The sequence below is a fragment of the Desmodus rotundus genome, chromosome 12 (genome assembly GCF_022682495.2).
Source record: "Desmodus rotundus isolate HL8 chromosome 12, HLdesRot8A.1, whole genome shotgun sequence".
NCBI classification, from domain to species: Eukaryota; Metazoa; Chordata; class Mammalia; order Chiroptera; family Phyllostomidae; genus Desmodus; species Desmodus rotundus.
Window position 1 is genome coordinate 68,909,808 of NC_071398.1, and position 143,875 is coordinate 69,053,682.

Here is a 143,875-nt window from a genome sequence, read left to right on the forward strand (position 1 = left end):
CAACCAAGGAGTTAAAGAAGAAACATTCATCCAGGCCGGTAGGAGGGGCAGAGACAAACAGCAAGGCATGGAGAGGACTCAGGCAAGGTGGCAGCTGGAGGACCATGGCAGGCAAGGAAGCAGCCGGTGGACCATACAGTCCCACATTTGTGTGGGGATAAACCGGGAGGAACAACTGGGGAGCAAGACAGACTAAGCCACCCAGGGTTCCAGCGCAGGGAAATAAAGCCTCAAAACCTCTGGCTGTAAAAACCTGTGGCGGTTGCAGTGGTGGGAAAAACTGCCAGTCTCACAGGAGAGTTCATTGGCGAGACCCACAGGGCCCTAGAACATACACAAACCACCCACCCGGGCATCAGCACCAGAAGGGCCAAATTTGCTTGTGGGTAGTGGGGGAAGTGACTGAAAAGCAGGGTGAGCAGGTGGCATTCTTCCCTCTCTGACCCTTCCCCCACATACAGTACCATATCCCAGTTAAGTTGATTGCCCCCTGGCAAATACCTAAGGCTCCTCCCCTTACTACGTAACAGGTGTGCTGAGACAAAAAAAAATATGGCCCTAATGAAAGAACAGCTCAAAGCTCCAAAACTAGAACTAAGCGATGAAGAGATAGCCAACCTATGAGATGCACAGTTCAAAACACTGGTAATCAGGTTGCTCACGGAAATGGTTCAGTATGTCACAAAATAGAGGAAGAATTGAGGGCTATACAAAGTAAATAAAGGAAAATGCACAGGGAACCAACAGTGATGAAAGCAAACTGGGACTCAAATCAACAATTTGGAGCAGAAGGAAGAAATAAAAATCCAACCAGAATAGAATGAAGAAAGAAGAATTCAAAAAAATGAGGAGAGGCTTAGGAACCTCTGAGACAATTTTAAATGTTCCAACATCTGAATTATAGGGGAGCCAGGAGGAGAAGAGGAAGAGCAAGAAATTGAAAACTTATTTGAACAAATAATGAAGGAGAACTTCCCCAATCTGGTGAAGGAAATACACTTCCAGGAAGTCCAGGAAGCTCAGAAAGTCCCAAAGAAGTTGGACCCAAGGAGGAACACACCAAGGCACAAAATAATTACATTACCCAAGATTAATGACAAAGAGAGAATCTTAAAAGCAGCAGGAGAAAAGGAGACAGTTACCTACAAAGGAGTTCCCATAAGACTATCTATCATCTGATTTCTCAAAAGAAACCTCACAGGCAAGAAGGGGCTGGAAAGAAGTATTTGAAGTCATGAAAGGCAAGGACCTACATCCAAAGTTACTCTATCCAGCAAAGCTATCATTTAGAATGGAAGGGCAGAAAAAGTGCTTCCCAGATAAAGTCAAGTTAAAGGAGTTCATCATCACCAATCGCTTATTATATGAAATGTTAAAGGCACTTATCTAAGAAAAAGAAGATACAAAATACGAACAGTAAAATGACAACAAACTCACAGCTATCAACCACCAAACCTAAAACAAAAACAAAAACAAACTAAGCAACCAACTAGAACAGGAACAGAATCAGAGAAATGAAGATCACATGGAGGATTATCAGCAGGGAGGAGGAAGGGGGAGAATGGGGGAAAAGGTACAGGGAATAAGAAGTGTAAATGGTATGTACAAAATAGGCAGGAGGAGGTTAAGAATAGTATGGGAAATGGAGAATCCAAAGAAGTTATATGTGTGACCCATGGACATAAACTAAGGTGGGGGAATGCTGGTGGGAGGGCAGGTACAGAGCTGACAGGAACAAAGGGGAGAAAAATGGGACAACTGTAACAGCATAATCAAGAATACATATTTTTTAAAAAGAGAAATAAAAGGCTCTCAGTTGGTTTTTCAATACAAACTTTTCAGGCCAGAAGGAATTGGCATGAAATATTCTAAGTAATAAAAAGTAAGGATGTACAACAAAGACTACTTTACCCAGTGAGGTTATCATTTAAAATGAATTGAGAAATAAAGAGCTTCCCAGACAAGAAAAAGCTATAGGAGTCAAATACCACCAAACCAGTATTACAAGAAATGTTAAAGGGTCTTCTTTAAGAAGAAGAAAAAAACAAAAATTATGAATAATAAATGGTCATAAAAAAGAATGAAACCTTACCATTTATCATAGCATGGATGGACCTAGTGGGCATTAGCCTAAGTGAAATAAATCAGTTAGAGAAAGACAAATACCATATAATTCCACTTATAAGTGAAACCTAAAGAACAATATAAACAAATAAAACAGAAACAGACTCGTATATGCAGAGAACAGGCTGATGGTTTGCAGAGGGGAAAGGGATTGGGGGACTAGGTGAAAAAGGTAGAGGGATTGAGAAGTACAGGATGGCAGTTACAAAACTGGTAATGTTTTGTAATAGTTATGGTAATGGAAAATAGTCATGTAATAGTTAATAGTCATGGTAATGGAAAATAACATGTAAGGATACAGTCAGGAAGAGTGTGCTAACTATGCATGGTGTCAGCTGGGTACTGCAGATATCAGGGGGGAAACTGTAAAGAACATGATTGTCCAACCACTATGCTGTATACCTGAAACTACAGTGGGACCTCGGTTCTCAAACTTCATTTGTTCTGGAAGGCTGTTTAAGAAGTGATTTATCCGAAAACTGAATTATACAGGTGACGGATCATCTAGTTATCAGCACAAAAGTGGTGTTGGGTAGAGAACTGAAGTTTTGCTCAACAACTGAGACATTTTTTCCATGCATAACTTGATCAAGAACCAAATTGTTCAAGATGGGAGACGTTCAAGAACTCAGGTTTCACTGTGATACAAAATAATACTGAATGTGGCCCTGGCCAGGGATTTCACTTTGTGCACTATGTAAAATAGAAAATGTGGCCAAAGCACCATTTCATACTCACTGAAAACAATCTTCAAATGAAAAGCCCCAGTTAGGTTCCTGGCTGGATAGCTCAGTTGGTTAGAGCATTGTCCCGATACGCCAAAATTGTGGGTTTGGTACTTGGTCAGGGCACATACGAGAATCAACCAGTGAAGGCATAAATAAGTGGAACTACAAATTGATGTCTTGATGTCTCTCTCTCTATCTCTCCCCCTCTCTCTTTTCCTTCCTCTCTCTCTCTCTAAAATCAATAGATAGCCCTGACTGGTGTGGCTTGGTGGGTTAGGCATCATCTGGCAAACTGAGGGATCAGTGGTTCGATTCCTGGCCAGGGCACATGCCTGGGTTGTGGTCTAGGTCCCCAGCTGGGGGTGTGCGAGAGGCAACCCGTCAATAATGTTTCTCTCACACACAATGTTTCTCTGCCTCTTTTTCTCCCTCCCTTCCCTTCTCTCTAAAAATAAATAAAATTAAATTAGAAAAATTAAATCAATAAATAAAAATGTTGAATATAAACTGTGATTGAAAAAATTTAATTAAAAACATGTTTTTAAAGCTTTGAAACCTGACATTGACCTCACCTCCATTTCGGGAATTGGGAGGACTCTACCATCAGCTTACCTAGAGTTTCTAAAAATTTTTCAGCTGCCTTAACATCAGCACTCAGACTCACCACTCACTTTCACATTAATGAATAATGATTCTTAAATCCTTTAAATAAGCCAGAGCTAGTAGTACACTTAACATCTCAATTGGGCCCAGCCTTTTCTTTCAACATTGCAAATAAACTTTTTGCTTTGGCTGTGATGGTCATGGTGCTAAAAGGCACAAAGTGTGTGTGGTCTTTAGTCCAGGCCATTCGACATTTCTCCATGCTAATATTGGCCCTTCTCGGATTTTTGTTATTTTTTTCTTGTTTTGTTTTGTTAATATATTTTATTGATTATGCTATTAAAGTTGTGCCATTTCCCCCCTTCACTCCACTCCATCCTTCACACCCCCTCCCTCCCACATTCCCCCCCATAGTTCATGTCCATGGGTCATACATATAAGTTCTTTGGCTTCTACATTTCCTATACTATTCTTACCCTACCCCTGTCTATTTTCTACCTACCATTTATGCTACTTGTTCTCTGTACCTTTCCCCCATCTCTCCCTCTCCCACTCCCCTGTTGATAACCCTCCATGTGATCTCCATTACTGTGATTCTGTTCCTGTTCTAGTTGTTTACTTAGTTTGCTTTTGTTTTTGTTTTAGGTGTGGTTGTTAATAACTGTGAGTTTGCTGTCATTTTTACTGTTCATATTTTTCATCTTCTTTTTCTTAGATAAATCCCTTTAACATTTCATATAATAAGAGCTTGGTGATGATGAACTCCTTTAACTTGACTTTATCTGAGAAGCACTTTATCTGCCCTTCCATTCTAAGTGAAAGCTTTGCCGGATAGAGCAATTTTGGATGTAGGTCCTTGCCTTTCATGACTTCAAATACTTCTTTCCAGTCCCTTCTTGACTGTAAGGTCTCTTGAGAAATCAGCTGACAGTCTTATGGGAACTCCTTTGTAGGTAACTGTCTCCTTTTGTCTTGCTACTTCTAAGATTCTCTCCTTCTGTTTCATCTTGGGGAATGTAATTATGATGTGCCTTAGTGTGTTCCTCCTTGGGTCCAGCTTCTTTGGGACTCTCTGAGCTTCCTGGACTTCCTGGAAGTGTATTTCCTTCACCAGATTGGGGAAGTTCTCCTTCATTATTTGTTCACACCCCCTCCCTCCCACATTCCCCCCCTATAAAATTGAAATAAGAAATTGAAATAAGTTTTCAATTTCTTGCTCTTCCTCTTCTTCTGGCACCCCTATAATTCGGATGTTGGAATGTTTCAAGATGTCCTAGAGGTTCCTAAGCCTCTCCCCATTTTTTTTGAATTCTTGTTTCTTCATTCTTTTGTGGTTGGATATTTCTTTCTTCCTTCTCGTTCACACCGTTGATTTGAGTTCCAGTTTCCTTCACATAATTATTGGTTCCCTGTACATTTTCCTTTGTTTCTCTTAGCATAGCCTTCATTTTTTCATCTAATTTGTGACCAATTCAACCAATTCTGTGAGCTTCCTGATTACCAGTGTTTTGAACTGTGCATCTGATAGGTTGGCTATCTCTTCGTGGCTTAGTTGTATTTTTTCTGGAGCTTTAATCTGTTCTTTCATTTGGGCTTTTTTTTTTTTAATTTTTTTAATTTTTATTTTTTTTTTGGTCTTGGCGTGCCTGTTGTGTAAAGGGGCAGAGCCTTAGATGTTCACCAGGGCAGAGTAACACTGGTCACTGAGCTGTGACCCTGTATGTGGGGGAGGGGCCGAGAGGGAACAATGGCGCTTGCTCCACTCTCTGCAGGATTTCAGTCACTCCCTCTGCTACCCACAATCAAATTGGGCCCCAGGGGGTGGGCTTGTGGACACTCTAGGCCCCTGTGGGTCTCTCCAACAAATTCTCCTGCAAGGCTGGGAGTTTCTCCTGCTGCCGCCTCAACCCCCATGGGTGTTTTCAATCAGAGGTTTGAGGCTTTATTTCCCTGTGCTGGAGCCCTGGGTTGCGCGGTCTGCTTCGCTCCCCGGCCGTTCCTCCCGGTTTATCTATGCACAAATGTGGGGCCGCAGGGTCTGCCAGCCACCACCTTGTGAGGTCTGCTAGCTGCAGCCTGGCCTGGCCCGTTCCACAATCCGCCACCTCCCTGGTCCACCAGCCCCTGCTGTCCATCTCTGCCCCTCCTACCAGTCTGGATGAAAGTTTCTTCTTTATCTCCTTGGTTGTTGGACTTCCATACAGTTCGATTTTCTGTTAGTTCTGGTTGTTTTTTGTTTTTAAATTGTCCTTCTTTTGGTTGTGCAAGGAGGCACAGTGTGTCTACCTACTCCTCCATCTTGGCCGGAAGCTCAAAATATCTGTTGTTTGTTTTTGAGTAGAGGAGAACTAGGAGACTAATTTGGTAATGCTAAAGAAGCTGAAGAGATAGACTGGGAAACTGATTGTGATGCTGTTGATATATAGTTCATCAGAATGGCAATGACAATCTTAAGCAGGTAGAAGCAAGGGGAATGGAAAGGGGAATTTATGCAAGAGATTTCTGGGTGGACATCCACAGGATCTGACAACTAGATGCAAAGTATGGAATCAAAAGTAACTAGGATGCCCAACTTAAATAAATCTGAATGCAGGTGATAAATTTAATCTTTGGGAGAGAATGAGGAGAAAGATGAGAGAGGGGCTAAAATGAAACTGGCAAACACAAGGGGTGAGCAATGGGCAGAGGAAGGAGCCATTAATTTAGTGGAGCTGATTAAGGATTTTGTGGTTAACAGAAGCAAAGGGAAAATAGTTTTAAGAAAGGTTGAGATGTAATAATAACTGACATCATCATCCAGCCTTTACTAAGGCAGGCAATATTCTAAATAAGCACTCTACATGCATTAACTCATTTAATAATTATAGCACCATTGAGAGGTTATGAAACATCCCTGAAGTTGCTGCTGGCAAGTGGCAGAATCTGAATCTGAGGAGTCAGGTTCTAAATGTCTTGCTTTCAAACCACACTATGTAATAGAAAAGTAAAACTTAGGGCTGTAATCAGTGCACTGGAATTGGCAATTAATGGATCGTTGGTGTCTTTTAAGAGGGTTTTTCCTCAGCACCTACAATAGTGCGCACCTATTTCACTGAGAAAAGAGAAGCAAATGAAGAGAATTTCTGCACATTCTCACCAACAAATCTACCAACCTACCTAAATCTTTACCTGGATTCTCCCTTTACCTTGCTGTTGCAAGAAAGGAACTATCTGGAGATCTATCACTTGATCCTAACCTATCCTACCTACTCAAGGAAATCAATCCATAAATTGTCCCATTTCTATCATGCATCAATATTTCCCCCAATGTATCATTTACATCAGCTACAATTATTTTCCATCTTGGGGAAAAAAATGATTCCACACTTCCTCCACCTTCAGCTCCATTTCTCTGTTCCCATTTTATTTTTTCCTAGTACTGGGAAAACAACAGGTGGGTGAGTGCACAGATGGGGTGGGGGGCACAGGTATGGAGTGCACAGGTGGAGGGTGCACGGGAGGTGGTGCGAAGGTGGGGTGGGGTTCACAGGTCTCCCATTTTATTCCTTGTAAAAAAGTTGTATATATGTGATATCTCCATTACTCTAATTCTCTCTAGAACCCTCTTCAATTACTTCACTACCTGCAAGCAGCTCTTATCAAACACCCCCAATGATCACCTTGTAGTCAAATCCAGTGGTCATTCCTCATGCAATGTGGTTTATCTGGACCTTAAAGCTGCCCCTCAACCTAGGGTCTCCATGAGCTGTACAGAACACCTGCCACCTACTGGAACCGGGAAGGTGACATAGAAGTTGGTGGTCCTTGTCCCAACACACACACCCCACCCTTTGGGGCTTATGTTCTAGTAGTGAGACTTCTAGGGGTACAAACCTATATCTTCAAGGTTTATATCTCATCATTCTCCAGTTGAATAGCATGAACCTCAAACTCATTCGCAGTGTTCTTAGATCCCGACATTTCCTTGGAAGATCTTCTGTTTCTCTCCAGTCGGTCTCTGCCTGCCCCCCAGCCTCCTCTCTAGGTCCTGGGGCATCTCCTCCAGCCTCTGCCTGCCCATTAGCCTCCTGTACAGGTTCTAAAGACTGCCTTCTTGCCTCCATCCGTCCCCCACCTTCCTCTCTAGAATCCAGGGCTTTCTGGGCTTCTTGCGTTGATGGGCTTTTAGCTAACAGAGACTGCCACCCAACATCTTGTGGCTCCAGTGACTCTTTGAGCTTTGAGTGCCTAGGAGCCTCTCCTGGAAGTTGTTGAGCTCTGCAGGGGTCATAAGCCCATCTCCATTCAGGTTCTGGGTCTCCAGGACCTTGTCCACTACCAGGACCACCAGTTTGGTGGTGGGAGAGTGAGCAGCTCCAGGGGCCAAAGGTGCTGTCAACATAGGTAACAGCTCCAGGACATTCAGCTGGGCACTCTGGTCATAGTCATGGAGGGCAAGGAGGTAGAGGAGAACTTGCTCCTGGCTTATGTGCTCCAGCTCCCCTTCCATCCTCTCTAGTCCCTTTATGTAGCTCTGGAAGAGTTGGAGCTGCTCCTGGCCTTATTGGAATGTGTTGGGCAGGGGCTCTGGCTGCACTTCAAGGATCAGCCTTGTGGTTTTACCCTTGGGAGTAGCCTGACCCAGGGGCATCATCATTATCAGCAGTAGCAGCAGTACTAACATTCTCATCATCAAAGGCAAAATCCTTCCTGGAACTGGAACAGTAACACCTTTCCTCTGGCAGTGTGGTGAGGCTCAGGCTGGGGGCTGGTTTTGGTGTCACTCAAAATTGTGCTGCCTGTGCCTCACTCCCAGTACACAGGTGGCTCCATGTCACCATCTAGGCTGCAGCTGCCACCCTGGCACCCACATATCATCAATAGGACCATATCACCCCATGGTTCTTGGGGGATGAAAAAATCTTAGGTATTACAATTGTTTGTGACCCTCTGGAGCTCAGCTTTACTCAACAAAATCTTATTTCTTGTTTTCCCATTTTCTTGGGTATGCCACAAGCAGCAATGGCATTGAATTCATGGAAGATACACAAAATGTGTCCAAGGCCAACACTACAAAATTATGGGAAAGATGGCTGTGGTTGGAGAACTTCAATTGCCCTATTTTGAAATCATAACACAGGAAATTGCCTACACATGACTATTGACTGCCACACTGCATATGACTTGGGCTGATCCTTGAAGTACAGCTGCAGCCCCTGCCCAACCCATTCCAATAAGGCCAGGAGCAGCTCCGACTTTAGCAGAGCTACATAAATGGACCAGAGAGGATGGAAGGGGAGCCGGAGCACATAGCCGGAAGCAGGTTCTCCTCTACCTCCTTGCGCTCCATGACTATGACCAGAGTGCCCAGCTGAATGTCCTGGAGCTGTTATCTATGTTGACAGCAAATAAAAATTTTGTATTTTATTATTCAATTCTACAAAAGTAATTCAATTCATCATTAACTATATCAAATGCTGAGAAGAAAAGATGTCAACAATATCTCAATGAGTATCTAGCAGCTGATAATTAATAAAAGTTCACTAAAACTTCTTTTTTTAATTGAATTTTTATTCCAAATGACTAAACTAGCCAGAAAGACAACAGCTAAAACTCAAAACAATTTGCATAACTGGAAATTAGTTGATTTGCAGGAGAGCAAACGGTGGGATGACAGCCTTGCCACTTCATAACAGTTATAACCAAGAAATCATTATAATAACCAATGTCTTTCTGATGTGCAGTGTTTATAGCAAATGACATAAAAAGAAAGAAATTAAGAAAGAAAAGAAAAAAAAAGACAAGGAACCCCTCCCCCCCACGAAATCCCAAACCTCAGAAATTAACATTCACTTAAGAACACAATGGTGAAGACTTTTGGTAGCAAAATTTTCACAATTCTTAAAATGGGAGTCTTCAAAAGTACTTCTTCAAATTCAAAAGCTAAAAAAAAATCAGAGGGAACAGTTATAGTGGCTTAGAAGAGCTGCCCCTTGCAATGGAGACCATCAGTCCTACTTCCAAAATGTGGTAACCAGTGAGCCTGACAAACTGAACAGAGAGGCCGACTGGCTGGCACTGATGTCACTGAATGTGCAAAACGATGTTGGATCACTTGTGAGTCCAAGCCAAAGCCCCAGCTATTGTTCCTCCTGACTGATGCTGAGGTTATCTTTCTGCACCTCGAGTTCCTCGGCACTATCAACAGATTGATGGCCATGTATTTGGTTTCATGGAACTGCAGCCAATGGATCTGTATGTAAAGATTCACCTCTGCACTTCTGCACAAGTATGGGATATTGCCCACTGTTTTCAGGTGGGCCCCCTGAGAATTAGGATACAGTTAGTACGTTTCTTCTTTAGCTTCAGTTGAAGGTGTACTCTGGTTAAATACATTTATAGTTGTTATAGGGATGCCCCAAATTTTATGAGGTTCCACACAAGAATTTTGACAATTCAAGGTAAGTCTCAGAGTAAGTCAATTAACCCTGACCAAAAATTTCCAGCCTGTCCATGAAATCAATGGCATCAACCATCACAGGCTCCACTGGGCCAGATGAAAAGTGTCCAAGAAGTGGGGTTTTTTTAGCATAAGTGATGGCATCAGCCAAAAGCTGTTTGCAGTCCAAGTTTGATTAAAGATAGAGGTGTCACTGAAGGAATTGCAGAGGATGAGGGAAAGGACCCTGGGAAATTTGTGAGTATATTCAGCAAATTTCTGGACCAAGAAGCCCCCAAAAGATGAATTTTATCCAATTGTAACAGTCCCAAAGTTTTATGAACCCATCACAGAATTCAAGATGAGCCCAATAAAATGGACATTACAAAGCTATAACTTGGTAACCCCGAACAGTCAAAGCCAAAGTCTGGTGGAAAAAAAACATCTGCGGTCCCACTCACTGGGGGAAGAGATATGAGGGAACACCTTATATTTCTGGGACCTGCATCATAGAGCGACCACTTCTTACTGTCTTCATCATCCACGATAATCTTCTTAAGGGAACTGTACTTCTGAACCAGTTACAATCAGGAGAGACTTTAATTTCCTCCATGGTTAGCTGAAAGGAAGGTTAACCTTGCCATGGCCACTTGAACACCCTTTTCCCTCCTCGCCAAGGCAGCTCTTCCCTCCAGTACAGGAGCCAGCAGGCCAGGGAGGGCGTTTGGGGAGGTGGCCGGGCCCTCACGGGGGCCAGCAGCCAGAGTGCTCAGGACTGGCAGGTGCAGAAGGCAGTGGGAGCACATTAAAACTTTTAAGATATTAATTTTTCAATTGTTTTAGTTTTGCTTGAAATGTTTTCTAAATTAAATATATTGGGATGGCATTGGTTAATAACATTATATAAGTTTCATGTGTATAATTCTATAATACATCATCAGTATATTGCATTGTGTGCCCACCACCATATATTTGACCCTCTTTATTCTCTCCATCCTCCCTCCACCCCCTTCCCACTACTGTTGTCTGTGTCTGAGTTTGTTTTCTTTGCTCATTTTTTGCTTTCTGCTTTACATCTCACATGAATGAAACTATAGTTTTTGTTCTTTTCCATCTTCTTCCCTTTAGCATGATACTCTCAGGATCCATCCATGTCGGAAATGGCAGTATTTCATCCTTTCTTACAGCTGAATAGTATTCCATTGTATATATGCACTACATCTTTATCCAATCATCCATCAGAGGACACTTAGGTTGTTTCCATGTCTTGGCACCATGAATAATGCTGCAGTGAACATAGAAGTACATAGATCTTTACAAATAAATGTTTTGGGTAGATACTCAGAAGCAGGATTGCTGGGTCATATGATAGCTCTACTCTTAATGTTTTGAGGAACCTCCCTGTTGTTTTCTATAGTGGCTGTACCAATTTACAATCCCATAGCAGTGTATACATGTGAGGGTTCATTTTCCTCCACATCTTCCTAATGCTTGTTATTTCTTGTCTTACTGATAATAGTCATTCCAACAAGTGTGCGGTGGTATCCCACTGTGGTTTTAATTTTCATTTCCCTTGTAGCTAATAAAGTTGAGCATCTTTTCATATATCTGTTGGCCATTTGTATGTGTTCTTGAAAAAAGTGTCTCTTCAGGTCCTCTGCCCATTTTTTAATTGGATTTTTTTGTTTCTTTTTGTTGTGAAAATATAAGTTTAGAATAATATTTTAAAATGTTTATATTGCTATTATTATGTTTATGTAAATTAATAATTTGCACATGTAATTTATGATTACAATTTGTATCAGTAAAGAAATTACTTTAGCTCTGGCTGGTGTAGCTCAGTGGATTGAGCGCGGGCCTGCAAACCAGGGAGGTTGCTGGTTCGATTCCCAGTCAGGGCACATGCCTGGGTTGTGGGCTGGGTCCCCAGTGAGGGGCGCGTGAGAGGCAACCACACATTGATGTTTCTCTCCCTCTCTTTCTCTTTCCCTTCCCCTCTCTCTAAAAATAAAAAAATAAAATCTTTAAAGAAAGAAATTACTCTCAAGGTTACTCAGCAAATATAGTTAGACAGTTAGGTTAAATATTAATAGTTTTAACACTTTTAAATATTTTGTTAATTTTGGTTGATTATTTTTTTTAAAGATTTTGTTTATTTATTTTTAGGGAGAGGGGAAGGGAGGGAGAAAGGGAAGGAGAGAAACACTCATCAACTTCCTCCCACACATACCCCCACCAGGGACCAAACACAAAACCCAGGCAGGATGACTCCCAACAAACTGAGCCACAATAGTCAGGGTGATTGATTAATTTTGAGAGAGAGAGAGAGAGAAAGAGAGAGAGAGAGAGAGAGAGAGAAACATTGACTTGCTGTTCCACTTATTTATGTATTCATTGGTTGATTCTTTTATGTGCCCCAACCAGGGACTGAACTCACAATCTAGGTATATGCCCTGACCAGGAATTGAACCTGAAACTTTTTCTTTTGGTGTATAGGATGACACTTCAACCAACTGCACCACCCAGCTAGGGCACATTTTTAATTTTTCACTTAAAGATTTTAGTCACTCTTAACTCTGCATTGAATAAAAAAAGTAAACTTCATGCTTACTCTTGTGTAAAGCATATATACATATATATATATGTATACACACACACACATATATATAAGATACATAAACAGACACAAAGTATATTGGTGGCATGAAACTTTTACAGGGGGTTGAGAGGATTAGGTAAAATATCTAAAAAGAAACTTCAGGGGCAACAATATGGAAAAAAGGGTTTTGAGAAACACTGTTCTAGGCCAAAAACCTTGGTGTCATACTTGACTCATTTGTTTTTCTTAAAATCTCCTTAAATCCATGAGCAATCCTTTTTGGCTCTACCTTCAAAATATATCCAGGATGTGACACAGCTTCTCGTTATCTTTTTTCTTACCATTTTGGTACAAACCACTCTCATTTCCTTGTTTGGATTATTCCAATAACCTCCTTAACTGGTGGCTCTGAAGTCAATTTTTTTCTTTTTCTTTTAATCTTTCTTTCTGTTTTTTTTTAACCAATACAAAAGTTTATTTAACAAAAGCTCTATGTGAAACTGTACATGACTCAATTTTTATGTTGTAGTAGAACAGGTGCTGTGGAGAGGGAACATGTGGAAACGCTTGATTTCTCTGGTGAACACAGCCATTCTTTATACTTGTCCCAACTCTTCTAACATGATACTATTTCCTTGTATTACCACCATTCCAGTATTGTTCTGCTGCCCACTAGTTGCCATCTCCACACATTCATTTATCCAAGATTCATAAAGGGATCAAATCTTCTTGTCCATAAAGTTTTTAACTTGGGAGGATGAGTTTTTCTTGTGGTGTCTACTCAGCGAGCTCAAACATACCTCCAAACAGTGTAGTTTATTTTCAACATAGCAACCAATGTGATCTTTTAAAAAGATCACCATGTAATTTTTCTGCTTAAAACTCCTGTGTTTAAGCTCTGGCTGGGTAGCTCAGTTGGTTAGAGAGTCATGCCAATACACCAAGGTTGTGGGTTCTATCCTGAGTCAGGGCACATATAAGAATCAATCAACAAAAGCACAAATAAGTAGAACAACAAATCAATGTTTCTCTCTCTCTCTCTTCCTCCCTCCCTCCCCTCTCTCTAAAATCAATAAATTTTAAAACAAAACAAAACAAAAAACTCCTTTGCTTAAAAGGGCTCCCCATCTCAGCATTAAAAGCTAAAGTACTGTCCCCTAGAGCAAGGGCTATAAAGGAAAGAATAAACAAATGGGACTACAACAAGTTAAAAAGCTTCTGAACAGCTAAACATCAGCAAAATGAAAAGGGAACCAACCATATGGGAAAATATATTTGCCAACTATACATTGGACAGGGGTTTGATCTTCAAATATATAAAGCACTCGCACGACTCCACACCAGGAAGACAAAGAATCCAATTCAAATATGGGCAAAGGACCTGAACAGACACTTCTCCAAGGAGGACATACAGAGGGCCCAGAGACATATGAAAAGATACTCAGCATCACTAGACATCAGAGAGATGCAAATTAAAATCACAATGAGATACCACTTCACACTGGTCAGAATGGCGATCATAAACAAATCAACAATCAACAAGTGCTGGTGAGGATGTGGAGAAAAGGGGACCCTAGTACTCTGTTGGTGGGAATGCAGACTGGTGCAGCCTCTGTAGAAAACAGCATGGAATTTCATCAGAAAACTAAAAATGCAACTGCCTTTGGACCTGGTGATTCCACTGCTGGGATTACATGCTAAGAATCCTGAAGCACCAATTCAAAAGAGCCTAAGCACCCCAATGTTCATAGCAGCACTATTTACAATGGCCAAGTGCTGGAAACAGCCTAAATGCTCACCAGTAAATGAGTGGATCAAAAGACTGTGGTCATTTACACAATGGAATACTACACAGCAGAAGCAAGGAACTCCTACCTCTCGCAACAGAATGGATGGGACCGGAGGGTATTATGCTAAGTGAAATAAGCCAGGAGGTGAAAGACAAATACCATATGACCTCACGTGTAAGTGGAACTTAATCAACAAAACAAACAAGCAAGCAAAATAGAACCAGAGACACAGAAATAAAGAACAGACCGGCCCTGGCTGGTGTGGCTCAGTGGATTGAGCATGTGCTGCAAACCAAAAGGTTGCTAGTTTAATTCCCAGTCAGGGCACATGCCGAGGTTGCAGGCCAGGTCCCTGCCAGTAGGGGGTGCGTGAGAAGCAACCACACATTAATATTTCTCTCTCCTTCCCTTCCCTCTCTCTGTAAATAAAATCTTAAAAAAAAAAGAACAAACTGACAGTGACCAGAGGGGAGGAGGCAGAGGGATAACGGGGAAAGACGGGGAAGGGTCAGATCAAGGAACATGAATATAAAGGATCCATGGACAAGGACAAGGGGAGAGGAGGACTGAATGTGGGAGAGGGGAGGTGGGCAGGGCAGGAGAGAGCAAATGGGGGGGGGGAGGGATGGGGATAACTGTAATTGAACAACAATAAAATTTTTTTTAAGAAGCTAAAGTACTACTTACAGTGGCCTGTAAGACCCTACATGAACTCTTTCCCTTCACCTCTTAGACCTCTACCACTTAACCCCTTTTTTACTCTTTTCCAGCCACACTGTCCTCCTTGTTCTTTCTCTAATATGTTAAGACATTCCTATTTTTAGGGCCTCTGCACTTGCTGTTCCTTCTACCAGCATGTTCTTCTCCCCCTTCCCCATATTTGCTTGGTTACCTTGTTCTCAACATTCATGTTAACAAGGAGAAAATTCTGAGATATCCTAAATTAAATTACATCAGGCCAGAGGGGGAAGGAAAAGAAAAAAAAGAGGTTAATCAGTTAATATCTACAGTGTAAAACCAACAAAAGATTGCTCACACTCAGTGTATTTTGGAACTATTAAATTAATTTCCAGGCGGTTATTTCCAGATTATCTAAAAAGATAAAATAGCCAGGCGCTCTTGAGCCTCAGGTGTCTCTGCTTCTTTACACACGAGCTTTACAGATTCTGTTGTGGACTCTGCTGCATCTATCCCAGCTTCACCTCCTCAAATCCCCTTTGTCTTTAGCTAAATTCTTCCAGAGGGATTTATTTCTTACTCCCCCGACTTGATGTGTTTAAAATATGCTTGCAAAACTCAAGGACGTTGGACATATCTTATCTAGTCATGTTGCTGGTGGTTTAGACTCTACACCCCAAGACCAGTCTTCTTTTTTGTATCAGTGGCCTAATAAACCCTTTTCAAAAAACTTTCAGCCCTGAAAGTTAAAATTTTTTTAACAAGAGCCAAGTGTCACTTTCTTCCAAAGACCTTCCTGATGCACCAAACCACCTTTCTTATGCTCATATACAGGATCACCCATACAATACCCTCTACCGCCCTTACCCTGCTTCATACTTCTTTACATAACTTATTACTACCCCTTGATACATGTTTGCTTACGGTCTGCTAACACAGAGCCCTAGAGTGAAGGAGGTTTTGTCTGTTTTGTTGTTACTCTCCAACATTTAGAACGGTTCATTTAACACGTTCGACATCTTTTTGTTCAATGAATGAATACTAGATACGAGCCTGACAAAAGTTTCCCTGCCTCAAGAAACATGAATCTACTGGGGAGACATGAAATAAATAAAATATAATAATTGCACGTGTTCAGTGGGTCACAGAAGCCTGCAAATCTGCCCAAAGGTTTTGCATCGCAGATGTGATAGAATGGTTAATCTAGGTTGTATAATGTATTGTGCAATTGTGAGATTGTGTCATAACTGGCGAAGGTGAGATATCCCACCTTTTAACCTTTCTTCGTATCGAAAACTTTACAGGGAAATTTTTGTTTCACTTCATTTACTTTCTCTTCCTATAATTCAAAGTCAAGTAGTTATGAATGGTATGGTCCAAGGGAAATATAGAAGACTGCTTGGTCTAGGAGCCTGCGTAGTGACTGGCTCACTGGAGCTGGCGCATGCGCATCAGCTACAGCACTGCAAGATGGCTGCTGGCCACTGTGTCGTGCGTCGGTTCCCCAAGGAATTAGTGCCTCGGCGGCTGCAGTCGCCAGAAAGTAACAGTGGCCGTTGAGTGGTGGACGTTTCCTGGCCCTGATGTGAGCTAGGTATCCTTAAGGGAGAGACTTCGCTACGAAGCAAAGGTGGGGCAGAGCGGTGAAGCCCCTTCCCCCAACCTCTCTTTAGTTTGACCAACTCCCTCCTCGTTCCCTCCCCGTTTTTCCTCCCAGCCCGCTACACGCGGATGTGCTGCGCACGCGCACAAATAATCAAAGCGCCTCCTTGGCCTTTGGGGCTTGCGGACTCCTGCGCGCGCTTCTCGTTCTTCTCCCTTGATTGGTCAGATTGCCCCGCCATCACGGCCTTCCTCTGCTTTCTAGGCTGAGAAGGAAGCGGGGGGCGGGGCTAAGCAGCGCGTGCGCGATACTGTTGCTGTCCCTTTGCTGCTGTTGCGTTGCAAAAAAAATCCTGACTAGGTAGCCTGGGCCTTTTCTGTGGTAGAGGATCTAAAGGGGAGAGAAAGATTACGGCAACCGAAGGGGCAGTCGGGTATTAAATTTAAGATATTAACACCCGCCCTAATAGGAGTGTGGTGATAGAAGTGGGGAAGGGCCTTAGCGTAGAGAGCCAAAGACTATAAAACCACTGGTTTGGGGGTCAGGCATTTTGAAGGGCTTTGCCCTGTTTCCTGCGAAATTATTTTCTGATTATTGACCGGTTTAAACACAACCCCCTGAACAATTCTGATAAACCTTAGAATCCCGCAGCCCCTCCTTGCAGCGTGTGGGAGCCACCAGCGTGCTCAGCAGCTGACCCGCCCGTCCTACCGTCAGAAGAGCCTAGCGCGTGCACCATTCCCTCCCCCTGACCTCCCTCCCCACCTACGGCTTTCACGCACTCGCAGTGATTGTTTTGCTCGCTCCCGCCGCCGTCGCCGCCGTCGCCGCCGTCGCCGCCGCCAGAGGAGCAGCAGCGCTAGTGCAAACCGGGAAGATGGCGGCCGGCGGCGGCGGAGGCAGCAGTAAGGCCTCCTCCTCGTCGGCCTCTTCGTCAGGGGCTCTGGAGTCCTCGTTGGATCGAAAATTCCAGTCGGTAACCAACACCATGGAATCTATTCAAGGCCTGTCGTCCTGGTGTATAGAGAACAAGAAACACCACACTACTATCGTCTACCATTGGATGAAGTGGCTCCGGAGATGTGAGTGTTGGGGGTGTTTAGGGGAAGGGAAGCTTGGGGAAATGGAAGGAAATAATCCCGGAATCGCTTGGGGTTTTCCTGTGGAGCCACCGTGTATCGTTGGGACTGTTCGTTCACACTAAAGCTGTGACCCGAGTGTTCCCAAACCCAGACTCCATTCCTAGCCAGCCTTTTCCTAAATTGCAGGAGGCTTAGCATTTCTTGGATATTTTAGCCACTGACTTGGTGTGACCTTGGGCCGTTGGCCCCGTATCTGTGGATTCCTACCTTATATCATTTCGGAGCCTTGTAAGGTTTTGTTGACTTACTGAACCTTTACGGAAATTGTCGCGTCCGTTTGTTTCTTAGATAGGCCTTGACGTGTTAATGATTTCTGGTTTTCCTTAAAACAGACAAGTTTTAAAAGTAGTAGATCCACCTATTTCGCTGGAATATGTTGGACCATCCTATTTTCTAAAGATCTAAACTTGTGATGTGTAATAAGAAGGGTTTTATTTGGATGAATGTTGAGTAACATGAGCTCCACTGAGAGCTGAGGCAACTACCTGCGGGGTTTTCCCTGTACCTGTGTTTGCCGCAATAAAATACAGACTTCTTGATACTGACCGGAAGCAACTGTAGTCCGTATCATCAATACTTTAAAAATCACTTGAAATACCGTTTTAAGGAATCTTTGGTTTCATAGGTAATAATCAAAACAAGAAACCAAGAAACGTGCTTTTTCCCTGCAACCCTTGTTAGCAGCAGAAAACAGCATCCGAATATTTGTCGACCAAAATGATGCCAGTGTCACCCAGTGGGAAAATAAAAAAAAGAAATACACTTTTTGAGTATATATAGTATCCTTTTCCCCCTAGTTACTACTGTTTTGTCTTTATTGGGGAGTTTTTTCTTCTGCCTTACTACAGAAAAGAGGTCTAGTAAACTGTCAGGAAGCATAGATTGTTTGCAAAAGATTTCATCTCTTATGAGGAAGTGTGGAGAAGTCACTTTTGCTTCTTCCTGAGAAGTTTAATCCTAAATCCAATAAATATAAAATATTTAACAAATATAAAATAAAAATAAAAATATTGGAATTTTAGGTCTTTCTTGCTTCCTGTCCATAGTTTGTCACCACTACTTATTCGATTTCTACCATTGCTTTTGTAGTATTTTGACTTGTGTTTACCTTTTAGAGAACAGATGGATAAAAAAACTTGCAAAATCGTAGGCCCCAAGCTTCAGATCATTTGTATATATAAAGTTATTGTTGAGAAAGACGTTTTTTGACTCTTTGAATGATATTTGCTGAAAGGGTTGTAGAACCAAGACAGGATTGATTACCTATATGTACCAATAGCAGATCGAAGTTACTTTTTTTCCAAGAGGTAAAATTATACCAATAGAACATACAGAATCAAATATAACAGTCATCAACATGTTAAGTATCTGCTATGTGCCCAGTCCTTGTCATTTACAGTATATCTATCTTGTTATACCTTAACCATAAGAAGTAGGTTTTTTAATCGTTGATTTACAGATGGGGACACTGAGGCTTAGAAACATTAAGTTGCTTAAGTTTACACAGTAAAATGGTGGCGTTAGGTTTTGACTCTACCATATTAGTTGATGATGGCCACATTTAACTTTGTAAAATGTTTTCAAGATTATTTTTAATGTACTTGGTACACCAGTGGTAGCAAGCAGCGCTTATGCGAGCCTGGGGACATATTTTTCTTAAAACATACTCTTCCTGTTTTAAAGCATTTATACTAAATTATGCAACTATTTAACATTTCCTATCTTTGGGCTCTGGTGCTTTAACACTATGGTTACATCATTTGCAAGGATAAGTTGGTTCTCATTTCTGCCTTTTGGGATTACAAATGACAATTATAATAATGAGAAACTAGAGCCAGAATTTTTCTGCCTCTGCTGTTGATATTGTGTCTGAATTTATTTCCCTTGTTAATATCTTAAAAGGGGAAAAAATATCGCTGTAGGAAGGCAATACTTCATTTGAAGTGCACGATATATAATTTATTTAATTAAATGCTTTTGTCTTTGTAAAAACCTGATTTTTCTCCCTCTTGGCCTAGTGCAGTGCAACTTTCTAAAATGGTTCAAGGTAATTTGTGGTAGGTTTGTATTTACAGTTGACCTTTGAACAATGTGGGGATTAGGAATGCCGACCCCTGAGCAGTCAAAAATCCTTGTATAACTTTTGACTATCCCAAAACTTTACTAATAGCCTACTGTTGATTGGAAGCCTTACTGGTTACATAGAAAGTCGATTAACACATTTTTTTGTGTTATATGTATTATATACTGTATTCTTACAATAAAGTAAGTTAGACAAAAAAATGTTAGGAAAATCATAAGGGCAAGAAAATACATTTACAGTTTTTATTGAAAAAAATCCACATATAAGACCCTCGCAGTTCAAACCCATGTTATTCGGTGGTCAGCTGTACATTTAGTGAATATCAACTATCTTGTAAGTAAAGCCTTTTGAGAGATATTCGGGAGAGTGGTGAAGGGCGCAATAAAAATAATTTATGCATTGCGACCTCATTTTTCATTTAATTTTATTATTTCTTTACAGTTAGAATTATTTTAGTTTGAGTTTGGTTTCTAAATCAGCTGTAGGCAAATTTGTGAGGTTGATATTTTTGGCAGTTTCAGCCTTTCTGTCCATTTTCCTGATGGCCACTTTTGTTTTTCTGTCTCTCTTCTGGCATCCATTATTTAGTAATTTTTATTTAGACCTCAGTGTGAATTTAAGTAACTATGTCAGTTCTTCCAGAGATATTTTCATTTTATCCTTTAACTTCGTCATGTGTAATAAGACACTTTTGTTCACTTTTAACGGTGATAACTTAAAGGCAAGTAGGCTTCTTGAAGTTCCATGGGTGGGTCATACTGATTTTATTCAAGTTTCTCTTAATTTGTTTGGATGAAGCATTCATTACCATCATTTTTAAAGTGATCTCTCTGTAGCATAAACAGATGCCATTCCTGTGCTTCAAAGTCCTCTAGTTGGCATTCCATTGCAGCGGGGATAAGATCTAAACAAGTTCCTGCACTGCTGCCTCTGAGACTTCTTCCAGTTGTCTTCCCATCTTTTAGATCCAAGCTCAAATATTACCTCCTTGAAAAGCCTTCCCTAATGACCTTATTTCAAGGGGTCTTTTTCAGTTGCTTTCTATCACATCACTTTATTTTCAGTGAATGAAATTACCTTGGTTTTTGTTCCCATGTTTATGGTCTGTCTACTCCCACTAGATGACAGGGCTATGTCTTTGCTGCTATATCCTCAAGCAGCTACAACAGTGGTTGGCACACAGCAGTCAGTAAATACTTGCCAACATAATTTAGTGAAATAATCAAGAACTTATATTGTTTTAATATCTGTTTACTAGAAGGAAATATTTATAATTTAGTGAAAGAAATAATATGGTTGTTGGCAGGTTCAAGATATGGCTCTGATAGGGACTTGATGTGCAATTTGACCAGAATATCATTTCTATACTTAATTTGTCCCTCTTGTTTTTAATGTAAAATGGGAATCAATATGGAAAAGTAGAACTAGACCTAGGTTCAGATCTTAATTCCATCACTAATACCTGGGTAACTCTATGCAGAGTACTTAAATTGTGAGCATCAATCCCTGATTTGTAAGTAGAGATAATTCCTTCTCATAGGATGTTGTCTAGATTTAAGAAGATAATGCATGCATTTTAACATAAGTCCTTGCGTATAGAAAACATTCAGATTATCATGTTGGTGATGATTATGCAGAAAAAGATAATCTTAAGATCCTAGGTATTCAGAATAAGTACAGCAGAACTTTGTTTTGGGTACAGTGATGGAAATCATATTCCCAGTCAGGGCAGATGAATTGGATCTGCCTCTCTGTAGTGAATTAGCGAGTGCTCTGAAGAACTAGCAGGACAAACTGGAAGATACCATGTTCATGGTGTCTCCGTGTTGTCTTGTTTCTAACCATTGAATGGTTGATCTGTTTTATAGGAGCTGCTATGAGAATTCAAGTGAGTTTTTGAAGAAAAAGGGGATATAGGGAAGTAGAATCATTAGTAGAACAGAATATCTGTTAAGATTTCCCTTGAGCTATTTTTGGTACAAACTTTATGTACAAGATTCAGAAAACTGATATTCCCCCTTTCTGATTATCCCACTTAACTCATTATCAATTTAATGGTCAGTCTCTTTTGTTCTATCCCCTCCTCCCCATTGGAAGCAAATTTCAGGGGTTTTTTTCCATAAGGGAGACTGTTAAATAAATATGGACTAGCATAAAAAACCTCTTTGTACAGGATTAATTTATTGTAGAGAATTTGTAAAGTGCAGTTACAATCATTGGCAGTGGTTTCTTAATTTGGGTCTTGGGATCCTTAGCTGAACCATGAAGATGGTGTTAAACAAAAATTTTAACTTGCATGGTGGAAAGAAAAGCCTTTTCAAAATAAAAAGTTTGCTCTTGCTGGTGTGGCTCAGTTGGTTGGAGTGTCGTCCCATACACCAAAAAGTTGGGGATTTGATTCCTGGTCAGGGCACATACCTCAGTTGCGGGTTGGATCTGCAGTAGAGGTATGTACAGAAGGCAACCAGTCGATGTTTCTCTCTTTCTCCCTTCCTCTCTTTAAAACTAATAAAACATTAAAAATGTAAGTAAATAAAATAAAGGTTGTTAAGCCATGGCTAGCCAAAAAGAAGACGGGTCTTGGGGCATGGAATCTAAACCGCCAGCAACATGTCGCTATCTCAGAAGTTTCCAAGGGTTTTTATATATCAGGTAGGGGGAAGAAAGGTGTAAATCATCTGAAAGAATATGCATTAGCTATAGGCAAAGGGATGGGAGAAGGGTGTGTGTGTGTGTGTGTGTGTGTGTGTGTGTGTGTGTGTGTAGCAGCTCTGGGATTAAGGGCAAAGCAAAAAGAAATGTCTCTTTTGTGGACTGGCTGTGGGCAGCAGAGGCTCCTGGAGTTTGAAGGATAATCTGCAGAAATAGCATCATCTGAAGTTCCAATAAACATAGAAGGAATTAGAGCAGTCTTTTGTTAGTTGGCCTTCAGCCATTAAAAGTCTTAACAGTTGTGTCTCTTTCTCTCACTCTCTGGCCTAATACTATAATTTAGAACATCCCAATTTTCTCCTTTGTCATTTTCAGCCGGACCAATAAGATGATAGTAATTTTATGGCTAATTTACAGCAAGTGCTTAGTATATGTCAGGCACTGTTCCAATCATTTTGCACACATTAATTCATTCCGTCCTCACAACTTAGTCAGTCTCCCTCACAAATGGCGATTATTATGGTCCCACTTTGTAGATGAGAAAACAGGCACTGAGAAGTTGAGTAATTTGCCCATGGTTACAGAGCTAGTAAGTGGTGGAGCGAGGATTCAACCCAGGGATCCTTGATTTACAGTGTTCACTCAGCCATTGCACTAGACGACCTGTCCTAGTCATAAAATATTTTCTGCAATGCGGAAAACCTTTGATAACCCGATTGATTATTCAAGATTAGGCCACACATGTTAACTAGATTGTTGAGATTTTAAATCTTAGTGTTACACTGTTTTGTTGTTTCTGTTTCTGCTTTCTGTGGTAAAACTGATTGTCTTCTGTAGATTTGAAGCTCTGATAGGCATTTATTATGTCTGTGATTAACAAAAAATGGAAAAACTAGTGAAACATGTTATTAATACTGTCTACCAGGCAGAAATCTCTGAATGTGAGGTATATTTAGGTTAAATGATAAATGCATTTGGTGGGGGGCAAAGATTTTTGGGGTACAACATTGGTCAATGGGGAGTGTAATCTGTTATATTTGATATTCCACAACTCTGAGGGTCTAAGACCATTTTCTGCAGCTTTAGCCTCTGAAATGTAGCTATTCCTTTAACTGTTTACTTTCTTCATAATCCATCCTTTGTCAGAGATATGTATGCTAGACACGTAGAGTATGACAGTACTGCCATAGGCATAAAGATTTTTAATCGCATATCGTTTGGGTACAAATGAGTAAAACAGGTGGACTAGAGACAGGTTTTTGAGCTGCAAGATGAATTTTGCTTATAAGTCCCTAGTTTACGTTCAGTTCTTTTAGCAAATATTTGTTGAATACCTACTGTGCCAGGCACTGTGGATAGAGCAGGTGAACAAAATGAAGAAAATTTTTTGCCTTCACTGAGCTTAAACTCTAATAAGGGGAGACAACAAATAAGTAAAATATTAAATATATTAGGAGGTAAGAATATTAGAAGTGCTGTAGAGAAATATAAAGCAAGTAAGGGGCACAGAGAGTGTTAATGGGTATTTTAAATTGGGTGATAAGAGAAAGCCTTACTGAGAAGGTGACATTTGAGCAAGAAAGTGAGGTATTAAGCAATACAGATATGAAAGTGTGAGAGAAGAATGTTCTAAGACAAAGAACAGAAAAATACAAAGATCTTGAGGTTAGAGTGTGCCTGGTAAGTTTAAGGAACAGCAAGAAAGCTTTCGTGGCTGGAAAGTGGTGAAAATGAGGACTAGCAGATGAACTCAGAGATTATGGTGGGGCAGATCACAAAGACTTTTATAGATACTGTAAGGACCTTGGCTGCTGTCCGGAATGAGATGGAAGCCATTTGAGTAGAGGAGTGATGTGAACTGATTTGTGTTTTTAAAAGGTCATTCTGGTTGCTGCAGAAGCACATATACCAGTTAGGTGGCTAGATAGTAATCCTGGGGTAACATATTGGTGGTTTAGACCAGGCTGTGGCCAGTGGAAGGGATAAGTAATTCAATTCTAGATCTCTTTTGAAGGTAGATCCTACTGGATTTCTGGATGGATTAAATATGGGGTAAGAGAAGAGGACAATAAAAAAATGACTTTTTTTGCCTGAATGATTAGAAAGAGTTGACAGTTACTGGTATGGGGAAGGCTGTTTAAGTGGGACAGGTTTTGGGAGGAAGATCAGAAATTTAGTTTTGAATATATTAGGTTTGGGTTGTCTACATTTAAAATAATCTTTATTGAGGTATAATTCACAAATGTAAACTTTGTTCACTTAACGTGTACAAGTCAATTGTTTTAGTGTATTCGCAGAGTTCTGCAGCAGTCCCCAGGGTGTTAGTTTAGTGTGTCTTTAGAGCTACCAGGCTGGAAGAGATCTACAGTCATGCGTCAGTTAATGGGGATACATTCTGAGAAATGCATTGTTAGGTGATTTTGTCATTGTTCAAACATCACAGAATGCACTTACACAAACTTAGATGGAATACTTACTACACATCTAGACTATACGATAGAGCCTGTTGCTCTTAGGTTACAAACCTGTACAGCATGTTACTGTACTGAATACTGTAGGCCACTGTAATGCATTGGTTAAGTATTTGTATATCTAAACATAGAAAAGGCACAGTAAAGATATGGTATAAAAATTGTACACCTATATAGGGCACTTAGGGTGAATGGAGCTTGTAGGACTGGAAGTTGCTCTGGGTGAGTGAGTGAGTGGTGCATGAATGTGAAGGCCTAGGACATTACACTACTGTGGACTTGATAAACACGGTGCACTTAGACTACACTAAATTTATAAAACAATACCAGATTAAATCAAGCACAAGAGAAAATGATGCAAGTAGACACTAAACACCAGCTGTATGAGGCTATTGCCGGTGTGACACAGCACACTGTTTTACAGCAAGCTTTTGTTTAATGAGTACACTCTTAACCATAAAAAGTATAGTATAGTAAATACATAAACCAGTAACAAGTTTGTTTATCACTTTCAAGTATTATGTACTGTACATAATTGTATATGCTATACTTTCATACAACTGCAGTGCAAGAGGTTTGTTTACACCAGCATCACCACAAAGGAGGAATGAGGACTATGTAGCACTATCATATTGTGATGGATATACCACTAGGCGATGGGAACATTTTAACTGCATTATAATCTTAGAGGACCACCTGTATGTGCAGGCTGTCGTTGCCGAAATATCATTACGTGGCGCATGGCTGCACTAGGGATTAAGTGTAGATGCAGAAATGTAGTAAGATAGAATAATAAGAGGAGATGAGAAGAGGTCAAGAGAAGGCTTTGAGGCATTCTGATATTTTATTTCATTTATTTACTTACTTTTAATTTAATTCTATTCTCACCCAAGTACATGCTTACCAATTCGGGGCAGGGGGAGACCTTGATGTGAGAGAAATATCAATTTCCTGTCTCATATGCACCCTGTCCTGGGACCGAACTCGCAACCCTAGGTATGTGCCTGATTAGAGATCCAACCTTCAGCCTTTTGGTTTATGGGCCAGTGCTCCAACCAGCTGAGCCACACCTGCCAGGGTGCATTCTGCTGTGTTAGATACATCATTCTACTTATTTGGTCTTATGTTCTTGGCTTAGGTTCTTTTTGAGATTCAAGGTAAGCTTTATCTCAGCTCCTCAAAGAAATAATGAATCTATTTTGATCTTTTTCATATTTCTACTTTTGATTTAGGCCTAATGGCACTTCTGGATTAGTTAGGCATTAGCTCTGTTATAATTCCCAGTTGTAACATTATTGCATAATCGGTCCTCCTCTCCCTTTCTTGTGGATACCTCCTAGATCACATTTAAAAAAAAAAAATCATTCTATTGTACTAGGTTCATTGAGATGAAGCTAGTATTTTCGATATTTCCTGACAATATTTAAAAACATGGGACTACTTTAATTATAGCTTATAATTATTGCAGTGGTATATACAAAATGAACCTTTTTACCAGTATTATGAGACTTCGAAAGCCGTTGTTTTGTTCTTCATTTAACTGCTTTGTCTCTCAAATGCAGAAGGGTGGTACTATATGCTTGACCCTAGGTGGGTTTATAGAGAAAGAACTCAGAGACCCTACTAAAATTTCTCAAAAACTTAATGCTATTGTACAAACCAGCTTGACTGAGTTTATCATTTTTTTGTCAAGGAAACAAAAAATAGTTGGTGTTTTGTTTAATTATAGAATACTGGAGAAACGCACATCTTGTAGAGGAACTGAGTTCCTCCTTTTGGAAAAAAGGCAAAAATTTCATCTGTGCTTTGGAGCATAAAGTTTTTCTGGCTAAGGTAAAGACAGTTTAAAAATACCTCATTGAAATAGAGGCCCTTTGATGAAAGAAATGAAAGATTAATATGCTAAATTTTGATTGTGGCCCTTATCTTTCCCTCATCTTTCTTCCTTCTCCCACTTACTCTTTAGTGAATAGTTTCACTTGGCTGTCACTGTATGGTGCTTTGGTACCCACTAGCAGAGAGAGTTTCTTTATTACTCTTTAGTTAAAGTTGCAGTGTTCAAGAGGAAAATATCTTTTAATGTTGGGAATTATAACGTTCCACGTTCAATTTTTAAAAAGACTAGAATAGGTACTGTGCAGTTTTGTGTTCCCTTTACCGTCATTATAGTTTTAAAACTATAGCGTAAGGCAGTATTTTAAATTTATGATCTCTTGTGTCCAGGGTTCAGTCAGCATTACTTAGTTACTAAATTTTCATAATTCATATTTTTCAGCACTCAATACAGAGTCTTACATGGAGCAAACATTGAATTTTTCTGAATTCTGGGCCCTGGCAGGGTAGCTCGGTTGGTTGGAGCATCATCCTGATGTGCCATGGTTGCGGATTTGCCCTCCAGTGGGTGCACATACAAGAATTAACCAATGAATGTGTGGGTGGGTGGAACAAACAGGTGGATGTTTTTCTCTCTCTCAAAAGATAAGTCAATAAAAATAAAAGTAAAATACCTTTGCAATTAAAAATAAGACAGATTCTGGAAGTATGATAATATGAGGGTTTTTTTTTTTGTAGTCCTCACCTTAGGATATGTTCATGGATTTTTAGAGAGAGAAGGGGGAGAGAGAGAGAGAGAATGAAAGAGAGAGGGACATCCATCAGTTGCCTCCTGTATATGCCCTGTCCCGGGATTGGGCCCATAACCTTTTGGTGTACAGGACTATGCTCCAACTAACTGAGCCACCCAGCCAGGGTGATAATGTGAGTAACAGTTTAAAAGAGGTGCCACTTTTTGATTGGAGTGAAAGTATTATTCACTAAACATATTTACTAAATATCATACATTTATTACCTATAAACCTGACAAACTCTAATTACAACAAATGTACTAATATCGACACATAATTATTAACTAGAGTTCATACCTTATTTGTGGATTTCCATAGTTTTTCTGCGGAGGACTAAATCCTCTCCTTCCCCAGGAAGAGATCCTTTGGTAAGGAGGGTTTGTACCTTTACCTGCACCCTGGAAGTGGGAGGTAAGAAGGGTACAGGGGAGTGAGTCAGGGGAGTTTCCTGAACTCTGTAGCAGCAAATAGTAGTAAATAGAGTAAGATGTTTGTGGTGAAAGTCGTCATGTTTCTTTAGGCTCCTTTAGACCAATGGTTTGAGGAGTACTGTGGTCCCACGTATGTTGTAGAATGTGCCTTAATATGGGTTTGTCTGAATTTTTTTTTTGTATGATTAGCTGGGTGATAGGTTCCTGGAAAGAAGTAAAGTGCCAGTCTCATCACATCATATCAAGGGTAACTGTCAGCATGACTTATCACTGATGGTGCTGATGTCGACCCCTGGCTAAGGCAGCATAGTGTTTGTCAGGTTTCTTCCCTATAAAGTTACACTTTTTTCTCCCTTTATCGGACTGTACGCTTTGGAAAGCGGTCACTGCACAGTACACATTTAAGGAGTGGGAAGTTATGTTCTACCTCCTTGAGGGGGCAGCATCTGTATAAATTATTTGAAACTGTTCTGTGTGGAAGGTTACAAGCATATTTTATTTATTGATTTTAGAGAAAGGGGGGATGCATCGACTTAGTGTTCCACCCCTCTATGCATTCGTTGGTTGCTTCATGTATGTGATGGAACCCATAACCTTGGTGTATCAGGATTACGTCCCAACCAACTGAGCTACTCAGCCAGGGCTACAAGTATATCTTTAATGCATTACTAGTTATGCTAAAAAGTAATGGAGCTATTTAAGGGTCTATTCTGTATGAAAATGAAGAGGGAGCGATGAGCTATGGGCAAATAGAAAAGGCAGGGTTGCCAGAAGGCAAATACACTGAAGGGAGGCTAAGGCTTTGGCCCACAGCCCCATCTGAGAAGGATGTTAAATTGGACCAAGGTCACTACTATCTCTGACTTTGCCAGAACAAATACAGATACATTTTGAGAGAAAGCTTTTTCTGGTTAAGCCCTCTGAATTTCCACTGATAAAATTCAACAAAGTATAAGCTCACAATAGAAGAGAATTACCAAACACAAGGAAATAAGCCACTAAGAGTGAGATTTGGTAGAAACAAATAGTTTAAAGACAAATTATTGGAATAAGATACAAAATATAAAATGATTATGTATAAAATGTTTAAATTAAAAGATGGAAATTGAAATATAGCAAGAAATGAAAGATTCTCAGGCATGGTTATGTATTAGAGTTTTGTAAAAGAACCAAGTGAAATGTTATAAATGAATAATGTAGTTGTTGAAATTAAAAGCTCAGTGGATGGATTAGTTAAATGAAAGATAAATAAATCTAAAGCAGTTTCTCAGAATGTAAGCTTAGAGATAAGTAGATGTAATAATGAATCTAACATATGTGTGATTGAGGTCCCAGAAGGAGAGAATAGAGAGCAGATAATATTTGAAAGAATAATGGTTGAGAAATTTGAAGAATTAATGAAAGACATGAATATACAGGAAGCAGAATGTACATGAAGGAGGTTTAAAAAATTACAAATTTTTTTTTTTATTATTTTATTGCCCTGGCTGGTGTGGCTTAGTGGATTGAGCAGGCCTGTGAACCACAGGGTCACCACTTCGATTCCCAGTCGGGGCACCTGCCTGGGTTGCAGGCCAGGTCCCCAGTAGGTGGCACACGAGAGGTAATCACGTGTTGATGTTTGTCTCCCTATCTCCCTCTCTTCCACTCTGTCTAAAAAGAAAATAATTAAAATCTTTTTAAAAAATTATCTTTAAAAAAAGATTTTATTTATTTATTTTTAGAGAGAGGGAAGGGAGGGAGAGAAACATTGATATGTGAGAGAAACATCGATCGGTTGCCTCTCACACATCCCCAGCCTGCAACCCAGGCACATACTCTGACCAGGAATCTAACCCGTGACCTTTTGGTTTGCGGGATGATGCCCAACCCACTGAACATACCTAGTGAGGTCAGAGGTTAAAATTTTTTTTTTTTTTTTTTAATCTCTACCTACACACACTTTGTAGTTAAACTGAAAAAATACCAAAGACAAAGAAAAGCCCTTAAAAACAGCCAGGAAGAACAGATAGGTAGCTTGCAAAGGAATAACAATTAGACTGATAACAACAATGGCAGCTAAAATACATTGGAATAAAATACTCAAAGTGCAGAGAGAAAAACAATTACCAGTCTAGAATTGCATACCTGGCAAAGCTGTTTTTTAAGAACAAGTATAAAATGAAGACATTTCCAGGAAGACAAAAGCTGGAAACCAACATAGCTTCACTTTATGACCTTCTAAAGGATATATATTTAAGGAGAAGGAAAATAATTCCAGGAGGAAGGTCAGAGAAATAAAATGCTCTCCTGAGCAAATGAATTGGTAATGATGAGACTGAATCTAAATGAACATTATCTATATAAAATAATGTTTAATTTGTGGGATTTTTTTTAAAGTCATAACTGAAATGCTGTATAACATTGTAGATCAAGAAAAGATTGATTTGAAATAAAAGTATTCTAAGATCCTCATTTTTTTTTTTTTTAAGAGAGAGGAGGTGGTTAAAATATTTTTAAACTTCAGACTTTGGTGTATGTGTGTGTAGTAAAAATTCAAGAGTAGCTACTAAATGACTATACATAGAATATGTAACTTCCAGGCACTAGAAGGGAGAGAACAAAACCCAGAAACTTCCCAAAGAGGCATGAAGAACAAACAGAGAAAGATGACACATGGACAAAGCAGGGCAAATATAAAACAAGCCCTAATATGTCAATCACAGTTAAATGTAAGTATAATAAATCCTGCCAGTTAAAAGAGATAGATGATCAGTTTGGATTTTTTAAAAACATTTTATTTTTTTTTTCAGAGAGAGAGGAAGGGAGGGAGAAAGAGAAGGAGAGAAACACTGATGTGTGAGAGAAACATTGATTACTTGCCTCTTGCCTCTCACATGCCCACAGCTAAGGGACCTGGCCCACAACCCAGGCATATGTCCTCACCAGGAATCGAACCAACGGCCTTTTGGTTTTCAGGCCGGCACTCAACCCACTGAGCCACATTAGCCAGGGCCAGTTTGAATTTTAAAAAAACCTCTTAACTAGATATAGAAACATATCTAAAATGGAAAAGTTAAAGATAGAAGGCAATTACTGCCCAAAAATAAAAAATAAAAAAAATAACACTGTGGTAGATAATTGAATAACAAACTAATGAGACTAAGACAAAAAACATTTTTAGGGATAAAGAGGGTCCTTAAAATGACAAAAGTTCAGTGCAACCGGAAGATGTTAACAGTTCTAAATTTGTATGTACCTAATAAAATAGCATCAATGTATAAAGCAAACATTTGTATACTAAAAGGAGAATATATCTGGTTCATCATTCTAGTGGAAGAGTTAAAGCATAGCTCTTAATTATTGGTAGTTTAAGCAGATACAAAATTTGTAAAGATACAGAAAATTCATTGCTATTCCATATCTAGTACACAGAGAGAACCCTGTGCTCTGAAATGAGAAAATAATGCATTTTTTTGAAGAAACAAAGAATATTTAAACCAGTTAATGATGTATACTCACCCCTAATGCAAGATTAATATAATTTCCAGTGCTTTGTAGCATACAGATTCATGTTCCTTAGTCTAGTACTATTAACTTGGAAGTTAACAAAAACAAAAAGTCCCACTCTGTTTAGAAATTAAAACATACATTTCTGAATAACTCATGGGTCAAAGAAGAAATCATAATGGAAAATTTTAAATTCATAGGACAGTAATAAGAATACTGCATGTCAAAGCTAATGTCACGTTTTATTGAGTGTATACTATGTGTGTGTCATTTGGGATCCATCAGCAAATGCATTAAGATTACTGACCAGTGGAATCAACATTTGATAGTGAAAGGGGCAGACAATAACAATGAAAAAGTAGATCATCTAGTATGATAGAAAATGGTCAAATCTTACGGCGAATACAGGAAAAACAGAGCAGGGAAATGGGCCTTAGAGTTGAAGGTGAAGATAGGGGGACAGTTTGAGATGATAGTGGCTTGGACTGGACTGACAGGAATAAGGGTGATGAGAAGTAAATGATTTCTGGATATATTTTGAAGATAGAACAGTTTGCTGACAGACTGGTGACAGTATGAGAAAAAGAGAGGAATTCATGTCTACAAGGTTTGTGTCCTCAGTGGTAGGAGGTTGGAGTTGTCATTAAGTGATGAATGCTTTCAGTGGACAAGATTTGGGGGAGATCAGGAGTTTAGATTCTAACATGGTGAATTTGAGATGTTTTTTAGATAGTACTTATGTGGAGATTAAGCGGGTGTTGAGTTAAGGGAGGAAGTCTGGGCTGGGATGCAGTGAAGCTATACGTAAGGGAAATTTATAACCTAAAATGCAAGTGGCCTGAAAACTAATGAGCTAATAAGCATCTCTTATAAAAAATTAGAAAGAAGAAAAGCAGAATAAGCCGAAGGAAAATAGAAGAAAAGAGGAGATAAAAATAAGAGCAAAGAATAAGTAAAAATAATAGAAATCAATAAAGACAAAACTTCTTCAAAAAAAGCTTAGTAAAAAGTAAACCTAAAGAGGAAGCATAAATTAAACAATATTAGGAATGGAAAAGGAGGCCTATCTACAAATTAAGTATAAAATGAAAAATTATGTGAACAGTTGTGTCAATGAATTTGAAAATTCAGATGAAATGGATAAATACCTTTGAAAAGCTAGTAGTGGTCCAAGAAGAATTAGAAAATTTGAATAGTTCTGTAAATACCAGATTGAATTAGTAGTTTATAAAAATCTTCCTGTTAAGAAAACATCAGGGCCATGGAACAAACATCTTGGGCCAGAGCGCAAAGAAGGTACTCAAAGATGAAAGAGATTGCATCAAAAGGAGATAAAAGTTGACTCAAAAGAGATTTTACTGACAAAATGTGGGACATTTGCACATTATAAAGAATAATGACAGTAATGATGGAAGGAAAAAAATCCAAATCCATAATGATATTCATTAAAACAAAAGAAAGAGAATAGGGAGGGACAAAAGGAAAACTTTTTTATAGAAGAATGTCAACTAATAAGTTGTATACTTTCTTTGTATATTCAATATTAAGTGACTAAAATTCTTTTTTAAAAAATAAATCACGAATGGTAGATGAGGAAGCGAGAAGATATCTGGCCATTATAGTAGACAGTTCCAAATATTTGAAAAGGGAAGGTAAGAAATGAGAAGGTAGTTGCGGTGGGTCCTGTAGTTAAGGGAGGTTTGCTTTCAAGTGAGAGTCACTTCAGTATATTAGGGAGCCATTTTAACTAGTTTGTTTTTTAAACTACTGTATTATTAAAGTACATGATACATAAAACTTAAATAATACACGTGTTATAAAATGAAGAGAAGTAAGTTGCCCTCCATCTTGTTCTTCTTCTGTATGCACAGTCTCATTACGAACAGTTTCTCATGCACATTAACAATGTTGTGCCACCATCACCGCCACCCGTCTCCGGAATTTTGTCATATTCCTAAACTGAAAGCCTGTACCCATTAAACAGTAACTCCCATTTCCTACCATCCCTCAGTCCATAGCGACTACCATTCTACTTTCTGTCTATGAATTTCACTATTCTAAGTAGCTCATGTAAGTGGAGTCATACAGCATTGTCCTTTTGTGACTGGCTTATTTCAATTAACATATTGCCTCTTTAAGGTTCATGCATATTATGGCATATGTCAGTTTCTGTCTTTTTTTTTTAAGACTAATATTGCCTTGTATTATGTGTAAGAGATGCTTATGTGTATAATCATATTTTGTTTACTCAGTGTATTCTTAAAAGAGAACTACCTGCCCTGACTGGTGTGGCTCACTGGGTCAAGTGTCATCCCACAAACCAAAAGTTGGCAGGTTTGATTCCCAGTCAGGGCACATGGCTCAGGTTGTGGGCCAGGTCCCCAGTTAGGGGCATCAAGAAACAAATGATTAATGTTTCTGTCACATATGGATGTTTATCTCCCTGTCTTTCTCCCGCCCTTCCCTTCTCTCTAAAAATAAATAATATCTTTAAAGAAAAAAGGACTATAGACTTTATAGGATTACCTATAGACATAAGATTTTTTAAAAATTACAAACAAATACACGTTGAACTTTACATTAATAATGTTGAAAGCCTCAAGAAAATTGAGAAAATCTTCATGAAGATATTAATTGTACTGGCTCAAGACGTAGAAAACCTGAAAAAGGCCTCAGACCCAGTCAGTTTCCTAGCCACACTTGTGTGATCATGTATGTGTTTATACTTCATATAAAATGGAAAATACACTTGTCAAATTCCTTAATATAGTATTCTGTTAGGATTTGGACTGGAATAATATTGAAACTACTGATCAGTTTGGAAGAACTGATCTGATATTATGGTAGTCTTCTCTTTATGGAATCTCACTCTTTGTTTTTAAAAGTTCTTTATCAGGTTATGTGATTCCTTTTTATTTTTAACAAGGAAATTATGGTAGTCTTCTCTTTATGGAATCTCACTCTTCGTTTTTAAAAGTTCTTTATCAGGTTATGTGATTCCTTTTTATTTTTTAACAAGGAAATTATTTGCTAACAGTATACATTTAAATGGACTCTGAATTTTATCAAGTTATTCTGTAAATATAGTGAATGATATTTATAGATTTTGTAAGGTAAACTCACCCTTGCATTCTTGAGATAAATGAAATACATCCTATTCGCTACTGCTGCTGCTTGCTTTTTTTTTTTTTTTTTTTTGATGTACAGTTCATGGGTCCATTTAATCTCAAAAAGGGAATTCTCCCAGCACAGTTAAAACAACCTAGTTATTGATTGTAAAAAGCAGACTAATCAGATGAAGTATTTAAGTATGCATTTATTTTTTTAATCTTTTTTTTTGTATTTTTTCCATTGTCATTTAGTACCTTAAGCCCCCTCCCCCAGGAATCACCACACTGTTGTCCATGTCCATGAGTCCTTTTTTCTTCTTTACTCAAACCCTTCACCCCTAAGCTCCCCTGCCTCCCTTAGCTGTCATCCTGCTTTCCATCTATGAGTCTGTTTTCCTTGTTAGTTCAGTTTGTTCATTAGATTCCACATATGAGTGAAATCATGTATTTGTCTTTCTCTGACTGACTTATTTCACTTAGCATAATGTTCTCCAGATCCATCCATACTGTAACAAATGGTAAATATCTTTTTTTTTTAAAGACTGAGTAGTATTCCGTTGTGCGAATGTCTTATAGTGCATTTATTTTGGTAGCTCCCAGTGAATCAAGGTCAGAGAAGGTCCATTGAACTAGTAGTTTCTAGACATGGACCAGTCAGTTTAAATAAATAAAAAATTGCCCTGGCTGGTATGTATGGCTCAGTTCTGGCCTGCAAAAGGTCAGAGGTTCAATTCCCAGTCAGGGCACATACCTGGGTTGCAGGCCAGGTCCCCAGTACGGGGTGCACGAGAGGCAACTACCCATTGATGTTTCTCTCCCTCCCTTCCCCTCTGTCTAAAAAATAAATAAATAAAATCATTTTTAAAAATTAAAAAAAAAGAAAATAAAGAAGCAAGGGTGCTGAAATGGGATTGATTGTATTGCTAGCTAAGGACATTAAACTTGTTACTATCAGTTCATAAGCATACCCTTAATTATTAGAAAACTAGGAAGAAGATAAAAATAATCCCTTAATGTGGATACATTTTTACTTTAGGAAGGATAAGCTATGTTTTTAATTGTCTCATTTTTCTGCAAATCAGTGGAAATTTCATCACAGGCCTCAGCCAAATTTTGGGAACTAGTGTACCAAGCCATACTATACTGCTTCTTGGAGACTTTACTTATTAGCTAGATAGATTGAGAAAAAGGTCAGGGCACAATATCCAACTGTGACAGCTGATTAGCTGACATTATATATAAAGTTTTATGGAAACGAATTCTCCTAAGTTTTTTATAAATGTATAATTTTACAACTCCTGGTCTCAGATATGCTTTGGTGGTAGTGTAATGGTGGTGGTGGTATTGATGTTGAAATGTCAAATGACACCCTGGTTAATGTATTGTTTTCTTGCAAGTCATCCTTTTCTACTCTTTGCAGAATCTTCCTTACCTACTAGAGAAGTATAAGGTATACAGAGGTAGACAGATTATCATGATAGAAGTTTAAGCGTATAATTACCAAGGTAAATTTGTTTAAAAAATTGATGCGATATATTTCAAATGTTCAGTGGAAATGTTTTGGGAATTAATTTGGTTGAATTAGCTACACTAGTATTTCCCTTCATTGATGTAAGTAAATAATAAACAGTTATCTTGTGCCGATACTTACCAAAGATGAAAAAGAATAATCTGCTTTTATTGGCCTTAAGTTAGACCACGGCAGGCAGGCAGTCAACAAAATACATATTAGAAAGCTAGTTCATAGTTGGTACCATGGAAGATAGAAAAGAAGTAAAACATGTAAGTCTGTTTTTAAATACTTTACAATCTAGCCAAGGAGAACCGAATGTGTGAAACACTGCATGGTATTAAACCTAAGAACAGCATGAGTTCAAAGGATGGAAAAATGGAAGTGGTTTCAAGAGCTTTCATTTGACTTGGGTTTTGAGATGAGAATTCAAATAAATGAAAGGACAAGAGTAAGGTGATTTTAGTTGGAAGGAATAGTACGAGCAATTTTTTAAATTCATGAGCAAACAGCTTTGTGTTATGCCTGAACAGAGTTTTGATTATAATCAACTTTTAAGAACATTTTGCTGATTATACGATATGTGCATAGTTATTACTCTGCATAGTTAAATAACTCATGTAAATCTCTGTACTTATCAGTAATTATTGTAGGCAGGCCATTTCTGAGAACAGCTCAAAAGAAACAGTTGGCTTGAAACTCTAAGAGTTCTTTGAAGACTAGGATTCCCAAGTGACTGGGCTGCTGATGTGGGGCGGTGGGGTTAGGGGGGCATGCAGCTTAGATGTTTCACAGGCTTCCTGGATGTTAGGAACCAGAACAGAGCAAGGGAGTCTGGGGATTGGAGGAGCTGAGAATCATAAAGTCTTTTTTCTCCCTATTTTCAGAGTCCAGAGTTAAAGAGGAAGAAACTATTGTCACACATATCTTAATTTAGATTAGTTTAAATGGATGGCATTCTCTCCTTGTACTCATCTGGATATATAGTAACTTAGAAGAAAGGAAAACTGGGAGAAAACAACTGTCAATGAAGTATTTGATTTGCTCTATAACAGAGACTAAAAACAGATGGTTAACATATATTATTTATTCCTTCCAAAAGTCTTTTGAGTGTATATATTTACTTTAATATATGCAAATTAAGGCTTGGTGACATAAATTTTTTTTTAGTTCTCTGGTTTTGTTTTTTTTTTTAAGACTTTATTCATTTCTAGAGAGAGGGAAAGAAAAGGAGAATGAGAGGGAGAGAACCATCAATGTGCGGTTGCCTCCCGTGTACCCTGCACCAGGGACCTGGCCCACAACCCAGGCATGTGCCCTGACCAGGAATCAAACCAGTGACCCCCTGGTTTGCAGCCTGTGCTTAATTAGACACTGAGCTATACCGGCCAAAGCGGTGACATACAATTTTACTCAAGGTCATAACCAAGTTAGTCATTGAGGTAGAATTTGAATTGATGTTGATCTGGGGCCAATTTCCATTTTCTTTCTGCTATACAATCCTCTGAAAGGAATCAGAATTCTGATGTGTGGATTTGAGACAGGACTGTTCTTAGCACCGTAGAGGGGCAGATTACATTATTTATTTGATATTCCTGTTTTCATAAGCATTTTTATATTAGTGAAATAAGGTCAAATTTGAAAGACTACATGCTACAAAAGAGCCTTGGTGGGGGTTTAAGACTCTGTAATACAGACTTATAGAAGATGGACTTGGTTAAGAAGGAATGGCAGTAAAATATTCCTTCTTCACATCTTAGAACAGGAGTGTCCAACCTTTTGGTGTCTGTGGGCCACATAGGAAGAAGAGTTTTCTTGGGGCATACATTAAATACACAAACACTAACAAAAATTTATGAGCAAAGAAAAGGATTATGCATAATTTTTGTGATATCCACCACCACAGATAAGCAAAAAAGTCATAACATAATAACCCTAATTATGTAGCAGCTCTTTCGATACTCTTTCTTTTTAGTGTATTTTATTGATTATGCTATTACAGTTGTCCCACTTTTTTCTCCCCTTATCCCCCTCCATCCTGCACTCTTCCCCCCTCCAGCATACCGCCCCCCCCTTCTTAGTTCATGTCCATGGGTTGTACATATAAGTTCTTTGGCTTGTCCATTTCCTATACTGTTCTTAACTTCCCCCTGTCTGTTTTGTACCTACCATTTACGCTTCTTATTCTATGTATGTTTTCCCCCATTCTCTCCCACCCCATCCCCGCTGATAATCCTACATGTGATCGCCATTTCTGTGATTCTGTTCCTGTTCTAGTTGTTTGCTTAGTTTGTTTTTGGTTTTTAGGTTCAGTTGTTGATAATTGTGAGTTTGTTGTCATTTTATGGTTCATAGTTTTGATCATCTTTTTCTTAGATAAGTCCCTTTAACATTGCATATAACAAGGGCTTGGTGATGATGAACTCCTTTAACTTGACTTTCTCTAGGAAGCACTTTATCTGCCCTTCCATTCTAAATGATAGCTTTGCTGGATACAGTAATCTTGGATGGAGGTCCTTGTCTTTCATCACTTTGAATACCTCTTTCCAGCCCCTTCTTGCCTGCAAGGTTTCTTTTGAGAAATTAGCTAATAGTCTTACAGAAACTCCTTTGTAGGTCACTCTCTCCTTTTCTCTTGCTGCTTTTATGATTCTCTCTTTATCTTTAATCTTGGGTAATTTAATTATGATGTGTCTTGGTGTGTTTCTCCTTGGATCCAACTTCTTTGGGACTCTCTGAGCTTCCTGGACTTCCTGGAAGTCTGTTTCCTTCACCAGATTGGGGAAGTTTTCCTTCATTATTTTTTTCAAATAAATTTTCAATTTCTTGCTCTTCCTCTTCTCATTCTGGCACCCCTATGATTCAGATGTTGTAATGTTTAAAGTTGTCCCAGAGGTTCCTGAGACTCTCCTCATTTTTTTGAGTTCTTGTGTCTTCATTCTGTTCCATTTGGATGTTTATTTCTTCCTTCTGGTCCACATTGTTTATTTGAGTCCCAGTTTCCTTCCCCTCACTGTTGGTTCCCTGTATCTTTTTCCTTATCTCATTTTGCATAGCCTTCACTTCTTCCTCTATTTTGTGTCTGTACTCAACCATTTCTGTGAGCATCCTGAATACCAGTGTTTTGAACTCTGCATCTGATAGGTTGGTTGTCTGTCTCCTTGTCGCTTAGTTCTTTTTCTGGAGTTTTGATCTGTTCTTTCTTTCTCTCTCTTTTTTTAAAGATTTCATTTGTTTTTAGAGAAAGGGGAAGGAAGGGAGAAAGAGAGGGAGAGAAACATCAATGTGTGTCTGCCTCCTTTGTGCCCTCCACTGGGGACCTGGTCTGCAACCCAGGCATGTGCCCTAACTGGGAATCTAACCAGAGACCCTTTGATTTGCAGGTCAGTGCTAAATCCACTGAGCCACACCAGCCAGGGCATGTTCTTTCATTTGGGCCATAATTTTTTATCTCCACCCCTGTAACTTTGTAAGGGGTGAAGCCTTAGCTATTCACCAGGGCAGGCAACCCACTTGACTGTGTTGTGGCACTGTACACAGGGGAGGGGTACGAGAGGGAACAATGCCACTTGCTCGGCTCTCACCCTGCTTTCAATCACTTTCCCCACTACCCACAAGCGAATTGGGTCTTTTCTGGTGCTAATTCCCAAGTGGGTGGGTTTTTGTACTATTAGGGGCCCCATGGGTCCCTCCAACAGACTCTCCTGTGAGACTGGGAGTTTCTCCTGCCGCTTCAACCCCCACAGGTTTTTACAGTTAGAGGTGTTAAGGCTTTCTTTCCCCACACTGGATCCCTGGGTTGTGCGGTCTGTCTTATTCCCCAGATGTTCCTCCTGGTTTATCTGCACCAGGAGGATGTGAGACCACCCCGTCCTCCAGCTGCCAGCTTGCTGTGCATCCTTCCCACCCCAGCTGTCCATCTCTGCCCCTGTTACCAGTCTGGATAAATGTTTCTTCTTTAACTCTTTGGTTGTTGGACTTCTATACAGTTTGATATTTTGTCAGTTCTGGTTGTTTTTTGTTTTTAAGTTTTTTGTTGTTGTTCTTTTGGTTGTGTGAGGTAGCAAACTGCATCTACCAACGCCTTCATCTTTGCTGGACGTCTCTATGTTAACTTCCTTTCCATAATCTTTTAAAATTGTTGAGTAGGTCCCAAGTTTGTGATCACTAATACAGAAAATGTTATATATCTAAGTAATAAGACATCACTGATTTTTTAATTTTTTATTATAAAAGTAAAAGAAAAGAGGGCAACATAAAACTAGTGGGGTGGTTTTTTTTTTTTAAGATTTCATTTATTTTTAGAGAGAGAGGAAGGGAGGGAAAAAGAAAGAGAGGGAGAGAAATATCAATGTGTGTCTGCCTCCTATGTGCCCTCCACTGGGGACCTGGTCCACAATCCAGGCATGTGCCCTAACTGGGAATCTAACTGGCAATCCTTTGGTTGTATTTGAGAAACTAGTGCATCAATATCTAGTTTGATAGAAGTAGTTGCAATTCTCAGTGAGTTCTCAAGGTGTTCATCACATTTTGGTTCTAATTTTACTCTTAGTGTGTTTCATTCTTGAAAATAGTTGCTTGCAAATGTAGGTGCTGCAAAATAGCAATGACATGAGTAAGGCGTGATTGTGCACACGTGCGCACAAATAGTGAGAGTGTATACATGACATTGCGACACATACAAAACAAATCTCATAATGTTTTCAGGAAATTTACGATTTTGTGTCGGACCATATTCATAGCCATCCTGGGCCAAATGCAGCCCAGGAGCCACAGGTTGGACACCTCTGTCTTAGATCATTGCTTCGTATTATCTAGGGGACCCAAAATATTAGAGTAACTAATAGGAGAGAGAAGCAGGTAGTTTGGAGTATGGGGGTGATTTTGTTTTTATTTAGTTAGTTATTTATTATTTTTGAGATCAGGCAAGATCAGGAGTGTTCAGGGTAATATGGCAGTAGACTAGTTATTCATTGTTTTAACAGGAGAAAATGTTCAAAATGTATTATGAATGTATATGTTAGGGTGCGATAAGATTATGAGACCCAAAGATGCATTGGACATTTGAGATGGCATAGTAAATACTATGCCATTTCAGACAAAGGAGAAGCAGCAGGGGTCTGGGATTTCAAAGGAAAAGCAAGCGATTCACAGATAGACAATGTCAACGTAAAAACGTCCAAACATTAGAGTTTATTTGAGCCAAACCAATGAGATGCTGGGAAATAAGATCTCAAATGCTCCCTGGATGAGGGTGATCTTAGAAGGAAGAGCTTGGTTAGTATTTATTTACCCAGTAGAAGATATTTATTGTGTACCTGCTAGGTAGCTGATTCTCATTGAGACACAAAGCCACTATGTGAAAGAGTTCATGGCCTGGTGGAGAGACATTTGCAAATGAGTATTTTCAACTCTGAGTGAATAGTACAGTATCCATGTACATGTTGTTAGCAGTATCAAGGATGGACATAAAATGTAGCGGCATAGGGATGTTTACTTTTTAATTTTTATATTATTTTGAATAAATATTTGCCCAGGTTAAATTTCAAAAAGTGTACAAATATAAAAAATAAGCTCCTCTATCGTGACTCTCCTTGTCTCTCATGATCTTTTGGTTTCCTTCTATAGAGGTATCACAGTTAGCAGTTTCTGGTATATATTTACAGAATTATTCTTTATGAATATAAAGTATATGCTTGTTTGTAGTTTCATACGCATATAGCATGCTGGACCAATTATACCCTGTGTTTCACTTTATATCTTGGAGATAGAGCTAGATGAGATAGAGAATGTCCTTGTGTTTTTTTATAGTTATGTGTATATAATTCAGTGGGGTGGAGGTAACATAATTTATTTAGCCAAGTCCCTCTTAATGGACTTCTAGGGTATTTCCAGACTTTTGTTGGAAATAGTGCTGCAAAGAATATATTTATATAGTCTTTGTACATAGGGGCAAGTATATCTATGTGATAAATTCCCAGCAATCTGGAGACTGCATTGAAGAGTGGTGAAACTAGAGGCAGAGATCATTTATTAGGTTTGTTCTAATAATGATGAGAAACTGAAGTAAGGTGCAGGCAAAAAGAGTGGGAAGAGAGAGAACGAATTATAAACTGTGTATTTTATCAATTCTAAGATGCACATTGTTTTTCACGTTTTAATATATTTGAAATTTGCATTTCATAGTTGATGGAAGTACTTTTTAAAATTTCTTGGTGGTTTGAATAACAATAAAAAATTTAAAAAAAAATTTCTTGGTGGTGTATAAAATGTTGCATGTTATAAATTGGTTTCTTTAAAAAAAATTTTTTTATTCATTGATTTTAGAGAGAGAGAGAGACATCAGTTTGTTGTTCTACTCATTCATGCATTCATTGGTTGATTCTTGTATGTGCCCTGACCAGGAATTGAACCCACAACCTTGGTGTATAGGGACGACACATTAATCAGTTGAGCTACCTAGCCAAAAAATGGTTTTCTTTTTTTTTTATTGTGTTTTTTTTCCATTACCATTTATTCCCCTTTAACCCCCTGCTTCCCACCTCCCACAATCACCATACTGTTGTCCATGTCCATGAGTCCTTTTTTGTTTTTGCTCAATTTCTCCCCTCTCCGCACCACCCCCCCCCCCCCCCCGTTAGCTGTCATCCTGCTCTCTGTCTATGAGACAGATCTCATGGACAGGTCTATCTGTATTTGCTTGTTAGCAACTATGGAACATTTATACAATGGAATACTAATCAGCCATAAAAAAGAAAAATTTACCTTTTGTGACAATATGGATGGACCTGGAGAACTTTATGCTGAGTGAAATAAGCCAGTCAGAGAAAGACAAATACCATATGACTTCACTTACATGTAGAATCTAAAAAGGCATACAACTGTAATTGAATAACAATAAAAATTTTAAAAAAATTTTAAAAAAGAATCTAATGAACAAAGTGAACTAACAATGGCTTCTTAAATTGAGAAAAATGCAGTAATTAATAAAGGAAGGAGGACTCACAAGATGTAAAAAATAAGGGGAAGCAAGAGTCAAGGGTAACATACCTTTTTTCTTCACTTTCAGTATGTAGCCCATTTTTCTTTTCTGTATGGACCTCATAGTTGATTAATGGTTACATAAATTTTGTGAATTGAATAAACCAACTCCACTATTGGTGGATATTTAGATTCTAAGTTTCTTTGACTCTTCACAGATCATTAATAACACTGAACAGTTTTCTGTTTAGAATTAGGGAACATTTAGATTTAGTAGATTTCTAGATAATTATATATAGCAATATTTAATCAATGTTCTGAGTGGCAAATTATTTAAAGAACTTATGAGTTGAGACCTTATAAATGTTAGGAGAACTTTGAAATTTTTAGTTTAGATGTGGCTCATTTGATGTACATGAAAGTTATTTTATTTGTGACTCATGTTCTAAAATCACTAGTTAAGGCAAAAGATTAGCCTTAAAACTGTTCACTAATTATAATATTCGTACATTTTTGGTCAACCTTGTACAGACATATACATGTATATGTATGATGTATACTGTAACTGGTATCATATAATTCCATAGAGTGGATCATTCAGAAATTAAATCAATCGAATATTGTGATGCTTGGAACACCAGTGAGTTTAGGGGGATTCAAACTTGCTGGTTCTCCTGTTTCTCTTCATCTTTGTAAATACAATCTTACTATTTCTTCCAGGTCTTCATTAGTCAATATTTCTCTGTGGCCTCCAATTTCTTTCTGAAATTTAAGTGCCTTTGTCCCTAAACATTTGTTTAACTTTGTTGTTTTTGTTCTTAAACTCTTGCTCAATACTTATGGGTGAATTCTTGTAAGGTAAATGTAAATCTGATATGACTAAGATTAACCTATAGTTCTTGAGATCTGTAATTTCTTTGTTGGGATATTCTTTGTAATTCATTTTATGGAGCATGTGATACTAACATAAGACTTTTGGTTTTGGGGGGTGATACAGACAGTAGTGCCAGGGTTCTCAAAACCACAACATCACATCACAGAGTTAGTACATTGTTTCCCAGTCTCAACAAGAACACCTCCTCAAGAGGGAGTTTCAGATACATTTTAAGTTTGTTGATTAATCTTTTCCTAGATAAACGTAATTGTAAATCTGAGCTCTTGAACAAAATATTAAGGTACTCATTTTTAAAAAAATAGTAAACAAAATAAGCACCTTGATTCTATTCAGTACAACACTGTTCAGTAGTTTAAGTTCATAAAAAGAGCAAGAAAGCTGTACTTTAGCTCTGAGAGGAGCCTTAGAAACTACTTATATATATTCAGCTTAGGTTCACCAAGGGTCTTAGCTCAGCACTACATATAGGTGACCTCATGTCCTGAGGTTATCAACACACTGTTAACTCTCACAGTGTCCCGGTGTGCATGCTATGTGATGATCCTCACGTTGTGATGGAGCAGTGTGGTACTCAGGTTTTCTCTGTAGTAACAAGAATGTTCTTTGTCACACCTTGATATAGTAGGTAATTATCCAGGTAATTATTTTTGTTACCCTCAGCAAAGCAACTAAGTAATTTTAAGGAAGTTGGCAGATTTAATAAAGAGAAGATATGGATTCTTTGGGAGAAGGTGTAATTTTTCTTTCCTAAATATTTTCATGACACTACCATTATTTGTACTAAATGTCCTCACAAATATTTATTTAACTATGGGATATTAAAGCCAGAGGATATATTCTAGATAATGTATTACAAATCATTTATTTTATATACTTTCTCTTTAATATAAAAATCATATAACATTGCATTATAATTATGGGAAATTTAGAAAATAATCATCCAATTTTATTTATGGAAATTAACATTTTCTTTCCTATGTTTTTCACTAACTAATGCAAGCATCTTCCTGTTATTTACAGACACTTGTCAACTACATAATACAGATGTACCTTTAGTTCACTATTTCCCTATTGTTATTCTTTAGGGTATTCTAGGTTTTGTATAATTATAAATAACATTTTTGTCCATGGGGCCTTTTCTTCATTTTGTTTTTCCTTTCAACATCTTAGCTTTACAAATGAAGTCAGATGGAAGCTAATGAAAATTACTGTTCTCAAGGGTTACAACTTAGGTCTTCTGACTGTCGTGTTCTGCCCTTTCCATTGTACCATAATGCTTGTTGTCTATGATTGAAAAAACACTCATGTTGAAACACTTTCTGTATTATATCAGCTCCCTCAACCCATCTTTGGAGCAGGCAGGGCAGACATAAAATATTAAATAATAATTCAAGTTAAAAAATTATTTAACCTTTCTGCCACCAGGTTAACTGTTTAGTTTTGGAGTTACTTAAGCTTAAATCAGTAGTGCTTCTTCTCCTACTGTCAGTCTCTTTCCCCTTCTTCATAATGAGAAAAACAGGGTTAAGTACTTAGTTTCTAGACTGTTGAGGAATTGCTGTTGTGAGAACACTGGTTTTACATCTAGATTAACTTCTGCAGCAGCCCCTAGAATACCTAACTGTACCTCAGATAAAGTCTAGTCCCTTTGTATTCTGTATAATTACACAGAAACCAGCTGCCGTATTGGATTATTAACTAAACTGAATAGAAAACTATTCATTATTCTTCATTCCTTTTCCTCTTTTCATTGTATTTTTCTTTTCTTTTTCTAATTTATCATTCAAAAAAACAGCTACAAAAACCTGTTATGTTAGGCATGGTCCTAGGTGCTGAGAATTCAGCTGTAAACAAAACTGACAAAAATCCTTCCCCTCGTGAGGCTTATATTCTCATGGGGTAGATAGGCAAAAAAATAAAATAAAAAAGATAAGTAAATTCTGTAGTATATTGGGAAATTACATATTATGTGGGGAAATAAGGGAGGATGATAGGAGTGTTAGTGACTTGGTGTTGTACTTTTCCTGGTCAAGGAAGTACAGGAAGTCACTGAGAAAGTGATATTAGGCAGATATTTAAAGGTGATGAGAGAATAAACCGTGAGACTATATGGGAAGAGAACGTTCCAGGCAGAGGCAGCAGGAAGCTTAAAGGACCTGGAGGCAGGGAGTATACCAGGTGTGTGTGTGGTAGGTCTTGGCAGCAGCACGGTGGCCAGAGTGGCTGGAATGGAGTAAATGCTGACCAGAACAGGGATCAGAAAGATAAGGGGAGCCAGATTGTTTAGGATTTACAGGCCATTATAAAGACTTTGAGCTTTACTTTGACTAAGGAAGGGAGCCATTATTGAAGGGATTTAAGCAATGGAGTAATATGATCATATTTCTATTTTAAAAGGATTGCTCTTCTGAGTTGAGATAAGACTGAAGTAGGGCAAACAAAGGTAGAAACAGGGGAACCAGTTAGGAGGCTACTACAATAATTTTAGCAAAAGGTGATTATGACTCAGACCAGGAAGCAGTGATAAGTAGTAGTTGGAGTCTGTGTATTTTTTTATTTTTATGTGTATATTTTCAATCCTCACCTGAGGATATGTTTTTTAATTGATTTGAGAGAGAGAGATATCAATCAGTTGTCTCCTCTCCACACCCCGACTGGGAATCAAACCCACAACTTTTTGGTGTACAGGACGATGCTCCATCTACCTGAGCCACCTAGACAGGGCTGGAGTCTGTGTGTCTAAAACAATTTTATTATTTTTTTTTAGTGATTCCAAATTTAAAGTTTCAATATATTACAAGACCTCCTGTGTACCTTTCACCCAGATTCCCCAGTAATTAATGTCTTACTGTATTTGCTTTACCATATTGCCCTCTGCATATACACACATACATACACCCACAGGCATATACACATACTATTTTTCTGAACTATTTGAGAGTATGATGCAGACAATGCCATATTTAATACTTCACTATTTCCTACACATATTCTCCTTATATAATTGTATTAATAAGCTTGGGATGCCATAACAAAATACCACAAGCTGTGTGTTTGTGTCTTAAACAACAGAAGTTTATTTTCTCACAGTTCTGCTGGAGGATGGAAAGCCCAAGATCAAGGTCTGACAGGGTTCATTTCCTGGTGAAAATTCTCTCTCTTGGTTGTAGATGGCCTCCTGCTTACCGTGTCCTTACGTGGTGAGATTGAGGGTGAGGAGGTCTCTTCTGTCTCTTCTACTGAAGACAAAGATGCTCTTATCTTCTTGGAAGGCCCTACTGTTATGACCTCATTAATTACCTCCTTATAGGTCCTATCTGCAAATATAGTCATATTGAGGGTTAAGACTTGAACATACACATTTTGCGGAGGCATAACTTAATACATTAACAACTGTAAGATCTGTACAGCCTCCAAAATCAGGAAATGAACGGTGACGTAATACTACCATAAAATCCATAGACCCTGGTTGAATTTTTCCAGTTATCCTAATAATGATCTTCAAAGGTCCAGGGTCATATTAATTGTCATGTCTTTTTAGTTTTCTTCATCTGAAACAGTTCTTCAGTCTTTCCTTATCTTTCATGACCTTGACATTTTTTAAGAATATGGACCATTAATTTGTGTGATACCCATAAATTTGTGTTTTTCTGATGTTTCCTTAGTAGATTCAGGTTATCTAGTTTTGGGCAAAAATACCACAGAAGTGATGCTGTGTTCTTAACCCATTGTATTTGGAGGAATATGATGTCAATCTGTCCCATTAATAGTGACATTAACTTTTATCAGTTGGTTGAGATGGTGTTTGCCAGGTTTCTCCACTATAAAGTGAGTATTTTGTGGGGAATTAGTTTGCAACTATGTAAATATCCTGTTCCACATTAAACTTTTTCTCACTAGCTTTAGCATCTGTTGATAATGGTTGCTTAAGTCAATTTTTACTGCCATGGTTGCCACATGCTGATTTTTTAAATTACCTCATTCCTTATAGATTTATTAGTTGTCATTTGATTATAAGGCAGGGCTTTTCTCCCTTATTTATTTATTTATTTATTTATTTATTTATATTGGTATGTATTCATGGATTGCTATTTTATTCAGTGGGTTATAATTATTTATTATTTTTTGACACTTGTCCATTTCATAGGTTTGGCTGCTAGGAACCTCTTGAAGGTATTGTCTGTGTCCTTTTGATGTTATTCTTTGACCACTTTTTAACTTCATAGTACATGTTCCAAGTTCTTTACTTTTTTCCTGATATGGAATCAACCATTTCTCCAGGAAGCCCTGGTTCCTCTTAGAAACCAATTAGAGGTTAAGTAATGGGACATTATTACTTCTAGGTCTTTTCTTTTGGAGAAAGAGAGAGAGACATCAGTGTGTGAGATATACATTGATCTGTTGCCTCGCCCCCAACTGGGGACCTGGCCTGCAACCCAGGCATGTGCCCTGACTTGGAACTGAACTGGCAACCTTTCTGTCCACATGCCAGGGCGCAATCCACTGAGCCACACCAGCCAGGGCTACTTCTAGGCCTTTTCAGTTGAGAGAGTTAGAAAATAGTCTTGTGTACACACAGAAATGCCCATAAGAGCACACGCGTATTCAGCCACTGTATGTTTTCTATATAAAACTGTGAGTTCATACCAAGACTTCCAATTATAATCCAACACCACATGGTTTATTCTAGCCTTCGTCTTTTCTGTATTTGTAATTTCCTAAGTCTGTGTATATTTCAAAGGTAGTATTAGTGAGATTCTGTATTGTGAGTTTGGATATGGAGTGTGAAAGACAGGAATCAAGAATGACTCAAAGTTTGGGGTTGAAAAAAAGCCATTTACTGAGATGGAGAAGACTGTAGGAGTAGACAGTTTGGAGGAAGACATAATCAGGTCACATGGTGAGTCTTAGCTGTGTATTAGGCATCCAAGAGAAGATGTTGGGTTGGCAATTTATTTGAGTCTGTAGTTCAAAGAAGAGTTCCAGGCTGAAATATAAATTACTTTAAGACAACCAGATTACATTTCTTTAATAACCTATTACTCTGGAAGCAGCAGATATGTGTTGTAGAAAGTTAGGAAACAGGCAAGCAAAAGGTAAAAAATAGATGTCAGTACTGTTAAAACTTAATTCCATAGCCTTTCTGATGTCTTGTACAGATTTTTTTCTAACATGAGATCATTCTGTAATTACCTCTTTTACAGTTGATGATTTCATCTAATCCCAGACCACATTCAGATTTCTTCAGTTGATCTAAAAATGTCATTTACAGCTAGTTAGTCCAAACATATCCAATTCCCAAGAAAATTACGTCCGATTGCCATGTTCCTGGAGTCTCTTAATCTCTTCAGTATATTTTATGCCATTGAGTTGTTGATAAGACTGGACCAACTGTCCTGCAGAGTATTTTAACTTCTGAATTTGTCTGGCTCCTTCCTTGCAGTGTTATTAGTTCTTTTTATTATTTCTAACAATAAAATAATTTGTTGCTTTTTCTAAAACACCCTTCTGTATAAAAGCTTTTTATGGCTTCTCTTAGCCACAGAAAAAAAGGCTAAAACTTTTTAGCTCATTATTTAAGTCCCACCAGAATTTGTCATGTTTGCCTACCCTCCCACTGTTCTTCCACCCAAACCTTCCTGCTCAGACAGGTAGTGATTAAGAATGTAGACTCTGGAGCCAAACTGTATTTAAATCCCAGCTTTACCACTTATTGGCTGTGACTTTGGACAGTTCACTTTATTCTACGTTATTAATGGAGATAACAGTACCAAAGGGTGTTGTAAAGACAACAGTTAATACTTGTATCATCTTTAGAACGGTGCCTAGCACACAGAGGTGATAAGTCTTTGTTAACTAATTAAAAATTCTAGCCTAGCCCTGGCTGGTGTGGCTCGGTGGATTGAGCACTAGCCTGTGAACCAGGGGCTCACTGGTTTGATTCCCTGTCGGGGTGCGTGCCTGGGTTGTGGGCCAGGTCCCCAGTGGGGGGGCCCATGAGAGGCAACCACACATTGATGTTTCTCTCCCTCTCTTTCTCCCACCCTTCCCCTCTGTCTAAAAATAAATAAATAAAATCTTAAAAAAAAAAATTCTAGCCTAAATGCTCCCTTCTCCAAAACAAAAGGCACTTGTTGTACAGGCCTACTCAGCACCTTTGCTCATGACTTGTTCTCACTGGAGTGCTCTTCCCCTTCCTTCCTGGCTGTAAAAAATTTAACTTCATCAAACATTTAACTAGTATTGATTGAACACCTATCAGACAGTGAATAAGACATTGAAGATGTGGCAATAAACAAGACAGAAAGACTTCCAGCCTTCAAGGAGTTTATACTGTAATGGAGGGTGCAGACAAGTACACTGCAGTGCAGTAAGTGTTGACAGGTTAAGTTCAGGGTTCATTAAAGGTTTAGACTTGTGGAGGAAGCTTCAGGGGAGATGTGAGATGTAAGCTGAGACTTGAAGAAAGAAAAGAATTAGCCTATAGAAATGGGTTACACTTCAAGGGAAGGAGATGGGGTTTGGAGATGAGAACAGTGTTGTTCCCCAAACTGGAGTCTTAAGTAAGGGAGAGAGTGGCTGAAGTTGAGGCTAGACAGGTGAGCAAGAACTAGGGCATAGAGGATTTCGAAAACATTCAGGATGGGCCTTCTTAAATGCCATTGCCTGTAGGCATCTTCCCAGACTACCTCAGCCAACTTCTCTCATTCCTCCTGAATTTCGTAGTGCTCTGGCTAGAGTGGAGGTTTTGCGTTGTGGAAAAGTAGCAATAAAATAGTTAGGGGGTGATTTGTTTTGAGCAATGAAAGGGAGAATGTCAGAATCTGACATGAATAAAATTTAAATTTTTTGACATTTTCCTGTGGAAAAGTAGGAAACACTAAAGATTATTCAGAGTGAGTTTTCATAGAAAAGGACAATTCTGAGAGACAGAGAGAGGGGAAAGGTTTCTGGGAACTGTAATTAAGTAAAGATAGAACTCTGATTTTGAAGGGGAAGAGATGAGACTGGAACAGAAGGTAAAATCCAGATCATAAATGGAGTCTTAAGATGTCTGGGCATTTTCTAGTAAGCCATTGGAAATCATTGACAGATTCGATATGAGAAATAACTGGACATTGTTTGTATATTAGATGAATTTAGCAACAATGTAGGGAATAAATTTGAGGGGGCCAAATCTAGAGGCAAGATAACCAGTTAGGAGGCTGTTGAAGTGGTAATCCAGGTCAAAGGTAAAGAACCCTATAAAGGGCTTTAGTAGGAAGAGAAGGAGGAGAGGGTTAAATTTGATAGACATTATTGGAGACAAAATTGGCTAGACTTGGAGATTTATCAAATGGGGGTGACCATCAGGTAAGGAGAAGGAGGAGTCAAAAAAGATTGCTAAAATTCTGACTAAATATAAGAATAGTAACAGATGGAAGAGGGGGACCATTAATAGTCAAATATTGAAAACTCAAGCTGACGGTGCCTCTGAGACTTCGCACTGACTGGTAAAAGGAACTCCAGGCTTGATGTATATGGATATGGGAACCATGGTTACATAGGTGGTAGTAGTTAAGGGCATGGAAGGGATGATTATGCTGGTAGCATTCCATTTTCTGTGTGCTAAGCACTGTCCTTAATGCTTTTCATACATTATTTAATTCTTGTATCAACCAGTGGAATTGTCATTTTACAAAGAAAAAGAAAGTAACATATAAAAGAGTTAAGTAATGCATAAGACTCCAAAGCTAGTGAGTGATAGAGTCAGGAATGGAACTATTTGACTTAAAATGTGAAGTAAAACACCATGCTATGGGTGAATAGAGAATAGTGCTCAGGGGAGAATACCAGAGAGCGTTGACATTTAAAGCAGGATAATCACAGGCAGAGCTGCCTGACTCTACATGTCCACATGTGTATATGTGGAGGAACCAGGGAGAGGAGGAAAATCAGGAGAACGGTTATGACAGCAACCGAAGGAGGAATTACTGTAACAGATGATTCTGTGTGCCAAAAACCACAAAGAAATGACATTTTAAAAAATTTCCAATGGGTTTTAGTAAGTTGGAATGTATTGGTAACTTGGGTAATTGCTATTTGAGTGGAGTGATGGTAATGTAAATGAAATAGCATAATTTATATAAAGCTTTTTAGCACAGAGAATTACTTTTTTTTTTAAATAGGGAAGAATGAGAGATTAATTTCTCTCATACCATCTTCTCTTAATCTTTTTTTCCTAAAGGTTTTATTTATTTATTTTTAGAGAGAGGGGAAGGGAGAGAAGAAGAGAGGGAGAGAAACATCAGTGTGTGAGAGATATATCAATCGGTTTCCTCTCACACACCCCCAACCTCGCCCGCAACCCAGGCATGTGCCCTGTCTGGGAATCGAACCAGCGACCTTTCAGTTTGCAGGCCAGCACTCGATCCACTGAGCCACACCAGCCAGGACGAGAATTACATTTTTTAAGTACAGAAAAAAAGTAACTTCTGTAATTATGGAGTTAATGAGAGTTAAAGTAGAGACAGTGAATACATTAAACTCTTTCAGATTCCTGATTCTGAAAGACCTTAACTGACTCACCTAAGTTAATCTGGATGGGTTTAAATGTGGATACATTTTTTGAGAGAACATAATTCCCATCGGATGATTTAGGTTCTCTCTGTGAAATAGTATGCAAGTTTATCTCCAGAGCGTGAGAAGGAATGTGGTAATATAGGAGCTTGATGAGAGTGGTAGAAATTTGAAATAGCTCTTATTGCAAATGGGAGAAGGTCTGCACCTTCCTACACATTCCAGACTAGGAACATGTGAGGGCCCAGCCGTTTTCAGTCCTCCTGGTGATAGAATTTTTCTTCAGCAGAACACAAGATCAGAAATAAACTCGTAGTAAAGGCATTCGGTTAGATTGATCCAGATTGATTTAGATTTAAGGTCGTTGAGTACATGTGCTAGAAAGGCTAATACATTTGAGGGGAGAAGGAAAATACTATGAAAGTTCTGATGAAAGAATGACTTGAATAGTGGGTCAAAGATTCTGGAATTGATGGAGGAAAAAATTGAGTACTGGAAGAGCCTGCAAAGAAAATTAAGAACTGAGATTTTGATGAAATTGAAGAACAAATATAATGGAAGTGGGAAGGTTGTGGTCAGAAAGGGGGATTTTGAAATGTACAAAGGAGTGGTTCTAGGAGATTACAGAATTTGAGAACAAGAAACTGGGAGACTGGAAAACATGATGCATCATCCATCCATGTGGATATTAAAATTGTCCACGATAACAACAAAACTTGGGGTGGCATTGCTCAAGGTTCCAGATAGTAAATTGATTAGACCTTGTCATGGACCTTTAAAAAAGGTTGATCTAGATGTGTTTATGGGATCAAATTACTTATTTCCCAGGACATTCACTTAGTGATGGAAGTAGCCGAACCTTGTTTCCAGTAGATGTATCTGAGTGGTATTTGGACTGGTTGATCTACAATAATAATGTAGAAAAGGTTAAGGAATTTGCCTGAGGTCACTCTCTGACTGGATTCTAAAGCCCTAGTGTTTTTGCAACAAGTTAAGCTGCTTCAATTCAATTTTTTATTTTCCCAAGTGTTTGGGAGGACAATTTTGTTTTTTCTTCAGCTTCTCCATAATTAATGAGTTTTTTAGTGCCAAGCATCTATAAAGTGAAGTAGAAATCTATTCAAGGAGTACTCTGAACAAAAACATAACCTGAAGCAGTCAAGGTTTTTAGGCACTAGTTCAATAAGTTGATCATATTAGTTCATTTGTTTCTCCATCCATCCATCCACCCATCCATCCAATAGCAGGTACACAGTTTGAGAACATTTGGAATAAGTTGACCTAACTATAAATTGACTCATTTGGTTTTGTTTATTGTCTTTTTGTTATCTCTAGCTGCCTATCCCCACCGTTTGAATCTCTTTTACCTTGCCAATGATGTTATACAGAACTGTAAAAGGAAAAACGCAATCATATTCCGTGAATCATTTGCTGATGTACTTCCTGAAGCAGCTGCTCTAGTGAAGTAAGTAAATCCTTACTGTTCTTTGGGGTCTAAGCTTAGAAAAATTAGAATTTTATTTTCTATTTTTACCTATTAGTAAGAACTGTAATAGTTGTACATGCTTGAAGATCCAAGTAAATTTTGCCCAAATTGTTCATGGTAACCTTCCTGCTAATACACACATTTTAAAAAATTCTTTGTTCCCTTTTTGAAAGCTTGTTATTCACTGCCTGCCTCTTCCTGCCTAACTTATCATATATATCTCCTGGTCATACTCTCTGGCTGTACTTATTTCCAGCTGCTTCTTCTGTTTTTTTTCTTACACATTTGCATACTTTTTTAAGAGTCTTTCTGAAATCTTGCCCCCTCCACAAAATCTGTGTAATTATAGGGAAATGGAAATGTTTATTCCCAACTGCATGTTGATTTATTCCATTCTTAACGTAGTAAAACTGTACCCAGAATTTTCCAAAGTGCTGGAACACATAATCTGATTTTCTTTTTGCCCTGTTTTAGTTGTTTTCCTTGTGTTTCATCCATATTTGTAAGTTGTTTGGTACAAAAGACACACACGGAGGATAAATAATTATATGGAACAATTAAAATAGCTAAGTATTTCCTCAAAATATATATTTATTAGCATAATATTATATTTGTATAAATATATGAATATGCTATATCTTTGATCCAGTTGTCAGTATTAACCCCATCAGAACTGAATGAGCCTTATTACTTCCTTTGGATTGTTAACTTGAGATATCTACTTGGGTATTACAAAAGATATATGGTCCTACTTTAATGTGCTAAGTAATAAAGGTTTGTACACATGTATAAAATAACAATAATAGCACCTAACATTTACTGAGCACTTGAAATCGACCAGATATTATGCTGTGTGTGCTTTAAGTCATTTAATCCTGTGAACAACGGTAGAAAGTATAGATAGCTGCTACTCTTACTCCCATTTGAAGGAGGAGGAAACTGTGATTTAGAGAAATTAAGTAGCTTGCTTAAGCTCTCACAGCTTTTTGGGTGGGGGTATAAAATTCCTACCCAAGCCTCTCTGGACCCCAAAGCCCACATTCTTTGCCACTTAACCACTAGTCTGTGTTACCTCTTTATATATATAAACCCAGTAATTTTGAGTTAAGAGAAGCAGTATGCTGGATAATCTCCACTTAGCGTATCTGCTGTGACTGTCACTGTAGTCTTTTTCAAACTTAACCTAGTGTTTCCTAGACCTAGGTTTCATGACCTAGTTCATGGTTGTCAGCTTTTATTTTACTATGTAAAGATATTTTTTAAAAAACAACTACTTTGTATTACCATTACTATTTCACAGTAAAAGATGGGAAAGACATAATCTCAAAATAAAGTACAGTCTTTTAAATTAGAATTTAAGCTCTGAAAAAGTTTGTTAACTCAGGGAAGGGTGTTTTCAGAAACCTGTAGTAAATATCAGACCTAATGGTGAAACTATAAACACATTCCAAGACAGATAGGCACCTTCTATTATTACCATTCACCATTTTGTTGGTTAGTCCATTGATTTCTAAATAAATAAGAAGAATGTATTTAGAAGAGACAGGATTGTCAATATCTATGTATAATATGATTACCTACATCAGGAGTGGGCAACTTTTTTCTGAAAATGACCAGGTAGTAAGTATTTGAGGCTTTGCAGGTCATAAGATCTCTATCCCAACTAGTCAGCTTTGCCATTCTTGCATGAAGGCATTCACAGACAATCAGATAAATGGGGGTGGCTGTGTTCCAATAAAATTTTATTTATAGAAATGGGCAACATGCTAGATTGACAATTTGGCCCAAGGTTGGTAGTTTGCCAGCCTCTGGCCTAGGTAGAATCAACTAATAAAAGAGTTCAGTTAAACATCCAGATTCAAGTTTAACATAGAAAAGTATATCTTTCTTATATATGCTAGCAGTAACCAATTAAAAAAAATGTAAGTCCAGGGAAGGTAACATAGATGAGTGAAATGGATTGAATTTGAGGAAAAACCCATCAAAAAGGGGCAGCAGCTAGTCAGCTCTAGCCTAGCCTATGGCCATAAAGAAATATGAGCCCAGTGTTAACACACATTGCCAGACCTATCAAAGAAAGACTTTTTTCCCTTTTTAAGCTAGGTCAAAATCTGGATTTTTTATACGAAGTCTCCCAAATTTTAAATATGTGAAGCTAAATCACAATAAAAAGTTCTGGTAGCCACACAATACATATCTGATGACTAAATTTGAGCCATAGGCAACCTATTAGAGACCTCTGTAATGAGGCATTATTTTATTCCTTTAATCGCTTTAAGGAGTTACTTGATTTCACTTGATTAAAAGTTGCTATGGGGTAGACTCCCTGGCATATGTTAAGACAGATGGCCAAAGGGAGCACTAGTTCTCTCTCTCTCTCTTTTTTTTTTCCTTATATTTTATTTATTTATTTTTAGACAGAGGGAAAGGGAGGGAAAAAGACAGGGAAAGAAATATCAATGTGTGGTTGCCTCTTGAGCACCCCCCACTGGGGACTGGCTGGCAACCCAGGCATGTGCTCTGACTCTGAATCGAAGGACTGGGAATCAAGCCACCACCCTTAGGTTCTTAGGCCAGCACTCAATCCATAGAGCCACACCAGCCAGGGCAGAAACTAGTTCTTTCAGATGGGTTGGGGAACTTTTCTTTCCAAATAATTATCTAATTATTCCAGTTCCTTCCCTCACTGGTTTGAAATTCCATGGGCTGAGAAGCTGGATGTGCTAGTTGTTGTTGTAATGAAAATATACATGTGAGAGGGAGAGGTATAAATGAAGATAAACCAACCTGATGATATTTATTTGTCATTTGTGTCCTGGAGATTCTAGCTAGGGACAAAAATGCTAACTCATCTGCATGTATACATCATTATGTGAACTGAGTAGTTGAAATTTCTATTCGAAGCACAGGGAAAATGTCTTTATGAATGTCAGAGTTTGTTACCACTTGGAAAACTGTGGACTATTCTTCCACTTCAGCAGTTTTTTTAAATTTTTTCAACGATAAGTGTAATACATACATGTGCCCATGTTATGTATGGATTATAGAAGAATCTCTGTAACTGAAGGTTTGCTTGTATTGTATTAGAATTGTGTGAGAGTGTGTGTAGCTTTGATGATAGAACTTTCCTAAGGCCTGTTGCTATCCCAGGTTTTCATAAAAGGCAGTCGTTTTTGCCTTTAAGTTATCTTCTTTAATTGGACTGAAAAGTGAATTTATGCTAGTTATCCTCATCAGAGCTTAATGTTTTGGGTTTTTTTTTTTTTAACTCTGATGGTATAGAGACGTATTTATGACCTTTGTTGGGATAAGATGTCATGACAGATTTGGGGGAAACAATGAGTTTGATACTCTGAAATACACCCAACTTAAGGGTTTCTGATGTAGTTGTTGACTAGTGAAGAACGTCTTGAAACCATTGGAGTTTGAATTTTGGCAGTTTTCTCACCTTTTTACCAAGCTGTCAGACCTGCCTTTCTGCTGTGTTCATACACTTTCTCTGGGAGACTTAATCTACTCATGGATTTAACTGTTAATTCATGTCCTAATTACTACAGATATTATATCCGTATCTGTAGGTTTTGGACTGTCTTCAACTACTTATGGGAATTACTGCTTCATTGTTACATGATGATATTCAGCTCAAAATGTCTAAAGCAATAATATACATTATGTTTGTATAAAGCCCTACTCCTATAATTTGTGTGAAAATACGTTATAAATTGAAATTGTTATACAGTGTTATTTGAAACTCATAGTAACCAAATTTGCAGGTCAGCCTATTAGATTTTATTATTCCTTTTTACAAATGAGAACACTGAAGCCCAGAACAGTTTAGAAATTGCCCAAAGTAAAATGATAATTTAGTAGAAGAGCTCAGACTAGAACAGATTTTTCTGACTTAGTCCTCTTTTATCCCTATTCTGACACCTAGTCCCCTAAACTTAACTTACAATTTTTTATTTTATAATGGTTCCTTAGTAATTTTAAATTATTAGCCCTTTTTTTTTTTTAATTTTAAAGATTTTTTTAATTCTATTTTTACAGAGGGGAAGGGAGGAAGAAAGAGAAACATCAATACCTTTCACATGCCCCCTACTGGGGACCTGGCCAGCAGCCCAGGCATGTGCCCTGACTGGGAATCAAACCAACGACCCTGTGGTTTGCAGGCCAGTGCTCAATCCACTGAGCCACACCAGCCAGGGCTCAGCCCTTTATTTCTTAGTCACTTACCAGGGGCCTATTCTTTTGCCGTTTCTTCCTCCTTCTCTCTCTACCTTTTAATTTCCCATTATCTCTCTTTAATATATTTGTATTATTATAGTAGCCTCCTATTTAGCTTCTCAGTTAGTGATACACTTTTCATTCACTTTAGGCTACATACACATTGATGTCCAGAGATACTATGGTTTAATAAGGCCATAGGCTCTGGAACCAAGGTACATGGGTTTGAATCCTGGTTTTGCCACCTCCCAGTTCTATAACTTTAGGCAATTTAAATTAGCCTCATTTTCCTTTTCTGTATAATGTAGCCAGTAATAGACCCTACCCCACAGAATGTGGGAACTGAGTTAATAGTGCATTTAAAAAGCTTAGAACAGTGACTAGCATATAATAAACACTTAATAAATGTTAGCTGCTATGATGGTGATAATGATTACTCCTACTATTATTAACAAATTAATGTTACCAAATTACTACCCTGATCATGCTGTAAAATATATGTTTTTTTATTACTTTATGATTTAACAAATTTCTTTTCAACCTTCTTATTTCTTTGAGTGTCTAAAATAATTAGGGGCAAAGATTATTATCTTCATTTTACAGATGAGGATGCTGATAATAAAATAACTGACATAAAACTACTTTAAGATAGGTAATTAAACATTAAAAAATAAGAAAGAATGAGATCAGGTCACTCAGCCTTCCCTGAGTTAGTTGTTTGTTTGTTTGCTTGTTTTTAACCTTGCCGTACCATTATCCAAGTTCCTTAGGAAGGTATTTAAAGGTCTCTACAATAAAATCTCAACCTTCCTTCCTATCTTGGTCACCAGCTGTCCCATGTACCAATAAAGAACCATTGTTCTAGCCAGATACTCATACTATATGTTTTAATGTAAGTGCTTATGAATTTTTCTTCCTCTTCTTTCTTGGGAAGCAGTGGAGATCAGTAGTTAGGAATGCAAGCTTTGGAATCGGGTTGCCTAATCAGGTTCAAATCTTGTATCTACTACTTGTCAGACTAGTTATTTAATTTCTCTGTGCTCCAGGTTTTTTTTTTTACTTGTAAAGTGATAATACAGCTTGTATCTTAGGGTTGCTATGAGGATTAAAGAAGCTAATATATGTGAAACACATGATAAAAGTGTTAAGAACGTCAAAGAGCTCTAAAAATTAATGAGCTAAGTATCTCATGAAGTTTAAAAAAGAAGAGGACAGTAAGTCGAAAAAGGAAGGAAGGTTGTAATAAAAGCAGAAACTAATGAAATTAAAAAAAAAAATGCAAGTCGGTATTCCGAATAGTTATAGAGAAAGAAGAATGATGGTTGCCAAAAGCTGGGGTGGGGGGGAGAATGGGGAGTTACTGATTAGTGGGTATAGAGTTTCAGTTTTGCAAGATAGAAAGAGTTCTGGAGATGGATGGTGGTGATGGTTGCACAACAGTACAAATGTACTTAGTACCAATGAACTGTTCAGTTAAAAATGGTTAAGATGGTAAATTTTATGTTATATATATTTTACCATAATAAAAAGAAAATAGGGGGTGGGGGCACAATAACCACAAGACCAAACAAACATACAGTAGGAGGGTTCAACAAAGGAAACGTTGATTCTTTGATAAAATAATAAAATCAATAAACTTTAGATAAGATTGGTCAAGAAAAAAGAGAGAAGGCATCAATAAACAGTATTAGGAATGTATAAGGTGGATATGATTACAGTTATTGCAGATTCTTAGAAGAGGATAATATGAACAGGTTTATGCCAATAAATTTGAAAATTTCTACAAAATGCTTAAGTTCCTCAAAAAAATACAAGTAACTATAGTGGCTTGAGAAAAAAATAAGGAACTTATAATCCTATAACCATTGAATAAATTCTAATCAGTTGGCAGAAATCTTCCCATAAGAACATCCCCTTTTTTGTAACAGGTTTGCCACCAGAACACAGGTGTCATTAAAATCACCACTAAAGTTAAGCCAAAATGGTAAAGGAAAAAACTCGTGCAAACATTGTCATCATTGTACACAAGTCCACCGCTTCTGCCCACCCGATCTACAAATACAATGGGATTGACCAAAGCCATTGAAAAATTTGACAAGGAGGGAGTTGAGATGGCAAAGGGTTCCTTCAAGTGTCCCTGGATCTTGGAACAGATGAATGTAAGGGCCTAGTATCACTGTTAATGTCGTCCTGGGGAAATCTGACAGCGAAGACACAGAAACTTAATCAAAAAAGATGATCATAGACACATTTCAAGCTAACTGTGCTGTCTCAGTTGTTTCTGCCTGTATTAGTGAATTTGAAGAAGCTATCTCCAAGCATTGGCAGACCCATGAGCATGCCCTCCTGGCTTACACACTGGGTGTGAAACAATTATTTATTGACATTGACAAAATGGCTTCAATTGAGCCACCCTTCAGCAAGAAGAGATTCAAGGTAATGGTTAAGGAAGTCAGCATCTACATTAAGAAAATTTGCTACAAACCTGACACAGTAGCATTTGTGCCATTTTCTGGTTGGAATAGTGCTAGAGCCAAGTGTAAACCTGCCTTCATTCAACAGATAGAAAGTCATCTATGAATATGGCAGTGCCAGTGGAACCACGCTGCTTGAAGCTCTGGATTGCATTGTGTTACCAGCTTGTCTAATTGATAGGCCTTTGTGTCTGCCACTCCAGGATGTCTACAGTACCAATACTGTTCCCCTTGGCTGAGCACAGACTAGTGTCTTCAAACCCAGCATGGGGGTTACTTTTGCTGTGGTCACTGTTAGAACTAAAGTAATATCTGTTGAAATACATATGAAGCTGAAGCTTTGAGTGAAGCTCTTCCTGGTGACAGTGTGATCTTCAGTGTCAAGTATGTGTCTATCAAAGATGTTTATCAAGGCTCAGGTGATTATCCTGAACCATCCAGGCCAAATCACTGCTGACTGTGTACCTATGCTGGATAGTCACACAGTTCACATTGCTTGTAAGGTCGCTGAGCAGAAGCAGAAGCAGAAGATTGATAACCATTCTGGTAAGAAGCCAGAAGATGGCCCCAAACTCTTGAAATAGTTAACATTGTTCCCAGCAAAGCCCATGTGTGTTGAAAGCTTCTCTGGGATTTTTGTTGTTGTTTTGCTGCTCATGATATGAGACAGGACATTGCTGTGGGTGTCATCAAAGCAGTGGACAGGAAAACTGCTGGAGCTGGCAAGGTTACCAAGGCTGCCCAGAAAGCTCAGAAGACTAAATTAGTTATTCCTAATACCTGCTGCCTCAGTCTTAATGAGTGGTGGAAGAACTGTTTCAGAACCTTTGTCTCTATTGACTGTTTAAGTTTAATAGTTAAAGACTGGTTAATGCCTCTAAAAAAAAGTCTACTAAGTAAACTATTACTTACATAATAGTAAAAGCTAAAGGATGATACCAAAAAAAAGGGTTCTGATGTTTTGGGAGTTCTGGCCAAGATGGAGGCGTAGGTAGAACACTTCGCTTCCTGGCATATCCAAAAGAAGGATAACCAATTTAAAAACAAAAACAACCAGAACTGCCAGGAAATCAAACTGCGTGGAAGTCCGACAACCAAGGAGTTAAAGAAACATACATCCAGACTGGTAGGAGGGGCAGAGATGGGCAGGTAGGGCAGAGAGGATTCCTGGCAATACAGTGGCTGGAGCACCAGGTGGGGGAGAGGGGTTGCTGGCTGAGCTGGCAGGTGCACATTCATGTGTGGATAAGCCAGGAGGAATAACTGGAGAGCAAGACAGACCACATAACCCAGGGTTTCAGTGTAGGAAACTAAGGACTCAAAAACCTCTTGCTGTAAAAATTTGTGGGGGGTGCAGCAGTGGGAAAAACTCCCAGTCTCACATAGGCCCACAGGGTCCTGGAACATACATAAACCCACTCACCTGGGAATCAGCACCTGAAATGGCATAATCCACTTGTGGGAAGCGATGGAAGTGACAGAAAGTAGGGAAAGAGCTGAGCAAGTGGCATTGTTCCCTCTCTGACCCCTCCCCTACACGCAGTGCCACAACCCAGCCAAGTGGGTTGCCCCCGATGGCGAATACCTAAAGATCCGCCCCTTACTACGTAATATGGCCCAAATGGAAGAACAGATCAAAACTCCAGAAAAAGAACTAAGCGATGAGGAGATAGCTAACCTATCAGATGCAGAGTACAAAACACTGGTAATCAGAATGCTTACAGAAATGATTGAGTACAGATGCAAAATAGAGGAAGCAAAGGCTATACAAAGTGAAATAAAAGTGTACAGGGAACCACAAGTGAAGGGAAGGAAACCAGGACTCAAATCAACCATTTGGAACAGAAGGAAAGAAATAAACATTCAACTGGAACAGACTGAAGAAACAAGAACTTAAAAAAATGAGGAGAGGCTGAGGAACCTCTAGGACAACTTTAAACGTTCCAACATCCAAATCATAGGAGTGCCAGAAGGAGAAGAGGAAGAGCAAGAAATTGAAAACTTCTTTGAAAAAATAATGAGGGAAAACTCCCCCAATCTGTTGAAAGAAATAGACTTCCAGGAAGTCCAGGAAGCTTGGAGTTCCAAAGAAGTCGGATCCAACGAGAAACACACTAAGACACATCATAATTAAACTACCCAAGATTAAAGATAAGGAGAGACTCTTAAAAGCAACAAGAGAAAAGCAGAGTGTTAACCTATGAAGGAGTTCCCATAAGATTGTCAGCTGATTTCTCAAAAGAAACCTTGCAGGCAAGAAGGGGCTGGAAAGAAGTATTCAAAGTCATGAAAGGCAAGGACCTCTATCCAAGATTACTGTATCCATCAAAGCTATCATTTAGAATAGAAGGGCAGATAAAGTGCTTCCCAGAAAAGGTCAAGTTAAAGGAGTTCATTATCACCAATCCCTTATTATATAAAATGTTAAAGGGACTTAACTAAGAAAAAGAAGATGATCAAAACTGTGAACCATAAAATGACAACAGCTATCAAAAACTGAACCTAAAAAATAACAAAAACAAACTAAGTAAACAACTAGAACAGGAACAGAATCACAGAAAGGAGATCACATGGAGGGTTATCAGTGGAGAGGGGGAAAATGGGGGAAAAGGTACAGGGAATAAGAAGCATAATTGGTAGGCACAAAATAGGGGAGGTTAAGAATAATATAGGAAATGGAGAAGCCAAAGACCTTGTATGTCCAACCTATGAACATGAACTAAGTAAAGGTGGGGGGGATTGGAGGAGGGTAGGCAGGTGCAGGGCAAGGAAGTTTTAAGTTTTTTTTTATTTTCAGAATTAGTACTTTTTACTGGAAACAACTTGACTAAAACTCTATCACAGAATTTTGAGACCTATTAAAAAAAGGTTTAATGAGAAAAATAAAAAGAAGGTCCCGACTTAGATCCCTTACTAGCAAGTTCACCAAATGTTGAAGAAAGAATTCCAAGCTATACACTCGAAAGAGAGTATGCTCCTCAATTCATCTTAATGAGACTAGCATAATCTTGACACCAAAACTGGACTGGAAGAGTATGAGAAAATTACAGAGTAATCTTATTGATGAACACAGGTGCAAAAACAACCTGAGTCTAGCAGAACCAAAGAGTATAATACATCATTACTAGGTAGGGTTTTTCCCAGGAATGGAGGCATGGTTTAATATTGGAAAACAAATTCATGTAATTCACTGTGCTTAAAAATTAAGAGAAAAAGTGATCTCAAAAGATGCAGGAAAAGTAAAAAATTCATTATTACGAAACAAGCCAGGAACAGAAAGGAACCTCTTAGTCCAGTAAATGTATCTTCCAAAAATAAAAGCCTACATCAAACATGCTACCTAAGAGGAACCAAACAAGGATGATGCCCAATAGTAACATTTCTGTTTAAGTTTGTAATGGAGTTCCTACCCAGAGCAGTAAGCCCTCTACCACCACCACCCCCAAAAAAGAAGAAAGAAAGAAAAGGTATAAATGAAAGGATTGAAAAGGAAAAAACCCAAAATTGCCATTAATTGCAGGTGATGATTGTATACATGGAAAATGAAAAAATATTATAGGTAAATTATTGATATTAAGAGAGTTGCCCTGACTGGGTGGCTCAGTTGGTTGGAGTGTCTTCCCATACACCAGAAAGGTTGTGGATTTGAATCCTAGTCAGGGCACATACCTAGGTTTCAGACTTAATCACCAGTTGGAGCATGTACAGGAGGCAACTGATTGATGTTTCTGTCTCACATTGATGTTTTTCTTTCAAATCAATGTTTTTTTCTCCGCCCCCCACACCCACACACTCCCTCTTTCTTTCTTTCCTTCCCTTCCCTTGACCCCCTTCCTACCTCCCTCTCTCTAAAAACCAATAAACAAAAAAAGTTTGGTGAGGTTGTTGGACTCAGATCAATGTAGTAAAATTATTTTAACTATATGGTAGAAACAAAGTAAGAAAATGAAAAACATTTTAATTTTTTATACTGGAAAAAAAGAAATACACTTGATTCTTGTTTTTCACAATAATTATGTTCCATAAAGTTGCCATGAACACCAAATTAGTGAATACTGAATCACTGTTCCGGGGGGAAATACAGATTCCTACAAGCCCCTGGTCACATTTTCATCAACGGATCAATATATAACCTTGCTTTATGTGTGTTTCAGTATAAAGATACCTTATTATAGATATATATATGTTTTTTTAATGTATTGTTGATTCATAACACTGACTTCACAGCTAAAGAACTATAATGCCTAAACAAAGTTTAGTACAAGTCATTTCTTAGTAAGGCACATCACAGCCTTCTTGTGCTTAAAAACCTAAACAGAACTTCAGTACTAAACTTGGAAGCCATCATAAACAGCAAATTTGTTAACAAAAGGACAAAAACGCAAAGAAATATGGCAGTAAATAAACTATGAAAAGGACATGTGTTTCTAGTGTGGTAGCTGAAATGAGAGCAGAGCATGATCCCCTTGTTTGACCTCACTGAGGACAAGCACATTTGCCAATTCAAAATTTTCACTACTTTGTGCACAACCAAGAATTACTGCAAAAGCATAAATGTTGCTTTGGGGGTTACAAATAAATTTTAGAAAGCAGGTGAATTTGCAAATGTGGAATCTGAGATTAATGAATATCAACTACGAATATACCTAGAAGTAAATCTTTAAAGATGCATAATATCTCACCCTGACTGATGTGGCTTGGTTGGGTATCATGCCAAAGAGCTAAAGGTCACTGTTTCTGTTCTTGGTGGGCACATATGCCTGGGTTGCAGGTTCTGTCTCCAGTCAGGATGGGTGTGAGAGGCAGCAGATTGATGTTTCCCTCCCTCTCCTTCTCCTTCCCTGCCCCTCTCTCTAAAAAATAAATTAATTAAGTGCGTGTAAATAAATAAATAAATAAATCTTTTTTAAAAGATGCATAGTATCTGGATAAAATTGTCAAATTTAATTGAGAAACACTGAAGAAAACCTAAATATTTGTGGGTAGGGAAGACTATTTAATAATGTCAGTTCTTCCCAAATTTATTTTATAAATCCAATGCAATCTTAACTTAAGATCTTAGTAGGGTTGTTTTTCCCTGTATTTTACAAAGTGACTGAATTTTATATAGAAGTGCAGAGAGCTCCCTCCTCCCTGTCCCCCAAAAGAGAAAGCAGAGAAACTCTTGAAAAATGACCAGTGGGATGACTGGCTCTACAAGATTTCAAGACTTACTAAAAGGAGTGTGGTATTGGCCCGGAGATAGCCAAAATGCAGTCTAGAAACAGACCGGTGCATATGAATACTTGATTTGTGTATGAAACTATAGGTAGTGGAAAAAGAACTTTTTCATAAATATTGCCTGGACAATTGTTTATTTGTATAGAAAAAATTAAATTTCACTTTCACGATACACAAAAATTAATTCCATTTATTTTGGAATTAATCACCTAACCATAAAAGAATGTTAAACTTTTTTGAAGACAATATAGAATATCTCTCATGACTTGACTTCATAAGATTGCTAAATTCAGCTGCATTAAAACAAAGACCGTGCCCTGGCTGGTGTGGATTGAGTGCCTGCCTGCGAACTGAAAGGTTGCAGGTTCAATTTCCCAGTCAGGGCACATGCCTGGGTTGTGGGCCAGGTCCCCAGTTTTGGGCATGCGAGAGGCAACCAATTGATGTATTTCTTTCACACTGATGTTTCTGGCTTTCTCCCTCCCTTCTCCTCTCTAAAGTAAATAAATTAAAAATCTTAAAATTAAAAACAAGAAAACCAAAGACTTTTCATTTATCAATGGACACCATAAAGAGTGAAAAAACAAAGCAGTTGGCTTGAGTGCATGGCAGTGAGTGGGTGTCCTTGACTGTCCCACCTTCTGCCCTCATCACTTTGATCACCAGCTGTGTTGCTTGAGCTCCTCACAGCTTCCACCTTCTCCTCCTTTCGCCATGGGGTGCACACACCATGACAAAGAAAGACAAGAAGTCCTTTGCCCATAGCCTGGCTGAGTGGAAGCTCTTTGACAACCCTGCCACCAGAGTGTTGCTGGGGTGCACTGCCAAGGGCTGGGGTTTGATTTTGCTGTTCTTTGACGAAGTCCTTGGTCAAAGGACTTGGTCAAGTCCCTTATGGGTTCTTGGCTGCACTCTTGACATTCACAGTGTGGACTGTGCTTCAGAACGATGAGGTTCCAAAATATTGTGACCAGATTTCTGGTCCAGGACTACAGTTTTTCTAAAGCCAGTGTTGGCGTTGGAATATTGATTCAGTATGTCTGATTCAGAGTCCTATAAAGTGTACATTGAATACCTTAAGAAGTTTCTGAAGTCATATGATTTAGGTGAACAGAGGAATCTCACGGTCTGTCCTGATGGAGTACTTTTTGAAGGGTCCAACTTATGTTGCATGCCAGTTTCCTGTTACCTTATGTCAAACAAGGAGTGAAGTGGATAATCCTGACTTTGGGTACTGCAGTGGACACCCTTGTATTGTGAAAATGAACAGAAGAATTGGATTACAGCCTTAAGGAGAACTAAGGAAAGAATGCTTTAGTAATTGTAAGGGCGAAAACATAACTCTTATCAGCTTTTCCTTCCAGTGTAATTAAAGACAAAATATTTTCCATATTATGGGTAAAAATTGCACTTGAGATTTCTACAGCCTTAGTTGCTGTCTGGCTTGGCTTTGGTGCTAGCTGTACACCGAAAGAAGTAACAGCCAAGTGGAAGATTATTGGATCACCCAACCCGAAAAACCATGATGATTGTGACAAGCTTTTAGGACAAACTGTGTTTAAAATCACAATGCATGCATAGTAGGAATTAGAGTATCTCCACGGAATAAATGTTGTGTTGTCTGTCTTCATTTTGTATCACCTGGACCTGATATTCTAGAATCCTGAGACCACCTTAGAGAGAGGTGGAGTTGTACATGACGCTGGGTAACAGCATATGTGCTTCCTGATTGTAGTGTTCAGTGTCCTCTGAAGCAACTGCCTGTTGCCTCTGCTGCCTTTGGTACCATTGTACAGTCACCAGATAGGGACTGGAAACACCTGATTCTAAACTTGACATGTGGAATGGAGGTCTTGTCCTATTCTCATGTGGTGTACTTGCCAAGTGTCTAAAGCTTAATGTGTGCTGTGCTATGTAAATATTTTATAGACTTAACACTGGTTAGCTATCATATTTTGATGCCAGCAAAGTTTTAGAGATGAAAAGGTAGGGAAAAAAGGTGTGTGAAGAAGTTCTGTATGTGAAGAAGAAAAAAGAAAAGTAGATTCAAAAGATTGTCTTGGGGGAAACAATGAAGAACAAGCCACAGAGTAGGAGGAGATATTGCAGTACAGTCAACAAATGGGATCATAAAGAATAATAGAATAAGAAAAAGACCAAAAAAAAAAATAAGTTTACCTGGCATTTATCATACTAGAAATTGTTTAAATATTTATTAATCACTTTTATTTTTTTTAAGATTTTATTTATATTTTTAGAGAGGGGAAAGGAGGGAGAGAAACATCAGTGTGCAGTTACCTCTCGAGTGCCCCCTGCTGGGGACCTGGCCTGCAAACCAGGCACGTGCCCTGGCTGGGAATCTAACTGGTGACCCTTTGGTTCACAGGCGGGGGGTGCTCAATCCACTGAGCCACACAAGCCATGGCTAAATATTTGTTAATTACTTTTAAAACAAAAAATGCAAATAATAAAAATGTAAAGAGTGGTGTTTTGCATTCTTGCAGATTTCTAATATCTGGCTTTATAGCAAAACAGCAAAATTCTCTTAGATGCTTCTGCATTCAGTCTGTTGTGATGTATGTCATAATAGCCTTAGAACTACTGAGCTAGATGATTACATATAATATAAGTCAAGTTCCAATCAGGAGAGAGAAACCACACACTGGTAATTTAAGCAATGAAAATGTAATATAAAGAATTGTTTAGTAGGTAAAAGGTAGCTAACTACTAAAAAAAGTAAAAGAATTCTGAGGTATGATGGGACTACATCTGGACCTGAGGGAAAAGTAAATAAGGAGCACCCCTCTATTCCCAGCTGAGACTCTTACCTGAGGAAAGAGTGAATTGCTACAGGCACATGCCACTGTAGTTGCTAAGAAACAGGGTGGAGAAATGCAGGAACAACCTTCTGCTGTGCTAAAACACTGCCGAGATGCCTGTATGCTTGCTGATCCGCTTCAGAATGGAACACCAAAAGAATTTCTACAGCCAATTCCAGCCTCTCAGTGTCCCTCTAGGGCCCTCTGTTGGCAGAGACTAACAATGAGCCAAGGGGAAACAGTTTGCATTATGGCTCCAGTATCAACCAAGAAGAGTGGTTTAGAGCAGAGAGGCAATAAATTAATAACTGGCACACATACCTACCAGATAGGGCATACAATTTTAAAGCTCACCAGTACCAAAACTAGCAAGATAGTGGCACAGTGGGAGCTCTCATAGACTGTTGGTTTGAGGGTTCATTGGTATAAAACAACCTCCTTTAAAAAAGTTTATTATCCTGGCTGGTGTGGCTCTGTGGATTGAGCACAGGCCTGTGAACCAAAGGGTCACTGGTTCGATTCCCAGTCAGGGCACATGCCTGGGTTGCAGGCCAGGTCCACAGTATGGGGTGTGCAAGAGGCAACCACACATTGATATTTCTCTCCCTTTCTTCCTCCCATCTCCTCTGTCTAAAAAGTTAAATTAATATAAAAAAGTGTATTATGTACACTCTATGATCTTGTGATTCCACCCCTAGTCTTTTACAAAACCCTGAGAAACTTTTGCATATGTATAGCAAGATCGATTAAAGAGAATTTTTATAGCAGTAGGATTTGTGGTAATAAAAACGTGGAAACAACCCAGATACATATTGCAAATGAATTACTTGGGTGTATTCAACAAAGCTTTAAAATGTTAAAAGAAAATATGAAACTTTAAACAAGTGACACACTAGGGAGGATACTTGTAAGCAAATAAAAAAGATAAGTTATAAAATATGAATTATTTTAGTAGATATGATGAGCAAGTTTTTAAAGATGAAATCTATCTCCACTCTAATTTCTGACTTTTTTAAAATAGTGACTGCCTCCTCTTTGAGTTGACCCATTACTTAGTCTTCCATTCAGTCAGCAAATTATTAGGTTAGCCAAAAAGTCTGTTTAGTTTTTTCTGTAAAATAAAACACATTTTTCATTTCACCAATAACTTTATTGATTTGGATATTTTGAGTTATGTTAGCTATCTCCCACGTGGTATAGTGTTGATCGTTCTCAATTAATGTCTTGATTTGATCACCAACTTCAACTGGACTACCTGACTGTAAAGCATTATCCACCAAGAAATCACCAGCATTAAAATTCACAAATCACTTTTGACACGTTTGACGATCAGTCACAGCACCTTCTCCATACATTGCACAAATCTTTTTTTGCATTTTAATTGTGTTTTTACCTTTCTTGAAATACTGAAGCATAATATGCTGAAAATGTTGCATGTTTTCTTCCATCTTCAATATTAAAATAGCTACACAAAAATTTACCAGTTTTCATGGGTTTTTTTTAATGCACACTGATTTGACAGCTATCACAATACAATCTAACAAAATTGTTTCAAATGAAGTTAAAGACAACTAAGCACTACTAGAGCCATCTTACAGAAAAATCGAACAAACTTCTTGGCCATCCTAATACTAAAAACTTGCAAGATATAGCACATTATTCTGATGATGTTCCAGAAATAAGATAGTGGTAAAGAAAAGATATTTTCCTGATTGAAGCACGAGATTATGCTGTTTCATTCTGTTTATTTTAATTATGATACCTGCGCACCTCCTCTTGTACTCTGCATCAACTTTATGCTTTGAAGTAATTTGCTGATACCTTGCTGTTTTAAACCTTGGGGCGGGGGACGCTGTTGAACATCTTAGCAGTACTGCAAGGTCAGCCAATTTTTGTTAACTTATGAGTCAAACAGCAAAGTTTTTAAGTAATTGTTTTATGTTATGTGTAGTAATGATTATACTCTCTACAAGAAATTGAGGTTGTGATCAGTAATGGCCAAAACAGATGTCTAGAATAGCAACGTAAATAGAGCTGCTATTCTGGATTTTGTTTTGGTTTTATCTTAGGAGAATTCCTAAATACAAGAGATAGTCAAATTGTAGAAGTCTCAGAGCTCTATGTTTGTATAGATAAAGAATAAATTGCCCTGGTTGGTGTGGTTCAGTGGATTGAGTTCCGGACTGCAAACCAAAGGGTAGCCGGTTCGATTCCCAATCAGGGCACATGCCTGGGTTGCAGGCCAGGTCTCCAGTAGGGGGTGCTCACGTGGCAACCACACATTGATGTTTTTCTCCCTCTTTCTCCCTCCATTCCCCTCTCTAAAAATAAATAAATAAAATCTTTTTTAAAAAAAAGGAAGAAATCTAGCGAAGAATTATAGCACTAACAAATTATATACTAAAAATCATTTTACAAATGAGGAAACCTGTCTCCCAAAGAACTTCCTAGGAAAGCCAGAAGTAAAACCTCTAGGTTCCTCATTTAGTACTATTTTAATTATATTATATCCTAGTTTTATTTGTATGTTTTCTTTGCAGTTGCTGGTTTTTTCCAGTATATTTTACTTGAGGATTTTGCTGAATAGCTATTGGGACTTCATAGTGAATACTTTGGTTTGAAAATGACAAAATCAACTAGACAGGAAAAAGAGATTAAGTTAGAAAATAGTTCTGAAGAAATTAGAATTTCAACAGTAGAGGTGGGCAAGTGAAGATTAGAATGAGAGGAGTCCTTACCATCAAATTAGAATCCCAAGGAGAAAACTTCTGAGTTCTTTTGAAGAGGTAATGGCTCAGAACTCTAGAATTTATGAAAAACGTGAATCTGTAGGTGTAGGAAGCACAAAATAAACGAAGTAGAATAAATAAAAAAGAAATGCAAATCTGGTCATTGTAATGAAACTATAAAACAAAGTTTTCAAAAGTAGCCAAAGAGTTCACACGTACTTTGGGTAATTGTAATTTCAAAACAAAACCAGAAAATAAACAGTGTTAGAAAAGATGGGGGAAATTTTCTACATTTCTGGTAGTTGACAAACTTCTGAATCAGTTTTATTCCGGGGTGTTAGAAATAAAAGGGATGGTGAGTCATGCTGGCTATAAAACAGATGAAAAACCTAATAGTGACCTCAACAGAAGATACGTGAAACCTTGATTAATAAATTGTATTTGAGACTGTTGAACATAAATTCATAAATATTAATGCTTTGCTGCAATAAAGAATTTTCTAGAAATAAATCATAGGTGTTAATAGAAAAATAATACTTTCCAAATTAATTCAAATTAAAAACGCCAAATTTCTCCTCTTTTAGAACTTAACATTAACTGTACTCTGGAAAAATAAGTGATAATATAACTAAGAAATGTCTTGAAATATAATTGTAATGAGGGAAGGTAAGCTACTGTTTTGAAGATAATATAGTATAGTGTAAAAAACGCATCAGTGTAACAATTTGCATCCAAGAAAAGATCATTAAGGACATGCTAGAGGAAGTACGGTAAGTCAGTGTAGAAAAGAGAAATGATAGTGGAGCAATTAATAGGAAATCTGTTTAGAACTTGACTTTACATGCTATATCTCAGTAGATTTTAAATGAATTATGCAACTGAGTGTTAAGAAAATAAGTTATAACTTTAAATATCTTTGTTAGGACATTTTTGAAACATTCAGGGAAATTTGATTATAGAATAAATGTAGATGATACCAAAGAGTTATTGTTAATTTTATTAAGCATGGTAATAGCACTACGGTTATATAACAAAATGTTAGGATTTTTTTTAAGTAGGGGTAAAATGACATGATAGCTGGAATTTGCTGTAAAATAACACTTAAGCCCTGGCCAGTATGGCTCAGTTGCTTGGAGCATCTTCCCGTACACGAAAAGGTAGTGGGTTTGGTTCCCTGTCAGGGCACATGTGAGTGAGTACCTAGGCTGCATGTCATTTCCTGGTCTGGGAGCCTACGAAAGCCAGCCAATTGATGTTTCTCACATTGATGTTGCCCGCCAACCCCCAACCTCTTTCTAAAAGCAATGAAAAAAAAAAAGTCCTTGGGTGAGAATTAACTAATTAATTAAATACTTCAACAGAGAAAAGTGTTAGGTGGAGAAAATGTGGCAAATCTTGATAATTTTTTGAATCCAGGCAATTCTACTTTTCAGTATGTTTTAGATTTTTGATAGCACAACTTTTAAAAGAGAAGAAATGGTTAAATTGAGATTACAAAATATAAATTGAAATGAGACAAACCATTATTGCAGAAGTGTGGTGAGCAGTATACTCATACTGGTGGTACGAATATAAATTGGTACAACCCCCTTAGGAAATATTCCACATTGTTAAAGAGAAAGAGAAATTTGGACCACAAGATACTCCAGGCAGCATTAATTATAGTAACAAATCTAGAAACAACCTAATATCCAATAGTAGGCAGTTGGTAAATTTTGGAATAGTCACATGATAGAGTGTTGTGCAGTCATTAAAAGAAATGTTTACAAAGATTAGCACATTGGGAAAAGCTTGTTTTGTTAAGTGAAAAGAATGTAATACAATTTTACATATGTGTGTACACATATATAACTATATATAATAAATATATAAAATTGGTTTCAAATACAATATTAGCATCCATAGGGGAAAATACTAGAAGGTAGTAATGCTGAAATTGGTATGCTATAAATCCCCATTTGGTGAAAATGAGTGGAATTTTTCTTTACACTTTTCATAATTTTTGCAGTGCTATGTACATAAATTTATAGTATGATATATATACACTATATAGTATGTGTATATATACTATTTATAATATATAATATACTTAGATCATGGTTCTTTTAATATATGAAATTTATAACTACTGCATATACTACTATTGTGTATATATACATACACTATGCTGTAAATACAATAAATACTATAAAATTACTGTGTGTGTGTATATATGTATATATATTTTATAATGAAAAAGGGTGTCCGCATAAAAAATAAGAGTAGAGTCTTCATTCTGTTTAATAAATCTCTAGGAAATATAATTTTCTATAAGTTTAATACAGTTCTACTTCCTATACATGCTGTTATTAGGCAAAAAGAAAAAAGTCCTCTGTCAACACATGGCATTATGGATTAGTGTTTGAAGGGGGCCATAAAGTTCACATAGCTCAGTTTTTTGTCATCAAACTCCGTATTGGGCTGGTGATTTTGCTTGGGGAGAGGTTAAGTTTTTGTTTTGTGTTTTTTATTTCCATTTTGTCTTTTGACATATCTGCTAAGAATGTTAGAGTGTTCTCAGTTCTCTAACAGATCTGGCAGAGTGAAATTTCTTTCCCTATAACTTAATGCCGTAGTCCTGGGACCACGTAAAACCGGTTTGATTCCTTTCCTTTACAGGAATGAATAACTTCCCTGCATTGTTTTCTGTTTGTTCTACAGTTCCACATTAGATACGATTTTAATTTTTGCTTCTGGTAATTATCTGTCAAGTACTTTTATTGCCTTGCTAAAGTAAGATGACTAGCCTGAAGCAGAAGCTTATCTGTGAAGCAGAGTAAAATGCTACTTCTTACCTCCACCATTCTAGAGATGTATTATTATAGTATTAAGTAGTTGCTTTTTGGAAAACATGTTACAGAATATGATTGATTCATAATGTTTTCAGCGAAACCTTTAAGAAAAAACAAACTGTATAGCATAGCTAAGCCTTGTCTTACTCTACTTCTGCAATTGACTCTTTGGACCAGGTTCTTCATTATTAATTTTATCTTACTAGATTCAGTCTACCTTTTCAGATCCCAGATCCCAGTGTGTCAGTGAGCACACTAAGTAGACCTCTCAACTTCATATCCATTAGAAAGTTTAGTGTATTGTTTATAACATTATTTGTGTCATTGATAAAAAGTGTTGAATAAGAGTACTTAAGATTTTAGTCCTAGCCACTGTGGGTGAAAAAATTTCAAACTAAACATCAGCCCCAGCTGGTGTGGCTCAGTGGATTGCGTGCCAGCTTGCGATCCAAAGAGTCGCCAGTTCGATTCCTGGTCATGGCACAAGCTTGGGTTGCGGGCCAGGTCCCTCATGGGGGGCATGTGGGAGGCAACCACGCATTGATGTTTCTCTCCCTCTCTTTCTCTGTCTCTTCCTCTCTCTCTAAAAATAAGTAAATAAAATCTTTAAAAACAAATAAAATAAATATCAAAAGACATTTGGAAAATAATTTTGTTGACAACTTTATTTCAGATTCATAGTTTGAGATATGTTAACATTGTTTTCTGTCTCACCTTTTCTTTCTTCTCAGGGATCCATCTGTCTCTAAGTCTATAGAACGAATCTTTAAAATCTGGGAAGATAGAAATGTATACCCAGAAGAAATGATTATGGCTTTAAGAGAAGCTTTGAGTAAGTGTCTTTTCTCTCCTGAAAGAAAATTTTAGTCACTGTTCAGTCTTTAAAATTATATCTATTTTATAGGCCTGGTCCTATTGCCTAATAATAAAAAAATAAAGTTTTGGATGTAGCCTTGTTTGTTTAAAATTAAATACTTATAAAAATTTGAATTAAAACTTAAGTAGAATTTGTTTTGGGGGGTTGGATTTTGTTTTTATTGACTAAAGAAAGTCAAGCGTATTAAGTGATAATGGCCATCTGATTGTTTTTCTTCATTTGCTTTACATAGAGTGTTTAAACTATTCACTTTTTGTGCTTAATAACTACTGCCTTGTCCTCTTACTGTTGGAGAATTTTTGGACAAGGTTTCAGTTTTCACTATAAGTATTTGATATTACGCATATATTGGCATTCTTTAGTCTCTACTTTGGTTTAGATTTATGGTAAGTTGTGTACCTGGTTGTTGTTTTTTAAAAAAGTTATTTAGTGCCGGTGTATTAGATTCATGTAATTAAGCCATGGAATAGAAGCTGGTAATATGTGATAACATGACTGTTATTTGACTAGAAATTTGCTTTAAAAATAGCATCTTCTAAGAAGCTGTTAAATTCTTCCTTTCAATGTGTTTAATGGTATTTTTAAGCTTCCTACCTGATTTCTCAAAATCAGTAATTTCATTGACTATAGAAATCATGTTTATTTGACAGCTTCTTAGAGATCTGGCAGGTGTTTTATTTTTATTTTTTTTTGTATAAAAATGAAAGAAAAGGAAAGAAAGAAACAACACACAGTCTCGGATTGCCTTTTTTCATGCTACAACTTTGACACTGAAGTGGACAGACAGAACAGCTTCCCATAATGCCAGATTGCAAAAACTGAAATGTTTTCCAGGTACCACTTTCAAAACTCAGAAGCAGATGAAAGAAAATCTGAACAAACAACCGAATAAGCAGTGGAAGAAATCACAAAGTAAGGAACAAAATCTCAACTAATATAAAATTAACTCCTCTTTTTGGAGCAGAAGAAAATGTAGACCATTTGACATCGTACTTCGCATAAACCATGGGCAAGCCTGTGTTTTCCAGGCCTGGGAGGCTCCCAGTGACTTACACTAAACAAGCCATCATGGAGTTACTTCTTAAAACAAACAAACAAACAAAAAACTGCTTTTAAACAAAGAAAATGCAGGAAGAGGGTTTAAATGAGTGAAGACTCAAGAGTAGTTGGGGGATTAAAAGAAGAAAATAAATACTTGATAGTGCCCAGGCTAACTCTCTGGTTCAAAGATAAATGAAGTTAGAGGCAGCTGGCATTAAACAACAGAGCTGAAGAGGAGACTAGGCATTAAGAAGCATTTCTGTGGGAGCCATGAAATCCTTCAGATTTGGGGATACACTCTACCAGATTAGACATGGGCCTCAGATCCTGGCCAGAAGCTCATTCTCTAACAGGAGCTCCTGCTATGTTTATCATGTTTACCCAGCATGAGACCAAGGGAGTGGAATACTGCATGTGATATAGGCTGCTGTGGGCCAAACTAAGGAATATTGAGAAAGACCTGAAGGTGTGGAGGGAACAAGGTAAAAGACAGTGAGAATTAGGAGATGAATCAAGACACTTGGGATGGTTTTACTCCAGCAAGCATTTGATTTTCATCATGATTAAGTGAGTCCTCTGACATCTTTTTGGGCATAAGTTGCATGCTTAGGAACAACAGGAATCATCATTTCAGCCAAAATTCCACCACAGTGATAATGTACTTAGAGTTTTCCTTGCCTGTTTTTGCTGTGAACTGAGTCAGCAGAAAAAGAAATCCAGAGCTAAATACATAGGAATAGAGTTGATGTTTGTGAGTAATTTTCTTCAGCCAGTGCTCAGGATTAATTGGATGTCCTGCTCCTGAACACTCTTAATTTGAAGTATTGAGATCCTTTTACACTCAGTCAGACTAGGAAGAAAGGTACTTCATGTATCTCAGTATCTCCAAACCAATAATTCTAGGACTTTATGACTTAAAGGGCCTATTGGAGGTAAGTAGGTCAGTCCTGTCTAAACAATATGTTTTTATATTGACCATGCTTGGGAGTGTTTAAATTTCGTATTCCACTATTTATTCTAGAAATTATTATGTAAGTGTGCATGTGTGACGTGAGTTCAAAAGCATACCCTTAAACATAGAACAAAAATTTTTTCTGAATATTAGTTAACTTTTTCTGTCTGTATTCTTAATGACCTCTTGTTTAATTCCAACAGCATCCACGAATCCAAAAGCTGCTCTCAAGTCTAAGATAGTTGCTGAATTTCGAGTAAGTTACAGAATATGTTGAACATGCCAAAGCATTATTCATCCTTTTTGTGGTACAGTTTCCTGTTTAGTCCATAAGATTCATTTTTATTCAGTTGTACAACAGTTATATTTTACATTTTAAATTGTAAAGGAATCCAGATTAGGATTAGATTACTTGAAGTTTTATCCGTTTCTCTACTGGAAGAAATAACCTTCTTACAGAAAATCTGTTACAGGCTTAATTCTCTACTGCATCCTCCAACCAAATTATAATTTGCATAGAGTTAACGTAATAAGACTATTTGTCTAATTAAAATTTTAAAAAGATATATGGACCTTCGTTTCATTCTTAACCCTATATTCATAAATTAGCTTTGAATAACTAAGGGAAAGGATCTTTTAAAGTATGTGACTGAAAAAATGTTTTGACATGAGAATTGATACTGATATCCCTGAATATGAGGAAGTGGGAAAGGTTTTTCCCTCTTTGGGTTTTATTAGGTTTTAATGGGGAAAGTTAAATAAGTCACTGATCGTGTAAATGAAATTTGACTCTGCTCTGTGCTCAGTCTCAGGCCCTCATTGAAGAGCTGCTACTATATAAGCGCTCAGAAGATCAGATAGAATTGAAGGAAAAACAGCTGTCAACTATGCGAGTGGATGTGTGTAGCACAGAGACTCTCAAATGCTTAAAAGGTAATACGTACATCCTTTTAACTAGAATAACTCAGATTTTCTTTCCAGATCCATCATTTTCAAGTGGTGAGGGCTTCTCCCGTAAAGAGAACTTTATGTTCTAGAGGGCAGTTGTTTCAGCTCTGGTTTCTAGTGATTTCATGCATATACATTTCATAAGTAAATTCTTGATACAAGTGTTATATGTCGATTGTATCTCAAGAAAGCTAGAGGAAAAAATAAGTTTAAAAAACCCAAAGAAATAAATTCTGTCATTTTCCCCATATCTAGTGCTTTCTTACATAGTATTAGGTTATATATAGACAGGTGTATTTCACATGGGAGATTAACAGGTTTGGGTGTGCTCTTTAATAAGATCATTGTGATGCCTTGTAAATCTGGTTAGTTTTTTTTCCCTTACATTGTAAATTATAAGTAATAATAATAATTTATTAGAATATAAATCTAATGAAGGTAGAAATTACCTTTATTTGTTCACTGCTACATCCAGTGTCCAGAGCAATGCTTGGCACATAATAAGCATTTGATAAATATTTTTGAAATAATGAGTAAATGACTACTAGATACTCACTTTGACATCTGCTTTAAATTTAACATGTTATCAAATTTAATCCTCACAACATATTAAAAACCTCCATTTTGTACATGGAGGCTTCATGTACAAATCTGAGGCTTCATAAGGAGATGAGTAGCTTGCCCAAGTTACACAGCTGATAAGAGACAAAGCCAAAACTTGTGTTCATTTCTAAATCCATATTCCAATAGTCATGGGAAGGTATACTTAGGAGAGTAAGTAACAGTTTGTGATCACATCACTGTTGTTGCAAAAATAATGAAGTGTGTGTACTCTTCTGATATGAAATTATCAGGGATGTTTAGATAGGAAAGAATTTTAATGCGATTCACAGAGAGATCACTTTATTTTTCTGAACCTTCATTTTAAGTTAATGGTCTAAGTGAACAGAATCCAGCCTCATTCCACTAAGCAGTGGTATGGCACCAAATTTGTGAAGAAAAGCAGTCAGTGAACTTTCTTTTAGTTGCACTTTCTTTTGTTTACTGTAATCACAGGTGTCTTCATGATGCACTCTTGCTTTTAACTCTAGCAAATCTTTTTTGTGAATGGAGAAGGCTTTTTAAGGTTAAATTATGAGACTAAGAATATTGCACACTAAGGCAGCAAGAACAGGTTCACAGATGATCTGGAGTCGGGTTTTCTTCAAAAGATTAAATTGTTTACTTTTTCTTTTTTTATCCTGAAATGAATACTTCCTCTGTTATTTTAGATAAGACCGGTGGGAAGAAGTTCTCCAAAGAATTTGAAGAGGCAAGCGCCAAGCTGGAGGAATTTGTGAATGGATTAGATAAGCAGGTGAAAAATGGGCCCTCACTAACTGAAGCACTAGAAAATGCTGGAATTTTCTATGAAGCACAGTACAAAGAAGTAAAAGTGGTGGCCAATGTAAGTAGTAATTAAAGCTATCATATTGATTGCTTACTATATGTCAGTGAATGTTTTATATGTGCTGTCTAACTCTGTGAGGATAAGCATTATTATTTCCTGTTCACAGATAAGGAAGTTACTTTTGAAGAGGGTTAGTTACCTTGTACCAGTATTGAGCTAGCAACTGTGGAGTCTAAATTAAGACCTGGGTCTTTGATGTTAAAGCTCACACATCCCTGATTTATGCTTTATGTTTCGGATTTGAAAAGGGAGTATGTCAAGATACTGTTACAGGATATAAAATTAGGCTGAAATATATGTAGAAAACTAGATGGAAACATTCTGTTACTAAATTTCATGTAAATTGACTAAATTAAGGACCTTCTTTGTCCTTTGGAACGGGAAGTTGATAACTGGACATTTGTTTAATGGTTTCTGAACTGTCCTTTTATACTTATTTTTTTTTAAGTTTTAATCACCACATATGGTCATAAAAGCATATGGAATTATGTCGTGTTGGCCAAAAGCTCATTCTTTTTTTTTCCATAAGATGGCTCTAGTAATGCTTAGTTGTCTTTAATTTCATTCAAAACAATTTTGTTAAGTTGTATTGTGACAGCTGTCAAATCAGCATGCATTATTAAAAAAAGTTATCAGCCATGGCAGGTGGGGCTCAGTGGATTGAGCTCCGGTCTGGGAACCAAAGGGTCATTCGTTCCCAGTCAGGGCACATGCCTGAGTTGCTGGCCAGCTCTCCAGTAGGGGGCATGCAAGAGGCAGCCACACATTGATATTTCTCTCCCTCTTTTTCTCCCTCCGTAACTCCCCCTCTAAAAATATATAAATAAAATGTTTTTCTTTTTTAAAATATTTTATTCATTTATTTTTAGAGAGAGGGGAAGGAAAGGAGGAAGACGGAGAGAAACATCAGTGTGTGGTTGCCTCTTGTGTACCCCCTACTGGAGACCTTGGTCTGCAACCCAGGCATGTGCCCTGACTGGGAATTGAACCAGCGACCCTTCATTCACAGGCCGGCGCTCAAGCCACTGAGCTACACCAGCCAGGGTGTCTTTTTTTTTTTTTTTAAAGATTTTTAGAGGAAAGGGAAGGAGAGAGGGAGAGAAACATTGATGTTTGGTTGCCTCCTGCACAACCCCTACTGGGGACCTGGCCTGCAACCCAGGCATGTGCCCTGACTGGGATTCAAACCCAGTGACCCTTTGGTTATCAGTCTGTTGCTCAATCCACCTAGCCACACCAGCCAGGGCAATAAGTAAAATCTTTTAAAAATGTTATCAAATTGGTGAATTTTTGCATACCCCTTTTAATTCTGAAGATGGAAAAAATATGCAACATTTTGGGCATATTATGCTTTATTATTTCAAGAAAGGTAAAAACACAACTCAAATGAAATAAAAGATTTGTGCAGTGGATGGAAAAGGTGCTGTGAATGATTGAACTTGTCAAAAGTGGCTTGCGAAATTTCATGCTGGAGATTTCTCACTGGACAATGCTCCACTGTTGGGTAGACACTTGAAGTTAATGGAGATCAAATCAAGACTTTAATTGAGAACAATCAACATTATACCATGCAGGAGATAGATGACATACTCAGAATATCCGTATCAATGAAGTTATCAGTGAAAATGAAAAATGTGTCTTTCATTTTATTGGAAAAAACTAAACATGTTTTTGTCCAACCCAATCGATTCCATCAGTCTCACTTCCTAGAAGCCTTTCCTTTTAACTCATTTAGCTATTTTTTCTGGCATATTTCTAAATAATAAGCCCATATTGTTCTTTTTTGGTTTATCCTATTTAAGAAATATTTTTTAACTTCTTGATGTGACAAATAAGGGTTTAGCTTATATTTACCTGCCTTCCCCTTTCTCCCAATATATAACTGTTTTTATTTTATTTTTTATATAACTGTTTTAAATGTGTTGATTACTTTTGTAAATTGAACTACAATTGACCCTTAAACACATGGGAGTTATGGGTATTGACCCCCATCCCCTGTATAGTTGAAAATCTGCACATAACTTTTGATTCCCCCAAAATTTAACTACTGTGCAGTCATCCCTCAGAATCCACTGGGGATTCCAAGATTCCCAGCAGATACCAGATCTGCAGATGCCCAGGTCTCTTATATGAGATGACATAGAACAGCACATACGGTCAGCCTTCCCCATCTGCAGATTGAAAATTATGTTTTCGATCCGTGGTTGGTTAAGTCTGTGGATGCGAAATCTAGGGGATACAGAGGACTGATAGGCTCTCTGTATATTTATTGGGAAAAAATCCATGTGTAAGTGGATCTGTACACTTCAAACTTGTGTTGTTTAAGGGTCAGCTGTACTATACTATTTTTTGACCACTAACTCTAGACTCCCCACTTTATAAAATGAGTTTATGAACATTCTTATCCTTTCTCATAGTTTTGATTTATCTCATCAGTTTCCCAGCTTTAGTGAACTCTTTTATAGTGTTGTCACAGTTGATAATATTTACATTCCATTCTGTAATCACAATGGTCATCCTTGCTTTAAATTTTGGAAGTTAATAAACAAAGCTTAAATTATACCTATGTCAACATTGTTCACTGCAAGGTTTTATAGTAATTATGGTTATATTAGAAATGTTTGGTTTTCTCCTGGAATTTTTTTTCTTGCCTTGTTTGCTTTCTCATTGCCTCCTTCCTCCTTCCTCCCCCTTTCTGTCACATCAGATATTCTGAATCTCCATTTCCCCCAGCGGCCTTGCTGCCTGAACTTCCATTCTGCTCTATCATTAGGTCTCTAGATCTCATCCTAGGACTACTCTACTGCTGTTCTTAGGTAGGCCCTCTGTTTTCCAGATTCCTTGTCTTATTTTCTTTGTATTCTCTGGTTTTGCTGGAATACCTTCAGTTAATTTCCAAAAAAGGAGGTTGGTTGCAAGACATTTTCTGAGTCCTTACATCTTAAAATGTCTTTTTTCTGTGTTCATATATGCTTTGATAGTGACTGGTTGAAAAGCATTTTCCTTCACAGTTTATCAGACATTTCTCCATTGTCTTTAGTATGTATTATATAAAGTCTTTGCAAGCTCCTTTGCAGGTGACTGGTTTTGGTTTTGCGTTTGGATTTTTTTTTTTCTGTCTACAAGCTTTGGGACATTATCCATGGTGTTTGAAATTTTTACAGTGAAGTATCTACATGTTTTTCATTCATTATGAGTTACTTGGCATGTTCTTTCAGAGTTGAAAAGCACCAGTGTATAGATTGGTGTTTTTCAACTCTGGAGTAATTTCTCTCTCCCCATTTCTCCTTTATTTTCTCTTTCAGGAATATTGTTTAACCAGATGTTGGACCTCCTAGATTGATACTTAATGTGTCCTATGTTTTCTCAACTTTGATCTTTTTGTTCTCCTTTCTGGAAGATTTCAACTTTATCTTCTAGCCTCACCTTTTCATATTTGTATGTTTGAGTCATTTTAAATGTCTAAGAGTTCTCTTTTTTTCTTCCTATTAGTAACCCTTTCTGATTTTAGGCATACAATAATTAGTGTCTCTGAAGATACTAAAATATTTTTTTCTTTCTTGAATTGTCTATTTTTCTGGTAGAGTCTTTCAGTATTTTTTTTTTCTTCCTAGATCTTGGTCTTTCTCTTTTATGATTTTGACTTTCCTCAAACTCATCTCTCTCTCTGTCCATTCATATTTAAGGATGAGGTATGAAAAAATTGATTGAGGGATTCTCTGTCCATAGGTAGGGATTATCTACTCTTGGGTGAGGAGCTAGCCATTAGGAGAGGAGGAGCTCTAAATGCAGGAAGGCTGGAGCCTTTTTGCTGGGGTATTTTAACTCTTTAGAGAAGAACTCATATTTTTGGCCTGGGACATAGTGCCTTGGCTGCTAAGTATGAAGGTTGCAGAGGAGGTGATAGTGAGTGTTTAGCATTCACACTTTCAATTAATTGTCCTGATTTTGGCCCCATTACTCACTCCACCCTTTTATACTCATCATTTTCTGGATCAAAGCTGATCTGGGATTCTGCAAGACAGATCTCTCCCGGATGTAGCTCCCTTTCTGTACACTCCTGGCCTCATTTTCCTCCATCCTGCCTCATCACTACTCACTCTTCCATTCACGTTCTGTTGTCTAAAAATCTGTAGAAACCTTTTTCTCAAGTATATTTCTCGTTGTTGGTTTATACCTTTGTATTCCTTTACTTTCCATTTTATAGGAGTCTCAGAAGGGAGAAACCATGAATGGGAATGGTCATTTCATCATTTTGACCAAGAAAAAATTTATAATTTTTGGATAGTGACCTATAATCCCTAGCCCCTTATTTATAGAGTCCTTTAAAATCATTTAGTCTGCTTTGGAGGTGTTCAAAAAATGGCAAGCATTATTAAGCAAGTATTTACTGAGCACTTACTCCGTGCCAAGCATGGTGTAATACAGAGAAAAGAAACCCTGCTTTCCTAGAACTCTTTTGATCTGATGGGGAAAATACAATGAAACACATAACTGCAATTCTGTGAGATAAATGCCATAATAGAGGTAACTATAGGGTACTGTGAGAACAGATTGAATTGGTGCTGTATCTAATTTGGCAGTGGGAGTGGAAGATAAGAGAAAATTTTTCCCAAAGGAGACGAGCTCTGCAATTGCAGTAATTAAATAAATGAAGCTCATAATCTCTGATGAACATTTTCAAAATCGTGGGAAAATAAGAGAACATGGCAAAACTGGTGGACCTGAGAGTAATTCTGATTGCTCTCCAATTCCAAACGGTTGCAGGTTCAATTTCTGGTCAGGGCACATACCTAGATTGTGGGTTCAATTCCTGGTTGGGGCTCCTGAAGGAGACAGCCAGTTGATGTTTCTGTTTCTCTCGCTCTTGCTCTTCTTCCACACCGCCCAAATCAACATATTGTCAGGTGAGGATTTTAAAAAAGAGAAAAGATTGTTATAAAATTTTAGCAAACTTACCACTTTTGGGAACTGATAAAATTCTTCCCCCACTATTTTTTACTTTTGGGGGGTCAATTTTCTGTATTTCCTACAGAAAAAAAATACTCCCCCAAATGAACAAAAATCTTTGGTTTTTTTGGGCGTCAGACATAAGAGCTTTTCAAAAAATTCTAACACCCACTAATTATTAGTTAACTGAAATTTAACCTGTCTGTCAGTTTCCTTATCTGCAAAATAAAAGGGTTAACATTTCTGCTTCCCAGGATTATTATGAAAATTATGTAATAAAATGCTCTGCAGCAGTACATCTCCATGAGAAGGATATTTTTTTAATGGCTAACTTTTTGGGAGAGAGCTGACTTTGACTGGAATTAAATTGATACGGTTTGTGGCAGAAAGGCGCTGTAATTGTTCTTGTAGTTATAACTGGAGTTAACTCTTTAATAGGAAGTGTCCCTTCCTCTTGGAAGACAAGTATACCAATGCCAATGTCATTCTGTGACTTTAGCAACATTAAAGAGAATGAGACAGAAGCAGAAATTTTGCTAGTTGGGGAGTCCTGATTTATAGTAGGGCAGTACAAGGTTAAGTACCAAAAAAGGATTTTAGTTTGCTAGTTAATGTGATCAAGTTTGCATTGCAGAATCAAGATAGTAGAGTGGAGAATAAAAGAGTATTAGAGGCAGGGAAATAAGTTATTTTCTCCTTGACTGTAGTGTTCAATAGTTACACAATGATGAGCCTAGGTGTGGTAGGTGTGATCTTCATATTTGTATGGTTTGGGGTTCATAGAACTATTTAAATTGATGGTATATTAGTTTATTAGGGCTGCTATAACAAAGTACCTCAAACTGGGTGGCTTAAATAATTATTGTCTCATACTTCTGGACAGTAGGAGTCCAAAATCAAGGTGTCAGCAGGGTTGATTCTTTCTGAGGCTGTGAGGGTGGGTTCTATTCCTGGCTTCTCTTTGACTGGTAGATGGCTGTTTTGTCGCTGTATCTCTTCACATTGTCTTTTCTCTGTGTATGTCTCTATGCCTAGATTTTCCCCTTGTATAAGGATATCAGTCATATTGGATTAGGACACCTCCTAATGACCTCATTTTAATTTGATTACTTCTTTAAAAACTCTGTTCTCCAAATAAGGCCACATCTTGAGGATACAGAGTTAGGACTTCAGCGTATGATTTTGGGGAAACACAATTCAACCCCCTAAAAAATGGCTTAATGGTTTTCATAAATTTTAGGAAATTCTTGGCTGTAATGTCTTCATGAATTACTTCTATTCCATTCTTCTTTCTTCCTGGAACTCTGTGGATACACACAGACAACACATACACGCATGATCTCATTGCTGTGTTCCAAATTTCTTTTTTATTTTCTTTCTGTATTTTCCAGCCTCTTTATCTCTGCTTCCTTCTAGATATTTTCTGTTAATGTCTTCTAATTCATTAATTACTTCTTCAAAATCTTATCTTTTGCTAAGCCTATCTATTAATCGTGAGAGGTTAATTTTCAGTTCTAGAATTGCCATTTGATTCTTTTTTAGAAAGAACTCAATTTTCTGGTAAAATTCTGTTGGTGTATTTTCTTCATCTTTGCTGTTCTTTTTTTTTTTTTTTTAACGATCTCAAACTTAAATACCTTAAGTACATTATGAAGACCTTTGTTTTCCTGAATCATTTGAAAATAAGTTCCTAACACTTCATCTCTGAAATATTTTCATGTGTATTTCCTCCCAATTATATTCTTCTCCATAAGCATAACATATAGCTTTAATCAGTAAATTAATTGATATATTGACACACTGTTATTATTTAATTCTCATACCCTGTTCAAATTGAGCAGTTTTTAAAGCAAATGATCCTATCCAGCCAGAATCACGATTTGTATTCATTGCCTTTCTCTTTATTTTCCTTTGATCTGGAATGGTTCCTCAGTCTTGTCCTTGACTTTCATGACCTACATATGTTTGAAGATTATAAGTCAGATATTTTGTACAGTGTCCACAATTGGTATTTATGTGATGTTTATTTGTGATCAGATTGAGATTATTCATCTCTAGTAGGACTATCACAGAAGCGATCTGTATGCTTCTCATTTTATCATGTCAAATAGCATACAAGATTGATTCATTTTACTACCTATAATATTCCCTTCGATATCTTTTATTAATGTGGTATCTTCTAGGCTTGTCCTTTGAAAAGTTTTTCTTGGTAATTGCTGTGGGTTAATTGTGCCCTCCCCCCCCAAAAAAAGTTGGTTGATACCCTAACCCCTAGTACATGTGAATGTGCCCTTACTTGGAAATAGGGTTTTTGCAGATGTAATCAGGTTAAGATGAGGTCATCAGAGTAAGCCTTATTCAAGTATAACTGGTGTTCTAATAAAAAGAGGGAAATTAAGGTACAGACTCACAGGGAGAACATCATGTGACAGCTGAGACAGATATTGTAGTGATGCAGCTGTAAGCCAAGGAATGCCAAGGGTGAGTGGCCACAACCAGAAGCTAGGAAAAGGCAAGGAAGGATTCTGCCCAGTCTCATGGCCCTGCTGACCTCTTGATTTTGGATTTCTAGCCTCCAGAGTTTTGAGACAGTAAATGTCTGATGTTTTGTTTTAAGCCCAATTAGTGGTACTTTATTACCACAACCCTAGGAAGGTAGTATAGTAATTAGTAAGCATTTTGTGGGGAGATATTTTAAAACTATGTAACTATGTCATTCCCCATCAGACTTTCAATTTATTCATTTATTTATATCAGTATGGACTCAGAGTCCTATTTATTTACTGTTTTAATTACTACCAATACTTATTTTGATGCATTCATATCTTTTTTTTTTTATCCTCACCCAAGGATATTTTTTTTATTGCTTTTAGAGAGAGAGGAAAGGAGAGAAACACCTATGTACCTGGATCAGGGAACTAGCCTGCCACCTAGGCATGTGTCCTGACTGGGAACCAAACCCACAAGCTTTCAGCTACAAGACAACCCTCCAACCAACTGAACCACACACCAGCCAGGGCTGTCATTATTTTTTGAGCATTTCTTTACTTTTTGGAACAAGGTGTTAAGGCTCATCCCCCGCTGTCTTGCCTGGCCCTGGAATCGGTCATTTCTCCACAGAGCTTGGTTTCATTTAGTGAAAAGTCATGTTTAGAAACAAAGCTTTGAGTAGTAGGTACTTACTACTGGGACAGTACTGCCGCCAGACTGCTATGAGTGTGCAGAGTTAGGAAATAGATGGGGTGGGCGAAAGTAAGGTTACATATGTGAGTACATGAAACAGTTTACTCTTGTACTGTTATTTATTTATTTTTGTGTTTTTGTATTATTTGTATTATTAATATTGTTACTTTATATCCTTACTTATGATGTATCTTTTAGGTAATGATGGCTGGTAATTTAACCTACTTTTGCCCACCCCTGTATGAGTATATACGAACTTAACCTACATACACACACACTGACATCTGTATTTATTTCTGTATCTATATATATTGAAAACCATTAATTCATACAGTTATCTCCAATCCCAATCCAATATCACAAGTTTTCTTCCTTCCCACATTTGTAATTGCTTTTTCTAACAGTGTAAAAACCTTGTTCCCCTTTAACATAATCGTTTCTTTAACCAGTCACCTTGTGTGTAGCCAGTCTCCCAACACTGCCATCTCACCCCAGTCACCTCTCTGGGCTTTTTCTTTTACTTAGGCTTCAACCCCCTGTACAATGCCTTTCTCCCATGTAGAGATTTTTCTCATCCTATTTTGGTTCCATTTTCTTTCTTTTTTTTTTTTCATTTTAAGGATTTTATTTATTTATATTTTTAAAGTATATTTTATTGATTATGATGTTAGAGTTGTACAATTTTTTTTCCGTCCTGCACCCCCCCTCCCATCAGCATTCCCCTCCCCCTTGGTTCATGTCCATGGGTCATCCAAGTTCTTTGGCTTCTCCATTTCCTCTACTATTCTTCATCTCCCCCTGTCTATTTTGTGCCTACCATTTATGCTTTTTATTCCCTTAACTTTTTCCCCCATCCTCCCCACTGATAACCCTCCATGTGATCTCCATTTCTGTGACTCTGTTCCTGTTCTAGTTGTTTGCTTAGTTTGTTTTTGTTTTTGTTTTTGTTTTTTATGAGGTCCAGTAGTTGATAGTTGTGAGTTTGTTGTCATTTTACTTTTCATATTTTTGATCTTCTTCTTTTTCTTAGATAAGTCCCTTTAACATTTCATATATAAGGGCTTGATGATGATGAACTCCTTTAACTTGACCTTATCTGGAAGCATTTTATCTGCCCTTCCATTCTAAATGATCACTTTGCTGGATAGAGTAATCTTGGATGGAGGTCCTTCCTTGCCTTTAATGACTTCAAATACTTCTTTCCAGCCCCTTCTTGCCTGCAAGGTTTCTTTTGAGAAATCAGCTGACAATCTTATGGGAACTCCTTTGTAGGTAACTGTCTCCTTTTCTCTTGCTGCTTTTAGGATTCTCTCCTTATCTTTAATCTTGGGTAGTGTAATTATGATGTGCCTTGGTGTGTTCCTCCTTGGGTCCAGCTTCTTTGGGACTCTCTGAGCTTCCTGGACTTCCTGGAAGTCCATTCCCTTTGCCAGATTTGGGAAGTTCTCTTTCATTATGTTTTCAAATAAGTTTTCAATTTTTTGTTCTTCCTCTTCTCCTTCTGGCACCCCTATGATTTGGACATTGGAACATTTCAAATTGTCTCAGGTTCCTAAGCCTCTCCTCATTTTTTGAATTCTTGTTTCTTCATTTGTTCTAGTTGAATATTTATTTCTTCCTTCTGTTCCATATCTTTGATTTGAGTCCTAGTTTCCTTCCCTTCACTGTTGGTTCCCTGTAGTTTTCTTTATTTCACTTTGCATAACCTTCACTTCTTCCTCTATTTTACAACCATACTCAACCATTTCTGTGGGCATCCTGTTTACCAGTGTTTTGAACTCTGCATCTGATAGGTTAGGTATCTCCTTGTCGCCTGTCTCCTTAGTTCTTCTTCTGGAGTTTGATCTGTTCTTTCATTTGGGCCATATTTCTTTGTCACGGTGCACCTGTTACATTATTAGGGGTGGATCCTTAGGTATTTGCCATTGAGGGCAACCCACTTGGCTGGATTGTGGCGCTGTGGGGGCTGGGAAGGGTCGGTGAGGGAATAATGCTATTTGCTCCTCTCTTGCCCCACTTTCAGTCACTTCCCTCGCTTCCCACAAGTGGATTTGCCCTTTCAGGTGCTGATTCCTGGGTGGGCAGGCTTGTGTACTCTGTAGGATCCTGTGGACCCCTCCAAAGGACTCTCCTGTGAGACTGGGAGTTTCTCCCACCAACGCAACCCCCACAGGTTTTTACAGCCAGAGGTTTTAGTTTCCTGCGCTGGAACCCTGGTTTGCATGGTCTGTCTCATTCTCCAGTTGTTCCTCCTGGCTTCTCTGCACTTGAATGTGGGATATCCGGGTCCTCCATCTGCCACCTCGCTGCCCTGGTCTGCCAGTTACAGCCTTATCACGTGTCCTCGCCATCCTAGCTTCCCATCTCCACCCCTCCTTACCAGTCTGGGTGAATGTTTCTTTAACTCCTTAGTTGTCGGGGTACAATTTTCTTGCAGTTCTGGACATTGATGTTTTTGTGTTTTTGTTTTTGTTTAGATTTTATTTATTTTTAGAGACAGAGGAAGGGAAGGAGAAAGAGAGGGAAATAGCAATGTGTGGTTGCCTCTCACACGCCCCCTACTGGGGACCTAGCCCAAAACCCAGGCATGTGACCTGACTGGGAATCAAACCAGCAACCCGATGGTTTGGCAGGCCTGTGCTCAATCCACAGAGCTATACCAGCCAGGGCTGGTTTTTGTTTTCAAATTGGTTGTTATCCTTCTTTTGGTTGTGCAAGGAAGCGAAGGGTATCTACACCTCCATCTTGGCCAGAAGTTTTTGTTTTTATTTATTTTTAGAGAGAGGGGAAGGGAGGGAGAAGAGAGGAAGAGAAACATCAATGTGTGGTTGCCTCTTGCACACCCCCAACTGGGGGACCTGGCCCGCAACCCAGGCATGTGCCCTGACTGGTAATTGAACTGGAGACCCTTTGGTTTGTAGGCTAGCAGCACTCAATCCACTGAGCCATACCAGCCAGGGCTGGTTCTGTTTTCTTATTGTAGGTCGTCATTGCCTCCTTTCAAGATCCAGCAAATGGGTTTTGGGCTGAATTGTTCAAAAAGCGAAGGAGGAGGGATCTTTCTGTATGTGCTTGAACATAAAGCATAGCTATTGTTTTTTGTGAGATAATTCCAATATTGACTTTATTCATTCTGCTTCTATTTCTAGTGTCTGTTTTTTCTTTTATGTCATTTGGTCTCTCTCTCCCTTGTCATGCTTGCTGATTTTTTATTAAATGCTGGACATTGTGTGTGAAAGTATTTATAGGTACTCTGGATGATTTCTCTTCCTTTAGGGAAGATTCACCTTTTCCTTTGGTAGGGGAGATATTCTGAGATCTGATCATTTTAGTCAAATCAAAAAATGAAGTGATTTAAGGCTGAATAGCAGTTTTGGCAAGGCTTTGTCTTCCTTTGTTTCATTCCAGCTTCTAGGATGTACATGTTTCCCACTGAGAGCTTGGGATGGTTACTAAGGACCCTTCTCCCTGGTGTCATTTGAGCTCTAATCCTTGTCTCAGCACCAGTAGTCTGCATTAAACTCCACTTAGCTTCTCAGAGGTTTTCTTCTTGGCTTCTTAATTCTCTCTTCAGCAACTTAGAATTCAACAAGTTTCTTGAAGAAAAATAACGGCATTTGGTTGAGCCAGTTCTGTCCTTCCTCTTTCGTCAGAATATTGGCCTTTCAAGTCTAATTTTTTTCTATACAGACCAGCAAGACTGTTAAAAGCTCTCCTGTTTTTCTTTATGTATAGCAGTGGCCCTCTGCCTTGTCCTTTTGCTTGAATTTTTAAATTCATACCTCCCTTCCCAAAATCAGAACCCTGAGAGAGCAGGTAGCTGCAGAATGTCAGCTTAACTGCCCTCATGGTTTCCCCTGCTATATAGGATTCACCACATTTTGGTTGCCTTAGCATTCTTCAGTACATTTAAACAAATGTGCACATGTGTGCAAGAGTATGTATATATATGTATATACATACATACATATAAATATGTATGTGCTTATATGGCCTGTCCAGAAAGGATCCAGCCATGTAATAGGAAAAATAGAGGCATTTTTTTGAAGAAGATGCAAGACACATTGTACGTAGGACAATGACGCCTCAGTCCCCTTCAAAGTAGGCACCTTGGAAAGTAGTCACACAGTTCTCCCAATCACCATCATCTGCCCCATAGTATTTTCTTGAATCTCATTGACAGTCTGAAATCTCTTCCCTTTCAAAGGTGATTTTAGTTTTGGGAAAAGCCAAAAGTCACAAGCTGCTAAATCTGGGCTGTAGGAGGGCTGAGTCACCTGGGTAATTTGATGTTTCACCAAAAAGTCTGCATAAGACGTGATGCATGAACAGGCTCATTTTCTTGATAAAGCTGCCAATCAGTTACCAGTTACCCATAACTGCAGCCTTCTGAATCATCCAAATAGTTTCCGCAGGGGAGTGTTGAAGCTTAATGGAAATTTTGATGCAGATCCATTGCTGTATTCGTTCAGTCGTTTTGAATGCAACAGCCACACAGTACATATGCTCACCCAACAGCATCTACCACCCATCACTAACTAGTACAATGAAGTCATCACTGGTCACGCATGCGTATTCCAGTCCACTCTCCTTGGCTGCCAGGTTACATCAATGTCACACAAACCATTGTTATTATATTAACAATGGCTGGACTTTTTCCAGACAGACCTCATATATCTGGTTTTTCTAGTTGTTCTTGGTGGAAGCATTGCATTACTACAAGCTACACAATTATATCCAGAAGCAGAAGCTCGGTTCTAATATATTCTTTTCTGTTCCATTTGATTTTTAAAATAATGTTTTTGAATGAGCAACCAAAATGATTTTACAATTGAATGGTCCAAGACACTCAACAAAATAGAAAAAAGACACACAGCTTTAAGGTATTGGCAGTTAAGATAATCAGATCAATAGGATTTAAGCCCAGTGATCAAGGTTAACATCAGTAGTGGTACTTTAGACGACAGTATGGTGGTTACCTGAGGGAAAGGAGGGTAGGAGGAGGTTGAAGAGGGTAAAGGGGGTCAAATATATGGTGTGGAAGACTTCACTTCAGATGGTGAGCACACAATGCAATACACAGATGATGTATTATAGAACTGTCCACTTAAAACTTATGTAATCAACACTGGCCAGGTAGCTCAGCTGGTTAGAGCATCACCCCCATATGCCAAGGTTGTGGGTTCAATCCCTAGTCAAGGCACATACAAGAGTCAACCCATGAATTTGTAAACAAGTGCAACAACAAAAATTAATGTTGTGCTCGCATTCTCTTTCTCTTTCTTTAAAAAACAGAAACTTATATAATCTTATTAACCAATGTCACCCCAATAAATTTAGTAGAATAAATATTTTTTGAAATTGTGGTACGTCGTATCATTTGTACCTTTGATGAAATGTGTGGTGGCAGTGGTACTTCACTTGTGTGGTCTTCCTTCCAAAAACTTATAACCGCAGTCTAATCATTAGGTAAACATCAGAAAATTTTCAGTTGACAGACATTCTACAAAATACCTATGAAGGTCATCAAAAACAAAGGAAGTCTAACAAACTGTCAAAAACAAGAGGAGCCTAAGGAGACATGACTACTGAATGTACTGTAGCATCCTGCATGGGATTCTGGAATAGGACCTGTAAGGTCCTTGTAAGGTCCTTTTTCTCTGGCCAGGTAGTTCAGTTGGTTGGAGCGTCATCCCAATACACCATGGTTGCTGGTTTGATCCCTGTTCATGACACATACAAGAATCAACCAGTGAAGGCATAAATAGGTGTCACAACAAATTGATGTCTCTCTGTCTCTCTATAAAAAAAAGAAAAAGAACCTTAGATAAAAACTGAGGATATCTGAATAAAGTATGGGCTTTAGTTAATAATAATAGTAGTAGTAATAATTGGTTCGAGATAAATGTGACAAATCTATCATATTAATGTTAGGTGTTACTAGGGAAAATTGGGTGCGTGGTATACAGTAACTCTGTTATCTTCATAGTTATTTTATACACCTAAAACTGTTCTAAAATAAAAGTTTATTTACTTATTTTGCCCTGGCTGGTGTGGCTCAGTGCGTTGAGCACCAGCCTGTGAACCAAAGGGTCGCCAGTTTGATTCCTAGTCAGGGCACGTGCCTGGGTTGCAGGCTAGGTCCCCAGCTGGACGCATGCGACCGATCAGTGTTTCTCTCACACATTGATGTTTCTCTCCCTCTCTTTCTACCTCCCTTTCCCTCTCTCTAAAAATAAATAAAATCTTTAAAATAAAAGTTTATTTTTAAAAAATTAATAATCTTTTACTTCCCAGGCTGTGCCTTATTTATGGATTTTTTGTCTGTCTTCATAGTCATTGCTATATTTCTAGTACCTGGGAGAGTGGTCAGCACGTTTAGACTCTTGATAAACATCGATTGACTGTATGGAGGGAAGAGAGCAAGGGAAAATGAATTACAGATAACCTCTAGGTTTCCGATACAGGCCCCTGTGTGGATGGTAATATTCACTTAGAGAATACAAAGAGGAGAGATTGGAAACTACTTCATGCTTGACAGATGATGATATTTTTTTGTTTTGTACCTGTGATATAGTTAATAATGAAGAAATCTGATCAAAGCCAAAATGGTAGCTTCTTGGTTCTTTTCTCGAAGCAGTAAACTATTCTTTTTTTCTTTTAGGCATACAAAACTTTTGCTAATCGAGTGAACAATTTAAAGAAAAAGCTAGATCAATTGAAGTCAACTCTTCCTGATCCAGAAGAATCACCAGTCCCTTCCCCGAGTATGGATGCTCCCTCTCCAACTGGTTCTGAGTCTCCTTTTCAGGGAATGGGAGGTGAGGAATCCCAGTCACCAGCCATGGAGAGTGAGAAATCTGCCACACCTGAGCCTGCAACTGATAATCGTGATGTGGAAGACATGGAACTCTCAGATGTGGAAGATGATGGGTCGAAAATCATTGGTATGTCTTTATGTGATTAGTAGGCAACTTCTTCTTTATGATTTGCTTCCTAGCAATGAATCTGTCCCGGGCAGGTATTAAAAGATAGTTCAGTCCTTACAAGGTAGAACACCAGGTGGCATTACTGTCTCTAGAGCAGTGGTTCAGGATTCAGTAAGCCACATGGATTAAGAATCATTGCTCAACATCTGTGCTGTTCAATATGGTAGCCACTAGCTACAGGTGACTATGGAGCATTTGAAATGTGGCTTGTCCAACTTGAGATGTACTCTTAAGTATAAAAGGAACACACTGGATTCTAGAAACTTAGAACTAAAAAAGAGTGAAAATATCTCATTAATATATTGAAAGAAATAAACATGTTATTTTACCTTTTTTTAATGTGGCTACTAGAATATTCAGGCTTATATATTGGGCTTGAATTCTATTTCTGTTGAACAGCACTGCTCTAGAAGGAGGAGCGTTACACTGGAATTCCTTATTCTCTGTTACTCTTGACCTTCAAAATTCCAAAGCCAGTTTGTTAACCACACTTTCAAAATTAACCTGGATTAGTGAATTGTTCCTGAATTGTTCCTCAGACATCCCAACTTTTATAATTATTAGAGCGTTTGACTTGTGTGGAATTTAATTTACTAGTTATATAGTGCATAACATTCTAGCTGTTAAAAGGCATCAAGAGTTAAAATTGCAGTTTCAAATTAGTGCTTAATTGTACCCGCCAGTAGACCAATTTCAGGAAGCCACACACAAAAAAATATGATGACGTATGTACAGAGTTCCTACTCTTAGAAAGCTCTCAGGTTAATGAAAAAGGAGAATTTATGACATAAATATCATTACGGAAAGAACACAAATGTGTGCCCAATAACAACATGCTTCTAGAAATGTACAGATTTAGTACACATATACTAAGAAGATGAAAAGAAATCATAAGTAAGATGAAAAATGAATTGGGAAATTCATTTTAAACAGGTGTTGAACTCGGAAAGAATCAAATTATAAAGAGTGGGTTTTTTAAAAAAAATGAAGTGAATGATTTTCTCTAAAGCATAGTGCTTTTTACTCCCAAATCAGGAAATATTAGGACATACTGTTTCATACTGGGAGCAGAATCTGGAAAGTAGTAAGATGCAGTAATATTTGTTTTCTTTGTTGAAATAGTAGAGGACAGGAAGGAAAAACCTGTGGAGAAGTCAGCTGTATCCACCTCTGTACCTACAAAGCCAACGGAAAGTGTATCAAAGGCCTCTTCATGTACCCCAGTGCCTGTGACCATGACAGCAACGCCCCCTCTTCCAAAGCCTGTGAATACTTCTCTTCTGTCCCCTTCTCCAGCATTGGCTTTGCCAAACCTGGCTAATGTGGATTTGGCAAAGATCAGTTCCATCCTTAGCAGCCTGACATCAGTCATGAAAAATACTGGTAAGTAAGCACTGTAAAGGGGATAAAAGGATGTCTGTACGGTTTTTTGTTGATTTTTAAAAATTGAAGGTATTTTAATTCAAAATAAAAATAAAACCAGCACTCTGTCATTATAGAAAAATCAGAAAATAAGTAGAGAAAGGAAACCACTTGTGTGTAATGTTACACCCAAATGTTTTGGGAGGTTAAATATTTGTCATAATTTTTCTTTCAATAATTGAAACATATTGCATCCACTGTTTTGAAGCCAGCTATTGAAAATTTTAGCTATATAGGATTCGATTTTTTATCTAAGCCTTTTTATTATTAGACAGCTAACACGTTTCCAGTTTTTCACTGTTTAAAAGAATACTGTAAGCTCAGGGCTGGTAGCTCTGTTGGTTAGAACATCGTCCCCGTACACGAAGATTGCAGGTTTGATCTCCAGTCAGAGCCACCTGAATCAACAAGAATCAACCAATGAATGCATAAAGTGGAACAACAAATTGATGTTTATTTGTCTCTCACTTTCCTCCCTTTTCCACTCTAAAAATCAATCAATAAATTTTTTTTAAATCTTAAAAAAAGAACACTGTAATGAACAATCTTGAAGATAAAATTTTATGCACAGCCCTTCCTATAAGGTCTGATAAGTGTATAGGGCTTTTTTTTAATGGAAATTTTAATGAAAATACAAAAAGTAGAGCATCTCCACATACTCATTACTCATCTTCAACTGTATAAACATGTGGCCTACCCAATGCTAATTATTTTGAAAAAAATCCCAATTACTTTACTTCTTCATAAATACTTACATATGTTATTTTGAAAAGGTATATTCTCAAAAAACAGCATTTAGGTTTTTTAAGCCTTTTCATGTTGTAATGAAAATGATCTCTAAAAATGTACTATTTATGTTCCAAGTACTATGTGAAAGTCCCTGTTGTGCCTCAGCTTCTCCAAAACTTTTTTTGTTTTAATCTTTGTCAAATTCATTCTTAAAAAGTCATTTGTTAACTGTAATAGCATAATCAATAAATATTTTTTAAAGTCATTTAATTTTCATCCTTTTGATTAAAGATGTGGTTAAAATACTTTTTAGTTTTTTCTTTGTGAAAATGATAAACTAGTGATCATATTTTGATCATTAAAAAAATCAGAAGTGATTTTCTCTTTTTACATACTTCTTCCCTATGTTAAAAATTAGTCTAGTGTTTGAAAACATAAAAGAGTAAAGGAGGTTGCTTATATAACCTTATTTGATAGACATTCTCAAAGCAAAACCTTACTGATCACATAACATCACGCTGTGGCTGAGTTAACACAGTTGTGTGGCTCCGATCATAATCACCCAGCCACATGTACTGAGTGCCCGCAGGGCTCTGAGGTGTAGGTCTCATTCTGCAGAGAAAAAAGATCTAGGTTCCCTAGTTGCTTTCTATTGCAGCTCTCAAATTAATGGAATATGTGTGAAAAACAACTTAATACTTCTTTATTTTAGGGGCATTCCAACTAGATGGGAACAAATCTTCATACAATTTTCAGATTTGTGTGTGTGTGTGTGTGTACAAGCCATGATATGGACCATTTGTGAATCAGTCACAGAAGAATGCCTGTTAAACGTACCAAACTGGTTTTTAAGAGGAAAGTACCATGGACTTAAAGGTCATTTTGAATTGCATTTTCTTGAGTTAATCTTTCTGCCACCAGGGGTCAGTCCTGCATCAAGACCTTCTCCAGGAACTCCTACAAGTCCTGGCAATCTCTCCAGTGGCCTGAAAACACCTGCACCTGCCACGACAACATCTCACAACCCTTTGGCAAATATCCTTTCGAAGGTGGAGATCACCCCAGAGAGCATTCTGTCTGCTCTTTCCAAAACCCAGACACAGTCAGCCCCTGCACTGCAAGGTAAACTGACATGCCAGAGGGACTTGAACTATGAATGTTTGTCTCTGGCTTAGTCCTGTTTCCATTTCTGAGCAACCCAAAGCCAGGAAATACATAATACAGTTAATTCATTATTCTTTTTATATTTATCATCTGTGAGCTGGCATTTGTAGAATTACAAAGTGCCAAAGATGAAAGGAACTTTTATATCATGTAGTCTAATCCCCTCCTTTTCAAGGGGGGAAATTAAGGCTCAGTGAGGTGATGCGACCTGCTTAAGGTCACACATCTGCCTATTTTGTGATGAGCCAAGACTAGAAGCCAGATCTCTTGACTGGAGTCCAGTACTCTTTTCACCTACATACGCCATGATACCCCTAGGGGTTGCGTGTATCCCAGCTCTTAGTATGGATTAGTATATATGAAGGTTTACATACGTTAATGTTAACTGAAGCTAAAGACAGTAATAAAGATCAATCAAATACCTATGAAAATATGATTATCTCACATATATCCTAATGGTTTATAGAAGCTTCTATTTATAGACAGACAGTAAATATTTTTTGGCTTTGCCTACATATACCCTCTATCTTATTTGAACCTCTCTTCAGCTTTGCTAATTATCTGCTTTGTGCCTAAAACTATTTGCTGCTTACATAAAGTTTTCATAAAACTTACTACTCTCTGTTCTCAGATCCTCCAGATACCAACACAACCTCTTTAAAGCATCTCAGTATAACTATGCAATGAGTTGCAAAAGCCAGAACAGTATCTTTCTAGTGTTTTACTCTGTATCAGTAGTTCCCAACCAGGAAGCCTCCAGGGCACATTTAGCAAAGTCTACACTTGGTCTTAGCCAAAAGGCCAAGGCAATACAATTGGCAAGGTCTAGACATTTTTGTCTGTCGTAACTGGGGCAAGGGTGGGGATGCTACTGTGTCTGATGCATAGAAGTCAGGGTAGCTGTGGAACATTCTACAAAGCATAGGGCAGCCCCAACAATACAGAATTATCCGGCCCCGAAAGTCAATATAGTGCTGAGGCTGAGAAACCCTGCTTTACATGGAGAGCAAGCAGTACAGGTATCTTATTAATTTTATTTCCTAAACTATTCTGTAGATGAATCAACCAAGTATTATATTATAGTGAACTTTGTCTTAATATGTAGGAGAATTTTGTTAAATAGAACCATATAGCCCTGGCTGGTATGGCTCACTAGATTGAGTGCTGGCCCGTGAATAAAAGGGACACCAGCCAGTTCAATTCCCAGTCAGAGCACATGCCTGGGTTGCGGGCCACGTCCCCCATAGAGGATGTGCAAGAGGCCACCACATACTGATGTTTCTCTCCCTCTCTTTCTCTCTCCTTTCTCCTCTGTCTAAAAATAAATAAAATCTTTTTTAAAAAAGAAAAGAACTAAATTCTATTAAGTGATCATTCATAGCCCCCATCTATTGGCACCAGCAATAAAGGATTAATGATAATACTACAGCACATCTTACACTACTAATTTCAGGGATAATTAGTTTGAGAGATTGGCGTGTTCATGATTCTCCCTTCTAATCCTACAGTTACAGTAAAAATCTTAAACTCACTTGTTTTAGTTTTTTATATATAGATATAACATGTCTTAAAAAAGCAGTGTGTTTCCTCCAGCAAATTGTTACAACAATATCATGGGAACTTCTCATCACGCACAATTTGAGCAGAACTAGGTGTGATCTGACAACATAAGAAGTGGGAACTCCAGAAAACAACTTTTGTGGAATAACAGGGTAGTTCATCACCTTTCATTTCATTATGGAAAGCAGAATTCCTCTTGACTTTTAAGAGAACTGTGCCCAGCAACTAAATAGATATGTTTCTTCAAAGACTATAAAGGAAATCTCATAGAACTTTGTTGTGATTGTGTCATTCACAGCCCTTACTGGAAGATTTTTCTCTTTTTTTTTTTGGAAGATTTTCAACACAAAGAATGACTTCAGTGGGCAAAGGGTTGTAGTGTATGGCTTGTAAAGATGGAAGAAAAGTAATATTTTGTAGCACCAAGACTGTTTCACCTATTGCCAGAAACCTGAGTAGAATCTTTCTTAACAAGATGGTCTTTTGAGGAATTTATCTCACAGTATCTGAAAGATATGCTGAAATACCTTTATGAAGTCATTTGACATTATCATATATCCCATTCTAGTGCTTTGAGGACTTCTGGTTTTGGTAAGAACAATGACTACTAAGAATTAAATCATACTATTAGAAGCAAGAAAATTATATAGCTGGGGAACTTTGTGGAAGTGAAACATGGATTTTTCTCAGGAGGATCATTGAAATAAAGAATATTTCAATTATGTGGATAGTACTGAATATTGGATAACAATAGAAATCATGCACCATTATTTAGAAGTAGATGACAGTTCAAAGTGTTACATTGATAGAGCCTTAAAATTTTTCATGCCTTAAATCTCTTAGCAAATATGGATTAAAATTTTTTTAAAAATTAATTGGAGTACATGTATTAACTGAAATCTTTTTTTTCACCATGTCATTATGAGAGAGCATTTTTAGTGTATAAAAGATCTAAGATGAGGCGAAGCATACACAAGTTTTCATGTATGGCCAGAAAGTAGGTAAATTTTCCAAAATATGATTGAATGTATAGGACCTTCTGTTATGTTTTTGTCGTGTTTTTCTAAAAAGTTTTCTACAGGAGCAGTTTGCTTTGGTGGATTTTAGCCTTTGCCCCCAAATATTCTGAGTTTCAAAATCTTCTTCTGAGAAGATTTTGTGTATCATTGCGTAGGGTTGAACCTTACTAGCGTCCGCTTGGTAGATCAATAACCCTTGATTTTTCCCAGCTATAAGGTGGGGATTGTGTGCTGTTTTGTGAAAGGATCAGAGCCTTTGATGGTCTAGCTTTGTAAGGCTTTGTGGTGTATGTTTACGTGTTTATTATTGCTACATTTTACAACTAAAAAATGGTAGCTTACCCTGGCTGGTGTGTCTCAGTGGATTGAGTGCCAGCCTGCAAACCAAAGGGTTGCTGGTTCGATTCCCAGTGTAGGGCTCAAGTGTGGGTTGCAGGCCAGGTCCCCAGTAGGGGGTATGCATGAAGCAACCATACATTGATGTTTCTCCCTCTCTCCTGCTTCCTATAAATGAATGAATGAATTTAAAAAAGAAATGATAGCTTAGAACATTGTTTCCCCAAAGGTAACACCAGTATAGCAAGAGATGCTTCTTTAAAAAGTGTCCCTGTTCAAAAAATTTCTGTAATTTGCGTGTTATCCCCCTCTTGAAAATAACATAGGTACATAAACTTATTAGAGATGATTGTGGAGGTTGGAAAGGAAGGGCAGAACACCTATTTAGAGGAACAGTTCCACAAATAAATGTTAAGAAATAACTGGCTTAATGTGTTATTTTAAGAATAGCTTTGCTTCTTTTCTTTTCCTGCTTTGTCTTGTTTAAACTACAAATGATTCTGACACTAAAATCTCCCCCTTCCTGTTGCCTTTTATTGTGCCGTGTTCCAGGACTGTACTAGAAACATTTCAGTGATTCGCTGTCTTTATAGACAAATTAAGTCCCGGGTTTCTGCGACATTTAGCAATTGCTTGTTTGGTCTGGATTCGCTTTGGCTTCATTTTTTTAATGTCTATCTGGTTCCCACTTGAATGAATGAGAATATCTGATTAGCCTAAATTGTTTTTATTGTAAGGTAGGAAGTTGTTCTTTTCAACTCCTCTAATCTTTGTTTCTACAGGCCTGTCATCTTTACTTCAGAGTGTTACTGGGAACCCAGTTCCAGCCAGTGAAGCTGCATCCCAGAGCACTTCAGCTTCCCCTGCCAACACCACCACAGTCTCTAGCATAAAAGGAAGAAATCCGTCCTCCAATACCCAACCTTTTATTCCCAAAAGCTTCAACTATTCTCCTAGTTCATCAACATCTGAAGTCTCTTCAACTTCAACCAGCAAGGCCTCAATTGGGCAAAGCCCAGGGCTCCCAAGCACTACTTTCAAGCTACCGTCCAACTCTCTGGGGTTTACAGGCACCCACAATACTAGCTCTGCTGCCCCACCTACTGAAGTTGCCATGTGCCAATCTTCAGAGATCTCCAAGCCGAAGCTGGAGTCCGAGTCCACTTCCCCAAGCCTGGAAATGAAGATCCATAACTTCTTAAAAGGTAATCCTGGTTTCAGTGGCTTAAACTTAAACATCCCAATCCTGAGCAGTTTGGGGTCCAGTGCCCCAGCAGAAAGCCATCCCTCAGACTTCCAGCGTGGCCCTACTAGCACTTCAGTCGACAACATTGATGGAACCCCTGTAAGGGATGAACGCAGTGGGACGCCCACCCAAGATGAGATGATGGACAAGCCCACGTCCAGCAGTGTAGATACCGTGTCCCTGCTTTCTAAGATCATTAGCCCTGGTTCTTCAACACCCAGCAGTACAAGATCACCACCCCCTGGGAGAGAGGAAAGCTACCCTCGGGAGCTCTCCAATTCTGTATCTACATATCGGCCCTTTGGCCTGGGCAGCGAATCACCCTATAAGCAGCCTTCAGATGGAATGGAGAGACCATCTTCTCTGATGGACTCTTCACAGGAAAAGTTCTATCCAGATACTTCTTTCCAGGAAGATGAGGATTACCGAGATTTTGAGTATTCAGGTCCTCCACCCTCTGCCATGATGAACCTAGAGAAGAAACCAGCCAAGTCTATTCTGAAATCCAGCAAGCTTTCTGATACCACCGAGTACCAGCCAATCCTGTCCAGTTACAGCCACAGGGTCCAAGAATTTGGAGTAAAGTCTGCCTTCCCTCCATCTGTAAGGGCCCTCCTGGACTCTAGTGAGAACTGTGACCTTCTCTCACCTTCCCCTGGGCTATTTGGTGCCTTCAACATAAGAGGGAATGAACCTGGGTCTAATCGGTCGCCATCACCGAGTAAGAATGATTCATTTTTCACCCCTGACTCCAACCACAATAGCTTGTCTCAATCTACCACTGGGCATCTCAGTTTGCCACAGAAGCAGTACCCAGACTCTCCTCACCCAGTCCCACATCGTTCCCTTTTCTCTCCGCAGAATACCCTTGCTGCTCCCACGGGCCATCCACCCACATCAGGCGTGGAGAAAGTCCTAGCCTCCACCATTTCCACCACGTCGACGATTGAGTTTAAGAATATGCTTAAAAACGCCTCACGAAAGTCCTCAGATGATAAGCATTTTGGCCAGGCTCCGGGCAAGGGCACTTCAAGCGATGGTGTCAGTCTCTCAAACCTCACCCAGCCCAGTCTGACCGCCACTGACCAGCAGCAACAAGAAGAGCACTACCGCATAGAAACCCGAGTCTCCTCCTCCTGCTTAGACTTACCTGACAGCACCGAAGAAAAAGGGGCCCCGATAGAAACCTTGGGTTATCATAATGCATCCAATAGGAGGATGTCCGGGGAGCCGATACAGACCGTAGAGTCCGTCCGAGTTCCTGGGAAGGGAAATAGAGGACATGGGCGTGAGGCTTCAAGGGTGGGTTGGTTTGATCTGAGCACTGCAGGCAGCTCTTTTGACAATGGCCCCTCAAGTGCCTCTGAGTTGGCATCCCTTGGGGGTGGGGGCAGCGGAGGCCTCACTGGCTTTAAAGCAGCACCATACAAGGAACGGGCACCCCAATTTCAGGAAAGTGTCGGCAGCTTTCGTTCCACCAGTTTCAACTCAACATTTGAGCATCATCTTCCCCCGTCCCCCTTGGAACATGGGACACCCTTCCAGAGAGAGCCAGTGGGGCCGTCGTCTGCCCCACCCGCCCCTCCTAAGGATCATGGTGGTATCTTCTCTCGAGATGCACCCACTCATCTACCCTCTGTGGATCTTTCGAACCCCTTCACAAAGGAGGCAGCCTTGGCCCATGCTGCCCCACCCCCTCCTCCTGGAGAGCACAGCGGAGTTCCTTTCCCCACCCCACCCCCTCCACCCCCGGGGGAACATAGCAGCAGTGGTGGGAGTGGTGTTCCCTTTTCTACTCCACCTCCTCCTCCCCCTGTTGACCACTCTGGGGTTGTACCCTTCCCAGCCCCACCGCTGGCAGAGCACGGAGTGGCAGGGGCAGTGGCAGTATTTCCCAAGGACCATAGTTCCCTCCTTCAAGGGACCCTGGTTGATCATTTTGGGGTGCTCCCAGGACCCAGGGACCATGGGGGCCCCACCCAACGGGACCTCAACGGCCCTGGCCTTAGCCGTGTGCATGAGAGCTTGAGCCTGCCCTCTCATTCTCTGGAGCACCTGGGCCCAGCCCATGGAGGAGGTGGGGGAGGCAGCAACAGCAGCAGTGGCCTCCCCTTGGGTCCCTCACACAGAGACGCCATCAACCGGAGTGGTATGATTTTGCGGAATCCCCGGCCAGACTTTCGGCCTAGGGAACCTTTTCTCAACAGAGACCCGTTCCACAGTTTAAAGAGACCCAGGCCACCTTTTGTTAGGGGCCCTCCGTTCTTTGCACCAAAACGCCCATTCTTCCCTCCCAGGTACTGATGGAAACCAAGAGAAAGGCATTTGAACAGTCTAGAGAGCATTGGAAGTAGGAGTTCGGTTTATTGTTGTTTTTGTTTTCCCTCCTTTGATTTACTTTTTTTATGACCAAGGGCCTCCCTTCCAAAGTAAGAAGTCATATGCTTACATTTCACTATTCCACCCAGTCCTCCTTCCCACTGCACTCACCTACCTTCCCCAGGTTGTTTGCATTTTAGGGGTCCGGTCGGACAGGGGGACAGGCAACGAAACACAACCAAAGCCACTTCCCTTTGGCTGGGAGTTTGAGGGACAGGGAGCGAAGCAAATCTTATATTACCCTATCTATTGAAGATTACTACTACATTTGAAATAAAACTTCCACCATTACAGATGATAGCGTGCAATGTTGGGGTGTTATTTGGGGGTTGGCTTATCAGTAGTCACTGGAAGGGTTCTTGTCTCCTTCTCTCTCTAGCTAAGTAACCTGCTGTAACCAGCTTGGCTCCCTTCCCTGTATGCTCTGCCCTGCTGACAGCCAAGAGATGTTGCAAGGGAGGAAACGTGGGAGACCTTGGGCCTGCCAGGCTGTTGTGTTTTGTTTGTTTTTAAAGGCATGTTGAAGTTGAGTTTTTTACCTTTCTCCTAAGAAATCTTAATTTAAAAAAAAAAATCAGACTCTTCCAAAGTATTGTCAGACAGTGGGTGATTTTAAGGAGACATAAACTGCATTCTGTCCTTGTAAAATGTCTTTATTTTTGGGATGAAACAGAATGGGCTGGATGTACTTTTGAGGTTAAAATAAGGAGTAACTTCAACGTAGAGAGTTAGAGAAGGAACCTATTAACAGTATGATGTGACCTGCCCATCCTTCATAAATGAGAGAATGGAAAACTGGAAAACGCCTTTGAGATTTCACCACTCTTGCACCAGCCTCTCGCTCCCTGCTTTTCTTTCTTGACTCTCTCAGCTTTCACTTCTGTTGCCAGAAAGTAAGTCTCTAGTTGACAGTTATTACAAAGGTGCAACTGTAATATTGTCCCTGTGTTTTTTAATGTAAGTAGACATTTTTACCATGGTGCCTCCCTAACGTGATATTTGTTGGTATACTTCAGCAAAGGTTAACTACTAGGAAAAAGGAATTGTTTGTCTTTCCTTTCTTCTTGCCTTTGTCCTGTATTCACCCCATTCTTGGTCTTTCAAAGGAGAAGGTTCAGCAGCACCTTTGTTTTACACTTCTTGAGATGTGTCCAGCGACGAGTGAGCAGTACGAGACATATCTTTACAGAGACACCAGAGGCCCCGATAAGTCCAAATTTACCCCTCTCCAGTAGCAGCCCTTCACATTATCAAGGCTCAAGCCATATCCTCATCTCCCACTCCTAATAGGAAATAAAAGATATTTCTGCTCTTAGTCATTTCTCATGAAAGAGTTCTCCATGAACTGAAAGGCTTCTAATTAGTGTTTCTACAGCTAGTACTAGGAAAAAGACAATCACCATACTTTGTTCATACTCTGATGTCTAGTGACACTGAAAAGCAAATGTTGCTTTACGTTTTTTATTTAGTGTCTTACCCTGAGGTACACACACTGGAAATCTCCAGCTAAGTGAGTAAGACAATATTATGTTGAGTGTTTTAGAGAACCCTACTAAGTTTCGTGTTTTCTTCCAAGTTAGTATAGAACTAACAATAGGAAGTGTGGGGATTGCTTCAGATTCCTGCAATATTTCCTTAGTGAAATATTTAAGGTGGACGAGAGGGCAATGCAGTGGCAAAAGGTGATGCTTTGTCTCAAAATAAACCTGCTTTTCAGAAAAAGAGCAGCTTAAACCAGGTGTGTGTCACAAGTTGGGAGTTCCATGTAATTTATGCCATGTTATTTATTTGGGCTTGCTATGTGTTCTGTGGTTAGGATGCGGCAAGTCATTCATCTTCCTAATGCATTTCTGTTCCTAAACCACCTTGCTTTCTTTGACCCTCTCAAGCCTCTCTGATCTGTAGCTCTCCCCACAAAAATGCATGATACCATGACCTTGTAAATGGGATGGGGTATATAGTGTAGCAAAGAAACGGTCTAGTTACATTGAGTCCTCAGACATTTGTTTAGGGAAAAGTATGAGTAGGAGAGAGGGGGTGGGGAGGGGGAGGGAGAGTTCTATTTGACTCAACTAAAAGGTGTTTTGGGTTTTTTTTTTCACAGAAATTAAGTGGGATGTGTTTCGTTCTAAAATAAAAGAATGTGAATTCTTTCTGCTGCTCTTGTTTAAGCTAAAAGTAGTGTTTACTTGAAAAGGCTCTCTGACCATTTGGTTTTATTAGAAAATGTGAGGGTGTCAGGAACGTGGCTTCCTGAATGCTGGGGCAGAACAATGGTTCTTAAAAGTACGATGGCTAATACATGAAAGGAAGACCGTGTACAGTTTTAAAGATGGACTTTTAAGGGTTGAATTTTTTGTGGGCTGTTTTGTTTTTTTTAAGCCACAGAAATCCTCGCACTTGTTTCAGGATGGAAGTGAGGATTTGTATGACTGTCAGCTGTTAACTTTAAGGAAATACGTCTACAGCAGTAAATGAAGACGACAATGTATATATGTGATATAGTGAAACAAGACAATTCTGGTATTCATAACATGAAACAAAGGGGTTTTATTCTTTCTGTGTCTGTGATTTAAAACTCCGTGCCCATGCTCTGACTTTTGTATTTCCACCTGAGTTTAAAAAAAATAAACAAGATATTTTTTAAAGAAAGCATAGCATAGTGTGTCTTGGAAAGGACATGATTCACGTGAAAGCTGAATATGTGAAGTTAACTGAGGTCCTTGGTGTTCACTGTAAAATCACAGACAGAGAATTGGTGGGGGTCATGGGTACACTGGTACCACTTAAAGCTCAGTGATAGATACAGCATCAGAAAATAGTCCTGAAGTATTTTGTGATAGTTTACTCTTATGTGAGCTTAAATGATAAGCTCTCCCTGCTTCCCTCTGCCCTCCCAAATGCTACGAGTAAGTAGAATTTGGTTTGATTCCAGGGAGGGTAATATGATTAGAGAGTAGGGCTTAATCTTTTCCGATCCCCAGGATACAATGTTTGTGATATACATGGTACAGCAAACCTATCTAGATAATGTGAATATGCTAAACTTCCTAACTGCAGAATATTCACTATCCTGAAATTACCGGTTTATGCAGAATTAAGCCTCAGCTGTTAATTGTTTTTGAAGCCGCTGTAAATTACTGCTCTTCCCCTCTTTTCCCCTCCTCCCCCCTTTTTTGAATGGGCAGGGGCACCTGTTAAGATTAAAATTAGATATGTTGGATTGATATTCTCACATGTTCAGTGTGGAAGACAAAAACAAGTACATGCTTTAGAGGCAACAACAATGAAATCCTTTTGAAATGTGTATTAATATCACTTAATAAAATAACTAGTTCTAAAGGTTTGACATTTTTCTTTGAGATTTGGGGCTTTAACCAAGGGCCCATGGCTTCTCTGGTGAGTGCAAGGTGGAAATTACTCCAGGAGCTGAAACTGCTGCTTTGTGGTACAGGCCAGTGGTTGGAAAACCAAAATTCTCTCCAGCAAAGACCCTCCGTGACTGTCCAGGGCTGAAGGTGAAACCAGCTACAGAACGCAGAAAGCAAGCCTGGATGTATCTGAAGATATGATTGGATTGGCTTTTGGTCTAAGAGTGCCTGGGGGGAAAGGGGGTGGTGGGTGTGCCTACACATTTCTGAGGCACACACACAAAGATACCACAGACCACCCATCTCCCTTCCGTGTGACCACTTGCACTTTCCTCTTCCAGCCATTCCTTCCTTTTTTAAGTCTGTTTGTCCCCAGTGTTATGTTTTGTTTTCCAATTTAATAAAGTATGGTTTCCTTTGTTGTGTCGTTGACTCTTCCCCTCACATTGATCTTGTCCAGCTGTCTCCTTTGACTCCCGTACTTGATGTCACAAGGCAATCTGCGCCTCTAAGACAATCATAGCCTTGTGGGTTTTCTGTTTGACCCTTTGTGTAATTCAATTTTGGAAAGGGATGATGGGTGGAGTGAGATCAAAGCTGTTCAGGGAGTGGCTGGTAATGAAGTGGGCCATAGTGTGTAGATAGTTATTTGTGTGTGCAAAAAGTTGTACAATTGTGAGCAAAGGATCATTTTTAAAGCAAGCATAGAACTGAGGGAGGGGGGTGACAGGGGTCCTTCTGGCCAATTCTTTGCCCACATCTACCTTCCTTGCTGCATATTGGCAATCTGTCACAGAAACCACACTCAACCCTTCTCTTGCCCCATCCTTTAACCCAGTGAGCCTTAATGAATGGAATGTTGGCTTTAAGGGGTAGAGAGAGTCAAGGCATCTAGATCCAGCCTGGGTCACTGGGAGGGTAGAGGCTCCAAATAGCCTAGATTGCGGGAAGCTACACGTGTGTGTCACCAAAAACTCAGAAATGGCAGCAGCCTGGGAACACACCCAGCTGGTAGGGTGTACTGCTGAGCTGATTGCTGCTGGCGTCTGGCTCTCTCTCTCCCTTATCTCCTGTTGGGATCTTGACTTGTCCACCTGATTCTTGACTCCATCCCAAGGAAGCAATAGCTTCCAGACTTCCCCCTTGGCCTTTCTGGACATGTTGGAAATGTATCCTTCCCCTGAAGTTATTTTTAAGCCAATCCAGTATAGGAGGGATGAGTTACCCCCTCATGTACGTAGACAGTAATACAAACACCATTGGAATGGACATAGGGTTTGAGGTGTTTCTCATACTCGTTTATGAGTAACTGTATAGACAAGTCTGGCCAGCTGCTGCTCGCAATTGCTGAGTAATAACTCACTGAGGCTGCATAGACAAAGCTACTAGAGGGACATACTTGAGATATTGGCTCTTAAGTAAACATCCTGTTCTCCCTTCCCCCATGTATAAGCTTCAAAGGAAAAGTACATGCAGGAAAGAACTCAAATTACTTCTGACTAGCTACTGGGGAGAACGGGGGGAACCTTTCGTGCTTAGTTACAAGTTTCAGAAGGGAAGAAAAGGGCTGAGATCTCTTTAGAAAATGATGATGCAGTTACCTTAGTTCCTTTATTTATTTTCCTTTCCCTTTGTGCTCCCTGTGGCAAAAGTCAGAAGTTGAGAATACAGGTGTGGTTGGATGGGCTAGTGAGCAGTGCCAGCAGAGAAAAATACACGCTGCAGCTACTTTGTGTTTGACTTGGGCGTTGGCTAACCCAGTCCACCCCAGACCTGCTGGGGTTCGTGGCAAATTAGATATCCCAGCAACTAACTTTAATCACCACTGTAGCCCCTTAGTTTTGAGAACTACTCAAGTTCTTTGCTGCGTGATTTGTGGGAAAGAGATGAGGAATTGAAACTTGTTAACATTTTTCTTGGAGTATTTCAGTCCAGATGGGTAGAAAGAAAGGATCTGGGTGGCCTCCATTGCTTCAGTTTCGCCCACCCCTGGCTAGGAATCCTTTGCACCTACATGAAACATTTAAGGTCCCATATCTTCTAGGTGGCCAATCGTTGCTAAAGGCGATGGAGATTAGGAAAGGATTAATTTGAAATTTTGGTTATTGGATAGCGGGCTTTGCGTCGTATATTGCCTTCTCTAGATGTATCGAGGACCTTCTTTCAGAGTGCCTTGCTCTTTCCTTTGTTTTTTACATAAGTATCCAACCTAAGTTGACATCCCTGCACTGGCTCGTGTGTTTGGGAGACTTCCATATGTTTTTTCCTTGGCCTTGACCTGACAAATCAGGGTCATTTAAAAGGCAGGGGTAGGGTGCCTGTTTCCTTGTGTGTCTACAGATTAGAGATGTCTTGGGGAAGGGAAGTCTTAAGAGACTTTAGGTGCGCCCAAGGCTTTACTTTCAAAGCCAAGTTCAACTTGTCCCTGTGCTCCTGATAAGCTTCCCCCTCTTTATTTACTTAGCAAATGCGGCTGGACTTTATCTCTCTTCTTGGCATTTTAAAGCAATGTTAAAAGGCTTGGGCCCTTCCTAGATCTTTATTACTAAGGAAAAAATATATATATCTAATCTCCCTATACCACCTACTGTACCTTAGCCACGTGGTTAGTTCTGTGAGCCTCAAAAGCATTTGGTAGCAATGATAGAAACCTTTCTTTTTATATTTTCATCTTCTTAAATTTCTTTTACCTCCAGTATATTTTCTACCTCTTTGGTGCAGGGAAATTTTGCTGCTAAAAGCTGAGAGTTGGAGGTATGTGTGGCTCTGATGACAAATGGAAAATGTACTTTACCTTCAGTGGAGAGCATTCTTACATATAGTTTAAGGTTATAACTACAATACCACCTCAAGCAAAGCTTTAATTTTAGGAAGTCTCCTCTAAGAGTAAAGCTGAGAATTCCCCAAAACTTCCTTAAGGGTCTAGAATACCCTTTACCGAGAATTCCCTTTTCCCTAGACTTCTGTGAGATCATATTATTTCCTTAACACTTCTTTTTCCCTATCTTTAGTCTGGTAGAGGAAATTTGGTAAGATGCCTCTTTTCTTGGCTTTTATTGGACCCTTCTCTCCAACCTATATCCAAGGCCGTTTTGGCCCTGAAGTCTCCTAGTGTACCTGGGGAGGAAGCAGGGCTGTGCTACCAAACGTCATGCATTCTGACTATTCTGGTGTCTGAGAGGCAGCAGAGTATGGCATAGTACAGACTGGATTGAGGCTGGGGCTTGTCTAAGGGTCATTTTGCAGGTTATAAAGGAAGCCTAAGAAGAGCTACTATTTGTCAGGGTTATTCTAGGAATAGTGAAGGCAGAACTTGGCACATAGTAGGTGTTCCGTGACATTCTGGATGTAAGGTAAGAGCAGTTGTAGGGATGTTTCCCAGGCAGACTAACCTGTTAAATTCCCTGAGGCTGAGACATGCTAGGCACAATTCAGAAGTACAGAGGAACCAGCAAGTAATGAATTGGCCTTATCTAGCTTGCTTTTGCTGGCTTGCTAGCTACAAGGGGAAGAATGGATTAACTTGACATTCCTTCCTTCCTCCACTGCAACACAAGTTACTTAGGTGGTGATGTAGTACTTGATTGATAAGTGTCCCCTGAACACACAGCTGAGCGCATTGCGCATGCAGTGAGCAGTCAGTAAATGTTTGAGGGGTGAGTAGAGGAAGCTGCCATAACAGTGGGGCTTACTTATGCCACCATCCCTCGGCTGTCTGCACAAAAGAGGACAAGGTAGAGTGATTAAAGAATGTGTGTGTCAGTATATGTGTACTTTGGAGTTTCAACTCAACACAGTACTTTGTATATTCTTGATTCAATAAGTATTTATTGAGCACCTACCACTTCGTTGCCCGCTGTGTAACACTACCCTGTCCCTTTTGGTGTGGAACCATGGGGAAAGTTCTGCCTGTTGTCACACTTTCTGAATTTAAAAATTCTCACTACCTTTTCCCAACCACACACACACAAGTAATATTCCTCTCCCACAGTCTTGTCTGTTTCTTTTTGTATTTTAGGGTTCTAACATCAGAAGATGGAGCCAAGAGCCAGAATGGTGCCTGTGACTCAGATCAACTGCTGTCTTTCCCAGACAGAACCTCTGGCCTCTGGAAACCTACATTAAACAACACTGACAGCGCTTCCTCCACAATCCTTGATTCCATCACTGGAAACTTGAGAACCAACTCTAACCACCCCCACCCCCAGGTGAGGGCACTGACAGCAATTACTGAGAACTTCACAGCTGCCCCCAAGTCTATTTCCCCCCACACTTCACTCAAATCTGGCCGTGTTTCTATTTTTACTGTGTAAAAATAAATCAAATATACCTAGTCCTGTGTCCTAGATACAGCAGGGAGAGGGAGAGAAGGGATAAGGAAGTTGAAAGCTAGAATGGGAATGAGAGGCAAAAGTCTCGCATAGGAGGCAGAGCTAAATTTCTAGGGTCAGGCAACTCTGGGGGTGGGGCAGCATACATTGGGAGTAAACTCTGTCACCAGCAAGCGTCTGGTGTGGTAGAACAGTACGAGTTCAGTCAAATCCAGCGTCAGCACTTAACCGATTGACTTTCAACCACTTACCTTCTCTGACCTTAAATTCCTCACCTGTGAGATTTAGAGGTCTCTTAGGTCCCTCTTAAAACACCATGAGTATGAAGGACTCCAGGAGGTGCTCTCTGCAGATTCTCTGCTCCAGCCCTTAAAGTTGTTATATTAATTTATTCTAATAGTTTGTCGCTATTGTTGCCCTTTACCATGTACCATATATTAGGTGATTTATATAAAATTAATTTAACCTTAACGATTGGCAGTGATACTATTATTCCCACTTCATAGATGAGAAAACTGAAGCATAGAAAAAATTAAATAATTCACCCACTATTACATAGTGGATGGCAGGCAGGTTGAGGATTTACACTAGGTCTGTTTTGGTTCCAAATCTACGCTCTTGTGTTTTCTACCTGCCAGTAAAGACTATGCTTTAAAGAAAAACAAAAGATTCATTGTTAAAAGGAAATTACTATCCTTTCAGGTCCGTTTTTCTCCCTGTCTCACTAGAGTTTCCTGCTCCCGTCCTCCAAGCCGCAGGACACTTATTGCTACTTCGGGCTGGAACTGCAGGTCTCGGGATTGCGTGTGTAACAGTGTAGGTCTTCCGGTCAGCCGGAACCACCCACATCGCAGCTCGTGCTGTGTGGGGTGTACCTCTTCGCAGTTCCTGGAGGTAGTCCCAGGCTAGAGTGGCAACTCTAATAACCAATAGGCATGGGCGTTCAGGGGCCAGAAGCCAATGAGGAATCTGGTGAAGGAGTAGAGGCGATCCTTTGAGGGTGTAGGCACCGGTCTGAAAGAACATGGGATTGTATCAGAGGTGGCGGCGGCTCCGGCTCCCAGGGTTACAAGCCTGCGGGCTACACACGGTGCGTGAGGTACCCAAAAGTTCCGAGCCAGCCCAAAGCCCAAGATGTAGGCTCTCATCCCATTCTGACCATCCCCTGCCCCCACCCTGAGTCCCCGGCTACCCTAGCCTTTTGATGCACTTTTTCCTAAAGTCAGCAGCCTGGGGAGCATGGGATTCCTAACGTAGGGCCCTGTATCTCTTAAAGACTAGAGGTAGGACTGCGGCCACTTAAATATCACTTCCCACCATTCCCTATCCCAAGAATAACAGATGGGGCCTGTGTTACCTCCTAACATCTTTCCCTCCAGGCAGCGGTGCCGAACCCTCCACACTGGTTGGTAGAGCGGCTTGGCCTTTTTGAGGAGCTATGGGCTACTCAGGTAAAGAAGGTAGCAAGCATAGCAGAAAAGGAACACCGGACTATTAAGATAGCGCTTCCCGGAGGCCAGAAGGTGGAGGCAGTGGCATGGAATACAACCCCTTACCAACTAGCCCAGCAGATCAGGTACCAGGCCCATTCTTTACCTACCAGTATTATCCTTCTACCTCTGAACTTCCTTCCCCTGGACCTGAGCAGGGGAAGAAAACTGCTGCTTGCTGTTCCATCCCATCAAGTTAGCTTTTCCTAAGGATTCATTTTTATCTGCGTGCGTTTCAGAGTCTCTGCCCTTTCTCTGTTATCCTTGGGGTGGGAGGAAAGAAAGGATAGGTTTTATTGCTCCGGTAATACATTTCCCCTTTGCTGGTTTGAAGTTCATAAAATACTAGTCCCTCCTTCCCCTGTGGATTGTAATCCTGTCTGTTTCTTTATTCCTGCCCCCGCACCCCCCACTGAAGTTCAACCCTGGCAAATACTGCAGTGGCTGCTCAAGTGAATGGAGAACCTTATGATCTGGAGCGGCCCTTGGAGACAGATTCTGACCTCAGATTTCTGACATTTGATTCTGCAGAGGGGAAAGCAGTAAGTTTCTTCCTTATCGCAAATACAGCGGCTACTAAAGTAAGAGACGTTTAAATGTGTGTTTCTAAATATTTTTCCCCCTCAGTATCTCTATTTACACTTGGGAAGGAGACCTACCACAGATTGCTTGTCTTGACCATTGCTAGCTAAGCTGGAAACTTATGAGGAAAGTTTTTACTTAGCCTAGATCTATTATATGCAGACATCACTTGTGCTCATGAAAGGGAAAGATAATAAGTTGAAAACAGAAGGATGATATGCCAGTTCAGTGCCCCCAGCTCTTGTTACACCCATCGTAAGTCATCTGTAGCATATATTTAATTGTAACATGGCTTCCCCAGCTGAGCACACAGCCTGGCCTCCTGTCCATTTTGTCCTCTTTGTGTCAGCTTAGGTAATGTAGGCCTCATCTGTTAGTGCAGAAAGATGGAGTTCTCATGTCACCTAGCTACAAATCGCCACCAAATCCTAAAGCAGTGGTTGCATCACACTGGATTCCTGAGATGGCGCAGGGGGGGGGGGGGGGGGGGCTGAGTAGAGACTTTAAGAATAAGTCTTGTTCTGACTGGTGTGGCTCAGTGGATTGAGAGCCAGCCTCCAAACCAAGGGGTCTTGGGTTTGATTTCCGGTCAGGGCACATGCCTGGGTTGCAGGCCAGGACCCCAGCTGGGGGTGCACGGGAGGCAGCCGCACACTGATGTTTCTCTCCCTCTCTTTCTCCCTCCCTCCCCCTCTCTCTGGAAATAAATAAATAAAAACTTAAAAAAAAAAAAAAAGAATTAGTCTTAACAAAGTAGTTTGCCCTGAAGCCCTAAAAGGAGCTGTTAGAGGAGAGCAAAGGAAAACCAACTGGCCTACAACTGGGAAGCCTGGAGGAGTGGGGTTGGCGTACTCTCTTTGGTGTACTGCTTCTACTGACCTCCAGTACGTGGTAGTTAGTCCTAGAAGAGCCATACTAAACTCTCACACCAGACTCTCGGAGGAGAAAATCAGAAAGCTAGGCGTTAAAGGGGAAGGGTATGAATTCATGAACTCCTTTCCTGTGAATCCAGGTGTTCTGGCACTCCAGCACCCACGTCCTGGGAGCAGCAGCAGAGCAACTCCTAGGTGCCGTCCTCTGCCGAGGGCCAAGCACAGAATGTGGCTTCTACCATGATTTCTTCCTGGGAAAAGAACGGTGAGTAGTCCAAGGAAGGAGGAGAATGATGATTTCTCTTTTAGGGACTTTGTCATATTTTTTCCGTTTTTTTTGAGATATAATTGACAAAATTATATTTTTTAAGTGTACAAGGTAATAATTTGACAGTTGTATACCTTGTGAAAGGATTCCTACAATCTGGTTAATTTGTCACCTCACTTTTTTTTTTTTTTTTGGTGAGAACGCTTAAGATCTACTCTTGGCAAATTTCAGCTGTACATCACAGAATTATCAACTGTAGTCACCATGCCAGGTGTTAGAGCCTCAGACCTTATTCAGTTTGTATCATTTTACTGGGGTAGTTTCTGAGGCCCTTTTTGGGGCCTTGAAGCGTGTTCAGTTTGGAGGAGCAAGCTGGGAAAGGGCCCCCAGGTCTCCGCTGTAACTTCGGTTCACCTTCTCCATTAGACTATGTTTTTTCTCCTCAGTCTAATTCCGCTCGGACCTTATCTTTTCTAGCTTTTAGGAATTCTCCAACTTTTACTTCATAACTCTTGCTTTAATTTTGTCCATCCAGATTGCCTGCACTCGACTTTTAATTTCATATGTCGAGCATTTGCTCCAGCGATAAAGTTCGCACCTGATTTCCTGTTAAAGTTTTCTCTTAGTTTGTCTAAGAGAAGATACTTCTAGATGTTTCTAGAGGGCAGGATTTCACCCCCTAGCCAACAGGTACGTCACCCAGGTGATGCTTCTTAGAGGATGCAGACCAACCAATTCTCATCTTCCCAGGACTATCCAGGGCTCAGAGCTGCCTGTTTTGGAGCGAATTTGCCAGGAACTTATAGCTGCTGCTCACCCCTTCCGCAGGCTAGAGGCTTCCCAGGATCAGCTTCGCCAGCTCTTTAAGGTGCATTGGAATCCCACAGTGTTAGGAGGAAGATCAGAGGCACGAGGGAGGGGGCGGCTCTCTCCCAGGACATCTCTGTGAGGATAGAGACTAGTCTTCACTCATCTCTTCTTCCAGGATAACCCCTTTAAGCTTCGCCTGATGGAGGAGGAAGTGACAGGTCCAACGGCAACAGTATATGGGTGAGAGTTGTCCAGATGAAGGGAAACAGGGAGAGGTGGGGGTGTACCCACGAAGGCCAGAAATGGGTTGAGGGAAGGAAGACACGAGGTAATCTGCTGCTCCAGAAACAGGAATGGGAACAGGAATTAGTTCTTATCTCCCATTGCTCTGTCTGTGGAACAGTTTTCTTCACTTCCTGTTTCTGTCCACTGAAGGCCATGGGAGGGAGAAAACTAGAAGCTCCAGAATTTGGCAACCACTGACTGGCCCCTTCCTTCTCCCAGGTGTGGCACGTTGGTTGATCTTTGCCGGGGCCCCCACCTTCGGCATACGGGACAGATTGGAGGGCTGAAGCTGCTCACGGTTAGTGGTAAGGGCAGAGTTAGGCTGAGACTCCTGTTTTCACAGGAGTGAGCAGGGAGCCAGAGGCTAATCCTCTCTCTCAGCTCCTTCGATACTCTGATAGCTAAGTAGGGAATCCAGAAGGAGAAAGATACTTAGTTCCTGCCTTCTAGAAACTTTGGGTCTAACGGCAGATACTAGACACACTTCCAGGGCCCAGAAGCCAACACAAATTCCATAGTTGGGCATCAGTGCTACGGGAGGGGGGAGGGGAGGGCGTGAACAGGCTGGACAAGGCCTTGTAGGGAAGGCTCCTATGAATAGAGGGGTGTGGATGCCGTTTAACAGGCACAGGGAGACTACTCTACGTCAAGGGCATGTCTTTGATGAAAATAGTGTTCCTGGGCACAGGGAGTTATTAGATGGAATGGGAGCAGAGAGAGAGGGGTGAGGCAGATATGCAGAACAAAAAGTGCGGATTGAAAACTTAGCCATCTGCGCCTTGTTCCAGCCTGGACAATAATGAAGTGTGTGGCCTTGGGTAAATCTCCTTACCCATTTCCCCCTTCTAGTTAATGAGGCTATTAAATTTCTGTCCCACCAGTAAATCCGTATCTAGGGACAGAACCAGCTAGCGCAGGAGGAAGTGTTTGAGGAAAAGTTAGAAGTGCTGTAAAATGCAAGCTGTTTCTTACTAGTACTGTTGTTCAAGGACAGCGCAAGCAGAGGCACTTGATTTCGTGTGGCCAGGGATGGGAACTAGTGTGGGAGATTGAGTCTTCTGGCAGTTGTCTGGGAGGTTGATAAGCAGGTGGATAGGATGACATTTGACCAGATCTCAGGCTAATCCCCTGAGCAGTCATTGCTTGGAACGGGAAGGAACTACGTACAGGGGTGCTGGCAGGGCAGCAGTGCTGAGAATGGGGAGAAAAAGAGGTGGCAGGATAAGGTTAGGCCTGAACAGGACATATGTAGAAATCAAGAGTCAGGCACCTCCAAGGCTATAAACATCACAAAGGGGTCTGGAGGACCAGCCTGCTGGTGTCGATGGTGGGAAAAATAGTGCGTACCTTGTGAGGCCTACGCCGAGAGTATCATTTGAGGTTTGCATGAGAGGTTGGGTGTCGTCAGCCCTGTCCATCTTCCCTTTGACTCCCGATGTCCTCCCACAGAACTCGTCATCCCTATGGAAGTCCTCAGGTGCCCCAGAGACCCTGCAGAGAGTGTCCGGGATTTCCTTCCCCACAGCAGAGGAGCTGAGGGCCTGGGAAGAATGGAGGAAGGAAGCAGAGTTACGGGACCACCGGCGCATTGGGAAGGTACAGAGATTGGGGAAATGGGGGCTGAGGATAAGGGTCGGAATGAGATGAAGGAACCTGATTGTGAAGTTGGGAGCCGATTCAGAATCTAACAGACTGAGCAGCTCCATAACTTATTTCTTCTGGGTTCCAAGGCCCTCGCTTCCCCCTTGAAGTGACCACTGCCATTCCTGACCCCAGGAACAGGAGCTCTTTTTCTTCCACGAACTGAGTCCTGGGAGCTGCTTCTTCCTGCCACGGGGGACAAGGGTGTATAATGCCCTAGTGTCCTTTATCAGGGTAAGGGGGGCCCAAGTCCAGGGGAAGGAAGACCAGGGAGGGGTTGAGGGCCTAGAAGAAGCCAAGTGTTAAAAAAGGGGATTAAAATAAACTAACAAACAAAATAGAACCAGAGGCATGGAAACACAGAACAGACTGACAGTGACCAGAGGGCAGGGGGGAGGGGAATGATGGAAAGAAAGGGAAGGCACTAGACAAAGAGCGTGTGTGAATGACCCACAGACATGGACAACAGTGTGGGAATTGACTGTGGGACCGGGGCTGGGATGGGCGGAGGAGGGCAAAGGGGGGGAAAATTGGGAAAACTGTAATAGAAAAACAATAACAAAATGATTTAACTAGAAAAAGGAAATAAAAGAGGAATTAGAAGCATGAACATAAATATTGTAAAGTGCTGGTGATGTTTGTTCATGAAGACTTTGGAAATGTGTGGTCTGTAGTGGGGGTGCGTAGAGAGTTCACGTGGTACTTAGCAGGTTGACTGTGATCAGCACGACCTGAGGACCCAGGAGAATCACACAGCTGCTGCCCTCCCTTCTCTCCCCACAGTCACGTTGACCTTTCACGTCTGTGCCCTCCTTTCCAGGCTGAGTACGCCCGCCGTGGTTTCTCAGAAGTGAAGACGCCCACACTGTTTGCTACGAAACTCTGGGAACTCTCGGGGCACTGGGAGCATTATCAGGAAGACATGTATGCACTGCAGCCCACAGGCTCTGACAGGCCCGCCAGCTCCCGGAGTGACCACCCTACCAGCCATCCCACAGACACGCTCGCCCTCAAACCCATGAACTGCCCTGCGCACTGGTGAGCAGGAGCCGGGAGGCCTGGGTCCTCCCAGGGCTGGGACTGGGCACCCAGCTTGCTAAATATTAAGTACTAGGAAGCACCTTGAAAAGTATCGGGGTGCTGATTTGAGTCCTGACTCTGCCCTCTTGCTAGCCGTGTGAATTGGGAAGATCACTGTGCTGCTCAGCCTCAGTCTCGTTTTGTGAACGCCAAGGGTTTGGAATTGCTGTCTAAGGTCCCTCTTCCAGCGCAGTGCCTGTCACAGAACAGGCGCGCAGTCAGTGCCGTCTCTTACTGTGGTTACTGTGATGAGCGGGACTGGCAGGACTCAGGGAGGGCGCGCCAAGGCTGGAGAGGTCCTCAGATGACAGCACAGGGAAAGGAAGTCTTCAGGGTGTTTTTTCCTGGGACACTAACCTCTCCCCACCTCAACCTCAGCCTGATGTTCGCCCACCGGCCCAGATCCTGGCGAGAGCTGCCCCTGCGACTGGCAGACTTCGGGGCCCTGCACAGGGCTGAGGCCTCTGGCAGTCTGGGGGGACTGACCCGGCTGCGGTGTTTCCAGCAGGATGACGCTCACATCTTCTGTGCACCCAATCAGGTGGCCCTTCCCCAGCTCCACCAAGGCACCGTCCATTCCCCTATGAACTGCCAACATTCCTTCCCTTGGCTGCCCTCTTTATTAAACACTGCAGTTCAGCCACGTGCTGTCCCTGGCTTTCCTCTTATGTATGTGCCCTCTGTCTCCCCCAAACTACCATCATCCCAGAGCCCTAGCTAGCACACAGCTCACCCACCCTTCCTTCCTGCCCCAGCTGGAAGCAGAGATCCGAGGCTGCCTGGATTTCCTCCACTCGGTCTATGCTGTCCTTGGCTTCTCCTTCCGCCTGGCACTGTCTACCCGGCCGTCTGGCTTCCTGGGAGAGCCTTCTCTTTGGGACCAGGCTGAGCAGGTGAGCAGGTGCTGGGGAAGCAGAGGTGGATAAACCCCTCTCCGATGGAAGGGGAGCCAGATGGCAGTCGGGGTGCTCAGTAAAGGCGTGTGCCGAGAGAGTCATCTGCGGGGGACTGGAGGGTTACGTTGCTCATAAAGTCTACTCGTCTCTTTCCCTGTAAAGGTCCTTCAACAAGCCCTGGAAGAATTTGGGGAACCCTGGGAACTCAACCCTGGAGATGGTGCCTTCTATGGGCCTAAGGTAAGCTGGGGACTTTATTGGATAGAGTTTTATTCAGTTTTTGTTTTGTTTTATTAGATATTTAACAGGTAACTTGTGTGGGATATAAACAAGAGCAGTACAGTTCCTGCCCCCATGGACTTACGATCTAGTGAGAGCTGTGGGGTCGTAGGTGCTAAGGGAGCCTGTCACTCAGGACCGTCAGGAAAGGCTTCCTGCAGGGCTCTTTCCAATCAGAAACATAAATGTTGGCGAAGTGAAGAGGTGTTTCAGCGGGGAAGAGAGTAGGCAGAGGCGGGGGAGGATGAAAACTCACATGGCGAGCTGGAAGAAGTGAAAGATGTCAGGGGAGAAAAAGAATTGAAAAGTGTCTGCTGGATTTAGTAAAAAGGCTGTTAGGTTTTGGGGGAATTTATTTCTTTGTTTTTTATGTTACCCATGAATGTATTTGAGAAATCCAAATTACATGAAGACAGAAGAAAATTGGTTACAAAACCGTTACACTACTAAAATTTTTGCAGTTTTAAACATTTCCAATCATGTAATAGTGATAAAGATCAAAAAAATGTATAGAGTTGATGGAAGCTCAACAAACAGGATTTAATGTATTACACAACTGAAATCCCAGTTGCACAGCACATCCAGTCCCCCAAATTTGTCTGTGCATTATGAAATCAAAATGTATGCTGTCTCCCCAAAACACTCCCTCCAGCCCCGTTTCCCAGTCAATTACCTTACCTACAAACCTTTGCATTTAACCTTTTAAATCAGCTTTGATGGGTATATAATCCACAGGATAGCCTACATTATTACTTCATTATTACTTCACACTAAGTACAGTCATATGATCAATCTTTTTTTTTTTTTTTTTTTTTTTTTTAATATAATTATTGATTATGCTATTACAGTTGTCCCATTTCCCCCCCACTCCACTCCATCCTGCCCACCCCCCTCCCTCCCACATTCCCCCCCCCATAGTTCATGTCCATGGGTCATACTTATAAGTTCTTTGGCTTCTACATTTCCTACACTATTTTTACCCTCCCCCTGTCTATTTTCCACCTATCATCTATGCTACTTATTCTCTGTACCTTTACCCCCCTCTCCCGCTCCCACTTCCTTATTGACAACCCTCATGTTCTAGTTGTTTGCCTAGTTTGCTCTCGTTTTTGTTTTATGTGTGGTCGTTAATAACTGTGAGTTTGCTGTCATTTTTACTGTTCCTATTTTTGATCTTCTTTTTCTTAGGTAACTCCCTTTAACATTTCATATAATAAGGGCTTGGTGATGATGAACTTCTTTAACTTGACCTTATCTGAGAAGCACTTTATCTTCCCTTCCGTTCTAAGTGATAGCTTTGCTGGATACAGTAATCTTGGATGTAGGTCCTTGCGTTTAATCTTGGGTAATGTAATTATGATGTGCCTTGGCGTGTTCCTCCTTGGGTCCAGCTTCTTTGGGACTCTCTGAGCTTCCTGGACTTCCCAGAAGTCTATTTCCTTTGCCAGATTAGGGAAGTTCTCCTTCATTATTTGTTCAAATAAGTTTTCAGTTTTTTGTTCTTCCTCTTCTCCTTCTGGCACCCCTATAATTCGGATGATGGAACGTTTCAAGGTGTCCTGGAGGTTCCTAAGCCTCTCCTCATTTTTCCAAGTTCTTGTTTCTTCATTCTTTTCTGGTTGGATGTTTGTTTCTTCCTTCTGGTCCACACCATTGATTTGCGTCCCAGTTTCCTTCTCATCACTATTGGTTCCCTGTACATTTTCCTTTGTTTCTCTTAGCATAGGCTTCATTTTTTCATCTGTTTTTCGAATAGATTCAACCAAGTCTGTGAGCATATTGATAACCAGTGCTTTGAACTGTGCATCCGATAGGTTGGCTATCTCTTCGTCGCTTAGTTGTATTTTTTCAGGAGCTTTGAAGTGTTCTGTCATTTGGGCCATTTTTTTTTGTTTGTCTTGGCGCCTCTGTTACTTTAAGGGGCGGAGCCTTAGGTGTTCACCGGCGCGGGGTAATGCTGGTCTGCTGCGCTGTGATGCTGTACGTGGGGGCGGGGCCGAGAGGGAGCAATGGCGCCCGCTTCACTCCTCCGGATTTCAATCTTTCACTCCGCTACCCACAATCAAACTGGGCCCCTCTGGTGCTGGTTCCCGAGTAAGTGGGCCTGTGCACACTCTAGGCCCCTGTGGGTCTCTCCAACAACCTCTCCTGTGAGGCTGGGAGTCTCTCCTGCCGCCCCAACCCCCAGGGGCGCTTTCAATCAGAGGTTTGAGGCTTTATTTCCCCGAGCTGGAGCCCTAGGTTGCGCAGCGGTCTGCTTCTCTGCCCGCCGTTAGTCCAGTTTATCTGTGGGCGAATGTGGTGCCGCAAGGTGCTACCCGCCACTCTGCCTGCCCCACTCTCCGCCACTCTGAGTCCGGCCCTCTGGGTTTATCTGTGCAAATGTGGGACCGCAGGGTCTGCTAGTGCTCGGACTGCCTGCGCCATTTGTCCCACACTCCGCCAGTCTCAGTCCCGCCACAGCCACGCGAGTCCTCTCCACCCCAGTGCCGTCTCCGCCCCTCCTACCAGTCTGGATGAATGATTATTTTCTGTTTCCTTGGTGTTGGTCCCCCTTGCTGTTCGATTCTCTGTCAGTTCTGGTTGTGCGAGGAGGCGCAGTGTGTCTACCTACGCCGCCATCTTGGTTCTCCCATATGATCAATCTTTAGTTACCTTCTTTCAAAAGGCATTTGAACTGCTACCATTGTCTTTGAAACTTCAAGCCTAAGAAACCGAGCCAATTGGTACTCAACAATCTGGTGTGGTAGGTAATTCTGTAAACTATAATAACACCAGTAACCCATGTGTCTGCACACTTGTAAAAGAAGGATTTCCTATATGAGAAATGTTACTCAGTGGGTCTCTGTAAGGAAAGTTGTATGACTGGGCTTTCTCATGTAAAAGGGTTAGGGGACCCCAAATATTTACCCGGTTGGCTAACAAGCTAAAATATTCAAATCCACAAGAGTAATTATGGAAATAAAATTTCAGAAGAACATAGCATAAGACACATACAGAATTACTCTTTAAAAAAAAAAAAGATTTTATTTATTTATTTTTGGAGAGAGGGAAGGGAGGGAGAAAGAGGGAGAGAAACACCAGTGTGCGAGAGACACATCATTTGGTTGCCTCTCTCGCACCCCCAACTGGAGACCTGGCCTGCAACCCAGGCATGTGTCCTGACGGGGAATCAAACCCGCAACCTTTCAGTTCACAGGCCAGCACTCAGTCCACCGAGCCACACCAGCCAGGGCCAGAATTGCTCTTATAATGGCACATCCAAAATAAATCTAACAAGGCAACACAAAAATCAATTTAATAACATTTTGAAATCATGTACAGTGGGAGGTGCTTCTGTTAAAATCATCAACCAAAATTAATGAATGGCAAAAGATTACTGTCTCAAAATATACTGAATTCACGTTTTAATATTACCATAAATTCAGGTTATCAAGTTAAACAAATTTTAGAGCTATTATAAGATAAATAAATGTACTTCATGATAAAAGCACAGCAGCATCTAAAAGAAATCTGATAACATTTTACAAACTTCCTTAATCATTCATAACCCAGGACAGTAAAGTTTTCTTGGAAACGTTTTTAAAGGCTTGATTTAACATGCCAGGAAAATGTTATTTTAGATGTATTAAGATGTATTTATGTAAATTGGCGTGAGGTCAGTTTCATACCTGGAGTCAACTGCTAGCAGAAGTACCAGCTACTAACAGTGCTTGTTTGACTGTAACTCAGCTGGATGTTAAACTGTGCAACTGCTGGTGCCGATCTGCTTATAAAGGCGATGCTCTGGATACAAAGTCTTCTCACAAACAGTGGGCAAGCAGGTTTCATTACTATATATTCAACAATAACCCTGAATTCATGAAACAAAGTCCGACAATGTGGCTTCTTCAAGAGGAATATGAAAGAGTAAAATCTATAGTATACAAGGTGGGGCGAAAAAGTAGGTTTACAGTTGTATCCACTTTCAAATAAAATAATGATAATGCAAGGATAAACTCTGTTTCACAAGTAGGTTTACAGTTGTGAGTATGTAAAACAGTTTATTTTTGTATTATTATTTGTTTATTAATTACTGTATTTGAAAGTGGATACAACTGTAAACCTCCTTTTTCCCCACCCTGTATTTCATTACAAGCAATGAATTTCAGAATATTCTGTTGATTAGTGCTTACTTTATCTAAGATAGAGCTCGGCAGAGGCAAACTGTTTGACCCTTTGCACTGAGGACTTTTTTTACACGTGGCAGCATGAAGCAAGGAAAACACCAGGCCAGGAGCACTCAGTGTGACGGGATAGGGACTGAAAGAGGAGAGGGCACAGCGGGTAGTGGCAGCTGCCCTGTGGCAAAGCCGCAGCAGGAGCGATCTGCCTCCCTGGAAGGGCGGCAACCTTTGGTGCAGCCTCAGAAAGCGCTGCCAGTGGGAGCACTGGCCAACAAAGCACGTTGCTAAAAGCGTGATGCTTCGTGCACCCCACGAAAAGGCAGAGCCAAGAAAGCAGAGCAGTAAACCGTGGACAAGGAGAGAGCCACACTGCCGTGTCCAGTTTATTGGTCGTCATGAACTGTGCCGTGCCTGCCCCGGAGGGACAGTGTCCGGCACAGAAAACAGCAAAGCTGGGTTTCTAGAAAGACCAGAGTGAAGGCGCAGCTCAAGGCTCTTAGGTTCTGCACGGCCATTTTTGGTAAAGTGGAGACTGGGGGTGGAGTCAGAAGTGAATGAATGAACATAACTCTTTTAAGAACTTTGGCTTTTACAAAGGCAGAAGAGAGTTAATGGGGCCTGAGTAGCCAAAGAAGGTGTGAAGGAAGAGACTTGAGCATGCGTTAATGCTGCGATGAGAGGGCGCCCCAGAGGGCGTGAGGGAGAAGTTGAAGTTTAGAGGGAAGTTCCTGGGGGGGGCTCGAAGAGTGGGATGGAGGGCCCTCCACCGGACCAGAAGGATAACCTTTGCCATTGCTTTGGGGGCAGAAGGAAAGGCTGGGGATTCAGGGAAGTTCATAAGTGTGGAGATAGAAGTTGACGCATTTTCCCATCTCATGATAATAATTACCTGGGCTTCCCATGCAGTAGGGAAAAGGATCATTTGGCAGAATGGAAATGGGGGAGAGGAGGGTTTGCGGGGAGGTGGACATGTGAAGAGAGAGAAAGCTTGAAACTCCTTGAGGAGAACAGCACAAAGCTGATCAAGACAGCTGGAGGACTGTGGGCGGCAGCGGGGGTCTAGCCAAGATTCAAAACAGTGACTTGCATGGTGGCATCCATCCCTGTTTTTGCACCTGTGCGGTTGCGTGTCAGTGCCCCGGGAATGGGAGGGAGGGTACCACCAGGGTGGGGTTCTGCCATGTGGGTGTGACAGAGGACAAATGAGCAGGGATAGCTGCGTGGGGAGGGGTCAAAGGCGGGAGGGGTCTGTAAGTGGGAAGAAAAAGAGGCATCGAGGAACCTGGACATTGAAGGATTAATAATAGGAATCATTGTCAGTGCTAGAAAACCAAGAGATGGCGATCAGAGCGGGGTGGGCTGTGTCAGAGGTTCGGCCTTTCTGGGCAGAGACAGGACAGGGGTGGGGCTGTAGTGCGCACGTGGGCCAAGGTCTCTGAGATGAGGGGCTCAAGGAATTGAGAAGCCAGGGTATGGATGGGTCATTTGTGTGAATGTTGGTGTCCTCTAATATTGTAACACCTTACTAAGTGGAAGGAGCCACTGAGACTGCTGGAGTGGGTGAAGTAGAGCATGATGCAGCTGGGCGACATGTCTCTCCGAGCAGCCTGGGACATGGGTAGGTAGAAGGGGGAGTGGCACGGATACTGGAGGATGCTGGTTCCGGTGTCTCTCACGCCTCCTGTGTCTCCCCAGATTGACGTGCACATCCATGATGCCCTGGGGCGGCCCCATCAGTGTGGGACAATCCAGCTTGACTTCCAGCTGCCCCTGAGATTTGACCTCCAGTACAAGGGGTACAGGACCTGCCCGTCCCCTTTCCCTCCGCTATCCATGGGATGGGTGGAGAACAACCTCCCGTCTACCTTTGACCCTAAAAATAAAATTCTCCACACCCTCCCCTTCTGGGCCTGCATGTTTCTAAAAACTGGAAGGTGGTCTTGGTTACACAGTTTGTGCCTCTTCCTCTGTTCCATTCACCGCCCTTCTCCCTCCAAGGCAGGCGGGGGCCCCGGAGCGGCCAGTGCTCATTCACCGAGCAGTGCTAGGCTCTGTGGAAAGGATGCTGGGGGTGCTGGCAGAGAGCTGTGGCGGGAAATGGTGAGACCTCTGGCCCCTTCAGACCCCAGTTTTCATCTCCTGCTTGAGTCTGCTTGCTGCAGCCACACTCACGGTCAAAGCCAGAATAAGTAATTTGCCCTTCCTTCTCTCCCAACCAGGCCACTGTGGCTGTCCCCATTCCAGGTGATGGTCATCCCTGTGGGGACCGAGCAAGAGGAATTTGCCCGGGAGGTGAGGAGCTGGGGGTAAGGACAGGGATGAAGCAAGACTAACGGACAGGATAGGGAGTGACCCCCCCGGGGCAGCATAGTGGGCACAGCACTTGGAACCATGCGACTGGGCGCAGATGGCTGCTGGCCTGTGTACTGGAAATTTCACACCTGAGGAATGAAACTATGCCTGCCTTGTGGAGATGCGTGAAAAAAATCATTTTTTTGAAAGATTTTATTTATTTATTTTCAGAGACAAGGGAAGGGAGGGGGAAAGGGAGAGGAACAGTGATGTGCAAGGGAAACATCAGTTGGTTGCCTCTCCCACGCCCCCAGCCACCCAGGCATGTGCCCTGTCAGGGAATCGAACTGGTGACCTTTGGGTCCACAGGCCAGTGCCCAATCCACTGAGCCACACCAGCCAGAGCAGTGCATGAAAATTAAATCAACGTACATGAAATGCTGACAACAGAGCACTCGGCACAGAAGCGGGTGTGGATAAATGATGGTTTTATTTTTCCTCTCTAGACAGAAGTGAGGAAATGGGCTGTCCCCGAGACGAGCAGCTGTTGGGTCCAGTGGCGGCTAGAAGCAGGCAGTTGGAGTGACTGGCGGGTGGGGCTACAGTAGGAGGCAGACAAGGAAGCTGCAGGGGGCCAGGGCAGGGCCTCTGTGGAGAGGAGGAGGAGGAGGAAGGGTCGACTGTGAGGGCTGAAGGCACAGGAAGGAGGCACCGAACGGAGGACCAGGTGGGGGCTTGGGGAAGTTTGGCATCAGACTGTTCTAGCTCCTCAGCCTTCCATTAAATTAAGTTGCTGTCACCAAACCTCTGTCCCAGGCACAGCAGAGCCTGCGGGCTGCAGGACTGGTCGGTGACCTGGACGCTGACCCCAAACTGACCCTCAGCCGGAGAGTCCGCCGGGCGCAGCTCACCAGCTACAATTTTCAGTTTGGTAAGAGACCGGGTCAAGCACCTGCCCTGTACACTGTTCTTTCCTACTTACTATGTTTAGACATCTGCGTATTTGGCCCAATTGGGCTCCATTCCTGAGCTGGACAGGAGCCAGGATTCGGGATGCCTGAGCCATTTGGGCCCCAGGTTTGTTTGCCGCTGCAGCTGCCCATGACCCTCAAAACAGTTTTCTTCTGACGCTTCCTGTAGCCCGTGGTGTCTGTTAGGCTAATTAACCAAGGGAGCATCAGAGAGAAAGGGACAGGAAGGGTTAATAATGCATTAATTAGTTAGCTTTGTTTATTCTAGACCTAGACTAGTCAGCCCTACGGGATGAGGAGAAAGGTAAGGAGAAAAGTCCAGCCCTATCTGTCCCTTTTTTCGTTCACCAAGGCTCAGAGCTCTGTCCTAAAAGCAAGGAGCAGGAACTCCAGCCAGACAACCCGCTTCCCCAGTTCACACCCACTCACACTGCCAGCACCCAGCGCAGGCTGCCCATGGGCTGTGCACCCGCCACCCCCTTCTTCTACCCTTCACACACGCAGTTATCTCTGGGTCTGCTCCTTGATTTCTGTGGTCTTTCTCTGGCTGACCCTACTATCTCTGACCCCTGGGCTCCTGACTAGAAGTGATAAGGCATAGAGGAGAATGTCTGGAACATTTTCTTATCTCCTCAGCAAGAGCAGGGAACTGAAGAGCAAGAGACAGCTAAATATGTCCTTCCCTCGACCATATCTGGGCTTTGCTCTCACCCTTTCTAAAGATTTAGATCTCTTCAATTTCTGCATAGCAGAGGGAGATCTCTTCTGTGGATAAATTGGCCCTGAGGTACCCAAACCTCCCCCTTTCTTGTAGTGGTTGGCCAGAAAGAGCAGAGCAAGAGAACAGTGAACATTCGGACCCGAGATAATCGGCGACTTGGAGAATGGGACTTGAAGGAGGCTGTGGGGCGGCTGCTGGAGCTACAGAACGCCAGGGTCCCGAATGCTGAAGAAATGTTCTGAGCTTTGTATGCTGCGGAGACAGACATCTGCCGGAGCCACCAGCCTCTGAACACAGGAGAGGCCAACCTAACGGACAGAGTCCGGAGTCCCCAGACCCTTTGGAACTCGTATGGAGGCGTGAATCCACTCCCCAGAAAGAATTGGGTCTGAGGGAAGCTGTGGCTCTTCGCATGGGAGGAGAGTGAAACTAAAAATAATAAACTTGAAACTGCTGGGGTTGTGTCTTCATCTCTGGCTGCTGATGGGATCAGAGGTAAAAAGGGTTCTGAGTCTACCTCCCTCTTTTGTCCCAGGGTGTTGGGGAAATTGAATATGGGCAGCCCAGGTCCTGGCTGGGTAGCTCAGTTGGTTAGAGCATCTTCCCAATACACCCAGGTTACCCCAAGGTTGGGGTTCGATCCCTGCTCAGGGCACATATAAGAATCAACCAATGAATGCATAAATAAATGGAACAACAAACTGATGTTTCCCTAAAATCAATACGTGTCTTTTTAAAAAATTAAGGAAACAGGCAGCTTGGGCCTGTCGCTGCTCAGAAAGCCCCTGGGATAGCTGTCCTGTCCGTGCCCCAAACTCAGTGCCCCATTTCCTTGACTCGGCAGGTTGTCAGATCCCCTCCTCCACGTGCAAACGGAGAAACTGAGGCACAGAGTAAGCTCCCAAATACCTCTTGAACCACATCTCAGAATCGGTTTCGGTTTCTCTTGGGGTCATAAAAACGCGCTCTTCTCATTACCCCCATTCTTCTCAATCCTCTCAGGATGCCTCAGGGTGAGTTTGGGAGGAGTGGCTCTCAGAGGAGGAGCAGCTGGGACTGAGTCACAGCAGGAAGCTGAGGAGGGCGGGAGCTATTCCCAGATAAAAGGACTGAGCTGGCCCCGAAGTTCACTACAGCTGTAGCAGCAACCAGAGAAGCAGGCTCCCAGCAGTCCAGCCCTCCAGTCCAGATCCGCCTGAGAGGACCCACCTCCCGGGTGGCCACTGACCAGTCTGCCCCAGGATGGGGACCATGTCCAGAGCAGCCTTGGTCTTGGCCTGTTTGGCTGTTGCTTTTCTAGCCTCTGAGGGAGGTGAGTTGGCGTTGGAGTCAGCACTTGGGGAGGGGTCCCAGCCAGCATGGGCCTGGGGCCTGAGTCTGCCCATCCTAGATGGCTCATCACCAGCAGGTTGATTCTCCATTTGGTCCTGGCTATGAGCAGGCTCCAGGTGGGCCTGGGCTCTGAATCCTTTGACAGGGAGGGGGCTCAGAAGCACAGGAGATTGCTGGAGACTTGCTGCTAGAGATTATTCCTAGTGATTGCTGCCAAGAAACACAAAATAGAGTCAAAGGGCAACTCCTAGGGCGGGGGAGGTGGACTCACAGAGAAGGGCCCTGCCTGAGGGAGGGGAATGTGGGACCTGTTAGGCAAGGGCCAAGGGAAGAAGGGGCCCCCAGCCTGCTCACAGCCATTTGCTGTCCTTGAGTCTTGACAGACTCCCTGCCTGGTTAGGAGACTAGACGTAGCCACCTTCTGCCCAGTGCACACTCTCTGCTTGGATGCTGAACAAAACGCTGCAGAGGGAAACTAGAGAGCATCCTCCATCTAGCCTGGATCTCTGTAAGGCCCCATCTTGCTGTCCATCCTAGGTCCTAGTCGCTGTGACTGCAGACCAGCTACAAGCAATTCCTTTCCCTGTGGCTGAGGGGTGATTTGCCCCAGTCCTGAATCACCGCAGCTTCCCGATCCTAAATTGAGACCCAAACTAAGGAGTATCTAGGACTAGTTAAAGGGGAAGGAGACACTCAAATTTCTGGGCAGTTCCTTACAGAAGGCCCAGAGATGTTTAAAGGGCCTGGAGTAGGAGGGGAGGTGGAAGAAGTGGACAGGTGAGACTCCAGTCAGTTCAAGGTTCAGACCTTCTCCTCCGAAAACTAGGGGAGCGTCACAGCAGAGAGGCTGTGGGGAGGAGAGCCAAGACGTCCTAAGGGGACGACACTGACGTGGGCCCATGTATCACATTCCCTTTAGACTCAGACTTGGGAGACCCAAGGCTTTGAGTCCTGTAAAGGTCGGAACCCAGTGATTCACGGCTAGGTGTGTTTGGGGGGCGGGGGGCAGTGGATTAGGGGACATGGGGCAGGAGCCATACCGAGGGGCTTCTGGTGTCTTGGTTGTCTTCCCTGCACTCCTGACCTCTAGTGCCTCCCCACTTTGTGCTCAGGGCCAGGAAGGGGCCTCTCAAAACCACCCCGACTCACCCTTCCTCACTCCAGGTTTCAAGAGTTCAGGCCAAAGGGAGCTGGGGCCAGAGTACCTTCAAGAAGGTAAGAGTCTGGGGAAATGACATGGGATTGGGGGTCGAGCAGGAACTGTAGCCTCTGACCATCTCCCCTCTTGCCCCTAGTTGGCTATGCAGCGCCCCCTTCCCCACCCCTGACACGAGCCCACCCTGTGGACCACCCTGACACTGCTGAGCGTGGCCCTCACTTTGAGGAAGAGAGTGAAGGTAAGTCCCCCCTGTCCCCCCTCCAGGGTTCTAGTTTGGCTTTCTTCCCCCTGTCTTCAGGTGGGGAGAGGAAAGAAGTCCCCGCCCCTCTCCTCACCTGGCTGGAAGGAGTGGGCTATTCACACACTGCCCTTCTATAATAGTGCAGCCCCCTCCCTCTCTGGAAGCTGGCTTTGTCCAAGTGGAGGAGCTGTTTTCTCCCCAACTCCTTCTGAAAACAGGTGAGTACTCGGCCCCTGGCTTTCCGCCCCCTGTGACCTTGCTGACATCAGTCTGACCCGGGCTCCTCGTGTTCTCCTCTCAGGACCCCTCTCCCTGTCAGGAAGCCACACCACGGATCCCTCTCTCCCTCAGAAAGTCATCCCTGTCCAGGAAGAGCTACCTTCCTCCCAGCTCCCTATTGAACAGAAGGAAGGTAAGTGACTCCCTCTTCTCTCCACCCTCCCGCCTGCCCCTGGCTTTGGGGGCTCTGCCACTTAGCAGCTGTGTAAACTTGGGTAAGTTATCTCTCTAAGCCTTAGTTTCTTCATCTGTAAAACAGAGGGAATAATACCTATTTTATAAAGTTATGAGAGATTAAATGGCATAAAAGCAGCATTTATTTTCACTTCTTTGTTGAGTTCCTCTCTGTGCATGGGAGCTGGCCAGGACCCCTCTTTTAGAGAGAGCCATCCCGACGTGATTTTTGCTTTTGCTTCTTCTTTTACCCCAGTAAACTCACCTGTACCACAACATGAGGAAACGATCGACCAGAGAGAGGGTGAGTGGCGGCTCTGGTCCGTAAACCCCTGCTTTAGAGCTCAGACCTGCCTGTGGCTGGGTGCAGGGAGCCTGGGCTTCGGGAAGCAGCACAGGGACCGGGCCTGACTTGGGGGGGCTATAAAGGCGACACCTCTCGTGCCTCAGTTCTCATTTCCTTTCAGCCCCTCAATCTGAAAGTGAATTACAGTTCATTTCTTCCTCTTTCCCCATATCCTTCCAATCCCTCCTCCTCAACCCCAAGTTCTTTCAACCCTCCAAGTCATCCGGCCTTTCTCTATCCCTCCACACAATCCGCCCGCCCACTCTGTTTTCCCCACTCTAGAGAAGCCAGAGCCTGTGTCTTCGAACCCAGCCTCACACTGCCAACAGGGCCGGTCCCAAGGGAGCTGGGGCCACCGGCTGGATGGTTTCCCCCCTGGGCGGCCTTCTTCCGACAATCTGGACCAGATCTGCCTTCCCACTCGTCAGCATGTGGTGTATGGCCCGTGGAACCTGCCCCAGTCTGGCTACTCTCACCTTAGTCGCCAGGGTGAGACCCTCAATATGCTGGAGACTGGATATTCCCGCTGCTGCCGCTGTCGCAGCTACATAGAACGCATGGACTGTGCAAAGCTTGTGGTAAGGGTTGGGCTCTTGGTCCTGGGGTGTCCCTTAAACCCCACACAGTATGTGTGTGTTTTAAGGACTAGAGGCCTAGGCCTGGGTGTCCGGGAACCTTAGGTCCTGTCATGGGTGCTATTTTGGAGTGCCAGGAGAGCAGACAGTCTCTGCTTCTTTCCTATCTACGTGCCCAGGATCCTTTTCTGGAGACTGGGAGGAAGACAGGAATGTGGACAGTGGGCTGCTAGGCTGATGCACCCCTCTTGCTCTAGTGGGAGAACGCAATGACCCAGTTCTGTGAGGCTGAGTTCTCGGTCAAGACCCGAGCCCACTGGTGCTGCAAAAAGCAGGGGGAGGCTCGATTCTCCTGCTTCCAGGAGGAAGCTCCCCAGCCACACTACAAGCTACGGGACTGCCCCAGCCTCCAGCCTGTTATTTTCTCGGGCCTCGAGCTGCCTTTTCCCCCTGGGGTCCCAACGCTGGACAATATCAAGATCATCTGCCACCTAAGACGCTTCCGCTCTGTGCCACGCAACCTCCCACCTACTGACTCCCTCCAAAGGCAGCTGCAGGCTCTGACCCGGCTGGAGGGGGCGTTTCAGCGCTGCTGCCGGCAGGGAAACAACCACACCTGTGCGTGGAAGGCTGTAAGTGGGGTTTCAGCTCCCCCAAGAGCCTGTCTGCCTGCCCGCCCGTCTCTGAACTCCGATCCTGCTGGTCCATTCCTCCACGTACCTCCCCACTGTGAACACATGTACCGTCCGTCTGCTTGTGAATGTCCGTCCATCCATTGTGTTGGTCATCTGAGTCTGTTCATCTTGAGCCTTCATCCCACCCTCCTGGCCTCGTCCACCCACGATCCCACTCGCGCACCTGTCTGCCATCCATCCGTCCAGCTCCGGCCTCACCCGACCCTCTCCGTCTGCCCTCCCAGCTCATCTCCCATGGCCAGCTCCAAGCCTCACCTGTGCTTCTGCCCTCCACCTTCCCAAACCCACACATCCAGAGCCACCTCCTTGCCCTCTGGTTCTTTGTCCTTCCCTTTGGCACTTGGGTTGGGAGACCCTCACCTTACAGTGTGGGGCAACAAGGGAAGCGGAAGGTGAGGAGGAAAGGGGCCAATGTCCAGGCCTTTGACATCCCTCTTTCTGGCCCACAGTGGGAGGACAGCCTTGACGGATACTGTGAGCAGGAACAGGCTATAAAGACCCACCTCCACATGTGCTGCCACCACCCTGCCAGCCCTGCCCGCGACAACTGTTTTGCCAAAAATGCTCCCTACCCCAACTATGACCGGGATCTCTTGACCATTGACCTCAGCCGAGTCACCCCCAACCTCATGGTGCATCTTTGTGGAAACCAAAGGGTTCTCACCAAGCAGTAAGTCTTGCACAGTACTTCCCCAACTTCTCCCCTTCCCCAAAACCTCCCTTTCGGGGCACCCTCCTGGGCTCTCTTGGCAAGAGCAAAATCATGGTCTCCAAGCACCGTTTTTATTGCCTGGGTGTTCCTGAAGAGCCTGACCCCTGCCCCTTTCCCACTGTAGTAAACAGATTCCTGGACTAATCCGGAACATGACTGCCCGTTGCTGTGAGCTGCCACTTCCAGAGCAAGCCTGCTGTGCGGAGGAGGAGGTGAGTGTGGTGCAGGCAGTCATAGTTTCCAAGGGAATGCAGGGGAGGGGAGAGGATGCCTAGACCTGGAGGCTACCCATACTTTTAGGACATCAACACAGCCCACAGAAATAATGAGGACTAGGGGCGGAGGTCTTTTTTCTTGGGTCCAGAAGTGCTTGTTCCTGACCTGACCTGCTCCCCACTGCCAAGTCCCTATTAAGCTCCAAGCATTTCCAGATGTGCACATCTGTCCATCACAGGAAGTCTAGCTGTGCAAGGCAGCCTTTCCTTGTCTCTGGACCCCAGGAAGGGATCCAGAGGAGAGCAGTAGAAGTTGAGGGAAGGGAGACTTTGTGTACCCAAGTATCCATGCCTGACCTCTTACAACCCGCTCCTTCATCATCTCTGCTGTTTTCTTCTCATTCATCAGAAATCAGCCTATATCAGTGACCTGTGTGGTGAACAAAGTAACATCTGGCGAGACCTTGCCTTCTGCTGTAAACTGAGTCCTGGGGATGAACAGACCAACTGCTTCAACATTAATTATCTGAAGAATGTGGCTCTAGTGTCTGGAGACACTGAGGATGACAAGGGCCAGGGGAAGCAGAACCCAACTCAGGGAACAAATATCAGTCCCAGCCCTTGAGACCAAGGAAGAGTGAGTCACCCCAGAGCTTTGGAGGATCACACTGGGGGAACCCCACCCCACCCTCGAATACACAGTAAACACCTCTGGGATTTGGCATGCTCATTGTCTGCAATGTCTCACATGCAAACACACCCTCCTAAGCCAGCCTGCTGGGATTTTCTTCAGTGACTGGACCCTGAGGCCCACTGCCCTGCCCTTACTGACGGTGCAGGCATTCCAGAGGCTGTGATGGAACCATAAATAAATGGCTTCAATTCACTATTTGTCATCTTGGATTTATTCACATATTTAAAAGCAGTGTCGCCTTGTTAGCTGGCTATCAGGATTCAGAAGTGAAAAAGACATGGTTCATGTCCTTGGTGAGCCCCCAAATGCCACAGCCCTACCTGACACCTTTTTTTAAAAAACATTTTATTTTTAGAGGGGGGGGGCGTGAAACAGCGATGTGTGACAAAAACCTGGCTCTCATGCCAGGCATGTGCCCTGACCAGGAATCAAACCAGCCACCTTTTGGATTGTAGGATGTTCAATCCACTGAGCCTCACCAGTCAGGCCCATGACTGATACTTTTTAATCTTTTTTTTTCTTCTATATTTTATTTTATTTTTTAGAGGAGAAGGGAGGGAGAAGGAGAGGAAGAGAAACATCCATGTGTGATTACCTCTCTGGCAGCGGCACCCGAAAACCTGGCCCACAACCCAGTCACGTGCCCTGACTGGGAATCGAACCAGCGACCCTTTGGTTCGCAGTCCGGTGCTCAATCCACTGAGCCACACCAACCGGAGCGGGCACTTTTTAACCCTAACTTGATCCTTGGAGTCCATGCGTTGGTTATTTCAATATCCACCTATTTGAATTATCAATGTCCACTGCGCTAGTCAGGTTGCTCACATTCCAGGAACCTAGCAGGTGCGGTAAGTGGTGTGGTGCAGAGCTGCCGCGGAAGCACCTGTGTGCTGAGTGCCCAGAAATGGGAGCAGGGCTGGGTAGGGGTGCTCTGGGGAAGGCCTCGCGTTGAGGTCGGAGCTTCTCCAGGAGAGTAGAAGGTGCAAGGGGCAGGTACCACCCAGGCAGCGGTAACAGCTCCTGCAGAAGCACAACGGCTGAAAGGGCCTCACTCCAGTGGTGATGCTCCTAGTTGTGGCTGCAGAGATAAACAGCTCATCGGGAATGGCTCATCCGCAGGTAGTAAAGTGGATCTTGGCGCCTCTGCCCACGAGGGGCACCAGCGGTTTCAGGCAGAGGATGTGTTCAGATAGGTCTTTTACAAAGTCTAGTCGGCAGCTGGCCAGGCAGGTACAGGGGAGGCCAATTCGGAAAGTGTCTGGGCAAGGCCGAGGGAAAAGGGCTGGACCTAAGGGCAAAGGGCACCAAGGGAAAAGGGCATACCTAAGCTGGACCACAGGTTGGAGGGACTCCAGCCCTTCAAGGCCGACCCCTGCAAACCAGAGCTGAAAATTAAGACTTGGAATTAAGACTGGGGTCCATAGAGACTCCACTGCTAGGACAACAGTCCAAGAAACGGGACTTCCCTGGCCCCGGTTATGGCGGAAGTGGGTGAGCCAAGGCCCCCACCAACCGGCCCCTGTCAGAGTCAAGTGGAGCCCCAGAAGCTCTCAAGCCCACAGAGCTGCTCCCCTCTCCCATCCCCCACAGCCTTTTGTTTATTTACTTATATTTTGCCCGGAAGGCTGTTTCTAACCAAGCAACGTCTTAGTGGCTCCTTCGCCAGTTCGTCAGTACAAGAGCCAATGACAGAGCGAGAACTGCAGTGGGCCCCGCCCCTTCACCCGCAACCGGCGCTCGGTAGCTCTCGAATAGCGTCACTGCGCCTGAACGGAAGTCCGGCGTAACTCCGACCGGCACTAGGACCCAGGGACTGGAGAGGGTGAGGGGGGCCAGCTGTTTATCCTACCCACCCACCCACTAGCTTGACCTTCGCGGAGGTCGTTATGAGCTCTCAGGCAGCGGCAGATCCCCGGCTGGTGGAGGGACCCGTGGCAGGCTTAGCGAATGATGCTTTGGGCTGCATTTGCAAAGCGCAGTTCCAAGTGCTGGACGGGGAGTCCGAGACGAGTAGGACCACTGTCCCAACCTGTCGGAATTTGCAGTTTACCCGTGAGGAGAGGAAGGGAACCGGAAAGCAATAGTAAGCAGCTGTAGTGAAAGAATATCAGTGCTAAATAAGTACACGCATCATCAGCTGAGTTAAAAGAAGTCATTCTCACTAGGGGTCAGCGAACTATTAAATGAAGGAGATGGCTTTGGGTAGAGCCTGGAAGCAGGGATAGGATTGCTGTTAGTTTCCAAGAAAATGTGAAAGTGTTCACATCTACTGCAATTGTATAAACTATTAAAATACGATTCGTGAGGTTTGGGGGCGGTGGATAGCGGAGTCAGAGCCCCAAACTACTTGGAGGGGCCTGGAAAGCCTCCTGGAGGAACTCAAGCTTGAGTAGGATTTTGCTGGAAGGAAAGGGGAGGTTTACAAAGCCATAGGTGTATGCAAAGCTCCGTAGAGTAAAATAGTGTCCGTTTTGTATTAGGCAAAGTGCTCAGTATTCTGGCTAAAATTCTCCGGGATCATTAGCTCTGTGGAGACTTGAATATCCGAGCCTGGCTTTCAGGGAGATCTTGGAGAAGGCCATAAAGCAGAAAGTGTGGCTGGTATAATTGAAGAGCCACTAAATAGTAAAAATGGAGTGAGGGAGTAGCGAGACAGGAGGCTAGAAACTTAGACTTAGTCATGCTTTCCGGAAGACCTTGAAGGACCAGAAGTCATACCGACCTGGCAAGAAGCTTCTGTGAAGAACTGCAAAAGAAAAGTTACGTGAACAAATGCTCTGGCTGGGTAACTTGGTTAGAGCACCACTCCGAACGCCAGTGTCCTGAGTTCCATCCCAGGTCCGGGCACAAATAAGAATCAACCAATGATTCATAAATAAGTGGAGCAACGGATCAATGTTCCTCTCCCTTCTTCTCTCCTTTCATAAAATCAGTAAATTAAAAAAAAATTAAGAAAATTGATGTCAAAAGATTTTTTTAAATCTTTTTTAAAGATTTTATTTATTTATTCTTTAGACAGAGGGGGAGGGAGGAAGAAAGAGAGGGAGAGAACCATCAATGTGTGGTTGCTTATGCACCCCCAACCTGGGACCTGGCCTGCGGGCGCATGACCTGACTGGGAACTGAACCCATGACGACCCTTTGGTTTGTAGGCCAGCGCTCAATCCACTGAGCCACACCAGCCAGGGCAAAGTATGTGCTCCTTTGTGTTTGGCTTCTTTTGCTCATTATGTTTTTGTGATTCATGTGTAATCGTATGCAGCTGTTCATCCACCGATTTTTTAAAAAAGATAGACAGGTGGATAGCAATAGATGAGCTGGAGAGGGTAGAGACAGGGACCAGATCGGAGGTTGAAATTTTAATTTTTCAATATCAATAGGATATCAATGAGGAACTCTGAGATCCAGAACTCTGTTAATGATGTAGGGGATAAAAATGGGGAGGGGGGGCATCTTTTAAAGATATTTAGGGAATGGGATTGATTCACCCTGTTTGCTGCAGATGTCCAGGATGACTCCCAAGTTGGAGGTCTGGGTAACTAGGGCAGGATGTACAGGAGGGGGATAATAAGTTCAGTTTTGGAGTCCTCAGTAGTTGGTGTCCTTAGTGAAAGTGCCTTCAGGAGGAAAATGTCAGAGCCAAAGTGTAGGGAATTTATGTGAATGGGAGGCAAAGAAGGGCAGCAGCAAGTGTCACCTACTCTGTGAATGTACTTCTGCACTCTAGACCAGTGACCTGTTAGGACCTTTGGAAGTCCCTTAGGTGCCATAAACTTGCTGAGAAATGAACTCCTCGGGGTACCTGGGATGACGTGAAAAAGAAAATAGAGCAATAAGTGAGTTGTAGAACCTAGAGGGTGGTTATAGGGTGTTTGCTGTACAACCTCTCAACTTTTCTACATTTTTGAAATTTTTCATAAAATATCAAGAAAAAGAAGCTCATCCTCTCTATCCTCCAACTATTCCTCCCCTGGTGGGCCCCATCTCAATAAATAGAACCACTGTCTAATCAGTTATTTAGGCAACAGACCTGAGAATATTATCCTTTAATTAATCCCTCTCCCTCCTATTCCAATCACCCACCGAGTCTCCTAAATATCTCAAGTCCATCAACAATGGAGCTGCTCCTTACGCCAAGGTTAGGTTCTAAAATCAGTGTGTAAGGCAGAAGCTGCATAGTCAACAGAACCTCTGGAAATCCCTTAAGTTATTCATAGAATACAGTAAACCTGATTTTGTGTGCACCACTCTGTACACAAAATGTATGTGCGAGTAAGTATGTGGGTGTATAAGCATGTACTGTGCATGGTAAGGTTCAGTATATAACGGTACACAACATAACAAAGTATTTTTAACTACACACGAAAGAGATAATGCTGCATATAGTTGAACAGGGCACAAAGACACTGTATTGCTCAACTCTCCACTGCCTCCACCCTAGTCCAAGCTTCCACCAACCCTCAGAATTATTGAAATGGCTTCTTAAGTGGCCTCCTGGCTCCTACTCCTGACCGTGTCCAATCTGTTCCTCATGTTCCAGGCAGAATAAGCTAACTGATCCAATCAGGTCACTTCACTGCTTTAAAATCCCTCAATGACGTTGCGCTTCTCCTTCAGGACAACGTCTAAAACATTCCTGTGGCTGCCCAGCTGTCCACCAGCTGGCCTCTGCCCAGTCCTCAGACTTCATCACACACACCTCTTTCCACTTGTTGTCTAAACCCCGGCAAAACCGGGCCGGTCACCTTTCAGTTCCTCAGGTTCACCACATTCTCCCAAACACCTGTGACTGTGACCTGCTGCTGTCTCCGGATAGGGTTCTCTTGCGCTTCTGCCCAACTGGGTAAGCTCTGCTCCCTGTGGCAGGCACTTCTTGTCTACCCAACAAGCCACCCTCCTTCAACACCCCCAGTACTTTGTTCTTGCTGAATTTTAAATTTAAAATAAAGCATTGTGAAAAACAGCACTCATTTTTAAAGTGTGCTAAACGTCAGCGTATAGTTCAGTGGGTTAGTATAAAATGGAACTCCCTCAACAACCCCCAAGGTCGAGGAAAGGACATCGCCAGCCCCCAGAGCCCCCACAATGCCGCTTTCTGGGCACAGATTCCTCCCACCCCCGCGAAGTAACCAGTACCCTGCTCTCCTGATACTTATGGTGGTCACTTATTTGCTTTTTCTTTATAGTTTTACCACCTAAAAATCAATCCCAGAAATAATCATTTAGGTTTTCTCAGAAGAAGCTTTATTGAGATAATCCACATTCACCAATTTGAAGTGTGCAATTCAATGGTTTGGGGTATGTTACATTATTAATTTTTGAGATTGTAGTAAAAAATATATAACATAAGATTTGCCATTTTAACCATTTTTAAGTATAAAATGTAATGGCATTAATTACATTCCGAATGTTGTGCAGCCATTGGAACTATGTATTGCCAAACTTTTTCATCACCCAAAACCAAAACTATAACCATGAAGTAAAAATATCCATTCCCACCTTCTACCAGCCCCTGGTAACTTCTAATCCACTTTCTGCCTGTATGAATTTGTCTATTCTAGAAACCTCGTGTAAGTACCTTCAATATTTGTAGGCACTTCTGGGTCTTGCTTATTTCACTCAGCACAATGTTTTCAAGGTTCCTCCATGGCCTCTAGCACGTGTCAGAACTTCTTCCTTTTTGTGGCCGAATAATATTCCATTGTGTGGATAGACCAATTTGTGTGTCCACTTGTCTGCTGAGGACACTTAGGATGTTTCTGTCTTTGGGCTATTATGAATAACTAGCATTTAATTTTGCCCCCTTTTGAATGTTATACAAATGAAATCAGACAGAATGCATTTTGTATGTATCTGGCTTTTAAAGCGTACATTCATGTTATTCCACATACCCATAGTTCATTCATTTTCATAGACAATTCCATTTCAGAAATATACCACAATTTATCCATTCCACTGTTGATGGATATTGTTTTCCCCCCACTTTTCGGCTATTTCAAATATGGTAACATAAAAGCAGTACATGTTACATGCATTTTTATTGAGTATACAGCTAGAAATTGAATTTCTGGTCATAGAATCTCTTCAAACTAGATAGTGCCAAAGTGGTTGTACTTACCAAGGGCATGAGTTCCCGTGTTCCAGGCCTCACCAGCTCATCGCGCTGTGTCTGTCTGTTCAGACATTCTGGTGAATTTGTGTTGATATCTCAGTGCGCGTGTAACTTGCATTTTCGTGACGATAGATGAGATTCGGCACCTTTTTATGTGTTCATTGGCCATTCGGACATCCTCTGTGAGATACCTGCCCAGGTCTCTTGCGTGTTTCTATATTAGACTTTTCCTTATTAACTTGTAGTTCTTTATTCTGGATATGAATTCTTTGGCACATAATATGTTGAAAATATCTCACCCACTCTGTGGTTTAACTGTTCACTCTCTTAATAGTGTCTTTAGGAAAAGATATTCTTAAATTTAATGTAGTTACTATATTTTGTGTTTTTTCTGTTTTAAAAAATCTACACCCGGATCACAAAGAGCCTCTTCATTTTATCTTCTGAAAAGTGTTTGTTTTGCCACTCTCACTAAGACTAGTACGCACCTGGAGCTGATCTTGGTTTATGCTGGGAGGTAGGGGTCACGTTTTAGCTCTGCCAGCAGCGTTTGTTGGAAGGACTGTCGTTTCCTCACTACTCTGAGGGGGGCATTTGGCATAAATGAAGTGTCCGTATTTGCATGGTTTTATTTCTGGATCCTCTGATATATTATTTGTTCATCCTTGCACAATACTATAGCTTTATAATAGAATTTGATATCTATAGAGCAAGTCCTCCCACTTCATTCTTTTTCAGGAGCATTTAATGATCAGACACTAACGTTAGGAACAGTTTGTACAAATTTTTTATGCAGGTGTTAAAAATAGAAAGTCCATGTCGTCGCCATCCTTTTCTGAATAGTTATTCCAGTGACTTCCCAGTTTAGTAGTTGGCCACTTTGTCACCAGTCATGCGCGAGTACCCAGCACTAGACATGTGGCTGGTCTGAACTGCAGTGTGCTGCTAGTGTAAAAAACATCGGGTTTCGAAGACTTATAGGATAAAAAGCAAGCTACCTTATTAATAATTTTGTGTTGATTACATGTTGATGTGATATTTTGTGCATATTGAACTAAATGGAATATATTATTAAAATTAATTTCACCTGTCTCATTTTACTGTTTTAAAAATGTGGCTACTAGGGGAGTGGGGATGGGACAGTGGGGAGAGGGGTTTACAGGAACTACTATAAAGGACACATGGACAAAACCAAGGGGGAGGGTGGAGGCCGGGGAGGGAGGGGGGTCTGCCTGGGGTGGGGTGGAGGGATGAGGAGAAAATGCAGACAACTGTAATCGAATAACAATAAAAAAAATGTGGCTACTAAAAAATGTTAAATTACATATGTGGCTTGTATTTGTGGCTCACATTATATTACATTTCTATTGGACAGTATGGTAGGCTGAACAAGGGCCTCCAAAGATATCCAGGTACTAATTACCTAGAACCTGTGAATGTTCACTTATGTGTCAAAAGGGACTAAGCAGGTGTGACTGAGGGTATGGACAGCGAGGTGGAGCGGTTATGCTGGATTATCTGGGCAGATCGTAAATGTGCTCATAAAGGTCCTGATAAGAACACAGATTGAAATGTGACAACAAAAGGGGAGAAGGCATTCAACTGTGGAAGCTGAGACAGGAATGGCTGATACGGGCAATTACCAGGAGCTGGAAAAAAACAAACAAAATATTCTTCCCTGGAGCCTCCGGAAGGAGCCAGCCCTGCTGACACCTGGATTTGAGTTCTGCAAGACAAGACTCTGGACTCAGATTTCTGGAATTCTGGCCTCCTCTGTGACTGTCAGAAAAGAAATTTCTGTTGTTTTAAGACACTAAATTTATGATCATTTATTACAGCAGCCATAGGAAACTAATACAGTGTTAATCAATTTTTTTAATGTTAATATTATACACACCATATACTCAATAAAAATTTAGGCCCTTAGAGCACATTATCAAAGCTGATGGGAAACTAGACTACCAGTCCCAGAGATGTCAAGGATAGCTCCTCATTCTGCGAGGGAGTAGAATAAAGACCAGAGTAAAGCTGTGTTTGACAGACAATTCTACTGACCACCTGCTGCATGTACATGCAGAAGGGGACATCCAGAACTTGCATACATCAATAATAAGAAAACAAACAACCCAATCAAAACTGGGCAAAAACAAAAGAATAGATATTTCGCCTAAAAAGATATAAAGACAGTTCATAAGCAAGTGAAAAGATGCTCAATATCATCAGTGGTTAGGGACATGGAAATCAAAATCACAACAAGATACCATTAAAATAGCTATAATTAAGCCCTGACTGGTGCAGCTCAGTTGGTTGGTCATTGTCCCACAAGGCAAAGGGTTACTGGTTTGGTTCCCGGTCAGGGCGCATGCCTGGTGTGCAGGTTTGGTCCCCGGTCTGTCCCTGGTCAGGGTGCATCAGTGTTTCTCTCCCTCTCTTCCTCCCTCCCTTTCCCTCTCTCTAAAAACGTATAAATAAAATCTTGAAAAAGAAACTTAAAATGGCTATAATTAAAAAAAAGCAGACAACAAATGTTATCAAGGTTGTGGAAAAATGGGAAGCCTTGGATATTGCTGGTAAGAATAAAAAAATGGTACAGTCTCTCTGGAAAACTGGCAGTTTCTCAAAGATTAAACACACATTTACCATGACCTAGCAATTCCACTCTTTGGTACCTACCCAAGGTAAATGAAAACATGTACCACATAAGAATTTGCACACAAATGTTCTTAGCAACATTATAATAACCAAGATAGAAACAAAATTGGGAACAT

General features: G+C 40.8%; 3 protein-coding genes, 1 long non-coding RNA gene and 3 pseudogenes across 12 annotated transcripts; 4 read left to right on the plus strand and 3 right to left on the minus strand.

Moving 5' to 3' along the window:
• Positions 1 to 7,343: 7,343 nt before the first annotated feature.
• Positions 7,344 to 8,784, minus strand: LOC112313499 (cell growth regulator with EF hand domain protein 1-like; annotated as a pseudogene).
• Positions 8,785 to 9,349: 565 nt separating this feature from the next.
• Positions 9,350 to 10,715, minus strand: LOC112314074 (maspardin pseudogene; annotated as a pseudogene).
• Positions 10,716 to 16,802: 6,087 nt separating this feature from the next.
• On the plus strand, positions 16,803 to 107,170 carry RPRD2 (regulation of nuclear pre-mRNA domain containing 2). 7 transcript variants are annotated; one of them, XM_045203702.3, is made up of 12 exons: positions 16,807 to 17,625; positions 53,826 to 53,955; positions 75,005 to 75,105; positions 75,985 to 76,062; positions 77,347 to 77,399; positions 77,950 to 78,076; positions 79,363 to 79,538; positions 94,339 to 94,621; positions 95,786 to 96,046; positions 97,736 to 97,936; positions 101,676 to 102,860; positions 103,001 to 103,236. In XM_045203702.3, exons 1-12 carry the CDS (start codon positions 17,421 to 17,423, stop codon positions 103,087 to 103,089), a joined length of 2,889 nt encoding a protein of 962 aa, XP_045059637.1. In that variant the 5' UTR covers positions 16,807 to 17,420; the 3' UTR covers positions 103,090 to 103,236. The 7 variants fall into 7 exon arrangements, with proteins under 7 accessions (XP_024426252.1, XP_045059637.1, XP_024426251.1 ...); XM_045203703.3 differs by having other exon boundaries at positions 16,814 to 17,625; positions 101,676 to 102,098; XM_024570484.4 differs by having other exon boundaries at positions 16,803 to 17,625; positions 95,789 to 96,046; positions 101,676 to 107,170.
• Positions 53,970 to 68,153, plus strand: LOC128779708 (sodium/potassium-transporting ATPase subunit beta-3 pseudogene; annotated as a pseudogene).
• Positions 107,171 to 113,187: 6,017 nt separating the features above from the next.
• TARS2 (threonyl-tRNA synthetase 2, mitochondrial) lies at positions 113,188 to 129,028 on the plus strand. 2 transcript variants are annotated; one of them, XM_024570381.3, is made up of 18 exons: positions 113,188 to 113,310; positions 113,600 to 113,796; positions 114,129 to 114,252; positions 115,305 to 115,429; positions 116,183 to 116,300; positions 116,418 to 116,482; positions 116,747 to 116,825; positions 117,977 to 118,123; positions 118,304 to 118,402; positions 118,989 to 119,206; positions 119,627 to 119,789; positions 120,004 to 120,141; positions 120,307 to 120,384; positions 126,285 to 126,385; positions 126,588 to 126,689; positions 126,809 to 126,881; positions 127,698 to 127,812; positions 128,667 to 129,028. In XM_024570381.3, the coding sequence occupies exons 1-18, from the start codon at positions 113,245 to 113,247 to the stop codon at positions 128,813 to 128,815; spliced, it is 2,157 nt and encodes a 718-aa protein (XP_024426149.1). In that variant the 5' UTR covers positions 113,188 to 113,244; the 3' UTR covers positions 128,816 to 129,028. The 2 variants fall into 2 exon arrangements, 1 of the variants encoding a protein (XP_024426149.1); XR_006656856.2 differs by lacking the exons at positions 127,698 to 127,812; positions 128,667 to 129,028 and having other exon boundaries at positions 126,592 to 126,689; positions 126,809 to 126,882.
• Positions 127,413 to 129,581, minus strand: LOC123480751 (uncharacterized). The gene is made up of 3 exons (XR_006656857.2): positions 129,483 to 129,581; positions 127,864 to 128,031; positions 127,413 to 127,529 (listed from the first exon to the last, which is right to left on the minus strand). It is a non-coding gene; the product is annotated as an uncharacterized lncRNA (long non-coding RNA).
• Positions 129,582 to 129,685: 104 nt separating this feature from the next.
• Positions 129,686 to 135,187, plus strand: ECM1 (extracellular matrix protein 1). Of its 2 annotated transcripts, XM_024570382.4 has the most exons (11): positions 129,687 to 129,885; positions 131,070 to 131,120; positions 131,201 to 131,302; positions 131,446 to 131,523; positions 131,607 to 131,717; positions 132,015 to 132,062; positions 132,387 to 132,682; positions 132,937 to 133,311; positions 133,824 to 134,044; positions 134,211 to 134,298; positions 134,711 to 135,187. In XM_024570382.4, exons 1-11 carry the CDS (start codon positions 129,816 to 129,818, stop codon positions 134,924 to 134,926), a joined length of 1,656 nt encoding a protein of 551 aa, XP_024426150.2. In that variant the 5' UTR covers positions 129,687 to 129,815; the 3' UTR covers positions 134,927 to 135,187. The 2 variants fall into 2 exon arrangements, with proteins under 2 accessions (XP_045059641.2, XP_024426150.2); XM_045203706.3 differs by lacking the exon at positions 132,937 to 133,311 and having other exon boundaries at positions 129,686 to 129,885.
• The last annotated feature ends 8,688 nt before the right edge of the window (positions 135,188 to 143,875 follow it).

Bases quoted from the DNA above. Each gene is read 5' to 3' on its own strand.
- ECM1 (XM_024570382.4), top strand. From the start codon at position 129,816: ATGGGGACCATGTCCAGAGCAGCCTTGGTCTTGGCCTGTTTGGCTGTT. The intron at 133,312-133,823 runs GTAAGTGGGGTT...TCTGGCCCACAG, and splicing joins ACACCTGTGCGTGGAAGGCT to TGGGAGGACAGCCTTGACGG. The intron at 134,045-134,210 runs GTAAGTCTTGCA...TTCCCACTGTAG, and splicing joins CAAAGGGTTCTCACCAAGCA to TAAACAGATTCCTGGACTAA.
- RPRD2 (XM_024570483.4), top strand. From the start codon at position 17,421: ATGGCGGCCGGCGGCGGCGGAGGCAGCAGTAAGGCCTCCTCCTCGTCG. The intron at 76,063-77,346 runs GTAAGGAACAAA...TAATTCCAACAG, and splicing joins GCAGTGGAAGAAATCACAAA to CATCCACGAATCCAAAAGCT. The intron at 79,539-94,338 runs GTAAGTAGTAAT...TTTTTCTTTTAG, and splicing joins AAGTAAAAGTGGTGGCCAAT to GCATACAAAACTTTTGCTAA.
- TARS2 (XM_024570381.3), top strand. From the start codon at position 113,245: ATGGGATTGTATCAGAGGTGGCGGCGGCTCCGGCTCCCAGGGTTACAA. The intron at 114,253-115,304 runs GTAAGTTTCTTC...CTGTGAATCCAG, and splicing joins ATTCTGCAGAGGGGAAAGCA to GTGTTCTGGCACTCCAGCAC. The intron at 120,142-120,306 runs GTGAGCAGGTGC...TTCCCTGTAAAG, and splicing joins TTTGGGACCAGGCTGAGCAG to GTCCTTCAACAAGCCCTGGA.